We start from the raw sequence: 144,179 nt of genomic DNA, 5'->3' as shown, positions 1-144,179 counted from the left end.
ATTATTTTAATATTTTTTACAAGCAAGGACTTTGAGGATCAAAGTGATGGTGAGTATGTTGTATGTACTGTATGTATATATGTATGTGAAGCGATGGCCGAGGGACCACCACGGTGCCGGAAGACTACCGAACACAAGATGAGGTGCAAATATAACAAAGGGTAGATTTATTGGAAGGCAAGGAATGAAGTGGATGAGGAAGATGCAAACAAGGGTATGCAATGGCAAAACATAATTTACAAGAGTTACATTATTTAGCTTGTCCGTAAAATAGCACGGTGCTCCAACTGTTACAGAATCAACATACATTACACAAGTAAATGCAAACAATAAACAAATAATGATGCTACTCTACATACAGTATAACCTCCCTTGCCTTTACTAAGCAGGCCTCACGGCTGCCGTGTTCTGACTATTGAAGCCTACACTAGGCCCTGACATGTGCACAAAACAGGAATAAACTCACGGTGATGTTGGGGACTCAGATCCAGTCCCGGGGGGGCCCCAACAGTCCAGTACAGTGGTGCGCACGGCTTTCTGCCAGCTCGGTGAAACGTGGTCTTCTCCTTGCTTCTGGGTCCTGGAGGTGCTCCTGGAAACTGTAAATCCCTTTCTCGGTGCCTTCGTGGCTTCTCAAACTCACACAGGACAGCCACTTTCGCTGCACCCGGAAAAGTCTGTCAAATCTCACAAGTCCACTCTGTTACAGGCTGTGGGTCCTCTCTTGCAGAAAACAGCACAAAGTTCTCTCTGCAGCAGCTTCAGCTCACACACGCTGTTCAGGTTTCACCCCCACCCTCTGCACAGTCCAGCTCATTCTCACAGCCTCTTGCAGGGGAGAAGCGGAACATTCCATCACACCAGACAAGGGGGTGCAGTCTCTTAAAGTGACAGCGTGTTCCTTACTGTCCATAACAGCACACCCTCTTACATATGTACTGTTTGTTATATGTATGTTGTATGTTCTGTTTTGTTTATGTACTGTATCTTATATGTTGTATGTACTGTTGTATGTTATATGTACTGTATGTTGTATGTACTGTAAGTTATATGTACTGTATGTTATATGTTGTATGTTCTGTTGTATGCACTGTATGTTATATAATTACCAATTGGACAAACAAAACACAGGATAGAAAAACTTACACCTGTGTCCGTCAGGAGATGATTATACCATAACGGTCCCGTACAAACAAATATATACAACCTATAATAAATTGCACGAGTCAAACCTCAAAATACCAGTAATACAAAACTTTATTAGGGTTAAAAAAAACAGTAAAAAAACAACAATGATGGTGATTATGTGCCAATGCTAAGGCACCATAGACCAGAGGCAAGCTTGTTACAAATATCCTTACTGCCACATTATATAAATCTCCCATGGATTAATAGCCCATTACGCCAAGTGGCATGATAACACTAGTCCCATAGTTTTTTTTATCACAAAAGTGGCAAAGTAAAACATGAATGGCAATAAGTCACGCACTACATTACCTCAGGTCTGATGGTGCCAGAACCCCTACGCACGTTTCGGCAGCGTGAGCCTTCTTCCGGGGGATATAACTGTATGTTATATGTTGTATGTACTGTTGTCTTAGACATGCGGTGGATTCCGCGTCCGATGGCACCTACAGTCATGGCCAAAAGTATTGACACCCCTGCAATTCTGTCAGATAATACTCAGTTTCTTCCTGAAAATGATTGCAAACACAAATTCTTTGGTATTATTATCTTCATTAAATTTGTTTTAAATTAAAAAACACAAAAGAAAATGAAGCAAAAAGCAAAACATTGATCATTTCACACAAAACTCCAAAAATGGGCCAGACAAAAGTATTGGCACCCTCAGCCTAATACTTGGTTGCACAACCTTTAGCCAAAATAACTGCGACCAACCGCTTCCGGTAACCATCAATGAGTTTTTTACAATGCTCTGCTGGAATTTTAGACCATTCTTATTTGGCAAACTGCTCCAGGTCCCTGATATTTGAAGGGTGCCTTCTCCAAACTGCCATTTTTATATCTCTCCACAGGTGTTCTATGGGATTCAGGTCTGGACTCATTGCTGGCCACCTTAGAAGTCTCCAGTGCTGTCTCTCAAACCATTTTCTAGTGCTTTTTGAAGTGTGTTTTGGGTCATTGTCCTGCTGGAAGACCCATGACCTCTGAGGGAGACCAAGCTTTCTCACACTGGGCCCTACATTATGCTGCAAAATTTGTTGGTAGTCTTCAGACTTCATAATGCCATGCACACGGTCAAGCAGTCCAGTGCCAGAGGCAGCAAAGCAACCCCAAAACATCAGGGAACCTCCACCATGTTTGACTGTAGGGACCGTGTTCTTTTCTTTGAATGCCTCTTTTTCTCTCCTGTAAACTCTATGTTGATGCCTTTGCCCAAAAAGCTCTACTTTTGTCTCATCTGACCAGAGAACATTCTTACAAAACGTTTTAGGCTTTTTCAGGTAAGTTTTGGCAAACTCCAGCCTGGCTTTTTTATGTCTCGGTGTAAGAAGTGGGGTCTTCCTGGGTCTCCTACCATGCAGTCCCTTTTCATTCAGACGCCGACGGATAGTAAGGGTTGACACTGTTGTACCCTCGGACTGCAGGGCAGCTTGAACTTGTTTGGATGTTAGTCGAGGTTCTTTATCCAACATCCGCACAATCTTGCGTTGAAATCTCTTGTCAATTTTTCTTTTCCGTCCACATCTAGGGAGGTTAGCCACAGTGCCATGGGCTTTAAACTTCTTGATGACACTGCGCACGGTAGACACAGGAACATTCAGGTCTTTGGAGATGGACTTGTAGCCTTGAGATTGTTCATGCTTCCTCACAATTTGGTTTCTCAAGTCCTCAGACAGTTCTTTGGTCTTCTTTCTTTTCTCCATGCCCAATGTGGTACACACAAGGACACAGGACAGAAGTTGAGTCAACTTTAATTCATGTCAACTGGCTGCAAGTGTGATTTAGTTATTGCCAACACCTGTTAGGTGCCACAGGTAAGTTACAGGTGCTGTTAATTACACAAATTAGAGAAGCATCACATGATTTTTCTAACAGTGCAAATAATTTTGTCCACCCCCTTTTTTATGTTTGGTGTGGAATTATATCCAATTTGGCTTTAGGACAATTCTTTTTGTGTTTTTTTCATTTAAGACAAATTAAATGAAGATAATAATACCAAAGAATTTGTGTTTGCAATCATTTCCAGGAAGAAACTGAGTATTATCTGACAGAATTGCAGGGGTGTCAATACTTTTGGCCATGACTGTATATCTGACCTATCTACATCTACCAGTCTCCATGCATCACTAAAAGCAGGCTCCCACTTTACTAAGGAAAGGTTCAGTTTGGACCAAAACGTTTTTCGTGTACTACAAAAAATGTGTCTTCACGCATTTAAGCTGAGTGCTAGGTTTACTTTTATTATATTGACAGTTTGGGAACCTAAAACCTTAGCACCACCCCATAGCTGTGCTCACGGTCTTTTCGTCATAATCACTGTCACTGTAGCAGGTATAGCCCGATGGGACTTGTAGTCCCATCGGACGTTGCCTGCACGCACACACACACCCAAGTTCCCCCCCGATGGCCCGCACAGACCCCCGACAGCCCCACACAGACCTCTGGCAGACCCACGGACAGCCCGCCCGCACAGTCTCCGCCCACACACTTCCCCCCTCCCCGCACAGACCCCTGGCAGCCCTGCAGACCCACAGACAGCCCGCTCACACTCACGGACACGCACAGTCTCCGCCCACACACTTCCCCCCTCCTGATCTGCAGCGTTTCATCTGCAGCTAAACCGCAGATCTTTTTTACATCTGCGGTTATGCTGCGGATGTGCCCGACTCAATGCAAGTCAATGGGTGCAGAAACGCTGCAGATCCGCACAAAGAATGGACATGCTGCGGGAAAAAAACGCTGCGTTTCCACGCTTTTTTCCGCAGCATGTGCACAGTGGATTGGGTTTTCCATAGGTTTACATGGTACTGTAAACCGCATGGGAAATTGCTGCAGATCCGCAGCATCAAAAACACTGCGGATCCACGGTAAAATCCGCAACGTGTGAACATGGCCTTACAGTTCTCTCATATCATGGCTGGCTATGTATTGGGTGAAGGGCGATACATCCCAATGCATCAGAGCAGATTTGCAGAGCCTCTCTCAGCTGGCTCCCTGGGCAAAAGCTCAGCTGGATCCTTCCCTTTTTTGAAAGCTATGAAATCCGGCTATTAACCATAACTCCTAGGGAGAAGCCCGTGGAAGGAAGACAAAATTATCATTTTTTCTCAGCATGAAAAGGACATTCATTTAAGTCTAAACACGATTTGGCTATATGCCTCGGTTAAGCAGTAATCCGCTACTTGGATTCTGCTGGTACGGGAAATTAGGAAACGCACTGGTGTGTAGCTGTCACGCCGTAAACGGCGATAAAGGGGCAGGACGGCGTACTGGGAACCACACCTGACCCTGCCACTATAATGGGGCCCTGGCTTTCCCTTATCTCAGAGTTACCTATGATGGTTAGGAGGCCTGAGCCGCCAGCGTATCCCTGTCTCCTGAGTAGGCCCTATCAGTGGCCCCCTCTCCCCCCAAAGGAGGTGGACTGCACCAGTGTAATAATACAACAAACAACAGGGTATACAGACAAGGTAACTAAAAGTCTCAAACTCACCAAATGCTCACACAACCACAGAGGAAACACAGAGAAGGAAAGAGAAGGAATAAACTAGGAAGGAAAACAGGTTTTACATGCAACCAAAACAGCAGACACCAATCTCTGTAAATAAACCTCCAACTCCAACACTACGCTCCGCTCCTTCAACCTCCAAGCCAGGCAGTAGAACTGATCACTGACAATAGCTGAAGTCAGGACTGGGTCTATATAGAGGATCAGATTACAAAATCCACTTCAGCTGAGAGACCCAGCTCTCAGCAACTCAGCAATAAGGTTAACTCCTGCACTGCTGGCACAAAGCAGCCAGGTCAGAATACAGGTGAAGAGCTTCTGTTCACTGTGTGTGAACGAGGCCCAGAGCGCTGCGGTTCTCTGGAACCTCTCTGTCGTGGTAGCCCCGTGACAGTACCCCCCCTTCTACGAGGGACCTCCGGAACCTCAGGACCAGGTTTCTCAGGATGACCTGCATGAAATGCCCGAACCAACCTAACCGCATGGACATCGGCAGCAGGTACCCACGTCCTTTCCTCAGGACCATACCCTCTCCAGTGTACCAGATATTGTAGGGATCGACGAACTAAACAAGAATCCATAACCCTGGAAATCTGGAACTCGAGATTTCCATCAACAAGGACCGGAGATGGAGGTGATGGGGACTGATTGGATGGTGCCACAACCTTTTTGAGTAAGGAGCGTTGAAAAATATTATGGATCTTGAATGACTGAGGCAAAGCCAGCCGAAAAGCAACGGAATTCACGACGGCCACAATCTTATAAGGGCCAATGAACCTAGGGCCCAATTTCCATGAGGGAACTCTCAGCTTAATATTTTTCGAGGACAACCAAACCCAATCACCCACACACAGGTCCGGACCTTCCACAAGTCTCTGATCAGCCGCATTCTTCTACCTGGAATCCATCCTCTTCAATTTATCAAGGACCCCTTGCCATACGGACGTGATGGATGAAGAAAACTTCTCTTCTTCAGGAACACCTGAGGAATCCCTCCTATTAAATGAACTAGATTGAGGATGGAAACCATATGCCCCGAAAAACGGGGACTTACCAGTAGACTCATGAGTACGATTGTTTATAACAAATTCTGCTAACAGTAAGTACTTAACCCAGTCCTCCTGGTTCTCTGTGATGAAACACCTGAGATAAGTCTCAAGATTTTGATTAACACGTTCAGTCTGACCATTGGATTGAGGATGAAAAGATGAAGAAAACAACAAATGAGTCCCCAGCCGGCTGCAGAAAGCCCTCCAAAACTTAGAAATAAACTGCACCCCACGGTCTGAGACAATATCGGAAGGAATACCATGCAGTCTCACAACCTCCTTGATAAAGACCTGTGCCAGAGTCTTAGCATTTGGTAATGCGGGGAGCGCAATGAAATGAGACATCTTGCTAAATCTATCAACTACGACTAAGATAACTGTATTACCCTCCGAAACCGTTAAGTCAGTGATTAAATCTATTGACAAATGAGTCCAAGGTCTTCTGGGAATCTCCAAAGGTTGGAGAGACCCAGACGGGCGAGTAGGAGAGGACTTGGAACGCGCACACACAGTGCAGGCAGCGACATATTCCTGTACATCATGTCTTACCCCAGACCACCAAAAACGCCGAGTGAGTAGGTCCGCGGTAACCTTACTTCCAGGGTGTCCGGCCAAAACCGAGTCATGATGTTCATTTATGACCCTGAGACGGAGATTAGCTGGAACAAAAAGTTTACCTGACGGACAAGCTGCTGGGGCGTCCCCCTGTGCCTCTACCACCTCTTTCTCAAGATCAGAATTAATTGCGGCGACTACACCCTTCTGTAGTATAGGACCTGGTTCACAATTATCCCGACCCCACGGGAAACAACGAGATAACGCATCAGCCTTGACATTCTTATTTCCTGGCCGGTACGTAATGTAACAATTGAACCTGGCGAAGAACAGCGACCACCTTGCCTGCCTAGGTGTAAGACGCTTTGCAGATTCTAAATACAACAGATTCTTGTGATCTGTGATCACCATGACAGGGTGAAGTGCTCCCTCCAAAAAATGATGCCATTCCTCAAATGCCCATTTAATTGCCAACAGCTCCGTTACCAATGTCATAATTCTTCTCCGTAGAAGATAATTTTCTCGAGAAAAATGCACACGGACGCCACTTACTCTGAGAAATCCCCTGAGACAATACAGCTCCCACCCCTACCTCAGAGGCATCCACCTCTACCACAAATGGCTGAGTGATGTCAGGCTGTATTAATATGGGTGCAGTGGAAAAACACCTTTTCAAAGTTTCAAAAGCTTTACTGGCCGCACTGGACCATACGGAGAAATCCGTGCCTCTCTTGGTCATGTCTGTCAATGGTTTGGCTATCACTGAAAAGTCTTTAATGAATTTGCGCTAGAAATTTGCCAAACCTAAAAACCTCTGTAAAGTCTTAAGGTCCTCAGGACGATCCTACTCCAAGACTGCCCTGACCTTAGCCGGGTCCATACGAAAACCTGTGGAGGATAAGAAATAACCCAGAAACGGAATCTCTTTGACCGCGAGCATGCATTTCTCAAGTTTGGCAAACAGTTTATTGTCTCTGAGCACCTGAAGGACCTGCCGTACATGATCTTGATGAGACTCGAGGTCAGGGGAATAAATTAAGATGTCATCGAGATATACCACCACAAACCTACCTACTAAGTGACTAAATATATCATTGACAAAATGTTGAAACACAGCAGGAGCATGACTTAACCCAAAAGGCATAACCAAGTTCTTGTAATGTCCCTCTGGAGTATTAAATGCCGTCTTCCATTCATCCCCCTCCTTCATCCGAATGAGATTATATGCCCCCCTGAGATCTAATTTGGAGAACCATTTAGCCCCCACAATTTGGTTAAAGAGGTCCGGATTAAGAGGAAGCGGGAAAGAATCCTGGACCGTAATCTGATTTAATTCACGGAAGTCTAAGCATGGGCGTAAACCCCCATCTTTCTTCTTAACAAAGAAGAACCCTGCAGCAATGGGTGATGACGAGGGTCTGATATGACCCTTGGCAAGACTTTCCATGATATAATCCTTCATGGCCTGTCTCTCTGGGGCAGAGATATTGTATAGCCTACTTTTAGGCAGTTTAGCACCAGGAATGAGACGTATGGCGCAATCATAAGGACGGTGTGGAGGTAGCTCTCGACTCCCCTCCTCAGAGAATACATCCTCAAAATCTGAGATGAACTCAAGCAAAACCTGAGAACTCAATCCGGCCAGCCGAGTACCCAGGCAATGTTCCTGACAAAACTCACTCCATCTAGTAATCTCCCGAGTCTGCCAGTCTAACATCGGGTTGTGTAACGTGAGCCATGGTAAACCGAGAACTACAGGCGACGGCAAACCCCCCAACACATAACAATCTAATGACTCAGAGTGTAACGCCCCTATTTGTAGGCTCACCCCACGGACGATCTGAGTGAAAGTCCCCTGACTCAAAGGTGCAGAATCAATGGCAATTATAGGTATGGGTCTAGACAACTCTTGAGTCTTAAGCCCATGTGCCTGAACAAACCCAGCATCAATTAGATTAAACCCTGCCCCAGAATCCAGAAAGGCAGAGATATTGAACCTACTTTCACCAAGACGAATCTCGGCTGGTAGAAATAATTGAGGTTTACCTAAGGAGGAAATTAGTACACCCGAGTTGCCAACCTCTCCGCAACCCGGGCTCAATAGTTTTCCGGCGGTTGTTTTCTAGATGGACACACATTCACATAATGACCCTTTCTGCCACAAAAAAACCCTGCACCCTCCTTACGCCGTACTACTGCAGCCACCTTGGAACGAGAAGCGTCACCCAACTGCATAGGTTCTCCTAAAGACTCAGATTCTGGTGAGTCCAAATCTGAATTACCCTTGAATAGCGGCGATTCCTTAAGTCTCTGGCGCAGGCGGCGGTCCACACGGATCGCAAGAGACATAGCTGCCTCCAGCGTGGTTGGTGTCTCCTCTAGGGTGAAAGCATCTTTTACTTTATCAGATAGGCCCTGATAGAATTGACTGCGGAGTGCAGGGTCATTCCACGTTGTGTCAGTAGCCCATCTCCGAAACTCAGAGCAGTACTCCTCTACTAGCCGGTCTCCCTGTGTAAGATGGCGTATAGTGGACTCAGCAAGGGAGACGCGGTCAGGATCATCATACACTTGACCTAAGGCTCGAAAAAACTCCTCCACAGTCCGTAACGGCAAAGCGTCAGCGGGAAGTGAAAATGCCCAGGCCTGAGGGTCACCTTGTAGGAGCGATACAATAATTCCAACCCTCTGCTCCTCTGAACCTGAAGTGTGAGGACACAACCTAAAATACAATTTACAGGCCTCCCTGAACGTAACAAATTTGTCACGCCCCCCAGAGAACCTGTCAGGTAACGCAATTTTCTCTTCTCTTTTTTTAACGTTGTATTTTTCTTATTTGTTTTGTATTTAGTGATTTTATTATATTACATCTAAATATCCTGGTTGAAGAAGGACGCATCCTAATCTATCATGCTAATGATGACATCACACTTCGCTGCAACTGCGGAATTGGAATATTGCTTAAATTGCATTTTGTATGTTATAATGGGCATTGTACAGACTGTATAGTTGCGGTGTTGAATAATAGAATATAAAATTATAAGTTTGTGGTAGGGTGCAAATTATAGGCTGCAGTGCGCGTGTGCTCACTTGCCTCCCCCCCTTCACCTCCAAAGTCCGGCCGCGTTGCGTCTGTGAGTGGCTGTTTGGTTGCTGGGGTTACATGGCTGCCATTCACTGTTTTTCAGACGTGGGCCGGCCCGCGGGGCTGCGGGGCGGAGAGCGGTGGACACATGCGCCGATACAAGCAGTGGTGTAAATACCCGGTCACATGACTGTCATGTGACGCAGGTCCTACAGGATATAAGGTTAGGTGTTTTGAGGAAATGACACTTCCCCTTGAGAAAGCCGCTAGGATAGCAGCAAAACGTGCGTCGGGGGTGACGCTCAGTCCAGGGATCCTCATGTGGGTAAGATTGTGCTTGTGCTCTGGGAGGTGGATTTTCTAACGCCGCATGGCTTGTTACTCTTGCTGCTCCTCCGGGCACTCTCCATGTTAGTCTCCATTGTGGATCAGGTTCTTGTATTGGCACCTTTTCTAACTTCATAGTTGCACAGGCTTATATGTATTACTGCGGATATAGGGTGGTCATTGGGAACTGGGTCCACTCGGTAGGATTACATGGAGTTACCGCACATCTTCTCTTTGTACATTCCAATGGTTGGTTGTTAAAATGGGATATGATATGGATTCCTGGTACATTCATTTGGTGTCTTTTAAATGTGTGTGTTTTTAATTGTGTTTTTCAATAAAATTGTTACTTTTCTATATATACTCCCGTTGTCCTCCTCTTATATAGTTCCTATTGGGAGTTATACGCACAGGGGTGGGGACATTGTTCCTGACCACCTGTTTTACTATGAGTCTGGGTGTGGGTGGAATGTTAATTATTTCTGTGTTTTTCACAGTAGGTCCCAGCATTATAGAAATGGACTTTAGGGTATGTGTCCATGTTCATGAAACGCTGCGTTTTTGACGCTGCGTTTTTCCGCAGCATCAAAAACGCAGCGTCCAGATGTTACAGCATAGTGGAGGGGATTTCATGAAATCCTGACTCCACTATGCGTTAAAAAATGCATGCGTTTTTGCCGCGAAAACGCATGCGCGGTGCGTTTTTTCAAAACGCAGCATGTTGCTACAATGAGCAAAACACGCAGGAACACCGCAGGTGACCTGCCAGTGACCTCAGGTGCAGTTTTGGTCAGGATTTTACTTGCATAAAATCCTGACCAAAGCCTGAACGTGGACACATACCCTTAGAGCCCGTGACGGTACATGGCTCACGCAAATTGATAATGTTTTTAATGACACCAATGAATTAAGCTTGGAGGGAAATTCTAAAGGACTACAGGAAACAGTGGCCACATTTAAAGATCTGTTAAGAAAACGCACCAAGGTCTGGTGGAACCATGCGTTTTTGGAGAGATATCTCCAAAAGGGACTCATTCCGAGGGGTTTGAGAGTACAAGTATTCCCATCTTTCCCTGTGGAGGATGGTGACATTAGGGAAAGGTGGGAGGAATGTGCCAGTAAATGTTCCATGGGATTTATGGGGATACTTAAAGATATGAATGCTAAGTCTCTGAAGGAAATGGAAGTGGAGATAGAGGTACTACAATCCACAATTAAGAAAGAGATGCCCAGTGAAACCCTGAAGAAATTTACCAATGATGTGGATAAGGAGGTCCAAAAGTGGGTGGAGGACATCCAACAGATAAAGTCCAAAAAATTCCAGCGGGACATCAATGACAAACAAACTAATAGAATGTATAAGTGGAGAAATGGAAATGAACGCTCACGTCCCTATTTCCGTAATGAGTCACGTTCCAGATCACGATCTGCATCATATAAGTCAGCAGAAAATGGCCATGGAGGAAGAATGGGCCTTCGAGACGGTAATAAGGATGGAGCTCAGGGGACTGACAGGATGACCACTAGACAAAATACCAAGAAGGGGTCAGTGGCGAAAGTCGGGTGGTCGGCCCCAGGGGGGGCTACAGGTAATCAATTTGTCCCACCATGTCCTCTCCAATAGTCAACTTAGGGTACTGGGTAGAGGTCTTTCGTTTTCACCTACTAATGGCTTTAATTTTTTTACAGCCTTAAAAGACCTCCACCTTTTTTCTCGGAAATTAGTGTTGAAGAAATTGCACTCTGGGGCAGGACATGGATCGGAATCCCCGGGTTGCACTGAGGAGGAGACTCTCCGGATTTTGGAGGAGTTATTGGAGGAGCAAACAACTACACTGAGAGGTGAGTTTCCATCGGCAATATTGCCCAGATCCACGAGTTTTCCCCCCTTGTCTCTCTGCCCCGCTGTGGAGGTATTTACCAAGTTGGTAACAGAAGATTTTAAAAAACTTTCGATGCGGAGGCAATTCGATAACCTGACAAATGATGAGAGAGAAGCGGTTAGGCAGTTACAATCTATGAAAGATGTGGTCTTTAAGGCGGCAGACAAGGAGGGAAACATTGTGGTCTGGCCGGTGGAAAAATATGAAAAGGAAGCATTTAGACAGCTCCGTAATAATAATATTTATGTAAAGCTCTCCTTTAATCCGGTGGTCTCCTTCTCGGGGCAGCTGCAGAGGATACTGTACCAGGCATTTGAGGATGGGATCATAAATAAAAAAGTTTTGGATGGTCTGATGGTTGAATTTCCCAAGGTCCCAACTTTTTACCTCCTTCCGAAGGTCCACAAAGACCCAGTCAACCCCCCTGGACGTCCGATTGTGTCAGGAATGCAGGGTCTGTGCGACCCCGCATGTAAGTTTGTAGATTACTACCTAAAAGGTTTGGTGGAAACTTTACCATCCTTTGTCAAAGACACAACGGATGTCCTTACCAGGGTTGACGGGGTCTTTGTGGAGCAGGGGACCCTTCTAGTAACAGCTGACGTGGAGGCCCTGTATACCTGTATCGATCACTTGGATGGTCTACGGGCGGTTCGCTTCTTTCTGGGGACCTCTGACCTGGGCGGCCCTCTGTGTGAACTTATCCTTGAGCTGTTGGAATTTGTCCTTACGCATAATTTTTTTACTTTTAAGGATACATTTTACCAACAAAAGCGCGGCGCAGCCATGGGTGCGGCCTGTGCGCCCGCGTATGCCAACCTCTTCCGGGGGTATTGGGAGAGGTTGGTTTTTGGGGACGTGGGGGCACGGGCCGCCGACCATGTGCTGTGTTGGCTGCACTATATTGATGATGTTTTGTTTCTTTGGCGGGGGACGGAACAACAGCTCAGGGATTTTATGGCTGTGCTCAATCAAAATTCTTTTAATATCAGACTTACCTACAGATATGACTATAATACAATCGATTTTTTGGATATCTGTTTGAGGGTGGATTCTGATTTACTTATTCAAATTGATGTATTTCGTAAGGAAACGGCGGTTAATTCGCTTGTACATGCATCTTCGGGGCACAGCCAAGCCACGATTAGGGCCGTCCCGGTCGGACAGTTCCTCCGGATGAGGAGAATTTGCTCGACTGATCAGACATTTGAACAACAGGTTGATGACTTGAGCAGACGCTTTCAACAAAGGGGTTATAGTAGACGTTGTGTTCGATACGGGTATAACAGGGCTAAAAGAACCCCACGTGATCAATTATTGTATAATAAAAAAAGGAAGGAGGGTGGTGACAAATCAATCAGATTCATATCTGAATATAATCATGAGTGGGATAACATCAGAGCCATCCTAAAAAAACATTGGCACATTTTGAGCACCGAGCCCTCCTTGGGTCCGTTTCTATCCGACTGTCCACTAATGACCCCACGGCGGGCCAGAAATTTAAAAGACTTGCTGGTCAAAAGTCACTATATGGCACCAACTACTAGCCTATTTGGGGCATCAAGACCAATTAGGGGGTGCCATACATGTGGCCACTGTCTGGCCTGCGCCAATGTCCTGCGCAGTACCTCCTTTCACTCTTCAGATGGAAAAAGAGAATTTCAAATTAGGGAGTACATCTCTTGCAGTAGCGAGAATGTGGTGTACTATGCCACGTGTGGCTGCCCACTAATATATGTGGGTTTGACGTCCAGGGAACTGAGAGTGAGAGTGAGGGAACATGTGCGGGGCATTGGCGCAGCAAAGACGGTGGAGGATTTGTCTGAGTTAACCACCATTCCCAGGCACTTTAGAGAAGTCCATAATTGTGACCTACGGAGTTTTAAGGTGCGTGGGATTGATGTGATACATATGGGGATAAGGGGTGGCAATGTCAAAAAAATGCTGGCTCAACGGGAGTTGAAATGAATTGTCACCCTGAATACAGTTAAACCATGTGGTTTAAATGAAGCTCTAAATTTTGCCCCATTCCTGTAAGGTCTGAGTGATTTATAAGCCTATGGAAATTTATTGTTGTGGTTTTTCCCTCCTTTCTGTTGTTTTCTCTTCTCTTTTTTTAACGTTGTATTTTTCTTATTTGTTTTGTATTTAGTGATTTTATTATATTACATCTAAATATCCTGGTTGAAGAAGGACGCATCCTAATCTATCATGCTAATGATGACATCACACTTCGCTGCAACTGCGGAATTGGAATATTGCTTAAATTGCATTTTGTATGTTATAATGGGCATTGTACAGACTGTATAGTTGCGGTGTTGAATAATAGAATATAAAATTATAAGTTTGTGGTAGGGTGCAAATTATAGGCTGCAGTGCGCGTGTGCTCACTTGCCTCCCCCCCTTCACCTCCAAAGTCCGGCCGCGGTGCGTCTGTGAGTGGCTGTTTGGTTGCTGGGGTTACCTGGCTGCCATTCACTGTTTTTCAGACGTGGGCCGGCCCGCGGGGCTGCGGGGCGGAGAGCGGTGGACACATGCGCCGATACAAGCAGTGGTGTAAATACCCGGTCACATGACTGTCATGTGACGCAGGTCCTACAGGATATAAGGTTAGGTGTTTTGAGGAAATGACACTTCCCCTTGAGAAAGCCGCTAGGATAGCAGCGAAACGTGCGTCGGGGGTGACGCTCAGTCCAGGGATCCTCATGTGGGTAAGATTGTGCTTGTGCTCTGGGAGGTGGATTTTCTAACGCCGCATGGCTTGTTACTCTTGCTGCTCCTTCGGGCAATCTCCATGTTAGTCTCCATTGTGGATCAGGTTCTTGTATTGGCACCTTTTCTAACTTCATAGTTGCACAGGCTTATATGTATTACTGCGGATATAGGGTGGTCATTGGGAACTGGGTCCACTCGGTAGGATTACATGGAGTTACCGCACATCTTCTCTTTGTACATTCCAATGGTTGGTTGTTAAAATGGGATATGATATGGATTCCTGGTACATTCATTTGGTGTCTTTTAAATGTGTGTGTTTTTAATTGTGTTTTTCAATAAAATTGTTACTTTTCTATATATACTCCCGTTGTCCTCCTCTTATATAGTTCCTATTGGGAGTTATACGCACAGGGGTGGGGACATTGTTCCTGACCACCTGTTTTACTATGAGTCTGGGTGTGGGTGGAACACAATTTTAGGCTCCAGCGAAGCTTGTGGAGGTGTAGCAACCTCTGCAGTGGCCACTGGAGTGCGCTTTACAACCGCCGAGCGGAGGTCAGCCACCTCTAGGCTGAGTTGCTGCATTTGTCCAGCTAAAGCAGCAATGGGGTCCATATTGGACCAAGAAAATTTTTAAGGTCAGTGATACTGTCACGCCGTAAACGGTGATACAGGGGCAGGACGGCGTACTGGGACCCGCACCTGACCCTGCCACTATAATGGGGCCCTGGCTTTCCCTTATCTCAGGGGTACCTATGATGGTTAGGAGGCCTGAGCCGCCAGCGTATCCCTGTCTCCTGAGTAGGCCCTATCAGTGGCCCCCTCTCCCCCCAAAGGAGGTGGACTGCACCAGTGTAATAATACAACAAACAACAGGGTATACAGACAAGGTAACTAAAAGTCTCAAACTCACCAAATGCTCACACAACCACAGAGGAAACACAGAGAAGGAAAGAGAAGGAATAAACTAGGAAGGAAAACAGGTTTTACATGCAACCAAAACAGCAGACACCAATCTCTGTAAATAAACCTCCAACTCCAACACTACGCTCCTTCAACCTCCAAGCCAGGCAGTAGAACTAATCACTAGCAATAGCTGAAGTCAGGACTGGGTCTATATAGAGGATCAGATTACAAGATCCACTTCAGCTGAGAGACCCAGCTCTCAGCAACTCAGCAATAAGGTTAACTCCTGTACTGCTGGCACAAAGCAGCCAGGTCAGAATACAGGTGAAGAGCTTCTGTTCACTGTGTGTGAATGAGGCCCAGAGCGCTGCAGTTCTCTGGAACCTCTCTGTCACGGTAGCCCGGTGACAGTAGCTCTATCGTTGCACATCCCAAATATGTAACTTTCACACCTATACCACTACTTGGGGTCGAGTTATTCCATCTTGAATAACTCTCATACACAATTGGAAGCACATGGCTGTAAACAAATAACTGGTTTCTGCTATATAACACATTCTTGAGGGAGGGGGATGAGTGGTTTAGAATTACACTAAGAAGGAGAGCTAGCTAGGCAGGGAGAAGGAGGGGCTCTGGGGGGGAACCACAGCAGCAGAGTGTCTTACACAGACCTAATGGATGTAGCAGAGTTCAGTGTGCATGATAATATAGAATCAAATACGTCATAGTTCCTGACACCTCCCCTTTTTGGACTGCGCTACGGAGGCAGGACCTCTAGGTACTTCTCCATGCGCACCTGTGTAGCCATGCTCACTGCCCTTTTTGTGTTTCACAGTAAGGTTGTACTGTTGGAGGGCAAGGCTCCAGCATAGCAACCTTCCATTGGTACCACAGTATGCAACCAGCTCAGGGGGTTGTGGTCGGTCATCACGGTGAAGGTGTGTCCGTACAGGTTGGGCTGCAAATGGCTTTTAGCACCAGAGAACTGTTTAGGGCTGTTTTCAAAGCCCGGAATGCCACCTCACAGCCTTCTGTCCTGTTGACTGGGGTAGCTTCTTCGTGGTGAGGTCTGTCAAGGGTTTTGCAAGGCTGCTATAGTTCTGTACGAAGCGCCTATAGTACCCTGCAGTGCCCATGAAGGACCTCACCTGTTTCTTGGTCCTGGGGGTGGGCCAGGATGCGATAGCGTCCACTTTCCTGGCCTCATGGAGCCTCCGCCTACCCGATGCCCCAGTTAGTGGACCTTGCTCATGCCCATCTGGCACTTTCCCGGCTTGATGGTCGGCCTGCTTGGTAAATTCGCCTGAGCACCTCCTGGAGATGCTGCAGGTGTTCCTCCCAGGAGAGACTGAAGACGGCAATGTCATCCAGGTACGCCCCCGCGTACTTTTCCAGTCCCTGAAGCAGATGGTTGACCATCCGCTGGAAAGTGTCAGGGGCATTCTTCATGTGAAGAAGGGTGATAAAGGCGGACTTCTCCTGCGCCTCGGGTCTCAGGGGGATCTGCCAGTATTGACTCAAATCCATTATGGACAAATATTTTGCGCCAGCTAACTGCTCAAGCAGCTCCTCGATGCACGGCATTGGGTGCGCGTCCGAGGCTGTGATGGCGTTGAGCCCCCTGTAGTCCACGCAGAACTGGGTGGTCCGATCCTTCTTTGGCATAAGGACTATAGGTCAGGCCTACACGCTTTTGGACCGTTAAATCACCCCCAGCTGTAACATCTCATTGATCTCCTGGTGCATAACCTGCTGCACATCGTCGGAGATCCGATAGGGTGTTTGCCGTAGTGGGGCATGGGTCACCTCATGGACCGCTAAATTAGTCCTTCCAGGTCTGTTTGTGAACACGGCCTGGAATGGTTCCAGCGTGGTCCGCAACTACGACCGCTTGGGTTCGAATAGCAAGGCGCTTACCTCCACGTCCTCGATGGACCCACCAGCCATGGCTTGGGTCAGCATGTCTAGGAGTGGGTCTTCCTCCCCGTCTTCGGCAGGTTGCAGACCTGTAGGACATAGCCTTCACGTTTGTGATGAGCCTTCATCATATTGACGTGGAAGACCTTTCAGCTACCCCGAACGTGATCCAGTGTGATCACGTAGGTGACTGAGTTGAGCTGTTGGTGGATGACGTACGTCTTCCCAGGCTGCCTGAAGCTTATCCTTTGGTACGGGGACCAGCACTTACACCGTTTGACCCACCTGGTAGGTCCGCTCCCGGGCGTTGTGGTCGTACCAGTGCTTCTGGTCAGCCTGAACCTGTGCCATGTTGTCATGCATCAACTAAGTCAAGGTCTGCATTTTGTCACGGAAGCGCATGACATACTCCACTATGGACACTTCAGAAGGGTTCGGCTCTTCTTCCCAGGATTCCCTTACCAACCCAAGGGGTCCCCCGCCTCGCCTGCCAATGAGGGCATGCGGTGCAGTGGGTAGGATAATGCAATAGGTGAGGATGATAATGCAGTGAGGGGAGTGCAGTGCAGTGGCTAGGATAATGCAGTGAGGGCATGTGGTGCAGTGGGTAGGATAATGCAGTGGGTGAGGAGTATAATGCAGTGAGGGCATACGGTGCAGTGGGGAGGATAATGCATTGAGAGCATGATGTGCAGTGGCGCGAACAATGCAGTAAGGGGTATAATGCAGTGAGGGCATGTGGTACAGTGGGGAGTATAATGCAGTGAGGGCATGTGCTACAGTGGGGAGAATAATGCAGTGAGGGCATTAGGTACAGTGGGGAGTATAATGCAGTGAGGGCATGTGCTACAGTGGGGAGAATAATGCAGTGAGGGCATTAGGTACAGTGGGGAGAATAATGCAGTGAGGGCATGTGGTACAGTGGGGAGAATAATGCAGTGAGGGTATGCGGTGCAGTGATATAATAATGCAGGTGAGGAGTATAATGCATTGAGAGCATGCGGTGCAGTGTGGAGGGTAATGCAATGGTTGAGGAGTGTACTGCAGTGAGGGCATGCGGTGCAGTGGGTGAGGAGGATAATGCAGTGAGGGCATGTGGTATAGTGGGGAGAATAATGCAGTGGGTGAGGAGGATAACGCAGTGAGGGCATTCGATGCACTGGGGGAGGATAATGCAGTGAGGGTATGTGGTACAGTAAGGGAGAATAATGCAGTGGGTGAGGAGGATAATGCAGTGAGGGCATGCGGTACAGTGGGGAGAATAATGCAGTGGGTGAGGAGGATAATGCAGTGAGGGCATTCGATGCACTGGGGGAGGATAATGCAGTGAGGGTATGTGGTACAGTAAGGGAGAATAATGCAGTGGGTGAGGAGGATAATGCAGTGAGGGCATGCGGTACAGTGGGGAGAATAATGCAGTGGGTGAGGAGGATAACGCAGTGAGGGCATTCGATGCACTGGGGGAGGATAATGCAGTGAGGGTATGTGGTACAGTAAGGGAGAATAATGCAGTGGGTGAGGAGGATAATGCAGTGAGGGCATGCGGTACAGTGGGGAGAATAATGCAGTGGGTGAGGAGGATAATGCAGTGAGGGCATGTGGTACAGTGGGGAGAATAATGCAGTGGGTGGAGGATAACGCAGTTAGGGCATTCAATGCACTGGGGGAGGATAATGCAGTGAAGGTATGTGGTACAGTAAGGGAGGATAATGCAGTGAGGGCATGCAGTACAGTGGGGAGAATAATGCAGTGGGTGAGGAGGATAATGCAGTAAGGGCATGTGGTACAGTGGGGAGAATAATGCAGTGAGTGAGGATAACGCAGTGAGGGCATTCGATGCATTGGGGGAGAATAATGCAGTGAGGGCATGCGGTACAGTGGGGAGAATAATGCAGTGGGTGAGGAGGATAATGCAGTGAGGGCACGTGGTACAATGGGGAGAATAATACAGTGGGTGAGGAGAATAACGCAGTGAGGCCATTCGATGCACTGGGGGAGGATAATGCAGTGAGGGTATGTGGTACAGTAAGGGAGAATAATGCAGTGGGTGAGGAGGATAATGCAGTGAGGGCATGTGGTACAGTGGGGAGAATAATGCAGTGAGTGAGGATAACGCAATGAGGGCATTTGATGCATTGGGGGAGAATAATGCAGTGAGGGCATGTGGTACAGTGGGGAGAATAATGCAGTGGGTGAGGATAATGCAGTGAGGGCACGTGGTACAATGGGGAGAATAATGCAGTGGGTGAGGAGAATAACGCAGTGAGGCCATTCGATGCACTGGGGGAGGATAATGCAGTGAGGGTATGTGGTACAGTAAGGGAGAATAATGCAGTGGGTGAGGAGGATAATGCAGTGAGGGCATGTGGTACAGTGGGGAGAATAATGCAGTGGGTGGAGGATAACGCAGTTAGGGCATTCCATGCACTGGGGGAGGATAATGCAGTGAGGGCATGCGGTACAGTGGGGAGAATAATGCAGTGGGTGAGGAGGATAATGCAGTGAGGGCACGTGGTACAATGGGGAGAATAATACAGTGGGTGAGGAGAATAACGCAGTGAGGCCATTCGATGCACTGGGGGAGGATAATGCAGTGAGGGTATGTGGTACAGTAAGGGAGAATAATGCAGTGGGTGAGGAGGATAATGCAGTGAGGGCATGCGGTACAGTGGGGAGAATAATGCAGTGGGTGAGGAGGATAACGCAGTGAGGGCATTCGATGCACTGGGGGAGGATAATGCAGTGAGGGTATGTGGTACAGTAAGGGAGAATAATGCAGTGGGTGAGGAGGATAATGCAGTGAGGGCATGCGGTACAGTGGGGAGAATAATGCAGTGGGTGAGGAGGATAATGCAGTGAGGGCATGTGGTACAGTGGGGAGAATAATGCAGTGGGTGGAGGATAACGCAGTTAGGGCATTCAATGCACTGGGGGAGGATAATGCAGTGAAGGTATGTGGTACAGTAAGGGAGGATAATGCAGTGAGGGCATGCAGTACAGTGGGGAGAATAATGCAGTGGGTGAGGAGGATAATGCAGTGAGGGCATGTGGTACAGTGGGGAGAATAATGCAGTGAGTGAGGATAACGCAGTGAGGGCATTCGATGCATTGGGGGAGAATAATGCAGTGAAGGTATGTGGTACAGTAAGGGAGGATAATGCAGTGAGGGCATGCAGTACAGTGGGGAGAATAATGCAGTGGGTGAGGAGGATAATGCAGTGAGGGCATGCGGTACAGTGGGGAGAATAATACAGTGGGTGAGGAGGATAACGCAGTGAGGGCATTCGATGCACTGGGGGAGGATAATGCAGTGAAGGTATGTGGTACAGTAAGGGAGGATAATGCAGTGAGGGCATGCAGTACAGTGGGGAGAATAATGCAGTGGGTGAGGAGGATAATGCAGTGAGGGCATGTGGTACAGTGGGGAGAATAATGCAGTGGGTGGAGGATAACACAGTTAGGGTATTCAATGCACTGGGGGAGGATAATGCAGTGAAGGTATGTGGTACAGTAAGGGAGGATAATGCAGTGAGGGCATGCAGTACAGTGGGGAGAATAATGCAGTGGGTGAGGAGGATAATGCAGTGAGGGCATGCGGTACAGTGGGGAGAATAATGCAGTGGGTGAGGAGGATAATGCAGTGAGGGCATGTGGTACAGTGGGGAGAATAATGCAGTGGGTGGAGGATAACACAGTTAGGGTATTCAATGCACTGGGGGAGGATAATGCAGTGAAGGTATGTGGTACAGTAAGGGAGGATAATGCAGTGAGGGCATGCAGTACAGTGGGGAGAATAATGCAGTGGGTGAGGAGGATAATGCAGTGAGGGCATGTGGTACAGTGGGGAGAATAATGCAGTGAGTGAGGATAACGCAGTGAGGCCATTCGATGCACTGGGGGAGGATAATGCAGTGAGGGTATGTGGTACAGTAAGGGAGAATAATGCAGTGGGTGAGGAGGATAATGCAGTGAGGGCATGTGGTACAGTGGGGAGAATAATGCAGTGGGTGGAGGATAACGCAGTTAGGGCATTCCATGCACTGGGGGAGGATAATGCAGTGAGGGCATGCGGTACAGTGGGGAGAATAATGCAGTGGTTGAGGAGGATAATGCAGTGAGGGCACGTGGTACAATGGGGAGAATAATACAGTGGGTGAGGAGAATAACGCAGTGAGGCCATTCGATGCACTGGGGGAGGATAATGCAGTGAGGGTATGTGGTACAGTAAGGGAGAATAATGCAGTGGGTGAGGAGGATAATGCAGTGAGGGCATGCGGTACAGTGGGGAGAATAATGCAGTGGATGAGGAGGATAACGCAGTGAGGGCATTCGATGCACTGGGGGAGGATAATGCAGTGAGGGTATGTGGTACAGTAAGGGAGAATAATGCAGTGGGTGAGGAGGATAATGCAGTGAGGGCATGCGGTACAGTGGGGAGAATAATGCAGTGGGTGAGGAGGATAATGCAGTGAGGGCATGTGGTACAGTGGGGAGAATAATGCAGTGGGTGGAGGATAACGCAGTTAGGGCATTCAATGCACTGGGGGAGGATAATGCAGTGAAGGTATGTGGTACAGTAAGGGAGGATAATGCAGTGAGGGCATGCAGTACAGTGGGGAGAATAATGCAGTGGGTGAGGAGGATAATGCAGTGAGGGCATGTGGTACAGTGGGGAGAATAATGCAGTGAGTGAGGATAACGCAGTGAGGGCATTCGATGCATTGGGGGAGAATAATGCAGTGAGGGCATGTGGTACAGTGGGGAGAATAATGCAGTGGGTGAGGAGGATAATGCAGTGAGGGCACGTGGTACAATGGGGAGAATAATACAGTGGGTGAGGAGAATAACGCAGTGAGGCCATTCGATGCACTGGGGGAGGATAATGCAGTGAAGGTATGTGGTACAGTAAGGGAGAATAATGCAGTGGGTGAGGAGTATAATGCAGTGAGGGCATGTAGTACAGTGGGGAGAATAATGCAGTGGGTGAGGATAACGCAGTGAGGGCATTTGATGCATTGGGGGAGAATAATGCAGTGAGGGCATGCGGTACAGTGGGGAGAATAATGCAGTGGGTGAGGAGGATAATGCAGTGAGGGCACGTGGTACAATGGGGAGAATAATGCAGTGGGTGAGGAGAATAATGCAGTGAGGCCATTCGATGCACTGGGGGAGGATAATGCAGTGAGGGTATGTGGTACAGTAAGGGAGAATAATGCAGTGGGTGAGGAGGATAATGCAGTGAGGGCATGTGGTACAGTGGGGAGAATAATGCAGTGAGTGAGGATAACGCAGTGAGGGCATTTGATGCATTGGGGGAGAATAATGCAGTGAGGGCATGCGGTACAGTGGGGAGAATAATGCAGTGGGTGAGGAGGATAATGCAGTGAGGGCACGTGGTACAATGGGGAGAATAATGCAGTGGGTGAGGAGAATAACGCAGTGAGGCCATTCGATGCACTGGGGGAGGATAATGCATTGAGGGTATGTGGTACAGTAAGGGCGAATAATGCAGTGAGGGCATGTGGTACAGTGGGTAGAATAATGCAGTGAGTGAGGAGGATAACGCAGTGAGGGTATTCGATGCACTGGGGGAGGATAACGCAGTGAGGGTATGTGGTACAGTAAGGGAGGATAATGCAGTGAGGGCATGTGGTACAGTGGGGATAATAATGCAGTGGGTGAGGAGGATAATGCAGTGAGGGCATGCGGTACAGTGGAGAGAATAATGCAGTGGGTGAGGACGATAATGCAGTGGGTGAGGAGGATAATGCAGTGAGGGCATGTGGTACAGTGGGGAGAATAATGCAGTGGGTGAGGAGGATAATGCAGTGAGGGCATGTGGTACAGTGGGGAGAATAATGCAGTGGGTGAGGATAATGCAGTGAGGGCATTCAATGCACTGTGGGAGGATAATGCAGTGAGGGCATGCGGTACAGTGGAGAGAATAATGCAGTGGGTGAGGATAATGCAGTGAGGGCATTCAATGCACTGTGGGAGGATAATGCAGTGAGGGTATGTGGTACAGTAAGGGAGAATAATGCAGTGGGTGAGGATAATGCAGTGAGGGCATTCAATGCACTGTGGGAGGATAATGCAGTGAGGGCGTGCAGTGTGGGGGTATAATGAAGTGAGGGCATGCAGTGGGGGGAGAATAATGCGGTGAGGGCATGCGTGACTCCGGGGAGGATAATGCAGTGCAGTATGATGATGAAACAAGCTCCCCAGCTGTTCAGTGGCAGCTGCAGTATTGAGGCCGTTTGTGCGCTGTGTGGCTGTAGTACAGAAATGATGTAATGATGAGCTGTACAGTGATGGATGCAGTGTGTGTGTGTGGGAGGGACAGTGAGTTGCAGCCGTCACTACGACTAGTCACTCACGCTAGGACTCCTGTGATTGGCCAGTCGTACTGTCATTCATAATTAATGCCACGCCTTATGCAGTCAATCCACTTAGTGTCACCTATTGCCGAAGTTTCTGCCCACACAAATTCTGATTGTAGGAAGGAGCTGTCCGTCAAAGCAGGCAAGCCATTCCTAGAAAAGGTACTATAACTCTTTCTCCTCGCTGATTGGGCAATTATTACGTCAGTTCAACTTGCGTTGTCATAGTATGACACGGTCATTGGTTGTTTCACTTGTCCCACCCACTTCCGCCGGTTCCCCGCCGGTGGTAACCAATCATGAGCAGCAGCTGAGCCGGTGGGCGGTTCTCAGTGCCTTGGCTTTCGCCCAATCAGAGTCATTGTTTGTGTGTCGCCGGTGTCTGCCGCAGTGAGACCACCAGAGCTGGACATATCGCCCAGGTAGGGCCGGGGATCCTGTGGTCGGGGGCGGAGAAGCAGGAAGGATGGTGCCACAAATGTGGCCGATATATGCGGGTGTGAGACGGCGAATGATCTACAGGATGGTACAGAGGGGGAAGGGGATCCTGCGCGGGACGGTACAGAGGGGGAAGGGAATCTTGTGCGGGGACGGTGCAGAGGGGGATCCGGTGCGGGGGGATCCGGTGCGGGGGGGGGGATCCGGTGCGGGGACGGTGTGTGGGGGGGGGGGGATCCTGTGTGGGGACGGATCCTGTGCGGGGACGGTGCGGGGGGATCCTGTGCGGGGGGGATCCTGTGCGGGGGACTGTGTGAGTTGCCTGTCAGGGCCGTGGGGTACTGGGTCCAGGGTTCACAGGGGGATGTCACGGTGGCGACCCGGTCCGTGGCCCTAGGCGTGCCCATGTAAAAGGGAAATTGAATAAAGCTTATGTTCGTGACACCACCTGTGGTATTCGACGCTGCTTTAAGGGGTCCTCTGGGTGATGTTATGGCAGCTAGGTGGTATACCTTCCCACAGGTGAAGTATATCCCCAGGGCTCCCAGTGTGTAGTTGGAAGATGGTGAAAGGCGCAGTAAAGAACGAGGACACAGGGTTGCAGTCTCTTTACCTTGTTTACTGAAGACTTCAGGCAGCCACAGTCCAGGGCACCAGATCACAGGACAGGCAGGGTCCGGCCGGCTTGGAGGCAAGTTGGGAGTCCCCTTATCCAGGTGGTGTTAAAGGGAACCTGTCACCCCCAAAATCGACGATCAGCTAAGCCCCCGCTGTATCCTGAAAGATGAGAATAAGAGGTTAGATTATACTCACCTAGGGGCGGTCCGGGGCCTCCCATCTTCTTACGATCACGTCCTCTTCTTGTCTTCACGCTGCGGCTCTGGCGTACTTTGTCTGCCCTGTTGAGGGCAGCCCAAAGTACTGCATTGCGCCGGCGCCGGGCCTCTCTGCCCTTTCCCTGCGCACTGCAGTACTCTGCCCTCAACAGGACAGACAAAGTACGCCTGCGCCGGAGCCACAGCGTGACTACAAGAAGAGGACGTGATCATAAGGAGATAGGAGGCCCCGGACCGCCCCTAGGTGAGTATAATCTAACCTCTTATTCTCATCTTTCAGGATACATCGGGGGCTTATCTACAGCATTGCAGAAAGCTGTAGATAAGCCCCTGAGGCTGATGGGCTTAGGTCATCGTCCATTTTGGGGGTGACAGGTTGCCTTTAAAAGCCTTCCTCTAGTGCAGTGGTGTTAGTCCCTTACTGCCTATGGCTTCAGATAAGGTCCTCACAGTTCTTCTCTCTGTCCCTCATATAGGTTAGGACACAAACCAATATGACAGGTGTCTCGAGCCTTTTTACAGAGTCTCTATCACGACCCTATGCGTCACTGTGTCTCCTGGGTGTTAGGGCAAACAGGTGATATAAAATCCAGCTGTTCTGCCGATTTCTGCTATGTGTCTTAGAGTCCCACAAAAGCCTCAGTCTTCCAGGTACCGGTGTCTGCGCTTTGCCAGGGAGACAGTCTGTTCGCTGCTGTCCCCCCCCCCCACCCCCCACCCCCCTCGGTGTCCTCGCCTGTGCCTCTCTTTCCTACATGCTCGCCACAATATGTTCTGCTTTCGGTATTATCTCTGTCCAGGAGCTGCAGCACTTTCTCGTGGCTGCACGGCTCCTCATACGTTCTTCCTGCCTCAGACCGCTGCAGTCTGCTTTCCGGCACTATCTGACTAACTTTCCCTCCAAACCACTATATATATATCCCCTAAATAAACTAAAGTCATTTCAAATGGCAACTTTCTTGCTTTAAGAAACACTAAAGGAAATCAAGAACAAAAAATGTGGTAGTCAGTAATGATTACTTTTTTTAAACAAGCATAGGGAAAAATTTATGGAATCACCCTGTAAATTTTCATACCCAAAAATAACACCTGCGTCAAATTAGATCTGCTCGTTAGTCTGCATCTAAGGCCTGTCTCACACGTCCAGATAACTCCGGTACCGGAAAAAATCGGTACCGGAGTTATCCGTGTCCGTGAGCTCACGTAGGCCATCCGTGTGGCACACGTGCGGCAGCCGTGTGCCGCCTGGGTACCACACGGACCATGCAGGAGAGACAGCGCTACAGTAAGCGCTGTCCCCCCCATGATGCTGAAGCCGCCATTCATCCGTTCTCTCCAGCGCTCGCTGGGGAGAAGGGATAAAAAATCTTTTTTGTTTTTATGTGTTTAAAATAAGCTTTCGGGCATCCTCCCCCCTCCCACCCCCTGTGCGCCCGGCCGCCGGCATTAAAATACTCACCCGCCTTCCTCGACGCTTGCTCTCCGCCCCGCTGCTTCTCCTGCACTGAGCGGTCACGTGGTGTCGCCCATTACAGTTGATGAATATGCGGCTCCACCTCCCATAGGGGTGGAGCCGTGTATTCATCACTTTAATGGGCGGCACCACGTGACCGCTCATACAGGAGAAGCAGCGGGGCGGAGAGCAAGCGTCGAGGGAGGCGGGTGAGTATTTTAATGCCGGCGGCCGGGCGCACAGGGGGAGGGAGGGGGGAGGATGCCCAAAAGCTTATTTTAAACACATAAAAACAAAAACAAAAAAGATTTTTCATCCCTTCTCCCCAGCGAGCGCTGGAGAGAATGGATGAATGGCGGCATCAGCACCATGCTGGGGGGACAGCGCTTACTGTAAGCGCTGTCTCCAGCAGGGCACACGGACAACGTCCGTGTGCGTTACGTGTTTTACACGGACCCATTGACTTTAATGGGTCCGTGTAATACGTGCGCTCCCACGAACACTGACATGTCTCCGTGTTTGGCACACGGAGACACGGTCCGCAAAAAATCAATGACATCTGCACAGATACATTGATTTCAATGTGTCTACGTGTGTCAGTGGCTCCGGTACGTGAGGAAACTGTCACCTCACGTACCGGAGCCACTGACGTGTGAAACCGGCCTAAAAAGGAGTGATCACCCCTTGGAGAGATGTTGCACCAAGTGGACTGACATGAATCATGGCTCCAACAGGAGAGATGTCAATTGAAACAAAGGAGAGGATTATCAAACTCTTAACAGAGGGTAAATCATCACGCAATGTTGCAAAAGATGTTTGTTGATCACAGTCAGCATTGTCTAAAATCTGGACCAAATACAAACAACATGGGAAGGTTGTTAACCCTAGAACGCATACCCATAGAAATCTACACATTCACGCACCTGGGGCCTTTTAGGCCTGTTTGCAATTATCATGGAATAACTCAAATAAAAATACTTTTCAAAGTTTATTGCAAAGTAAGGATGCATTCCAACTAGCGCAGGGGTCTGCCAGGATGGGATTCCGTAATGGATCTGACCTCCTGGTGACCCCAGCTAAGGCTGGCGGAATCCTGCTATTCCGGCAGCCTTAGCTGGAGTTACCAGGAGGTCAGATCCATTATGGATCCCCTTCTGGCGAACCCCAGCGCTACTGGGAACACAGCCTAAGATGTGTATATTTCAAAACATAATTATGTGCATAAAACAACAAAAAAGTATGTAAACGGGCGCGCCAAATATAGGCATTCTATATGCAATTTTTTTATGAAAACATTTTTTGGTTGTAGCAAACTTGGTGCAGGAATATTTATTTGTAACTTTACATATTCCCCCGACAATTCTCGCATATTATTTTTTCGGCTGAATGTTCCTTGCATACATTTTGTCCGCAAGTAGAACAGAAACGCTCCGATTTTCTTTCCTTCTTTGCTGGACAAATATAGCAGCACTTTCTTTTTTTCTCTTTGCTCTGGATGTTCCAGAAAGCGTATTCCACATCGGATCATTGCCTCTGTAATTTGCCTTGATAAGCATATCATGCTGCTTCTCTCCATCATAGTAGGCATCAAAAGTTCATAACAAAGTTCTGTCAAAAATAGACGTCTCTTGTCTTTCCTGTTGGCATGGAATTCTGGATTAGTTTGACAATAAACAATGTAGCTATTGAGGGCTGACACATCAAGGATATTGGAAAAAAGGGCAACAGGCCAACGTTTAGTCTGCCTTTTGCACGAATACTCTCCAATCATTTCATCCATCTTGTCGACACCTCCTTTTGTCTTATTATAATGCAGTATGATTTCAGGGGTTTTTTTTCCTGTCATTGGTGTCAATACTTTCATCGTGATGCATTGTACTCAGTAATATCACAGATTTTTCTTTCTTGGCTTTATAAGACACCATTGTTGCTTGATTGCAGAAACCGAATACACTCTCATAGATTGTTCGCTGTGCATTGTGCTTCATGATTGGAGGAATTTCGCGGCGGTTTGGCCTCATAGTACCAACAAGTGTAAGTTGCTTTTGAAGCAAAAAGTTGGCCATTTCAAAATGGGTAAAGTAAATATCCATTGTAATATTTTTTTCCTGAATTGAAAATTGGTAGAGCAAGTGTTTTTACTATGTCGGAACATAGATCTTTCTGGACTGGAGCGTCAGCTTCTTTGCCACAGTAAATCAGACCATTCATCCCATAATAGCTTGCTGAATCGCACATCCAGAAAATTTTTATGCCATACTTAGCTGGCTTACTGGGCATATACTGAATGAATTTGCAACGTCCCCTAAAGGCAAGAAGTTGCTCGTCCACTGTCATATTATCACTGGAATGGTAAAGCTTTGTACAGTTCTTGATAAAAAGATTCCAGATATAGCTAATAGGGGCTAATTTATCGGTTGCCAACCTCACAGGGCGAGTTCTCTTTTCATCAAAACGAAGGCATCTCCGAATACCCGCAAATCTATTGATGGACATAGTAGCTTTGTAGTGTGGATCTGCAAATGGGTTCTGAAATAACTCTTCCCAGCAATAGCAGAGTCATAAAAGTTCTTCCCCAGCAACAATACAGACAAAAATACTGAGTATCACATGTAAACCTAGTACAGGCCTAAAAGGCCCCAGGTGCGTGAATATGGGGTAGTCCCAAAAAAAGGTTGTTATACCGAAATGTCTGTAACATAAAAATATATGAATAACTGGAAATTACTAACAACTATATACCTGAGGATTACCTAGATTTTCAAAATTCTAACTAAAGTACTTTTACAGAAAATAGAAAACAAGTAACCTGGCAGGCCTGCGAGGCCCCAGGTATGCGTTCTAGGCAAACATACTGGTAGACCAAGGAAGACATCAAAGCGTCAAGACCGGAAACTTAAAGCAATATGTCTCCAAAACAGGAAATGCACAACAAAACAAATGAGTAAAGAATGGGTGGAAACTGGAGTCAACGTCTGTGACCGAACTGTAAGAATTTAAGAATGGTTTTTACATACAGAAAAGCTAAATGAAAGCCATCATTAACACCTAAACAGAAAAAAACAAGGTTACAATTTGGCTAAGGAAAAGCAATCGTGGACTGTGGATGACTGGATGAAAGTCATATTCAGTGATGAATCCCGAATCTGCATTGGGCAAGGTGATGATGCTGGAACTTTTGTTTGCTGCCGCTCCAATGAGATTTATAAAGATGACTGCCTGAAGAGAACATGCAAATTTCCACAGTCACTGTTGATATGTTGCTGCATGTCAGGAAAAGGCACTGGGGAGATGGCTGTCATTACATCTTCAATAAATGCACAAGTTTATGTTGATAATTTGGACACTTTTCTTATCCCATCAATTGAAAGGATGTTTGGGGATGATGAATTTTTCAAGATGATAATGCATCCTGCCATAGAGCAAAAACTGTTTAAGGGTATGTTCACACGTTCCTGATTTCAATCCTTTTTTTTGAGGACTAAAACCGCAGCTCTTGGCAGAAAACGCAGGTGCGTTTTTGGTGCGTTTTTTGATGCGGTTTTTAATGCAGTTTTCTCTGCAGATTGTCTGTGTTTGACACAAATAAAGCTTTAACTGCAGTGGGGGGGGGGGGGGGGGGGAAAGAAATGATGTTATTTCCTTGTCCAACCCTTTTCTTCTTCCATCCTCCATTTTGGGACTAAACACCAAAATGAGTTGGACGTGTTTTGAATGACAGCGCTCCGCAGAGTGCTGAGCGTAGGCCAGATCACAGCCAGCTCTATCCAGCTATTTAAGTCTACGTTGACATTTGCGGTCTGCGCCGCAGCGTCGGGCGCTGCAGCGTCGCCGCATGCGTCATGCGCCCCTATATTTAACATGGGGGCGCATGGACATGCGTCGCACTTGCGTTTTGCGCCGCATGCGTCACTGCAGCGCATGCATCCGGGCGCAGAGGACGCAGCAAGTTGCATTTTTGCTGCGTCCAAAATCAATAAAAAGGACGCATGCGGCGCAAAACGCAGCATTGTGCATGCGTTTTGCTGCGTTTTTGTTTGCGTTGTGTGTTGCGGCGCCGACGCTGCGGCGCACAACGCAAATGTGAACATAGCCTAAGTGCCACGTATTTAAGTGCCACGTATTTAAGTGCCACGTATTTAAGTGCCACGTATTTAAGTGCCACGTATTTAAGTGCCACGTATTTAAGTGCCACGTATTTAAGTGCCACGTATTTAAGTGCCACGTATTTAAGTGCCACATATCACGTATTTAAGTGCCACGTATTTCAGTGCCACGTATCACGTATTTCAGTGCCACGTATTTCAGTGCCACGTATTTCAGTGCCACGTATTTCAGTGCCACGTATTTCAGTGCCACGTATTTCAGTGCCACGTATTTCAGTGCCACGTATTTCAGTGCCACGTATCACGTATTTCAGTGCCACGTATTTCAGTGCCACGTATTTCAGTGCCACGTATTTCAGTGCCACGTATTTCAGTGCCACGTATCACGTATTTCAGTGCCACGTATTTCAGTGCCACGTATCACGTATTTCAGTGCCACGTATTTCAGTGCCACGTATCACGTATTTCAGTGCCACGTATTTCAGTGCCACGTATCACACATATATATAACGTATAACACTGACAGGAGCCATAGTTCCTGTCGGTGTGTCACTGCGCATGCGCGAGCGAGTTTACCGGCGGTCATTGACCCTGGCACTCTCGCTTAACGGCAGTGCTGCGTGGGAAAGTTCAACGCAGCTGTACTGCTGTTAACCGAGACGCCGGAGCCATTGAACTCCGGAACAGTACGCGATACACTGCTAGGAGCTTCGCTCCTGGCAGTGTATCGCCGGAGAGCAGCCGATCGGCGTGGGACACTCGTTTTATGGATTCTGCGGACAGGGAGTATGAATTTGATTTTTTATTTTGGGATTTTATCTAGGGGATCGAGGGCTTCGCCTACAAGTGTGCTTTTGGTGAGTATATACTCTGTGTTATGTGTTGTATGTACTGTGTGTCATGTATGTGTATTGTGTGTAGGTGTTTTGTGTAACTTTACAATTGTGCTAAGTCGCCGGACACAGGGACAACTCTCCCATCCTAATACCGGATGGGAGTAGTAGTCCCATACGGCGACTTGGCACAATGGTGGCACTAGCGTCGCATGGGGACACACACACACACACACACACACACACACACACACACACACACACACACACACACACACACACACACACACACACATATACCAAATCAATCAAACGGCCGACACGATCCCCATGCGATGGTACGCCTCCATGTCTCTCCGCCCAAGCACTTCCGCCCACGCACTTCCGGCCGCTTCCCCGCACTTCCTGCTGCAGCGGTTCTGCACCACAAACCGCAATAAAACCCGCAGATATATTTTTGATCTGCGGGTTTTACTGCGGGTTTGACCTCACAATGGAGGTCTATGGGTGCAGAACCGCTGCAGTTCTGCACAAAGAAGTGACATGCTCCTTCTTTTTTCCCGCAGCTATTCAGCGCGGCTTTTTTTTTGAAATTCAGGATCGTGTGCACAGTGGTTCCCGTTTTCCATAGGGTACATTGTACTGTACCCTGCATGGAAAAAAGCTGCGGAACCGCAGCGGCAAAACCGCTGCGGTTCCGCGGTAAAAAACGCACTGTGTGAACATGGCCTAAATGTTCCTTGAAAAAAGACACAAAGTCAATGTCCTGGCCTGCAAATAGTCCGGATCTCAATCCAACTGAAAATCTTTGGTGGAAGTTGAAGAAAATGGTCCATGACAAGGCTCCAACCTGCAAAGCTGATCTGGCACCAGCAATCAGAGAAAGTTGGAGCCAGATTGATGAAGAGTACGGTTTGACACTCACTCATTAAAGGGAAGGTGCCTTAAAAAAAAAAGTTTTTTACAGCAATTATAAAAATGTAAAGAATTAATGTTTACATTTTCTTAAATATTATCATCTGTTTATAATTTAGTAAAATATGAAAAATTTTGAAAAGTTTTGGAATTTCCACTTTTAAACACTAGGGGGAGCGGCTGCTGAAATTTCACAAAAACCTAGTGTACAACTAGCTCACATTACAGCACTGCAGTAATTATGGGCAGAGTCTGACGTGTGTGACGTCTCCTCTCCTCCCCTTCTGGGTGTTTGCTAAGGGATAAGGGAGGATGATATTCAGGAACCCAGTGAGCAGCCATTTTGTTGGTGACTGCAGAGTTATACTGACAAGTAGTCACCGAGGATGGCAGGCAGCAAGGATTCTGGGAGACATATGGTGGAGGGAGCAGGGTGACAGTAGCACAGAGTATTTCAGGAGAGCAGTGTGCTGGTGTATGGAAGCACCATGTTTGGAGCGTGGAGCAGCCAGGGATTGTACATAGAGCGCTGTCTTTTATACACATGGATGGACCGTCTGCTTGTCTGCTCCACAGAAACCCAGGAAACATTTCTGTGGATTGATGGCCTGTTCTGATCCAGGCTTTGCATGCAAAGACCCCATTCCCCTCCTCAGATCCTGTCATCAGGCGCAGTCCGGGGTGATGCTGGGGGGAAATGTAGCTATATAGTAACGATAAACATGAGACCCCTCTCTTCAGCTGCCTCACCAGCCCTCCCCTGAAGGCACCTAACTGGAGGTCATGCTGCCCTCTCTATTACCCCAGACCCGCGTGCAGCTGCTCAGCCAGGACCACCATAGAATGGGTCCCCTTTCTGAAGATAATACTGCCATAGTGTTCTCACAGAATATCGCCATGTAGATCACACATAATACCGCCATGTAGATCACACACAATACTATCAAATAGATCACACAATACTGTCATACAGTTCTCACATAATGCCACATTAGAGATCACACAATACCGCCAGTGTTCTCACATTATACTGCCATATAGATCACACAATACCGCCACATACTTCTCACAATTCCGCCACATAGCTCTCACATAATACCGCCATATAGATCACACACAATACCACCATATAATTCTCACAATACTGATCAAGCATAATACCACCATACAGATCACATAATACCGTCATATAGATCTCACATAATGCCATAATACAGCATGACCCCTGCAGCTCCTGTTATCGCACGCATTGAGTTGTGTGTGCAATGGGGAAAGACATGCAGGGGGGAGAGGAGTGCATAGGATAGGATTAGATACATGGCTCAGCAGACAGTATCACACAGGAGAGGATTATTAGATACACGTCTCGGCAGACAGTATCACAGGATAGGATTAGATACACAGGTCGCACAGTATCTCACAGTATAGGATTAGATACACAGCTCAGCAGACAGTATCACACAGGATAGGATTAGATACACGGCTCAGCACAGTATCACACAGGAGAGGATTAGATACATGGGTCAGCAGACAGTATCACACAGGAGAGGATTAGATACATGGGTCAGCAGACAGTATCACACAGGAGAGGATTAGATACACGGGTCAGCAGACAGTATCACACAGGAGAGGATTAGATACACGGGTCAGCAGACAGTATCACACAGGAGAGGATTAGATACACGGGTCAGCAGACAGTATCACACAGGAGAGGATTAGATACACAGCTCAGCAGACAGTATCACACAGGATAGGATTAGATACACGGCTCAGCACAGTATCACACAGGAGAGGATTAGATACATGGGTCAGCAGACAGTATCACACAGGAGAGGATTAGATACACAGCTCAGCAGACAGTATCACACAGGAGAGGATTAGATACACGGCTCAGCAGACAGTATCACACAGTATAGGATTAGATACACAGCTCAGCATAGTATCACACAGGAGAGGATTAGGTACATGGCGCAGCAGACAGTATCATACTGGATAGGATTAGATACACTGCTCAGCAGACAATATCACACAGGAGAGGATTAGATACACGGCTCAGCACAGTATCACACAGGAGAGGATTAGATACATGGCTCAGCACAGTATAGTGATAGATACACGATCTGATGTCCTGATGAGGAGCTACAGTGAGAGGCAGGGTCGGAGCAGCACAGAGAGCCTCCCCCATCCCCCTCTGTTACCTCTCTGCAGCTCCTGATAAGAGGACATCAGACCGCAGCACTTCATCCTCTCTGCAGCACTTTATCCTCTCTAGCGATTCTAGAGATTAGAGCCAGGGCACCAGGCAGCATAGTAGAGGACAGGGAACGGCCGGCTGCTGACAGTGTGAAATGGGAGACAGATGGAGCTGTCCCTCCTATAACAGCCCAGCTCTCGCAGCTCTCAAGTCACAGTGGAGCTCACAGACACACTGTGGGCTGAAGAAAGATGGCGCCGATTTCCTGCCTCTGCTATGATGTGGAGACAGCCCAGAGGGCGTGGCCAGATCACAGCAGGGAGCAGCTCAATGATAGGTATGGGGTCGGACGCCGACCGCAGCCTCCTATGCCCAGGGCTGACGTATTTGCAGAGTGTAAGTGTCGTGCTGGGACTCTTAAGGCTGAGTCACACATAATGATATTGTTAACGATATCGTTGCAACGTCACGCTTTTGGTGACGTAGCAACGATCCCGCTAACAATCTCGTTATGTGTGACACCGACCAACGATCAGGCCCCTGCTGGGAGATCGTTGGTCGATGGGAATGATCAGGACCTTTTTTTTGGTCGCTGATCACCCGCTGTCATCGCTGGATCGGCGTGTGTGACGCGGATCCAGCGATGTGTTCACTTGTAACCAGGGTTAATATCGGGTTACTAAGCGCAGGGCCGCGCTTAGTAACCCGATATTTACCCTGGTTACCATTGTAAAAGTTTAAAAAAAAACGGTACATACTCACATTCTGATGTCTGTCACATCCCCCGGTGTCCACAGGGTTAAAACTGCTTTCGGCAGGAGCGCTGCTAATATGCACGCGCTGCTGCCGAGAGCTTCCCTGCACTGAATGTGTCAGCGCCGGCCGTAAAGCAGAGCACAGCGGTGACGTCACCGCTGTTACTGCCGGCTCTGACACATTCAGTGCAGGGAAGCTCTCGGCAGGAGCGCGTGCATTAGCAGCGCTCCTGCCGAAAGCAGTTTTAACCCTGTGGACGCCGGGGGACGTGACAGACATCAGAATGTGAGTATGTACTGTTTTTTTTTTTTTTTTTTTTTTTTTACTTTTACAATGGTAACCAGGGTAAATATCGGGTTACTAAGCGCGGCCCTGCACTTAGTAACCCGATGTTTACCCGGGTGCTGCAGGGGGACTTCGGCATCGATGAAGACAGTTTCAACGATGCCGAAGTCGTTCCCCTGATCGTTGGTCGCTGGAGAGAGCTGTCTGTGTGACAGCTCCCCAGCGACCACACAACGACCACGGCCAGGTCGTATCGCTGGTCGTGATCGTTGGTAAGTCGTTTAGTGTAACGGTACCTTTACACTCCTGCAAAGGAAAATGGCGGCGCCCAGTGGCTGCAAAAACAATTAATAATAAAAAAGATATTAAAGTTAAAAAAAATAATTTTGTATTAAAAATAATTGTTTATATAAACAATCATTTTTAATACAAAAACAAAATTTCGGCACCTTCCCTTTAACCCCTTCCCGACCTTTGACGCATACGCTGCGTCATGAAAGTCGGTGCCAATCCGACCTGTGACGCAGCGTATGCGTCATGGAGGGATCGCGCTCCTGCAGATCGGGTGAAAGGGTTAACTCCAATTTCACCCGATCTCCAGGAACAGGGGGAGTGGGGCTTCACCCCCTCGTGGCTACGATCGCTCTGATTGGCTGTTGAAAGTGAAACTGCCAATCAGCGATTTGTAATATTTCACCCCAAAAAACGGTGAAATATTACAATCCAGCCATGGCCGATGCTGCAATATCATCGGCCATGGCTGGAAAACCTAATCTGTCCCCCCCCACCACCCCACCGATCGCCCCCCCAGCGCTCCGTTACGCGGTCCGCCCCCCTAAGTCGTCCTGTCCGCTCCTCCGTCCTCCTGTCCGCTCCCCCCGTGCTCCGGTCCCCCCTCCCTGTGCTCCGGTCCCCCCCCCCCCCCGTGATCCGATCACCCCCCCCCCCCCCCCTTAATACTTACCGGGCCTCCCGGTGTCCATCCGGCTTCTGCAAGGGCGCCGCCATCTTCCAAAATGGCGGGCGCATGCGCACTGCGCCCGCCAAATCTGCCGGCTGGCAGACTCGTTTCAGATGTATTTTGATCACTGTGATATAGCTTATCACAGTGATCAAAATAAAAAAAATAGTAAATGACCCCCCTTTATCACCCCCATAGGGACAATAATAAAAATAAATAAAATATTAGAATTAGGGTTAGAATTAGGGGTAGGGTTAGGGCATGTGCACACAGTGCGGATTTGGCTGCGGATCCGCAGCGGATTGGCCGCGGATCCGCAGCGGATTGGCCGCGGATCCGCAGCGGATTGGCCGCGGATCCGCAGCGGATTGGCCGCGGATCCGCAGCGGATTGGCCGCGGATCCGCAGCGGATTGGCCGCGGATCCGCAGCGGATTGGCCGCGGATCCGCAGCGGATTGGCCGCGGATCCGCAGCGGATTGGCCGCGGATCGGCCGTGGATCCGCAGCGGATTGGCCGCTGCAAATTCGTAGCAGTTTTCCATCAGGTTTACAGTACCATGTACACCTATGGAAAACCAAATCCGCTGTGCCCATGGTGCGGAAAATACCGTGCGGAAACGCTGTGTTGTATTTTCCGCAGCATGTCAATTTTGTGCGGATTCTGCAGCGTTTTACACCTGTTCCTCAATAGGAATCCGCAGGTGAAATCCGCACAAAAAAACACTGGAAATCCGCTGTAAATCCATAGGTAAAACGCAGTGCCTTTTACCTGCGGATTTTTCAAAAATGGTGCGGAAAAATCTCACACGAATCCGCAAAGTGGGCACATAGCCTTAGGGTTAGGGTTGGAATTAGAGTTAGGGTACCGTCTCACAGTGGCACTTTGATCGCTACAACGGTACGATCCGTGACGTTCCAGCGATATCCATACGATATCGCTGTGTCTGACACGCAGCAGCGATCAGGGACCCTGCTGAGAATCGTACGTCGTAGCAGATCGTTTGGAACTTTCTTTCGTCGCTGGAACTCCCGCTGTCATCGCTGGATCGTTGTGACAGTGATCCAGTGATGCGTTCGCTTGTAACCAGGGTAAACATCGGGTTACTAAGCGCAGGGCCGCGCTTAGTAACCCGATGTTTACCGTGGTTACCAGCGTAAAAGTAAAAAAAAAAAAAAAAAAACGTACATACTCACATTTCGGTGTCCTTCAGGTCCCTTGCCGTCTGCTTCCCACTCTGACTGTCTGCCGGCCGGAAAGTGAGAGCACAGCACAGCAGTGACGTCACCGCTGCGCTCTGCTCTCACTGTACGGCGGCACTCAGTCAGAGCGGGAAGCAGACGGCAAGGGACCTGAAGGACACCGAAATGTGAGTATGTACGGTTTTTTTTTTTTTTACTTTTACGCTGGTAACCACGGTAAACATCGGGTTACTAAGTGCGGCCCTGCGCTTAGTAACCCGATGTTTACCCTGGTTACCCGGGACCTTGGAATCGTTGGTCGCTGGAGAGGGGTCTGTGTGACAGCTCCCCAGCGACCACACAACGACTTTCCAACGATCACGGCCAGGTCGTATCGCTGGTCGTGATCGTTGGTAAATCGTTATGTGAGACGGTACCCTTAGGGTTGGAATTAGGGCTAGTGTTGGAAATAGGGTTAAGATTAGGCCTGTGGTTAGGGTTAAGGATAGGGTTAGGGTTGTGTTGGGGTTACAGTTGTGGGTAGGGTTGGGATTAGGGTTAGGATTAGGGTTAGGGTTGGATTTAGGGTTACGGGTGTGTTGGGGTTAGGGTTGTGATTAGGGTTATGGCTACAGTTGGGATTAGGGTTAGGGGTGTGTTGGGGTTAGTGTTGAAGTTAGAATTGAGGGGTTTCCACTGTTTAGGCACATCAGGGGTCTCCAAACGCAACATGGCGCCACCATTGATTCCAGCCAATCTTGCGTTCAAAAAGTCAAATGGTGCGCCCTCCCTTCCAAGCCCCGACGTGCGCCCAAACAGTGGTTTACCCCCACATATGGGATACCAGCGTACTCAGGACAAACTGGGCAACAACTATTGGGGTCCAATTTCTCCTGTTACCCTTGCAAAAATAAAAATTTACTTGCTAAAACATAATTTTTGAGGAAAGAACAATTATTTTTTATTTTCACGGCTCTACGTTATAAACTTATGTGAAGCACTTGGGGGTTGAAAGTGCTCACCACACATCTAGATAAGATCCTTTTGGGGTCTAGTTTCCAAAATGGGGTCACTTGTGTGGTGTTTCTACTGTTTAGGCACATCAGGGGCTCTGCAAATGCAACGTGACGCCCGCAGACCATTCCATCAAAGTCTGCATTTCAAATGTCACTACTTCCCTTCCGAGCCCTGACGTGCGCCCAAACAGTGGTTTACCCACACATATGAGGTATCAGCGTACTCACAACAAACTGGGCAACAAATATTGGGGTCCAATTTCTCCTGTTACCCTTGTGAAAATAAACAATTGCTTGCTAAAACATCTTTTTTGAGGAAAGAAAAATGATTTTTTTATTTTCACGGCTCTGCGTTGTAAACTTCTGTGAAGCACTTGGGGGTTGAACGTGCTCACCACACATCTAGATAAGTTCCTTGGGGGGTCTAGTTTCCAAAATGGGGTCACTTGTGGGGGGTTTCTACTGTTTAGGCACATCAGGGGCTCTGCAAACGTAACATGATTCCCGCAGACCATTCCATCAAAGTCTGCATTCCAAATCGTCACTACTTCCCTTCCGAGCCCCGGCATGTGCCCAAACAGTGGTTTACCCCCACATATGGGGTATCAGCGTACTCAGGAGAAACTGGACAACAACTTTTGGGGTCAAATTTTTCCTGTTACCCTTGGGAAAATTAAAAAATTCTGGGCTAAAAAAATATTTTTGAGGAAAGAAAACACATTTATTATTTTCACGGCTCTGCGTTATAAACTTCTGTGAAGCACTTGGGGGTTCAAAGTGCTCACCACACATCTAGATTAGTTCCTTGGGAGGTCTAGTTTCCAAAATGGGGTCACTTGTGCGGGAGCTCCAATGTTTAGGCACACAGGGGCTCTCCAAACGCGACATGGTGTCCGCTAATGATTGAAGCTAATTTTCCATTCAAAAAGCCAAATGGCGTGCCTTCCCTTCCGAGCCCTGCCGTGTGCCCAAACAGTGGTTTACCCCCACATATGATGTATCATCGTACTCAGGACAAACTGGACAACAACATTTGGGGTCCAATTTCTCCTATTATCCTTGGGAAAATAAAAAACTCCGGGCTAAAAATCATTTTTGAGGAAAGAAAAATAATTTTTTATTTTCATGGCTCTGCGTTATAAACTTCTGTGAAGCACCTGGGGGTTTTAAGTGCTCACTATGCATCTAGATTAGTTCCTTGGGGGGTCTAGTTTCCAAAATGGGGTCACTTGTGGGGGAACTCCAATGTTTAGGCACACAGGGGCTCTCCAAACCTGACATGGTGTCCGCTAACGATGGAGATAATTTTTCATTCAAAAAGTCAAATGGCGCTCCTTCCCTTCCGAGCCTTACCATGTGCCCAAACAGTAGTTTACCCCCACATATGAGGTATTGACGTACTCAGGAGAAATTGCCCAACAAATTTTAGGATCCATTTTATCCTGTTGCCCATGTGAAAATGAAAAAATTGAGGCTAAAAGAAATTTTGTGTGAAAAAAAAAAGTACTTTTTCATTTTTACGGATTAATTTGTGAAGCACCAGGGGGTTTAAAGTGCTCACTATGCTTCTAGATAAGTTCCTTGGGGGGTCTAGTTTCCAAAATGGGGTCACTTGTGGGGGAGCTCCAATGTTTAGGCACACGGGGGCTCTCCAAAAGCGACATGGTGTCCGCTAAAGATTGGAGCCAATTTTTCATTCAAAAAGTCAAATGGCGCTCCTTCCCTTCCGAGCCCTGCCGTGCGCCCAAACAGGGGATTACCCCCACATATGAGGTATCAGCATACTCAGGACAAATTGGACAACAAAATTCGTGGTCCAGTTTCTCCTTTTACCCTTGGGAAAATAAAAAAATTGTTGCGAAAAGATCATTTTTGTGACTAAAAAGTTAAATGTTAATTTTTCCCCTCCATGTTGCTTCTGCTGCTGTGAAACACCTGAAGGGTTAATAAACTTCTTGAATGTGGTTTTGAGCACCTTGAGGGGTGCAGTTTTTAGAATGGTGTCACTTTTGGGTATTTTCAGCCATATAGAACCCTCAAACTGACTTCAAATGTGAGGTGGTCCCTAAAAAAAATGGTTTTGTAAATTTTGTTGTAAAAATGAGAAATCACTGGTCAAATTTTAACCCTTATAACTTCCTAGCAAAAAAAAAAATTGTTTCCAAAATTGTGCTGATGTAAAGTAGACATGTGGGAAATGTTATTTATTAACTATTTTGTGTCACATAACTCTCTGGTTTAACAGAATAAAAATTCAAAATGTGAAAATTGCAAAATTTTCAAATTTTTCGCCAAATTTCCGTTTTTTTCACAAATAAACTCAGAAATTATCGACCTAAATTTACCACTAACATGAAGCCCAATATGTCACGAAAAAACAATCTCAGAATCGCTAGGATCCGTTGAAGCGTTCCTGAGTTATTACCTCATAAAGGGACACTGGTCAGAATTGCAAAAAACGGCCAGGTCATTAAGGCCAAAATAGGCTGGGTCATGAAGGGGTTAAGGCTAGGGTCACATTGCGTTAGGGCAATCCGTTAAGCGCATAGCGCTAGAGGATTGCGCTAACGCCATGCTTCTCAAGGGTCCGCGTTCGGCGTCCCCGCTAGCGCAGATCCCTGATCTGCACTAGCGAGGAACGGACCTCGCGCGCGCCGCGGACGCTGCAAGCAGCGTCCGAGGTCCGTCACTCAAATGACGCGACATCGCAAGCGCACGCCCAATGTGGGCGGGCGCTAGCGACGCGTTCACCATTAGGGGCAATGGCGGCGTTAACGGACTACGTTAACCCGCGTTATGCCGCGGTGTAACGTAGTCCGTTTAACGCGGTCACATTAACGCAATGTGACCCTAGCCTAAGTCCATGCCTCAGAGACTGCAAGCTGTTATAAAAGCCAGAGGTGGTGCAACAAAAATTCTAGTGATGTTTTGGAGTGTTTTTTTTTTTTTTTTTTTTTTTTTTTCATGATTCCATAATTATTTTTTTTCTCATAATTGAGTGACTCCATATTTTTTTTCCCCTGTGCTTGGTTAAAAAAAAGTAACCGTTACTGACTACCACATTTTTTGTTCTTGATTTCTTTTAGTGTTTCTTAAAGCCAGAAAGTTGCCATTTGAAATGACTTTAGTTTAGTGCCATGTCTGTGATCTGCCTTTTTTTTTTTTTCTACAAAATTAAACAACTGAATGAACATCCTCCAAGGCCGTTGATTCCATAATTTTTGCCAGGGGTTGTGTGTGTGTATATATATATATATATATATATATATATATATATATATATATATATATATATATATATATATATATATTTTTATATATTTGCCTTGCGCTGGCGTGTACTCCGGAGGACAGAGAATGAACTTCAATCCAATATTGCAGCCAGCGGGTAAGGAAAGGGTAAATCAAACACCCGAAAGCCCCGCCCATATGACCCAAAACTGGTCCCGCCAAATTCAGGTGACAGGTTCCCTTTAATTATTTTTTTTAACAGGGATATGGTGCCCACACTGCTAAATACTACGTGGGCTGTGTTGCATACTGCGTAGCTGCTATATACTACATGGGCAGTGTTATATACTGCGTGGCCTGTGCTATATACTATGTCGCCTGTTTGCCTATGTTATATACTGCGTGGGCTGTGCTATATACTGCGTGGGCTGTGCTATATACTGCGTGGGCTGTGCCATATACTGCGTGGGCTGTGCTATATACTGCGTGGGCTGTGCTGTATACTGCGTGGGCTGTGCTGTATACTGCGTGGGCTGTGCTGTATACTGCGTGGGCTGTGCTGTATACTGCGTGGGCTGTGCTGTATACTGCGTGGGCTGTGCTGTATACTGCGTGGCCTGTATTAACGCATCGGGTATTCTAATAAATAATATATATATATATATATATATATATATATATATATATATATATATATATATATATATATATATATATATATATATATATATATATATATGCCACATAGTATGATAGTATCTAGCACAGGCCACGTACTATTTGTCTGCTATATACTACATGGCTTCTATATACTATGTGGCCTGTGCTATATACTATGTGGCTGCTATATACATACATACATACATACACTGTGTTCCAAATTATTATGCAAATAATATTTCCTCATATTTTCTCTAAATTACCTATCTGAATTGCAGTCATTGTTATTTTCCAGTCATCTACTATTCTAGTATAATTGCAATGTTTTGCAAAAAATGCATGTTCCAAATTATTATGCACAGCAGAGTTTTCAACCTTTTTTTTTTTTTATTTTGAACAAAAAAATGGTCAATTGTGAAGTTATAAGCATTATCAGCTTATTACAAAATGAAATCAAACAGTTTTCAAGTGAAAACTTTATTCTAGGTGATGTTACATTTGCACATAGGACCCCTTGTTCGAAAGAAGCTTCTGAACATAAGACGGGGCATTATCATGCATGAAAATGATCTTGCTGCTTAAAGCACGGTTCTTCCTCTTGAACCATGGCAGGAAGTGTTGTTTTAGAAACTCCACATAGATTTATGGAGTTCATCTTTACCCCTTCAGGGATCATAAAGGGGCCAACAATCTCTCTCCCCATGATTCCAGCCCAAAACATTACTCCACCTCCTCCTTGTTGGCGCCTTAGCCGTGTTTTCATGGGGTGTCCATCCTCCACTCCATCCATCTGGACCATCGTGCGTTGCACGGCACTCATCGGTGAACAAAACAGTTTGGAAGTCAGTCTTTATGTATCGTTTGGCCCACTGGAGCCGTTTCTGCTTGTTGCAGTGGATAGAGGTGGTCGACAGGATGGCTTACGCACAGCTGCAAACCTCTGATGGACCCTGCATCTTGTTGTTCTGGGGACGTTGGAGGCACCAGCAGCTTCAAAAACTTGTCTGCTGCTATGACAAGGCATTTTTGCAGCTGCTCTTTTAACCTTACGCAATTGCCTGTTGGAAAGAGTCCTCAATTTTTCTTTATCAGCACGCACACGTGTGTGCTGGGAATCAGCTGCATACTTCTTGATTGTGCGATGATCACGATGAAGTGTCTTGGCAATGTTGATTGTAGTCATGCCTTGACCTAAATACTCCACAATTTGTTGCTTCTCAGCAGCCGACACATCCTTTTTCTTTCCCATTTTGGCCAAAAATGTAGGCTGCTTAATAATGTGGAACAGCCTTCTTAAGTAGTCTTGCCTTTATTTGGACACACCTGCCAAACTAATTTGCACAGGTATCTGCAATTGCTTTCAGTGATATAAAGAGCCCTGACACACATCACCATCAATGAGTTTAAATGACAAACAAAAAAATTCTAACCTTATCACTCCTAAACTCTTTGTGCATAATAATTTGGAACACAGTGTACATACATACATACATACATACATACATACATACATACATATTCTAGAATACCCGATGCGTTAGAATCGGGCCACCATCTAGTATAATATATATATATATTCGCCTAGGAATAGAATCGAAAGCTCCCCCTTGTGGCCTGGAGTGTGACATGTTGCATGTTTGTGTTTACCTGGTGAAAAGTTATCTTTCTTTGCCTCCAAGCGTGACATCACTCTCCCCATGAGGAAAGCAACGCCACTGTGACGACCATGACCCTGGGGCGTCACAGGTGCAGAGGGGGATCCTGTGTGGGACGGTGCAGAGGGGGATCCTGTGTGGGACGGTGCAGAGGGGGATCCTGTGTGGGACGGTGCAGAGGGGGATCCTGTGCGGGACACTGCAGAGGGGGATCCTGTATAATAATGTTTATTACAGTAAAGTATGTAGGAGATTGTAGTGTGATTTATTTATACTGAAAAAAAAATGACTCCGGAGTTTGAGTATTGGGGGCTCCCCTGTTGTCTGGCGTGTGGCTAGTACGGGGGCTCCCCTTGTGTCTGGCGTGTGAATAATACGGGAGGGGGCTCCTTTTCCAGTTGTGGCCCAGTCCGTAGTCTTGGTATATTTCTTAGTAGCAGTGTCTACATTTCGGGGTCGTACATGGTCATTGGTCTTGGGCGGGAGGCGTACTTTAATGTAGAGAAATAAGTTTGACGATGTGGGATATAAGATGGGTTTGATCGGGGGATGTGGGGGTTAAACTACAGGAAGACTAAAGAGGAGGAGTTTAAATTACAGGGGGTAAAGTTGGAAGGGGTTAAAGTAATGGTAGGTGAGATTACGACTATAAGGGTGTTCGATCAGGGAGGATGTGTAGACCATGGGGGGCTCAGGGTGGTATAAGGAGAATCCAATTGGGGCAGTGTTGACTAGAGGGTTGTCCTTTTGGAAAGGAAGATTGACGTAGACTAAATTAGGTCTGCTCAGAGGGGGCTTAGACTACAAGGGGTCTGGCTGGGGGGGTGTAGACTACAGGGGGTTCCAATTGGGGGATATTTAGACTACAGGGGGATACAAGTGGAGTGAGGAATTAATTACAGGTGGTCCGGTCTGGGGGTTACATTATAGGTGGTTTCTTTTTTTGGGGTAGTATTAACTACAACCTCTGGCAAAAATTATGGAATCACCGGCCTTGGAGGATGTTCATTCAGTTGTTTAATTTTGTAGAAAAAAAGCAGATCGCAGACGTGGCACAAAACTAAAGTCATTTCAAATGGCAACTTTCTGGCATTAAGAAACGCTAAAAGAAATCAAGAGCAAAAAATGTGGTCAGTAATGGTTACTTTTTTTAACCAAGCATAGAGAAAAAATTGTGGAATCACTCAATTCTGAGGAAAAAATTGTGGAATCATGAAAAACAAACAAAAAAACACTCCAAAACATCACTAGTATTTTGTTCCACCACATCTGGCTTTTATAGCAGCTTGCAGTCTCTGAGGCATGAACTTAATGATTGTCAACTAGTACTCATCAATCTGGCTCCATGTTTCTCTGATCGCTGTTGCCAGATCAGCTTTGCAGGTTGGAGCCTTGTCATGGACCATTTTCTTCAATTCCACCAAAGATTTTCAATTGGATTGAGATCCAGACTATTTGCAGGCCATGACATTGACCTTACGTGTCTTTTTTCAAGGAATGTTTTCACAGTTTTTGCTCTATGGCAGGATGCATTATCATCTTGAAAAATGATTTCATCATCCCCAAACATCCTTTCAATTGATGGGATAAGAAAAGTGTCCAAAATATCAACATAAACTTGTGCATTTATTGAAGATGTAATGACAGCCATCTCCCCAGTGCATTTACCTGACATGCAGCCCCATATCATCAATGACTGTGGAAATTTGCATGTTCTCTTCAGGCAGTCATCTTTATAAATCTCATTGGAGCGGCAGCAAACAAAAGTTCCAGCATCATCACCTTGCCCAATGCAGATTCGTGATTCATCATTGAATATGACTTTCATCCAGTCATCTACAGTCCATGATTGCTTTTCCTTAGCCCATTGTAACCTTGTTTTCTCTAGTAGCCTTCCACGACAGCCCAGGAGGTTGTCTCCATACCCTAATGGGGGACAGGAAGCACAAGAGGTTAAAAACCCCTCCCACCTCCCATTAACCAGTGTCTTTCCTGTCCCCCATGGGGCATGGAGAGGTTCCTGGTGCGCTGCGCGGCCGGCTCTGGCAGTGTACCTTATATATTTCTTAGCCGGGCATTGGTGGTCGGGCCCCCAGGGCTTCCTCCTCCGTTATGCTCCCGTCTCTTTAGGATTCGGGACCGCATTCCCGGTCCTCCTGCGTCCTCTTGCGGGGATAAAGCGGGCCGGTGATCCCATCCCGGAGGCCTCCCGGAGCTCTCCGGCGTCTCCCCCTCCTGTGCGCGCTGTTCGGCGACCCGGAAGTCACGTGGTACCTCACTTCCGGGTCGGCGCTCCTGCATAGGAGTGATATCCTGTCCAGCGTTATGGACTACCGAACGGCGTGTGAGGCACGCTGCATCCTCGCACGCCTGCCTGGGACTGCGGAGGGGGAGGGGTGGCTAATTGCCATGCGCTGGTGCAGTCTTATTTTCTATAGAAGCTGCGAAGACATCTCAGGTAAGCCTGCTTAAAGGGACACTGTCACCTGAATTTGGAGGGAACAATCTTTAGACCTAGGGGGTGGGGTTTTCGGGTGTTTGATGCACCCTTTCCTTACCCGCCGGCTGCATGCTGGCTGCAATATTGGATTGAAGTTCATTCTCTGTCCTCCGTAGTACATGCCTGCACAAGGAATGAACTTCAATCCAATATTGCAGCCAGCATGCAGCTGGGGGGTAAGGAAAGGGTGCATCAAACACCCGAAAACCCCGCCCCTAGGTATAAAGATTGTTCCCTCCAAATTCAGGTGACAGTGTCCCTTTAAGCATGGATTCGTCTTGCCCTGCAGCTGCAGAGCCCAGCGCTCCTCAAGCCCCAGTAAGTGTGGCAGAGATGGGTCCCGTTTAAAGGTAGATTTAAGTATATCTTATACCGCTTCCTCTCTCATTTCAGGGAGACAAGCCTGGCCATAGAACTGTCACTAAACGCAAATGTGCTACCTGTAATGTGAAAATGCCCTTAAATTGGGAGAAAAAGTTGTGCCAACCCTGTACGGACAAAGTAATCCGGGCGGAACACCCTTCACTTATTGAAGAAATACGTTCCCTGGTTAGGCAAGAGGTCCAGACCTCTTTGGCCACGTTCGCCCCCCCTCCACCGCCACCACCATCCTCACCTGGTCCATCACTTCCCCAAAAGAGAAAAATCCCGGAATATTCTGGATCAGAATCTGAAGGTTCTCATACATCATCTTCAGTTAAATGGGAAGATGTGTTACCCCATAAATCTGCAGAAATCAGGAAATATCTTTTTCCATTACGTCCCTCAGGACAGCACCATGGAGGACGTCCTTCCTTGACCTATAGCGGGACAGGATCATAGAGAGGTTAAAAGGACCCTCCCACCTCCACCCTCCAGTGTTTTTTCCTGTCCCTACAGGGACGGTTGTATGAGAGGTTGCTCCTAGAGCGAAGATATCCTGTGGATTCTCTTCCCTCTGTCAAGTGGTCCGTGGCCGACACCTCACTGGGTAGAGGTCCCTCAGCTATCAGTGCTGTACCAGATGGACTCCGAGTTCGGGGATCTCAGCCTTCCCTTTTCCCGGTCAGACGGACCATGGCCGACTCCTCTTTGAGAGGTTTCTCAGCCATCAGCCTGTGTAATGGGCTTAGGGGGATCGTGCGGCAGGTCCAATCCTTCCCCCTGTCAAGTAGCCCAGGGTGGAAACTCCCCGGTGGGGAGTCCCTCAGCCCCAGAGACCAGTCGAGCGGACGGGCTCCTGGGTAGAGCCGCTTCCTCCCAGTGGGGGGCTCTCGGCTCGGATGCTGACCGGCAAAACACCGCTTCTTCCGAAAGTCGTGTGGTGGAGAAGGTCGTTGCGCTCCCAGTGACGTCAGAGAGGAGCGCCGGCACATTTGATCGGCGTGTGTTCCACAATGGAACACGGAAGGGGGCACAGGCAGTAATGCAGCATTTCTGAATGGACGCCGCTTCCTTCCACAGTAGGCTCTCGGCGTTACCAGCTCCCCCTGTCTTCTAGCAGGTATGAAGCCAGCACAGGTGAGTGCTTGGTTTAATGTTGCATCGATGGCCGGGGCCTCTGGGCTGACTCTAGTCTCAGGCCTTTGTGCCAAAGCTGTACCTTGAACCCATTTGCAGCTAGGCCTTGGACCTCTAGGTTATGGTGGGGCCATATGTCCAGGCTACATCTCATGACTGGACTTTAGTTAGTTGCAGGTCTTGTCTGCACAGAGCCTTAGGATCGGGCTTCAGATTGACTTTGGAAGCATGCTTTCCATTTCCTGGTTCAATAAGCAAGTGTTTCACTTTTCTTTAACTTAACTACTCCATCCATAGGAGGACACAAGGTGTTAATTCAGCACATTGTCTCCATGAAGACTGCCCTCCAGCTGCGGCTCATCAATTAGCTCCTTCGGGTGGAGTCAGTCTGACAAATGAGATGTATTGTTCAGAGTGGAGATTTATCTGGAACTCTGATAGATTGCTCTTTTGCTTAAAAGTGGAAGTCTGGTCTCTTGTTTGGCACCTTCAGGCATGGCCTAGTCATACTGCCTCTATGTATCATATTGAGTGCCTCCGTGCATAATACTGCCTCTATGCATCATATTGAGTGCCTCCGGGCATAATACTGCATAATAGTGCCTCTATGCATCACATTGAGTGCCTCCGTGCATAATACTGAATAATACTGCCTCTATGCATCATATTGAGTGCCTCCGTGCATAATACTGCATAATAGTGCCTCTATGCATCATATTGAGTGCCTCCATGCATAATACTGCATAATAGTGCCTCTATGCATCATATTGAGTGCCTCCGTGCATAATACTGCCTCTATGCATCATATTGAGTGCCTCCGTGCATAATACTACATAATAGTGCCTCTATGCATCACATTGAGTGCCTCTGTGCATGATACTGCATCATAGCACATCTATGCATCATATTGAGTGCCTCTGTGGCATCATACTGTTTCATAGTTACTTCATGTATCATATTGCATCATATTGCTTCATGGTTCCTATATGCATCAAGGTGCTTCATTGTTCCGATATGCATCATAGCGCTTCATAGTTACTTCGTGTATCCTATTGCATCATATTGCTTCATGGTTCCTATATGCATAATGGTGCTTCATTGTTCCTATATGCATCATAGTGCTTCATATTGCCCTTCTGCATCATATTGCATCACTGTTCCTATATGCATCATAGTGCTCGTATTGCCTTTGTGCATCATATTGCTTCAGGTTTCCTATGTGCATCATAGCGCTTCATATTGCCTTTGTGCGTTATATTACAGCATATTGCTTCATGGTCCCTATACACATCAGCGCTTCATATTGCCTTTGAGCATTATATTACAGCATATTGCTTCATGGTTCCTATACGCATCAGCGCTTCATATTGCCTTTGTGCATTATATTACAGCATATTGCTTCATGGTTCCTATATGCATCATAACGCTTCATAGTGACTTTGCGCATTATATTACAGCATATTGCTTCATAGTCCCTATATTCATCATATTGCTTCATTGTTCCTATATGCACCATAGCGCTTCATAGTTACTTCATGCATCATATTGCATCATACTGCTCCTTTACATCATATTGTTTCATTGTTCCTATATGCATCATAGTGCTTCAAATTGCCTTTGTGCACCATATTTCTTTATAGTTGCTATATGCATCATAGCGCTTCATAGTAACTTTGTACATCTTATTGCATTATATTGCTTCATAGTTCCTATATGTTTCATAGGTCCTATATGCATCATTTTGCATTATAAGGTTTCGGTGCCCTTTTTTTAAGGCAGGGGGTATCAGTGTCGGGCTTGGTGCCTTTTTCGCCTCTGGCTGTGAGCCACTGGATCAGACCTTCTGTCTGGTGCCTTGTTGTGTGGCCGCACATTGTATCATCGGCCTACCACTTCACATTTTTGTCTTGGGCCTCAACTCTGGATATGGAGTCCTTGTGTTTTGGACCCAGATCCAGCTTCTGTTACTTCATTCTTTACAACAGGGCTTAGTCAAGCAAACAGATATACTTGAATTGGCTTAGTAAAATCTGCATTTCTTCTGTTTGGAACAGGTCTCTCAGGTAGGTTCTACCTTGAGTGCTAAAGGCAAGTCTATTTCATAATTATCTTTAAAAGATGACATATGTCATTTTGATACATTCTATAATCCTATAGAAGGACATACTACTGTCCCGGGAGCGGAAAATCACACGAGTTGAAAGGAAGGATTCCTTCTGCCTCGGAATACTTTGCCCTAAGATATTAGGACATCTACAATTTGCATAGTTTTGGGCGCTCCCTTAAGACACAGTTGTTCAGAGCGGCCTATCACGTTCCCTAATCAGTCATTTTATGTTTGTGCATGTAGCCCATTCACTGTCTCCATCTATCCCCCACCCCCTGAGATGGTTGTGCCATCATTGTAAATAAAATATTGTTGATACACACCTGTACTTTGTATCTTCCCCGCCTCATTGTAGATTGTAAGCTTTCAAGAGCAGGGTCGTCTTATTTTGCTTTATTATATGGTTGTTACTTATGACCGTTGTTTGAAACTGTCAAACTGTTAAGCGCTGCAGAATATATTGACGCTATATAAATAAAGTTTATTATTGTTATTATTATTAATCCATCCCAAACTCTACATTCGGCAATCAGACAGATTCTTGTCCCATAAGTCTGTTGCGTTATGTTTACCAGGGACATCAGCACTGCCTTCTGTACCTTGTGGTGAAGCCGCAGCACTGTGTCGTGTGGCAGAGGATCCCATACTTGCGGCTCTTACAGCAGTCGCGGCTCCTAAGATAAATGAAACTGGATCCAGGGCTCTTACTGTTAAGACCCCATAGTCTCACTGCCTCACAGTAGATAATCTCCCTCTGTTACGAGGAAGAAACCTACTTTTCTCTAGCCATGGAATATGGTTACTCCCACAATGGCAGTCTGAGTGTATAAAGATCCCTGAGAAGATTGCCTCTTGGGATATGTATGAGCGTAATATGCATATATGGACAAATAAGTTGACATACTTATAATGTCTGGACTAATGACTCGTATGAATGCAGTTCCGAATAATTTCAAGTGTCGGAAGATTTTTACTAGCACTACCACCACCACCTTCATCGATTCAGAGTCCAGACTCCCTGTGTCTAACATCAGTAAAACAGGAGTGATGACCCACGTTTCTCTTTCAGAGCTTCTAATGAGAAGCCAGACGTTGGTAGTGGCAGGAGATATTACCTGCCGGATGGTGTATTCCTTAGTTTCAATAATATATAACCCTTCTTGGGGTTAGACATCCAAGGATTTGGAATAGACGTGATCTCCTGGATGAGTACTGTGCGTACACCCAATGCTCTGCCATTATACACGTACTAACTGTTATTGGTTTGATAGTCCCGCAGTCCAGGGCCTCTGTCCTGCAGGTCTCCTTGTAGTACGGTAAGCTGGTCTGTAACCAGGGCTTAACCTGCGCCCAGAAGGTCCAATGAAGGAACAGTCCTGTTATAAGCACATGTAGCTTATTATTGGTCGGTACAGTCCTCATTGTGTTGTGGCTGTGACTTTCACCATATTTTGCTGGGCAATAAGGTTCTCTAACCCTATTCTGGGGCTGCGATGTCTATAAGTATCTATCACAATAAATAACTTGCTGTGGTTCATTATTGGTATTGGAGTACAATGGGTGGATTTCACTCTCTGCTCCTGATGCTTATTTCATTTACCACATTCATACTGAAATTGGCCGTTATAGATGTATATCAGACACTCACTACGGTGATTTTCTTTGCGGATCTCTTTAGATATCTATGGTTTTTCTGATCTTTCAGATCCTCTATATATTTAGTCTGTTTTTTTGCCTGGGACTTTGATTCCTGGGCTTCTGTACCCACCCTGGGAGAGTTACTTTGGTATTCTCCATGGTGCTGTCCTGAGGGACGTAATGGAAAAAGGGAAATTAGACTTACTGGTAATTCCATTTCCAGGAGTCCTTCAGGACAGCACCCGTAGTTCCCTCCCTTATGTTTCTGTTTTTTAGGATTGTTCGGGATTAATCTACCGGCAGATCGTTTATCCTTCGGGTCACCATGGCTCGAAATTAAGATGAAGCAGTTTAATGGTTATTACAGACATGTTTGTAAGGGCACATTTAGACCATTTATTTCCATCCTCGGTGGTACTTTGAAACAACACTGGAGGGTGGAGGTGGGAGGGTCCTTTTAACCTCTCTATGATCCTGTCCCGCTATAGGTCAAGGAAGGACGTCCTCCATGGTGCTGTCCTGAGGGACTACCTGGAAATGGAATTACCAGTAAGTCTAATTTCCTTTTTTTCCTCTGAATACATTGAGGAATTGGTGTCTGCAGTGAGGAATACTATGGGGCTAAAGGAGGAACCGGTTCCTCAGTCTATACAGGACGAATTATTCGGCATACATACTGAAAAACAACCTGGTTTTCCCGTACATAAAAGTATTATAGACATGATCAATAATGAGTGGGAATTGCCTGAAAAACGGCTAACTACCCCCTTGGACCCCCTTTAAACATCGGTTTCCTCTGGATGAGGATTCAATTAAATGGAACATCCCAAAAAATAGATGTTCAGGTGGCCAGAGTGGCAAAAAAGACGGCTCTACAGTTCGAAGACTCCTCCCAGGTAAAGGACCCCTTAGATAGGAAGATTGAGAGCCTTCTCAAAAAGTCCTGGGAAACGTCTACCTCGGCCCTCAGATTCAATATTGCGTCCACCTGCGTGGCCTGCTCTCTCTTCTGCTGGATAGAAGAGCTAGAAAACCACATCTCTCAGGGTACTCCGAGAGAGGAAGTGTTGGACTCCTTGCCTATCTTACATAGAGCAACTGGGTTTCTAGCGGACGCCTCACTGGAATCCATCCGTGTGGCCGCCAGATCTTTGGTCCAGACAAATTCAGGCAGAAGACCTCTCTGGCTAAAAATGTGGAGTGGAGATGTCACTTCAAAAATGTGTTTGGGCCCTCATTAGACGACATCCTAGAAAAGGCCACGGACAGAAAGAAAACTCTTCCTGAACAAAGACCTCCCAGGAAGCGTTTTTTTCGAGCCCCCCAGTCCCAGCCTTCCCAGGTTAAGGGAAAAGGGAAAACTGGAAGGTGGAGTTATGCCAAGGGGGAACCTAAAAACATCCTTATTCCCCAACAAACACAACAAGAAAAACAATGACTCCGATCCGGTTGGGGGGGAGGCTTTCGAACTTCATTCACTGTTGGCAGAATATCTCCAACAGCCCTTGGGTAGTGAGTGTTATCCAACAGGGTCTTCTGATAGAGTTCGATGCGTCTCCTCCCAGGATCTTAAGAGTCACCTCCCCGTCATCTCGGGAGACTCAAAAACTGATGATGTCAGGGTTACAAGATTTATTAAACTCCAGAGATATTTCAATGGTCCCGGTAAACGAGCAAGGAAAGGGGCATTATTCTCGAATTTTTATGGTAAAAAAGCCTTCCGGGCAAGCTCGGATCATAATAAATCTAAAAACCCTCAACCAATACATTACTTACCGCTCGTCACAGGAGATATCTAAGATTTGCGGTCCAGTTCAATCACAAAATCTTACATTTCCAATACAATGTTCTTCCCTTCGGGATCTCCTCGGCCCCAAGGGTTTTCTCCAGAGTCGTGGCGGAAGCCGTATCTCATATCCGGAACCAAGACGTCGCCATAGTGCCGTACTTGGACGACCTCTTAATAATTGGTCCTTCCGCCGAAATTCTCAATCAGAGAATCTCCAAAACTCTGAGCATCCTACAGCTTTTGGGTTGGATACCCAATCTGAAAAAGTCTCATCTATTACCATCAAAGGTGATAAAATTCCTCGGAGTCCTTTTGGACTCAGGAAATCAAAAGTCTTTCCTGCCAGAGGAACACCAGAGGAACCTGATATCCAAGGTCCTAGACTTCAAAAAGCAACGGTCCCCTACTCTGCGAACTGCAATGTCTCCTCTGGGATCGATGACAGCTTACATACAATCAGTCCAGTGGGCCCAAGGCCACTCCAGAGTTCTGCAAGCACAAATCCTAGAAAACTGGAATGGAAATCCAAATTTCCTGCACAGAAGAGTGTGCACTCCAGGGAAGGTAAAAGCCTCGTTAACCTGGTGGGCGATCCAAACAAACTTGCAGAAAGGAGTGGACTGGATACAAGATCCACTGGTGACGGTGACAACAGATGCCAGTAAAATAGACTTGGAACAGACTAAATCTTTCAGAATCGACAAAAATCTCTTCGTTCATCTGTCTGGCCGAAACAAGGGCAAAAAGGTAGCGAAGAGTACCATTGCCAACTGGATAAAAAAGGCCATTTCTGAAGCATATCTAGCTCAGAATATTGCGGTTCCTGCGGGCCTAAAGGCTCATTCCACCAGATCTACTTCCGTTTCTTGGGCTGAAAGGGCTGGTGCTTCAACAGAGCAGATTTGCAGGGCTGCAACATGGTCTTACATACCTTTACCAAGCATTATAGATTGGACTTCTGGTCCAACCGGGATCTAGTCTTTGGCCGGAAGGTTCTTCAGGCTGTGGTCCCTCCCTAAATACAGAATTGGTTGGCATTCCTCCTGGGCTGTCGTGGAAGGCTACTAGAGAAAATAGAATTATTCTTACCGTTAATTCGGTTTCTAGGAGCCTTCCACGACAGCATTAATTCCCTCCCGATGTTCTTGGACATTTTTTTCTGAGAACCTAAAGGTAACCGGTGCTATGGGTTCAGTTGTAAGTCACTGGTTAATGGGAGGTGGGAGGGGTTTTTAACCTCTTGTGCTTCCTGTCCCCCATTAGGGTATGGAGACAACCTCCTGGGCTGTCGTGGAAGGCTCCTAGAAATCGAATTAACGGTAAGAATAATTCTATTTTTTTCTGTTTAGGTGATAATGATGGCTTTCACTTAGCTTTTCTGTATGTAAATCCCATTTCCTTTAGGTGGTTTCTTACAGTTCGGTCACAGACGTTGACTCCAGTTTCCACCCAATCGTTCCTCACTTGTTTTGTTGTGCTTTTCCAGTTTTGGAGACATATTGCTTTAAGTTTCCGGTCTTGACTCATTGATGTCTTCCTTGGTCTACCAGTATGTTTGCCTGTAACAACCTTCCCATGTTGTTTGTATTTGGTCCAGATTTTAGACACAGCTGACTGTGATCAACCAACATCTTTTGCAACATTGCGTGATGATTTACCCTCTTTTAAGAGTTTGATAATCCTCTCCTTTGTTTCAATTGACATCTCTTGTGTTGGAACTTTGATTTATGTCAATCCACTTGGTGCAACAGCTCTCCAAGGTGTGATCACTCATTTTTAGATGCAGACTAACGAGCAGATCTAATTTGATGCAGGTGTTATTTTTGGGTATGAAAATTTACAGGGTGATTCCATAATTTTTTCCCTATGCTTGTATAAAAAAAGTAATCATTACTGACTACCACATTTTTTGTTCTTTATTTCTTTTAGTGTTTCTTAAAGCCAGAAAGTTGCCATTTGAAATGACTTTAGTTTTGTAACATGTCTGTCATCTGCTTTTTTTCTACAAAATTAAACAACTGAATGAACATCCTCCAAGGCCGGTGATTCCATAATTTTTGCCAGGGGGTGTATAGGATTAGGGAGAGGCTTAGACTACAGGAAGGTCCTGTTGAGTGGGGGTTGCTGAATTCCATGGGGTCCTTTCGGGAATGTGGGTGTTGTAGATTACAGATCGGTTCTGTTGGAAGTTTTAGGCTACAGGGTGTCTGGTCGGGAGGAAGCTTTACCTGTCAAGGGTGGGAAGGCGGTAGACTAGGGGTGTCTTGTCGGGGGCAATGGGGACGGTAGACTACTGGGGTCCTGTTAGGCGGCAAGGGGGAGTAGAAGAATATGGGGGTTCTGTTGTGGACAAGGGGGAGTGGTAGAATATGGGGCTCCCGTCTGGAGCTGGGCAGTAGAAAACAGGAATTTCTGTTTGGGCCAGGGGAGTTGGGAGACTAGGGGGTCCTGTCGGGGCCAAGGGAGGCGGTAGACTAAGGTGGTTCTGTCGGGGATAGGGAGGGTGGTAGACTAGGCGGGTCCTGTCGGGCATAGAGTGGGTGGTGGACTTTGATGGGGTCCTATCGGGGGCAGGGCAGGCGGAAGACTAGGGGGCTCCTATCTGGGGGTGGATGTGGTGGTAGACTAACATGGTGTCCTATCAAGGGCTGGGTAGATGGCAGAGGGGTTGGTAGACTTTCATGTTTTCCTGTCGCTGGGGAAGGAGGAGGTAGACTAGGGTGTACTGTCGGGGGCAAAAGTGAGTGGTAAAATATGGGAATTCCCATCTGGAGCAGGGGGGAGGTAGACTATGGGGGTTCCCGTCGGATGCAAGGATGAGTGGTAGAATACAGAGGTTCCCATGGGGGGGAAACTGGGGCGGTAGAATACAGGGGTCCCATCAGGGACAAGGGAGGCGGTAGTCTGTGAGTGGTTGTGTCGGGGGCCAAGGGTGGAGGTAGTCTATGGGGGGTCACGTCAGGGGGCAAAGGTGAGTGGTAGAATACAGGGGTTCCAATCGGGGGAAGCTGGGGTGGTAGAATACGGGGGTCCCATCGGGTAAGGGAGGCGGTAGACTGTGAGGGGGCAAGGGGGAGGTAGGCTAGGGGATCCCATCAGGGGCAAGGGTGAGTGGTAGAATACAGGGGTTCCCCTCCATGGAAGCTGGGGCAGTAGATTGGGGGGGTTCCGTCAGAGGCAAGAGTGAGTGGTAGAATACAGGGGTTCCCATCGGAGGAATCTGGGGTGGTAGTATACGGGGGTTCCTTCAGGGGCAAGGGTGAGTGGTAGAATACGGGGGTTCGATTCAGGAGCAAGGGTGAGTGGTAAAATACGGGTGTTCCATCAGGGGCAAGGGTGAGTGGTAGAATACGGGGGTTCCGTCAGGGGCAAGGGTGAGTGGTAGAATACGGTGGTTCCGTCAAGGGTGAGTGGTAGATAATGGGGATTCCGTCAGGGGCAGGGGTGAGTGGTAGAATACGGGGGTTCTGTCAGAGGCAGGGGTGAGTGGTAGAATACGGGGGTTCTGTCAGAGGCAGGGGTGAGTGGTAGAATACGGGGGTTCTGTCAGGGGCAAGGGTGAGTGGTAGAATACGGGGGTTCCGTCAGAGGCAGGGGTGAGTGGTAGAATATGGGGGTTCCGTCAGGGGTGAGTGGTAGAATACGGGAGGTTCCGTCAGGGTCAGGGGTGAGTGGTAGAATACGGGAGGTTCCGTCAGGGGCAATGGTGAGTGGTAGAATACGGGGTTCCGTTGGGGGCAAGGGTGAGTGATAGAATATGGGGGTTCCGTCAGGGGCAAGGGTGAATTGTAGAATACGGGGGTTCCGTCAGGGGCAAGGGTGAGTGGCAGAATACGGGGATTCCGTCAGAGGTAAGGGTAAGTGGTAGAATACGGGAGTTCCCATGGGGGGAAACTGGGGTGGTAGAATACGGGGGTCGCATCAGGGGCAAGGGATGCGGTAGACTGTGAGGGGCCTGTCGGTGGGCAAGAGGGGAGGTAGACAAAGGGGTCCCATCAGAGGCAAGAGCGATTGGTCAAATACAGGGGTTCCCATCGGTGGAAGCTGGGGCGGTAGAATAGGGGGGTCCCGTCAGGGGAAATGGTGTGTGGTAGAATACGGGGGTTCTGTCAGAGGCAGGGGTGAGTGGTAGAATGTGGGGGTTCCGTCAGTGGCAAGGGTGAGTGGTAGAATACGGGGGTTCTGTCAGAGGCAGGGGTGAGTGGTAGAATACGGGGGTTCTGTCAGGGGCAAGGGTGAGTGGTAGAATACGGGGGTTCCGGCAGGGGTGAGTGGAAGAATACGGGGGTTCCGTCAGGGGCAGGGGTAAGTGGTAGAATATGGGGGTTCTATCAATGGCAGGTGTGAGTGGTAGAATACGGGGATTCCGTCAGGGGTGAGTGGTAGAATACGGGGGTTCCGTCAGGGGCAAGGGTGAGTGGTAGAATACGGGGGTTCTGTCAGAGGCAGGGGTGAGTGGTACAATACTGGGGTTCTGTCAGGGGCAAGGGTGAGTGGTAGAATACGGGGGTTCCATCGGGTGCAGGGGTGAGTGGTAGAATACGGGGGTTCCGTCAGGGGCAAGAGTGAGTGGTAGAATACGGGGGTAGGGTCAGGGGTGAGTGGTAGAATGACGGGGTTCTGTCAGAGGCAGGGGTGAGTGGTAGAATACAGGGGTTCCGTCAGAGGCAGGGGTGAGTGGTAGAATACGGGGGTTCCGTCAGTGGCAGGGGTGAGTGGTAGAATACGGGGGTTCCGTCAGAGGCAGGGGTGAGTGGTAGAATACGGGGGTTCCGTCAGAGGCAGGGGTGAGTGGTGGAATACGGGGGTTCCGTCAGGGTCAGGGGTCAGTGGTAGAATACGGGGGTTCTGTCAGAGGCAGGGTGAGTGGTAGAATACGGGGGTTCTGTCATGAGCAGGGGTGAGTGGTAGAATACGGGGGTATCGTCAGGGGTGAGTGGTAGAATACGGGGGTTCCGTCAGGGGTGAGTGGTAGAATACGGGGGTTCCGTCAGGGGTGAGTGGTAGAATACGGGGGTTCCGTCAGGGGTGAGTGGTAGAATACGGGGGTTCCGTCAGGGGTGAGTGGTAGAATACGGGGGTTCCGTCAGGGGTGAGTGGTAGAATACGGGGGTTCCGTCAGGGGTGAGTGGTAGAATACGGGGGTTCTGTCAGGGGCAAGGGTGAGTGGCAGAATACGGGGATTCCGTCAGAGGTAAGGGTGAGTGGTTGAATATGGGGGTTCCATCAGAGGCAGGGGTGAGTGTTAGGCCGGCGTCACACTAGCGAGTTTTACGGACGTAAGAGCGCAGAAAATACGTCCGTAAAACTCGCCAAACAAACGGCACAATTATTCTCAATGGGGCTGCTCCTATCAGCCGTATATTATGGTTCAGTATTATACGGCTTTCTACGGCCGTACAAAATCGCAGCATGCTGCGTTTGTCAGCGTATTGCGCAAAAAAACGCCAATGAAAGTCTATGGGGGTGAGAAAAATACGGATTCCACACGGACCAGCAGTGTGACTTGCGAGAAATACGCAGCGGTGTTAGTGAATAGCCAGTAATTCACTTGCCGGCTTTTCATTTCTCCTTCACAAACCCGACAGGATATGAGTCATGGTTTACATACAGTAAACCATCTCATATCCCCTTTTTTTTGCATATTCCACACTACTAATGTTAGTAGTGTGTATGTGCAAAATTTGGGCGCTGTAGCTGCTAAAATAAAGGGTTAAATCGCGGAAAAAATTGGCGTGGGCTCCCGCGCAATTTTCTCCGCCAGAGTGGTAAAGCCAGTGACTGAGGGCAGATATTAATAGCCAGGAGAGGGTCCATGGTTATTGGCCCCCCTGGCTACAAACATCTGCCCCCGGCCACCCCAGAAAAGGCACATCTGGAAGATGCGCCTATTCTGGCACTTGGCCACTCTCTTCCCACTCCTGTGAGGCGCCCTCTGCTGGATGTCCTCATGAACTGCAGCCTGGGAAAAAGGGGGATATGAGATGGTTTACTGTATGTAAACCATGTCTCATATCATGTCGGGTTTGTGAAGGAGAAATGAAAAGCCGGCAATTGAATTACCGGCTTTTCACAGATATCGCGCTGAATTAAATATAAATACAGAGGCAGGGGTGAGTGGTAGAATACGGATGTTCCGTCAGGGGCAGGGGTGAGTGGTAGAATTCGGGGGTTCGGTCAGGGGCAAGGGTGAGTGGTAGAATACGGAGGTTTTGTCAGAGGCAGGGGTGAGTGGTAGAATACGGGGGTTCTGTCAGGGGCAAGGGTGAGTGGTAGAATACAGGGGTTCTGTCAGGGGTGAGTGGTAGAATACGGGGGTTCTGTCAGAGGCAGGGGTGAGTGGTAGAATACGGGGGTTCCGTCAGGGGTGACTGGTAGGATACGGGGGTTCCGTCAGGGGCAGGCATGAGTGGTAGAATACGGGGGTTCCGCCAGGGGAAAGGGTGAGTGGTAGAATACGGGGGTTCCGTCAGGGGTGACTGGTAGGATACGGGGGTTCCGTCAGGGGCAGGCATGAGTGGTAGAATACGGGGGTGCCATCGGGCAGGGGTGAGTGGTAGAATACGGGGGTTCTGTCAGGGGCAGGGGTAAGTGGTAGAATACGGGGGTTTCGTCAGGGGTGAGTGGTAGAATACGGGGGTTCCGTCAGGGGCAAAGGTGAGTGGTAGAATACGGGGGTTCTGGCAGAGGCAAGGGTGAGTGGTAGAATACGGGGGTTCTGTCAGGGGCAGGGGTGAGTGGTAGAATACGGGGGTTCTTTCAGAGGCCGGGGTGAGTGGTACAATACGGGGGTTCTGTCAGGGGTGAAAGGTAGAATACGGGGATACCGTCAGGGGTGAGTGGTAGAATACGAGGGTTCCGTCAGGGGTGAGTGGTAGAATACGGGGGTTCCGTCAGAAGCAGGGGTGAGTGGTAGAATACGGAGGTTCCGTCAGAAGCAGGGGTGAGTGGTAGAATACGGAGGTTCCGTCAGGGGTGAGTTGTAGAATACGGGGGTTATGTCAGAGGCAGGGGTGAGTGGTAGAATACGGGGGTTCCGTCAGGGGCACGGGTGAGTGGTAGAATACGGGGGTTCTGTCAGGGGTGAATGGTAGAATACGGGGGGTTCTGTCAGAGGCAGGGGTGAGTGGTAGAATACGGGGGTTCCGTCAGTGGTGAGTGGTAGAATACGGAGTTTCCGTCAGGGGCAGCGGTGAGTGGTAGAATACGGTAGAATACGGGTGTTCCGTCAGGGGTGAGTGGTAGAATACGGGGGTTCCGCCAGGGGCAGGGGTGAGTGGTAGAATACGAGGGTTCTGTCAGGGGCAGGGGTGAGTGGTAGAATACGGGGGTTCTGTCAGAGGCAGGGGTGAGTGGTAGAATACGGGGGTTCCGTCAGGGGTGAGTGGTAGAATACGAGGGTTCTGTCAGGGGCAGGGGTGAGTGGTAGAATACGGGGGTTCTGTCAGGAGCAGGGGTGAATGGTAGAATCCGGGGGTTCTGTCAGGGGCAGGGGTGAGTGGTAGAATACGGAGGTTCTGGCAGGGGTGAGTGGTAGAATACAGGGGTTCCGGCAGGGGTGAGTGGTAGAAAACGGGGGTTCCGGCAGGGGTAAGTGGTAGAATATGGGGGTTCTGTCAAGGGCAGGGGTAAGTGGTAGAATACAAGGTGTTACGGAACCCCTCAGCACCCAGATTATATTGTGCAGTATATGTATGTATAATAGTTTCCATGTGAGAGGCATGTCCCTAATGCATCAGCCCACAGGCTGTGCCCCTGGGCAGAGGGGACAAGATTTTACCCTTCTGACCTCCCCCACCTTTGTAATTCCCACAGTAAATATCAGCAGGCTCCGGTCCCTTGCAGCTATTGTAATGTATGTCTGGCCTACCGCTTTTCAATAGGCCTGCCCTCTGTACCTGTGTGATATATATTCTGTGTCCTGTCCTGTGAGTAAAGTGTTGTATACTGGAAATACGTGGAGAAGCAGTGATATTTTATATGCGCCCATGTAATCAAGCAATTCCAGCCAGCGTCCTTCATTCAGACTCCAGCCAAAGCAGAGTGGACCTCCTGAAACACGGCGTGGTACTGAAAGAGGTACACCAGCATGGTAGACCCCGTTACACTGGTGGCAGACAGCAGGATGTGATACCTATTCTACAGGAGGAAAGGAATGAATGGAAAACAACTACCAGAAGTTAAAGAGGACTACATTAAAATATCTGGTGGAAGCCCGAGTGTTAATCGCCAGCAACAAAAGAAAAGCGGATTTGAGAGCAGCCATCATGGAACACGACAGTTCAGAGCCCTCCAATGTGAACGTGGAGGAGACAGAATTCCAGAGGGGGGTAAAGAACAGACTGGTGTTCTATGGCCCAAACCCTGCAGTAGAGATCATACGAGAGGTGATGGCTGATGTGCATACTGATCTGAAGGAAAAGATGGCCGAGCGGACCAAGATAGAGCTAGCCAAGATGGAGATGGCAGAGTGGACCAAAGTGGAGCTGGCCAAGATGGAGAGGGCAGAGCGGAGAGAGGAGTGTCAGCGAGCAGGGGGAGCTCTGGCCTCCCACCAGGTACCTTCAACAGTAAACCACAAAAAGATCCAGTATAATGCCTTCCGACAGTTGGGGGAGGCAGAGGAAGACATTGATGGCTTTCTGTAGGACTTTGAGCGGCAGTGTGCCCTTCATCAAGTGAAGCCGGAGGAACGAGTTCAGATTCTGGCCAGCAAGCTGACCGGCCGGGCAGCGGACGCCTATCGCACGGTAATTGATGAGGACTGTATGGACTATGAGCGGATCAAAGAAGTGATCTTGGCCCGGTATGCGCTGACACCAAAGGCATACCGCCAAAAGTGCCGCGGACTTATAAAACGCGTAACCGATACCCACGCTGAATGGGCCTGTAAATTACGGCGGTCACTGCTACAGTGGGTACAAGGGCGCCAAGCAACCACTAAGGAGGACGTCCTCCAGCTCTTCTTGTTAGAACGATTCTTTAATGGACTAACCCCCGAGACACAGGGATGGCTTCGGGACAGGCGGCCAACGACTCTTGAGGAGGCTGCTGGTCTGGCCGATGAACATCATGATTCCAGGAGGCCTCAGTTGTCCGTTGGTCGCTAGGGGTCCGCCCATGGACCTGGAGGCCCCCAAACCACCGAAGATTGTAGTGGGACCAGCTAAAAACCCGGCCTACTACAGTCCCCCTGGGGCGCAATGCCACACCTGCCATCAGCTGGGCCACCTGCAAAGACAATGTCCTGACCGGACTCAGCATACCCAGTGGCCAAAGGCGGGAACAGCTACCTTCAGCCGGGCCGCTGTACACTGCTACCAAGGCAAAGCTGACCTGGCATTGGGGGCTACTACTAACCAGAGGGTGGAAGCGATGGAGGAAGTGCTGCATGAAGTAGACCCCGTTCAGGCAGCCCGGGCAGATAATCGACAACAGCATCGACAGGTCGTGTGGGTTAATGGGAAACGTATGCAGGGACTAAGAGATTCCGGGGCAACTTTGACCCTTGTGAAGCCTCATCTCGTCTGGGACCAAGAGAAGACGGACCGGACAGTGGCAGTCCGTGTAGCAGCTGGAGCCATACATCAACTGCCCACTGCCAGGATTCACCTGAACTGGGGAGTCGGGGATGGCCTTGTTGAGGTCGGCTTGATGGAGGATTTGCCTGCAGACGTCTTGCTGGGAAATGACTTGGGGCCCATGTTGTCTGCCTTCTCGGTTGCTCCTCTGGCTCAGACATATCCCGTGACCACCCGGAGACAAGCTCAAGCTGCGGAGGTGGGATCACACTCAGAGGAGGCCCAGGTAAGACATCCCAGCCCTACACGTATTCCCATAGCCAGATACATTTCTTGGGCCACCCCAGCTGAATTTAAGAGGGAGTTACTTGAGGATCCTTCATTGGAGGGATATCGTGGGAAGGCACAGGAGGGGTGAGGGGTACTGGAAGGGGAACAGTTTGTATGGAAGCAGGGACTCCTCTACCGGATCACAGAGCAGCACCACACAGGGACAAGCCCCACTATAAAACGACAGCTGGTAGTTCCCAAGAAGTATAGGCAGGAGTTACTGCGAATCTCTCATGACATACCCTTGGCCAGGCACTTAGGCGTCAGTCGCACCAAGCATCGTCTGACACAAAACTTCTTTTGGCCGGGGGTAACCTATGATGTTCGACAGTACTGCCAGACCTGTGACAGTTGCCAGCACATTGGCAAGAGGGGAGATCAATGCAAGGCCAAATTACGCCCCCTCCCCATTGTGGAGAAACCATTTAGCCGAGTAGTGGTCGATCTGATAGGGCCATTAGCCAAACCCAGTCCGTCAGGGAAAAGGTATATATTGACAGTGGTAGATTATGCCACACGGTATCCGGAGGCGGTTGCGTTACCTAACATACTGGCCGAGACGGTGGCGGCTGCCCTGCTCCAGGTTTTCTCACGGGAGATTATCTCGGACCAGGGTACCCAGTTTACAGCAGAGGTGACCAACCAACTGTGGAAGCTGTGCGGCGTACCACCCGCAAACCAATGGGTTGTGTGAACTCTTTAATGGGACGTTAAAACAACTCATTGGGACTTTTACCAGGACCTACAGGGACTGGGGGAAATTCTTGCCACACCTCCTGTTTGCCTATCGAGAGGTGCCCCAAGAATCCACGGGGTTCTCCCCATTCGAACTGGTATACGGGAGGTGGGTAAGGGGACCTCTAGACTTAGTGCTAGAACACTGGGAAGGGGAGGGCATCATAGAAGGGGTACCTATTGTACCCTATGTGCTGGAATTCCGGGACCGCCTACAGGAGCTGACCCAGGCTGTCCGTGGGAACATGCAGGTGGCCCAGCAGTGCCAGCGTGTATGGGACGATCGGAGGGCCAGAGAACGCACCTTGGAAATAGGACAGAAGGTCCTGGTGTTAGAGCCCACTAGGCAGAACAAGTTCCAAGCTGCATGGCAGGGGCCCTACCAGGTAGTGGGGAAAATAGCCGACACCACCTATAATGTCGCCGATTGTGACGACCCCCAGGGTTATCCGCATGTTCCACGTGAATATGCTGAAGCCCTACCAGGAGCGCCCTGAAGAGGTAGTGGCCATCTGTGCACCTGAAGCAGAGGATTTAGCCGGACTTCCCTTGCCGGATGTCTTAGGGGAAAGGACTGAGTCTAAAGCATGGGACCAGGTACAGTGGGATGAAGACCTAGGTCCCCGGGAGAGACAGCAGGCGGAGGCGTTGTTGAGGCAGCAACAGAGGATGTTTTCGGGGAGACCAGGGTACACTTACCTGGCACAACACAAGGTTGAGACCCAGGATCAACCCCCCCTGCGACAACCCCCCTTCTGCGTCCCTGAGTCTGTACGAGAAGGGATGCGACGAGATGTTGCGTTTAGGGGTCATTGAAGAGTCAGATAGTCCCTGGGCATCCCCTGCAGTGTTAGTGCCCAAGAAGGCTGGGACTACACGCTATTCCCAAGTCTGCATTTGTCACCCCGTTCGGCTTATTCCAGTTTCGAGTTATGCCATTCGGGATGAAGACTGCCCTGTCGACCTTCCAGAGGCTGGCTGACCGGCTTCTGGATGGTCTCCAGGACTATGCTTGTGCCTACCTGGATGACATCGCCATCTACAGCGCGACATGGGAAGAGCATCTAAATCACCTAGAGACAGTATTGGACAGGATCCACAAGGCCGGAATCACCCTGAACCCAAACAAGTGTCACGTGGGCAAAGCAGAGGTTCAGTATTTAGGGCATTGGGTGGGAAACAGCAACCAGAACCAGCCAAGATTGAGGCCATAGCCAAATGGCCCACCCCACGCACTAAAACCCAGGTCATGGCGTTTCTAGGGACAGCGAGGTATTACAGGAAATTTGTTCCCAATTACAGCAGCGTAGCCAAGCCCCTCACTGATCTGACCCGTAAGAACCAACCCCGCCAGGTAACCTGGACCCCAGTGTGTGAGGAAGCCTTCCGCCAGCTAAAGGACGCCCTCACCAATACCCCTGTATTGGCCGCACCCGATCCAAATAAATGTTTCCTTGTTCACACAGACACTTCTATGTTTGGATTGGGGGCAGTACTGAGCCAAGTCGGGCCGGACGGCCAAGAACACCCGGTAGCTTACCTGAGTCGGAAACTTCTGCCCCGTGAAGTAAGCTATGCGGCCATCGAGAAGGAGTGCCTGGCGGTAGTATGGGCACTCAAAAAGTTGCAACCATATTTGTATGGACGACAGTTTTCCCTCGTAACGGACCATAATCCCCTAGTCTGTCTTAATCGGGTCTCCGGAGACAACGCCAGATTACTGCGGTGGAGTTTAGCCCTACAACCTCTGGACTTAACCATCCACTACAGGCCCGGCAAACAAAACGGTAACGCCGATGGACTAAGTCGACAAACGGAACTTGTACCAACCCCATAAACTTCGGTCATCTCCAAACCGATCCGTTAAGGATCAGACTGTGTATGCCGATCGCGTCGCTGAAAAGGGGGAGCTGTGTTACGGAACCCCTCAGCACCCAGATTATATTGTGCAGTATATGTATGTATAATAGTTTCCATGTGAGAGGCATGTCTCTAATGCATCAGCCCACAGGCTGCGCCCCTGGGCAGAGGGGACAAGATTTCCCCCTTCTGACCTCCCCCACCTTTGTAATTCCCACAATAAATATCGGCAGGCTCCGACCCCTTGCGGCTATTGTAATGTATGTCTGGCCTGCCGCTTTTCAATAGGCCTGCCCTCTGTACCTGTGTGATATATATTCTGTCCTCTGAGTAAAATGTTGTCATACTGGAAATACGTGGAGAAGCAGTGATATTTTATATGGGCCCATGTAATAAAAGAATTCCAGCCAGCGTCCTTTATTCAGACTCCAGCTAAAGCAGAGTGGACCTCCTGAAACACGGGTGGTACTGAAAGAGGTAAACCAGCACGGTAGACCCTAGTTACACGGGGGTTCCGTCAGGGGCAGGGGTAAGTGGTAGAATACGGGGTGTAGCGTGGCTAAAGGTCGTATAGTCGACGGGAGGTATGTATCACAGAGAAGGTTTGTCGCTGTGATGTAACCCGGAGTGTTTTCTTTAATGCACATAAAGCAATGAGGAATTGTTTGGTATATTTGGGTCCGGGTTATGGGTAGCTATGAGAGATGGGAGGGTCTGACTACCCATATACCTCACCCCTGGGTAAGGGGCATAATCATGCCTATCTATGTTTGTTTCAGGACCTGTGGTGATGTCAAAACCACATGTCTAATCATGTGACAGGTACCTGGGTGTGGTTTCAGGCTACATAATAGAGGTGTGTTTGGCATATGGGAGTGAGTGTTTTGGGAGTCTGTGAGTATGGACAGAGATCCCTGTGTCCAGGTGGGACACTACAGACAGGAGTCTGTGTGTGTGGAGGAGAAAGCCTTCACAGTGTGTTAAGGCTCCAGGACTGGGCCTGCGTGCTGGACATAGCACAGTCTGTGTGCCTACAGACCTGAGAAGAGCAGAGCTCTTCTATGGACTTTTATGCTATGTCGGCCTGATATACGGACTGTTTTCCTTTTTGTTGCTGCCTTGCTGGTTTATGGAGCAAATAAACCCACATGGACATTAAAAGAGAATGTGCCTCCTGTTTCCTCCAACGCATCTGAGCGAGTGAACCCCTACAGGGGGTTCTGTCAGAGGCAGGGGTGAGTGGTAGAATACGGAGGTTCCGGCAGGGGTGAGTGGTAGAATACGGGGGTTCCGTCAGGGGCAGGGGTGTGTGGTAGAATACGGGGGTTCCGTCAGGGGCAGGGGTGAGTGGTAGAATACGGGGGTTCCGTCAGGGGCAGGGGTGAGTGGTAGAATACGGAGGTTCTGTCAGGGGCAGGGGTGAGTGGTAGAATACGGGGGTTCCGTCAGGGGTGAGTGGTAGAATACGGGGGTTCCGTCAGGCGCAGGCGTGAGTGGTAGAATACGGGGATTCCGTCAGAGGCAGGCGTGAGTGGTAGAATACGGGGGTTCTGTCGGGCAGGGGTGAGTGGTAGAATACGGGGATTCTGTCGGGCAGGGGTGAGTGGTAGAATACGGGGGTTCCATCGGGTGAGTGGTAGAATACGGGTGTTCCGTCAGGGACAAGGGTGAGTGGTAGAATACGGGGGTTCCGTCAGAGGCCGGGGTGAGTTGTAGAATACGGGGATTCCGTCTGGGGCAGGGGTGAGTGGTAGAATGCGTGGGTTCCGTCGGGGGCAATGGTGAGTGGTAGAATACAGGGGTCAGTGGTAGAATACGGGGGTTCCGTCGGGGCAGGGGTGAGTGGTAGAATACGGGCGTTCCGTCGGGGGCAGGGATGAGTGGTAGAATACGGGGGTTCTGTCGGGGGCAGGGGTGAGTGGTAGAATACGGGGGTTCCGTCAGGGGTGAGTGGTAGAATATGGGGGTTCCGTCGGGGGCAGGGCTGAGTGGTAGAATACGGACGTTCCGTCGGGGGCAGGGGTGAGTGGTAGAATACGGGGGTTCCATCGGGGGCAGGGGTGAGTGGTAGAATACGGACGTTCCGTCGGGGGCAGGGGTGAGTGGTAGAATACGGGGGTTCCGTCGGGGGCAGGGGTGAGTGGTAGAATACGGGGGTTCCGTCAGGGGCAGGGGTGAGTGGTAGAATACGGGGGTTCCGTCAGGGGCAGGCGTGAGTGGTAGAATACGGGGTTCCGGCAGGGGTGAGTGGAAGAATCCGGGGGGTTCCATCAGTGGTAGAATACGGGGGTTCTGGCAGTGGTTAGTGGTAGAATACCGGTGTTCTGTCAGAGGCAGGGGTGAGTGGTAGAACATGGGGGTTCTGTCAGGGGCAGGGGTGAGTGGTAGAATACAGGGGTTCCGTCGGGTGAGTGGTAGAATACGGAGGTTCCGTCTGGGGCAGGGGTGAGTGGTAGAATACGGAGGTTCCTTCGGGGGTAGGGGTGAGTGGTAGAATACGGGGGTTCCGTCGGGGGCAGGGGTGAGTGGTAGAATACGGGGGTTCCGTAAGGGGTGAGTGGTAGAATACGGTGGTTTTGTCAGAGGCGGGTGAGTGGTAGAATACGGGGGTTCCGTCGGGGGCAGGGGTGAGTGGTAGAATACGGGGGTTCCTGCAGGGGTGAGTGGTAGAATACGGGGGTTCCGTCGGGGGCAGGGGTGAGTGGTAGAATACGGGGGTTCCGGCAGGGGTGAGTGGTAGAATACGGGGGTTCCGTCAGGCGCAGGCGTGAGTGGTAGAATACGGGGATTCCGTCAGAGGCAGGCGTGAGTGGTAGAATACGGGGGTTCTGTCAGGGGCAGGGGTGAGTGGTAGAATACGGGGATTCTGTCGGGCAGGGGTGAGTGGTAGAATACGGGGGTTCCATCGGGTGAGTGGTAGAATACGGGGTTCCGGCAGGGGTGAGTGGTAGAATACGGGGGTTCCGTCGGGGGCAGGGGTGAGTGGTAGAATACGGGGGTTCCGTCAGGGGTGAGTGGTAAAATACGGGGGTTCCGTCAGGGGTGAGTGGTAGAATACGGGTGTTCCGTCAGGGACAAGGGTGAGTGGTAGAATACGGGGTTCTGTCAGAGGCAGGGGTGAGTGGTAGAATACGGGGGTTCCGTCAGAGGCCGGGGTGAGTTGTAGAATATGGGGATTCCGTCTGGGGCAGGGGTGAGTGGTAGAATGCTTGGGTTCCGTCGGGGGCAATGGTGAGTGGTAGAATACAGGGGTGAGTGGTAGAATACGGGCGTTCCGTCGGGGGCAGGGATGAGTGGTAGAATACGGGGGTTCTGTCGGGCGCAGGGGTGAGTGGTAGAATATGGAGGTTCCGTCGGGGGCAGGGGTGAGTGGTAGAATACAGGGGTGAGTGGTAGAATATGGGGGTTCCGTCGGGGGCAGGGGTGAGTGGTAGAATACAGGGGTGAGTGGTAGAATACGGGGGTTCCGTCGGGGCAGGGGTGAGTGGTAGAATACGGGGGTTCCGTCGGGGGCAGGGGTGAGTGGTAGAATACAGGGGTGAGTGGTAGAATACGGGGGTTCCGTCGGGGGCAGGGGTGAGTGGTAGAATACAGGGGTGAGTGGTAGAATACGGGGGTTCCGTCGGGGGCAGGGGTGAGTGGTAGAATACAGGGGTGAGTGGTAGAATATGGGGGTTCTGTCGGGCGCCGGGGTGAGTGGTAGAATACGGGGGTGAGTGGTAGAATACGGGGGTTCCGTCGGGGGCAGGGGTGAGTGGTAGAATACAGGGGTGAGTGGTAGAATACGGAGGTTCCGTCGGGGGCAGGGGTGAGTGGTAGAATACGGGGGTTCCGTCTGGGGCAGGGGTGAGTGGTAGAATACGGGGGTTCCGTCGGGGGCAGGGGTGAGTGGTAGAATACGGACGTTCCATCGGGGGCAGGGGTGAGTGGTAGAATACGGGGGTTCCGTCGGGGGCAGGGGTGAGTGGTAGAATACGGACATTCCGTCGGGGGCAGGGGTGAGTGGTAGAATACGGGGGTTCCGTCAGGGGCAGGGGTGAGTGGTAGAATACGGGGGTTCCGTCAGGGGCAGGCGTGAGTGGTAGAATACGGGGTTCCGGCAGGGGTGAGTGGAAGAATCCGGGGGGTTCCGTCAGTGGTAGAATACGGGGGTTCTGGCAGTGGTTAGTGGTAGAATACCGGTGTTCTGTCAGAGGCAGGGGTGAGTGGTAGAATACGGGGGTTCCGGCAGGGGTGAGTGGTAGAATATGGGGGTTCTGTCAGGGGCAGGGGTGAGTGGTAGAATACGGACGTTCCGTCGGGGGCAGGGGTGAGTGGTAGAATACGGGGGTTCCGTCAGGGGCAGGGGTGAGTGGTAGAATACGGGGGTTCCGTCAGGGGCAGGGGTGAGTGGTAGAATACGGACATTCCGTCGGGGGCAGGGGTGAGTGGTAGAATACGGGGGTTCCGTCAGGGGCAGGGGTGAGTGGTAGAATATGGGGGTTCTGTCAGGGGCAGGGGTGAGTGGTAGAATACGGACGTTCCGTCGGGGGCAGGGGTGAGTGGTAGAATACGGGGGTTCCGTCAGGGGCAGGGGTGAGTGGTAGAATACGGGGGTTCCGTCAGGGGCAGGCGTGAGTGGTAGAATACGGGGTTCCGGCAGGGGTGAGTGGAAGAATCCGGGGGGGTTCCGTCAGTGGTAGAATATGGGGGTTCTGGCAGTGGTTAGTGGTAGAATACCGGTGTTCTGTCAGAGGCAGGGGTGAGTGGTAGAATACGGGGGTTCCGGCAGGGGTGAGTGGTAGAATATGGGGGTTCTGTCAGGGGTGAGTGGTAGAATACAGGGGTTCCGTCAGGGGCAGGGGTGAGTGGTAGAATACGGAGGTTCCTTCGGGGGTAGGGGTGAGTGGTAGAATACGGGGGTTCCGTCGGGGGCAGGGGTGAGTGGTAGAATACGGGGGTTCCGGCAGGGGTGAGTGGTAGAATACGGGGGTTCCGTCGGGGGCGGGGAGAGCCGTAGACTGCGGTGGTCCCGTCGGGGCAAGAGGGGGGGGTTTTGAGCTACAAATGACTTAAATGAAAAATTAACAGCTAATTCCAAGTCCAGAGGTTGAAAACCAGCTGCAACTAGATGTGATGTGACACCCCCCCCCCCCCGCTGTGCATGCTGGGGGAACGTCTGCATCGTCCCCTCCTCCTTCCCGTCTTATTTCTTCCCTTTTGTTTAATCTGACGGTGAGCTTGTGATTGGCTGAGTGGCAGCTCAGTGCCCACACTCAGGGCAGAAATCCCGCAGGGCTCCGGGGGGCGGACTAGTGTCATGCTGCCTGAGCCGCCCACCCAACACAATCCTTACATCCCAGGGAAAAAAAAACAAATCTCTCCCTCCCGCCTTCCTTCTCTCCTGCGATCCCCCTTCCTTCCCTTCGTCTGCGTCGCCTTCCCTTCTTCCTCTGTAGTATTTCCTGGTGCCCCCCTGTCCTCCCCGAATCCCCCCAGACAGCTGCGGAGATCTGTGAGTATGCTGAGGAATGTGTGCCTTGGGGGGCGGCGTAATGCCAGGCAGCGATGGCTGCCGTGGAGGGGGCTCCATGCTGGCCGCCGGTTTGGGGTTTTCTTTTGTTGGCTTGTGAATGAGGACAGTCAGCTGACGGGCGGCTGGGGCTGGCGCGGTGACGGGCGGCTGGGGCTGGCGCGGTGACGGGCTCCGGAGCAGTAGTGCGTGCAGCAGCCGGCCGGCCTGCGGTGCTGACTGTGCGCTGGGCCTGTGTCACTGCACACCGGGGAGGGGGAGGGGAGCTGCTCCACGTCGTCCTCATTGTGAGCAGTAGACCTGGGGACTGTCTGGCCGGATTGCGAGGTATGATCCTGCAGGGCCCGCCGCTGTGCCTCCTCCATTGTGTGCCAGACCGGCCGCTCACCCCAGGTCACCGCAGCCGTAGTGCCCGGGCAGCGCTGCCCCCAGATGTGATGTGGGGGGCTCAGCGTCTCCACTGCTTACACCTGCGTGGAGCATGTGCCAAGTGGTGGACACAAGTCAGGCACCCACCGACCCCTGTGACAAGTGACAGCCAGAAAGGGGGCAGCGGGCTCCTCCATATAAGAGCCGAGAAACCCGTCACTGTTCCGACACATAATCTGTAATAAGGCGCCACATGTGGAGTAGAGGTGTATATAATATATACTGTGTGTACAGGGTGAGCTACAGCAACTGTGGGAGTAACCCCGAGCCGGCCGGTCCACCCTGGTAATATCCGGTCACTGATCCCTGTACATTATATATAATAACCAGCGCTGACTGATCCGTCCTGATAATATCCGGTCACTGCTCTGTACATTATATATAATAACCAACGCTGACTGATCCGTCCTGATAATATCCGGTCACTGATCCCTGTACATTGTATATAATAACCAGCGCTGACTGATCCGTCCTGATAATATCCGGTCACTGATCCCTGTATATTATATATAATAACCAGCGCTGACTGATCCGTCCTGATAATATCCGGTCACTGCTCTGTACATTATATATAATAACCAACGCTGACTGATCCGTCCTGATAATATCCGGTCACTGATCCCTGTACATTGTATATAATAACCAGCGCTGACTGATCCGTCCTGATAATATCCGGTCACTGATCCCTGTACATTGTATATAATAACCAGCGCTGACTGATCTGTACATTATATATAATAACCAACGCTGACTGATCCGTCCTGATAATATCCGGTCACTGATCCCTGTACATTTATATATAATAACCAGCGCTGACTGATCCGTCCTGATAATATCCGGTCACTGATCTGTACATTATATATAATAACCAACGCTGACTGATCCGTCCTGATAATATCCGGTCACTGATCCCTGTATATTATATATAATAACCAGCGCTGACTGATCCGTCCTGATAATATCCAGTCACTGATCCCTGTACATTGTATATAATAACCAGCGCTGACTGATCCGTCCTGATAATATCCGGTCACTGATCTGTACATTATATATAATAACCAACGCTGACTGATCCGTCCTGATAATATCCGGTCACTGATCCCTGTATATTATATATAATAACCAGCGCTGACTGATCCGTCCTGATAATATCCGGTCACTGATCCCTGTATATTATATATAATAACCAGCGCTGACTGATCCGTCCTGATAATATCCGGTCACTGATCCCTGTACATTATATATAATAACCAGCGCTGACTGATCTGTACATTATATATAATAACCAACGCTGACTGATCCGTCCTGATAATATCCGGTCACTGATCCCTGTACATTATATATAATAACCAGCGCTGGCTGATCCGTCCTGATAATATCCGGTCACTGATCTGTACATTACACATACAACTCGTGTCAAAAATTATGGAATCACCGGCCTTGGAGGATGTTCATTAAGTTGTTTAATTTTGTAGAAAAAAAAAAGCAGATCAGAGACATGACACAAAACTAAAGTAATTTCAAATGGCAACTTTCTGGCTGTAAGGCACACGTTGCGTTTTTTTCGCTATAAAAAAACGCATACATATGCATCCTATCATTTAGGGTATGTGCACACGTATTCTTGGCCACTGCGGATTTTTCCGCAGCAGTTTTGATAAATCTGCATGACAAAAATGCTGTGTTTTTGCTACGGATTTACCGCAGTTTTCCTGCGGTTTTACAACTGCGGTTTTCCATAGGGGCAGCTGTAAAGCCGCTGCGGAATCCGCAGAAAGAAGTGACATGCTGTGGAATGTAAACCGCTGCGTTTCCGCTCATTTTTTTTCCGCAGCATGGGCACATCGTTTTTGGTTTCCCATAGGTTTACATTGAACTGTAAACGCATGGGAAACTGCTGCAGATCCGCAGCAAAATCCGCATCGTGTGCGCATACCCTTAGAATGCATTCTGCAATTTTTGTGCACATGATGCGTTTTTTTCCCGCGAAAAAAAGCATTGCGGTAAAAAAACGCAGCATGTTCATTAATGTTGTGTGTTTTTTCGCATTTTTCCTGCTATATAATGCATTGGAAAGTTCCGGGGAAAAAACGCAAAAAAAAACCCGCATGCGGATTTCTTGCAGAAAATGTTCGGTTTTCTTCAGGAATTTTCTGCAAGAAATTCTTACGTTTGCACATACCCTAAGAAACACTAAAAGAAATCAAGAACAAAAATGTGGTAGTCAGTAATGGTTACTTTTTTATCCAAGCTTGGCGGAAAAATTATGGAATCACTCAATTCTGAGGAAAAAATTATGGAATCACCGTGTAAATTGTCATACCCCAAAATAACACCTGCATGAAATTAGATCTGATCATTAGTCTGCATCTAAAAAGGAGTGATCACCCCTTGGAGAGATGTTGCACCAAGTGGACTGACATGAATCTTTGCTCCAACACGAGAGATGTCAGTTGAAACAAAGGAGAGGATTATCAAACTCTTAACAGAGGGTAAATCATCACGCAATGTTGCAAAAGATGTTGGTTGTTCAGTCAGCCTTGTCTAAAATCTGGACCAAATACAAACAACATGGGAAGGTTGTTAAAGGCAAACATACTGGTAGACCAAGGAAGACATCAAAGTGTCAAGACCAGAAACTTAAAGCAATATGTCTCCAAACCAGGAAATGCACAACAAAACAAATGAGGAACGAATGGGAGCAAACTGACGTCAACGTCTGTGACCGAACTGTAAGAAACCGCCTAAAGGAAATAGGATTTACATACAGAAAAGCTAAATGAAAGCCATCATTAACACCTAAACAGAAAAAACAAGGTTACGATTTGGCTAAGGAAAAGCAATCGTGGACTGTGGATGACTGGATGAAAGTCATATTCAGTGATGAATCACAAATCTGCATTGGGCAAGGTGATGATGCTTGAACTTTTGTTTGGTGCCGTTCCAATGAGATTTATAAAGATGACTGCCTGAAGAGAACATGAAATTTCCAGTCATTGATCATATGGGGCTGCATGTCAGGTAAAGGCACTGGGGAGATGGCTGTCATTACATCTTCAATAAATGCACAAGTTTATGTTGATATTTTGGACACTGTTCTTATCCCATCAATTGAAAGGATGTTTGGGGATGATGAAATCATTTGTCAAGATGATAATGCATCCTGCCATAGAGCAGCAACTGTGAAAACATTCCTTGAAAAAAGACACATAAGGTCAATGTCATGGCCTGCAAATAGTCCGGATCTCAATCCAATTGAGAATCTTTGGTGGAAGTTGAAGAAAATGGTCCATGACAAGGCTCCAACCTGCAAAGCTGATCTGGCAACAGCAATCAGAGAAAGTTGGAGCCAGATTGATGAAGAGTACTGTTTGACACTCATTAAGTCCACGCCTCAGAGACTGCAAGCTGTTAAAAAAGCCAGAGGTGGTGCAACAAAATACTGGTGATGTGTTGGAGTGGTTTTTGTTTTTGTTTTTTCGTGACTCCATAATTTTTCCCCCATGCTTCGTTAAAAAAAGTAACCATTACTGACTACCAAATTTTTTGTTCTTGATTTCTTTTAGTGTTTCTTAGGCTTCTTTCACACTTCCGTCTTTTTGAAGACATTGCAATGCGTCGTTCTGTGCAAAAAACGCATCCTGCAAAGTTGCTCGCATGATGTGTTTTTTGCACATAGACTTGTATTACCGACTCATCGCGACGTATGGACACACAATCCATACGTCGTGCACTGGATGTGTCGGTAATTGGCGGACCAAAAACACTTTACTGAGCTGGCACCATCTAATAATAATAATAATATAATGAATAATATAATAATATAATGAATAAGGGGATCACCATCTGCATACTATATACGAATACAACCACACAGAGCAAAGTGTATGCATAAAAATTAGGATCACCACATCAATTGTAAATTACAAAAATATATAGTCTTTATTTGAGAACAACCCACAAAAGACATTTAAAAACACTTAAAAACCCACAACACAGATAGAGGTAATGGGTCCACATTAATTACAGGTAAATACCAACAAAAAAACACACACCACACAGCCGATATATAGTAGGATATATATCACCATAAATATATTACAATTACCAACCATTGTCTAATATACACATGCTGTATTGCATAATATATACGTATATATCAATAACCACAACAGTCTCATTAATGAAAATCTCCTGTATAGATGCCAAAGACAGGTATAACAAAATAAAGGAGGTAAACCCAACCTGCTTAGGTATAATGAAGATGTGACAGGCACTGCCTATTTCACAAGGTCTAGGCCCCTCAGCCCTATACTCTTACCCAACCCAGATAGTTGTTCCCTCAGGTTTTGGTATCGTTGGCTTGGTGAATCAGATCGACCGTGTGGGTGTTCAGACCCACGCGTATCGACGCTTAAAGCTTCTTCCTCAAGGTCAGTAGTGCTAAAATGGTGTGTTCCCAAGTTTAAATAGACAAATAATTCGTCAATACACCTACCAGGTGTAACTTTTTTTTGTGCGACGGGTCCGCCATTTTCGACCGTGCATGTGCGGCTGAAATTCCGCCCCCTCCTCCCCGAACTGCAGAATGGGCAGCGGATGCGTCCATCCACTGCCCACGTCGTGCAGAGAATTCACAACGTCCGTCAGTACGTCAGCCCGACGCATTGGACGGGGCCCGTACCGACGGAAATGTGAAAGAGGCCTTAAAGCCAGAAAGTTGTCATTTGAATTGACTTTAGTTTTGTGCCATGTCTGTGATCTACTTTTTTTTTAAATTTTCCTCAAAATTGTAACCACCTGAATGAACATCCTCCAAGGCCAGTGATTCCATAATTTTTGCCAGTGGTTGTAATATCCGTCCTGATAATATCCGGTCACTGATCCCTGTACATTATATATAATAACCAGCGCTGACTGATCCGTCCTGATAATATCCGGTCACTGATCTGTACATTATATATAATAACCAACGCTGACTGATCCGTCCTGATAATATCCGGTCACTGATCCCTGTACATTATATATAATAACCAGAGCTGGCTGATCCGTCCTGATAATATCCGGTCACTGATCTGTACATTAAATATAATAACCAGTTCTGACTGATCCGTCCTGATAATATCCGGTCACTGATCCCTGTACATCTACTATATAATTGTCTAAGGGTCACTAACGTCTGTCCTTCTGTCTGTCTGTCACGGATATTCATTGGTCGCGGCCTCTGTCTGTCATGGAAATCCAAGTCGCTGATTGGTCACGGCAAAACAGCCACGACCAATCCGCAATGGGCACAGTCCGGCGGCAAAATGGCCGCTCCTTCCTCCCCGCAGTCAGTGCCCGCTCCATAATCCCCTCCAGTCAGCCCTCACACAGGGTTAACGGCAGCGTTAACGGACCGCTTTATGCCGCAGTGTAACACACTCCGTTAAAGCAGCTATTAACCCTGTGTGACCAACTTTTTACTATTGATGCTGCCTATGCAGCATCAATAGTAAAAAGATCTAATGTTACAAATAATAATAAAAAAAAAATGGTTATTCTCACCTTCCGACGGATGCTGTCCTCGGCAGTGCAAGCGGCAGGTTCCGGTGCCAAGGATGCTATGCGAGAAGGACCTGCCATGACGTCACGGTCAAGTGACCATGACGTCACGGTCATGTGACCGCGACGTCATCACAGGTCCTGCTCTCATACCAACCCTGGGACCGGAAGCTGCCGCTTGCATCGTACACAGGCGCCAGGACTTCAAGGGGCCTTTGGAAGGTGAGTATATGTTTATTTTTATTTTAAGTCTTTTTTTAACCACGCATATAGTGGCCGCTTTGCTATATACTACATGGACTGTGTTACATACTGCGTGGGCTCCTATATACTACATCTCTGTGCTATAGACTATGTAGCTGTGCAATATACAACGTGGCTGTGCAATATACAACGTGGCTGTGCAATATACAACGTGGCTGTGCAATATACAACGTGGCTGTGCAATATACAACGTGGCTGTGCAATATACAACGTGGCTGTGCAATATACAACGTGGCTGTGCAATATACAACGTGGCTGTGCAATATACAACGTGGCTGTGCAATATACAACGTGGCTGTGCAATATACAACGTGGCTGTGCAATATACTATGTGGCTGTGTCGGTTCTGTTATATACTACGTCGACTGTGCAATATACAGCGTAGCTATGCAATATACTACGTGGCTCTGCTATATACTACGTGGCTCTGCTATATACTACGTGGCTCTGCTATAGACTACTATTAGTATTGTGTGGTAATTTGTGGGGACGGAGCCTCGTGTGGCAATGTGTGGGGACAGAGCCTCGTGTGGTAATGTGGGGGGGCGGGATTATGTGTGGTGATGTGGTGGGGGGCAGGATTATGTGTGGTGATGTGGTGGGGGGCGGGATTATGTGTGGTGATGTGGTGCGGGGGTGGTATTGTGTGGTAATGTGGTGGGGGGGCGGGATTATGTGTGGTAATATGGTGGGGGGCAGTATCTGTGGTAATGGGGGGGGGGCGGGATTATCTGTGGTAATGGGGTGGGGGCGGGATTAAGTGTGGTGATGTGGTAGGGCGGGATTATGTGTGGTAATGTGGTGGGGGGGCGGGATTATGTGTGGTGATGTGGAGGGGTGGGATTGTGTGTTGTGATGTGGAGGGGCGGGATTATGTGTGGTGATGTGGTGGGGGCGGGATTATGTGTGGTGATGGGGGCAGGATTGTGTGTGGTGATGTGGGGGGCAGGATTGTGTGGTGATGTGGTGGGGGCTGGATTATGTGTGGTGATGTGGTGCGGGGGCGGTATGTGTGGTAATGTGGTGGGGGGGCGGGATTATGTGTGGTAATATGGTGGGGGGCGGTATCTGTGGTGAGGGGGTGGGATTATCTGTGGTAATGGGGTGGGGGCGGGATTATCTGTGGTAATGGGGTGGGGGCGGGATTAAGTGTGGTGATGTGGTAGGGCGGGATTATGTGTGGTGATGTGGAGGGGTGGGATTGTGTGGTGTGATGTGGAGGGGTGGGATTATGTGTGGTGATGTGGTGGGGGCGGGATTATGTGTGGTGATGTGGGGGCGGGATTGTGTGTGGTAATGTGGTGGGGGCGGGATAGTGTGTGGTGATGTGGGGGGCAGAGCTACTGTGCAGGGGGCGGGATTAGCGAGTAATCACGATGAGATATATATATATATATATATATATATATATATATATATATTATTCCCTACAATGCAACCCGGAGTATTAGGTCTTTGGTGCCCATGAGCACTAAGATGTTGTTTAGTGAATCTGGGTCCGGGTTGCGGGTAGCTATGAGAGATGGGAGGGTCTGGCTACCCACATACCTCACCACTGGGTGAGGGTGCTCGCTGTACCCATTTTTCTTATTCGGCAGTGCGGGTGTTTGAGGACCTGCAATGATGTCAGGATCACGTGACCAGCCCATGTGATCCATACCTCACCTGTGGGAGTGGTTACAGGTACATAATGTGACCAGGGTGTGGGTCACATGTTCCTGTATGCTCTCTGAGTGAGGGTACCTGAATGGTCCACGAGCAAGGTCCTGGCAGATACCTCGGTGTTGGGTGTGCTAAGCCCTGAAGAGCACGGGGTGGGACTTTGCTACTGGTGACCTGGGTATTGGACGGTCCCTGCCGGGGATGGACGTCCTGAATAGTACCCGGACAGGCCACCTGTGTGACGCTGAGTAACCTGGGTGTTGGGAGGTCCTGGGAGTAGGAAAGGATCCCTGAACAGCACAAGGTGAGGACAGGGATCTGCAGAGCCAGTAACAGGTCCCGTGTGGTACTGCCAGTGGAAAGCCTGCATCGCTGATAAGCAGGTAATACCAGACTGTGTGTTTGGCTCCAGAGCGAGCCTGAATATTGGACTCGACCAAGAGTGTATGGTCACAGTCCTGATGTAACAGAGTCACGCTGTGAACATTGTTACTTTGTTTTGTGCTATGAAGATTGTTGTTTTGTGTTTTCTCCCACTGGGGTTTATGGAGTAGTAAACCCAGTTGAACTTGTGGAAGAAAATACGGTCTTGTGTGTTAATACGCTGCCAAGCGAGTATTCCCCAAACCCGTAAGTAAGTGCAATCTTACACTCTATCTATCTATCTATCTATCTATCTATCTATCTATCTATCTATCTATCTATCTATCTATCTATTATATATATACACAGGGGTTGGACAAAATAATCGAAACACCTGGAGACATCAACAAAAGTTAGTTTAATCTGGTGTAGGTCCACTGTTTGTGGTGATTACAGCCTCAATTCTCTGAGATATGGATTCATACAAGGTGTGAATTGTTTCCAAAGGAATTTTATCCCATTCTGCAGTTAAAACACCCTCCAGTTCTTTGAGCGACGATGGCGGCGGAAATTGACTTCTAACTTGAATCTCTAAAATCGACCATAAATGCTCAATAATGTTGAGGTCTGGGGATTGTGGGGGCCAGACGAGATGCTCAACTGCATTAGAATGTTCCTCGTGCCATGCTTTAACGATTCTAGCTGTATGAATTGGTGCATTATCATCCTGAAACATGGCGTTCCCCTTCAGGAACAGTGCTTGAACCATTGGGTGCACTTGGTCTCCCAAAATGCCTTAATAATCTCAGCTGTTAATTCTTCCATGAAGGGATATCATTGGCCCAGCGGATCTCCATGAAATAGCACCCCAGATCATCACAGAACCTCCACCATGTTTTACGGTTGGGAGAAGGCAGTCTGGATGGAATGCTTCTTTCAGCTGTCTCCAAACGTACACTCGGCCAGAGGTCGGAAATAGGGTAAACGATGATTCCTCTGAGAATATCACGTTTCCACTGCTCGAGGGACCAATTCTGAAGGTTTCTACACCACTCTAAACGCTTGGAAACATTTATCATTGAGAGCAGCGGTTTTCTAATTGCTGCTCTTCCGTGGAATCCAGATTTGTGCAGCTCCCGACGAACAGTTTTCGTGGAAACTGGGTTCTGTAGGTGTTCATTGAGCTCAGCAGTGGTTTTTGGAGCCGTGGTCTTGTGATCCTCTCTCACAATTCGCTTTAGAGTCTGACGGTCTCTCTCAGTCAACTTTGACTTTCGGCCGGACCTGTGCTTTGCTGCGGACATTTTTCCTTTTCTTTCAAACGCAGTCATTACTTTGGAGACAGTACCTCTTGACACGCCAAGTATTCGGGCACTTTCTGTTACACTAGCGCCTGCCATACGAGCACCAACAATTTGGCCTCTTTGAAAGTCCAAGAGGTCTGCCATTGGTATCAGGTTCTCATCAATGTTCTTACAATTATGCAAAACAAACAGTTAATTTACATACACATATCACATGACACAAATAATCAACTACAAAACATTACCATATGTCACTGTTTGCATGTTTATCACATGTTCGAAGATTATGATGCCAAAACGTTAGGTGTTTCCATTATTTTGTCCAACCCCTGGCGACCTCGACCAATCAGAGACGCGGGATTTCTACGTCTATACTGTGCCCATCGCTGATTGGTCGAGGCCCAGACGGCCTCGACCAATCGGAGACGCGGGATTTCCAGGACAGACAGAAAAACCCTTAGACAATATATATACATATATATATATATATATATAATCTTTATTTTTATATAGCGCTAACATATTCCGCAGCGCTTTACAGGTTGCACACATTATCATCACTGTCCCCGTTGGGGCTCACAGTCTAAATTCCCTATCAGTATGTCTGTGGAATGTGGGAGGAAACCGGAGTACCCGGAGGAAACCCACGCAAACACATATATATATATATATATATATATATATATATATATATATATATATATATATATATATATATATATATATATATATATATATATATATATATACATATATATATACATATATATATACATATATACATATATACATATATACATATATATATAGTGTGTGTATGTATCAAGCAATGTCCACTCCACATAGCAGGCACAGGCCACATCTAGCTCCGTCGTGTCTAGAATGGGGTTGCTTCTGTGAGGCATGACGTCAATGGAAAGGGAGGAGCCTCATTGATAGAGATGTGAGGGGGAAAATGAGAGAAGTGAGGAGCTTCTGCAGTATGAGGCTGTGTATAGAGAAGAGAGAAGCGCTGCAGGTGGAGGCTATGTATAAGGCCACATTCAGTATTTGGTCAGTATTTTATCTCAGCATTTATGAGCCAAAACCCACGAATAGGAGAAAAATACAGAAGTAATGATGTGTTTCTAATAAACGTTTCCTCTGATTGTTTTACTCTGTTTTAACTTACAAATACCGAGGTAAAAATACTGACCAAATAACGTGTCAACGAGGTCTAATACAGGAAGAGATGACACACAGGTATATGCTATATTCAGGGGAGATGACATACAGGTATATACTGTATACAGGGGGGATAACAGGCATATACTATATACAGGGGGAGATGACCTACAGGTATTTACTATATACAGGAGATGACATACAGATACGTACTATATACAGGGGAGAAGACACACAGGTATATACTATACAGGAGGAGATGAGGCAAAGGTATATACTATATACAGAAGGAGATGACATACCGGTACATACTATAAACAGGCAAGGTGACATACAGGTATCTATAATATAACGCTGGGAGCGTCATTCTGTCCCACCACTTTATTGACAGCGCAAACGCCTGCGCAGTCTGGACCCCACAGAGTGACGCAGCCCAGAGGAGATCACTATGCGTAAGCACTGAACGCATACCGCGATCTCCGATGGAGAAGCAGGGACGTGCCAGGAGGGTGAGTATGCTATAATTCACCTGTCCCCCGCTGCGCGCCGCCATCTTCTGCATTCTCTGCCTGTGACGTTCAGGTCAGAGGGCGCTATGACGCCATTAGTGTCACAGCCAGAAGGAGCGGCACGCTGCGGAGGAACGGGGGACCGGTGAATATAGCAAGTGCCGGGGGCCTGAGCCAGCGGAGATACCGGCACCTGACCCCCATAGCACGCCGGTGTCCCCGCCTGCTCAGGCACTTGGCGCCCAGCGACGATAGGTGAGTGTTTTTTTTTTTTGTTGTTTTTTTTATATCGCAGCAGCATACAGGGCATATAATACTATGGAGCATCTTATGGGGGCCATCAACTTTTATGGAGCAGGATACGGGGCATATACTGTGGAGCATCTTATGGGTGCCATCAACCTTTATGGAGCAGCGTACAGGGCATATGGATGGGAGCAGCACATTACAGAATGGGGGCGCAGGATGAGAGCACATGACAGAACGGGGGCGCAGGATGGGAGGTGCACATGACAGCATGGGGGGCAGGATGAGAGCAGCACATTACAGGATGGGGGGCAGGATGAGAGCAGCACATGACAGGATGGGGGGCAGGATGAGAGCAGCACATGACAGGATGGGGGGCAGGATGAGAGCAGCACATGACAGGATGGGGGGGGGCAGGATGAGAGCAGCACATGACAGGATGGGGGGCAGGATGAGAGCAGCACGTGACCGGATGGGGGGCAGGATGAGAGCAGCACGTGACAGGATGGGGGCAGGATGAGAGCAGCACGTGACAGGATGGGGGGGCAGGATGAGAGCAGCACATGACAAGATAGGGGGGCAGGATGAGAGCTGCACATACCAGGATGGGAGCAGCACATACTAGGATGGGGGTGCAGGATGGGAGCAGCACATGAAAACGGGGGCTCAGGATGGGAGCAGCACATGGCAGGATGGGAGCACCACATGACAGGATGGGGGTGCAGGATGGGAGCACCACATGACAGGATGGGGGTACAGGATGGGAGCAGCACATGAAAACGGGGGCTCAGGATGGGAGCACCACATGACAGGAGGGGGGTGCAGGATGTGAGCACCACATGACAGGATGGGGGCGCAGGATGGGAACATGACAGGATGAGGACTCAGGAAAAGAGTAGCACATGACAGGATGGGGGCGCAGGATGAGAGCAGCACATGACAGCATGGGGGCACAGGATGAGGAGCACCACATGACAGGATGGGGGCGCAGGATGGGAGCACATGACAGGATTAGGGCTCAGGAAGAAAGTAGCACATGACAAGATGGGGGCTGCACATGACAGGATGGGGGCGCAAGATGGTAGCAGCACATGACAAGATTAGGGCACAGGATGGAAGCCCCACATATCAGGATGTAAACCATATACCAATATACAGTTATATGAAAAAGTTTGGGCACCCCTATTAATCTTAAGCTTAATGTTTTATGAAAATTGTTTTTTTTGCAACAGCTATTTCAGTTTCATATATCTAATAACTGTTGGACACAGAAACATCTGCCTTGAAATAAGGTTTATTGTACTAACAGAAAATGTGCAATCTGCGTTCAAACAAAATTTGACAGGTGCATAAGTATGGGCACCCTTATTATTTTCTTGTTTTAAATACTCCTACCTACTTGTTACTGACTTACTAAAGCACTTTTTTTAGTTTTGTAACCTCATTGAGCTTTGAACTTCATAGCCAGGTGTATGCAATCATGAGAAAAGCTACTTAAAGTAGCCACTTGCAAGTTGTTCTCCTGTTTGAATCTCCTCTGAAGAGTGGCATCATGGGCTCCTCAAAACAACTGTCAAATGATCTGAAAACAAAGATTATTCAACATAGTTGTTCAGGGGAAGGATACAAAAAGCTGTCTCAGAGATTTAACCTGTCAATTTCCACTGTGAGGAACATAGTAAGGAAATGGAAGAACACAGGTACAGTTCTTGTTAAGGCCAGAAGTGGCAGGCCAAGAAAAACATCAGAAAGGCAGAGAAGAAGAATGGTGAGATCAGTCAAGGACAATCCTCAGACCACCTCCAGAGAGCTGCAGCATCAACTTGCTGCAGATGGTGTCACTGTGCATCGGTCAACTATACAACGCACTTTGCACAAGGAGAAGCTGTATGGGAGAGTGATGCAAAAGAAGCCGTTTCTGCAAGCACGCCACAAACAGTCGGCTGAGGTATGCAAAAGCACATTTGGAGAAGCCAGTTTCTTTTTGGAAGAAGGTCCTGTGGACTGATGAAACCAAGATTGAGTTGTTTGGTCATACAAAAAGGGATTGATTCCTCTCAGTATCAGCAGATTCTTGACAATAATGTTCATGATTCAGTGACAAAGTTACGCAGGGGATGGATCTTTCAGCAAGACAATAATCCAAAACACCGCTCCAAATCTACTCAGGCATTTATGCAGAGGAACAATTACACTGTTCTGGAATGGCCATCCCAGTCCCCAGACCTTAATATCATTGAACATCTGTGGGATCATTTGGAGAGGTCTGTCCATGCTCGGCGACCATCAAACTTAACTGAACTGGAATTGTTTTGTAAAGAGGAATGGTCAAAAATACTTTCATCCAGGATCCAGTAACTCATTAAAAGCTACAGGAAGCGACTAGAGGCTGTTTTTTTGCAAAAGGAGGATCTACTAAATATTAATGTCACTTTATTCGGACTCCCATGACAGCACTACGAGAGAGGGGATCCGCCCTTCAGGAACAGGAAACCTACAGATACAAAAGGGCGGCACCTCTCCCATGCATCAGTTGGTTTCCTGTTCCTGGAGGGACAGATTCCTACGGCCGGTGCGGAGTCCCTGGAGACGCCACGGTGGTCCTGGCTGGACTGCACGTCGGTGGCGTGTTGCAGCAGGGAGCAGAGTCCGGAGGATTTTCTGGTTCCATCAGCACCAGCGCCGGTAAGTATCCCCGTCCTTTCAGGTCTGTGCGGCGGTGCAGCGGGGTACCGGAGGTGGAGGCCGTCCGGAGCGCTGCTGTCCGTTCCCGGCGTCCTGCACCGCTCTCAGCGTGTGCTGGAGCGTTTCCGGGTGCGGTGACGTGGGGGGGAGGAGTCTGTGAGCGCTTCCGGTCGCTGGGTGGCTGCGCATGCGCAGTCGATCCAAGATGGCGGCGCCCATCGGATCCTGAACGCCGGATTCCCTTTAGACCCTACTGACCTCCCAGCTGCATCCTGAATAGCATGGACCAAAGGGGGCAGCGCAAGGCAGTCTGCTGACCGGAATTAAGGGGGATTTAAGCAGGTGGCAATTTCAGAACCCTGCTTTGGCCACATTTCATCATGTAGAGTGATGGTGATCAGCAGCCTCAGCTGCTGGATGAAGTGCGACAGAAGCCCAAGGAGAAGGAGCATGTCAGGAGTGACCAGTCCAGTCGTAAGAGCTCATCCAGGCAGGGATTAAGAGCATCGACTGGGAAAGAACCCCCTCGTATTCCGGTACCTTTTCCTTTGGCGTGCACTGGTAAGTGATCTACGTGAATGTTCACTCAGTGATGCGGGCCCCTTATACTTTGTCATTTTAGGGGAAGAAAAGTACAGGCAAGACAAAACATAAGGAGTGTGCCCTCTGTGGAGTCCCCTTACCAGACTCTTGTCCCAAAAAATTATGCGCCGTCTGTATACAGCAGACGGTGAGGTCTACAGGAGGGGTAGGGGTTGAGTGACATTAGGTCAGATAGAGGTTATCACCTTTATTGTCCTCCCCTAGGTAGCGGAAGAATCTGTGAGTGCGGCTAAAAGCTCAGTCACACATAACGATATCGTTAACGATATTGTTGCAAAGTCACGCTTTTGGTGACGTAGCAACGATCCTGCTAACGATCTTATGTGTGACAGCGACCAACGATCAGGCCCCAGCTGGGAGATCGTTGGTCGTTCGGGAATGATCAGGACCATTTTTGGGTCGCTGATCACCCGCTGTCATCGATGGATCGGCGTGTGTGACGCGGATCCAGCGATGTGTTCACTTGTAACCAGGGTAAATATCGGGTTACTAAGTGCAGGGCCGCGCTTAGTAACCCGATATTTACCCTGGTTACCATTGTAAAAGTAAAAAAAAAATCAGTACATACTCACATTCTGATGTCTGTCACGTCCCCCGGCGTCCACAGGGTTAAAACTGCTTTCGGCAGGAGCGCTGCTAATGCACGCGCTCCGGCCGAGCGCTTCCCTGCACTGACTGTGTCAGCGCCGGCCGTAAAGCAGAGCACAGCGGTGACGTCACCGCTGTTACTGCCGGCTCTGACACATTCAGTGCAGGGAAGCTCTCGGCAGCAGCGCTTGCATTAGCAGCCCTCTTGCCGAAAGCAGTTTTAACCCTGTGGACGCCGGCGGGGGACGTGACAGACATCAGAATGTGAGTATGTAGTGTTTTTTTTTTTTTTTTTTTTTTTACTTTTACAATGGTAACCAGGGTGAATATCAGGTTACTAAGCGTGGCCCTGCACTTAGTAACCCGATGTTTACCCTGGTTACCCGGGTGCTGCAGGGGGACTTCGGCATCGTTAAAGACAGTTTCAACAATGCCGAAGTCGTTCCCCTGATCGTTGGTCGCTGGAGAGAGCTGTCTGTGTGACAGCTCCCCAGCGACCACACAACGACTTGCCAACGATCACGGCCAGGTCGTATCGCTGGTCGTGATCGTTGGTAAGTCGTTTAGTGTGACTTAGGCTTAACTTAAATGAGATGATCCGTACGGAAGTAAGGGAATCCCTGCGGTCCCTTTCCCAGGTGGGAAGTTCAAAGCATAAAGCCCCCTTGAACTCTGATTCTTCGGAAGAAGAAAGAGAAGAGGGTTCCTATGGCTCTATTCCCTCTTCCGCTTCATCAGAAGAAGACTTGGGCCGATTTTGTCTACCTCTGGACCAGGTTGACAAATTAGTAAAATCGGTCAGAGCTACAATGGGCATAGAAGAGCCTAAATCGCAACCTTCCAGGCAGGAGATGATGTTCAGCGGGTTAGATCATAGAAAACGTAGATCTTTTCCAGTAAACGAAAAAATTCAGGATTTAATTCTCCGAGAGTGGAAGAAACCTGAAAAGAAAGGCTCCTTACCACCAGCATTAAAGCGCAGGTACCCCTTTGATGATCCAGCTGTTGATACCTGGGACAAAGCCCCTAAATTAGATGCTGCAGTGGCGAAAGTATCAAAGAAAGCCTCACTACTGCTTGAGGACATGGGGACCCTTAAGGATCCTCTTGATAGGAAGGCAGACACCTTTCTTAAAGGTACCTGGGAGATGGCGACCGGATCTTTGAGACCGGCGGTAGCCGCAACATGTACAGCCAGATCCTTAACCCCTTCACCCCCAAGGGTGGTTTGCACGTTAATGACCGGGCCAATTTTTACAATTCTGACCACTGTCCCTTTATGAGGTTATAACTCTGGAACGCTTCAACGGATCTTGGCGATTCTGACATTGTTTTCTCGTGACATATTGTACTTCATGATAGTGGTAAAATTTCTTCGATATAATTTGCGTTTATTTGTGAAAAAAACGAATATTTGGCGAAAATTTTGAAACTTTCGCAATTTTCCAACTTTGAATTTTTATGCCCTTAAATCACAGACATATGTCACGCAAAATACTTAATAAGTAACATTTCCCACATGTCTACTTTACATCAGCACAATTTTGGAACCAAAATTTTTTTGGGTGACGGACTTATAAGGGTTAAAAGTTGACCAGCAATTTCTCATTTTTACAACACCATTTTTTTTTAGGGACCACATCTCATTTGAAGTCATTTTGAGGGGTCTATATGATAGAAAATACCCAAGTGTGACACCATTCTAAAAACTGCACCCCTCAAGGTACTCAAAACCACTTTCAAGAAGTTTATTAACCCTTCAGGTGTTTCACAGGAATTTTTGGAATGTTTAAATAAAAATGAACATTTAACTTTTTTTCACAAAAAATTTACTTCAGCTCCAATTTGTTTTATTTTACCAAGGGTAACAGGAGAAAATAGACCCCAAAATTTGTTGTACAATTTGTCCTGAGTACGCTGATACCCCATATGTGGGGGTAAACCACTGTTTGGGCGCATGGCAGAGCTCGGAAGGAAAGGAGCGCTATTTGACTTTTCAATGCAAAATTTACTGGAATTGAGATGGGACGCCATGTTGCGTTTGGAGAGCCCCTGATGTGCCTAAACATTGAAACCCCTCACAAGTGACACCATTTTGGAAAGTAGACCCCCTAAGGATCTTATCTAGATGTGTGGTGAGCACTTTGACCCAACAAGTGCTTCACAGAAGTTTATAATGCAGAGCCGTAAAAATAAAAAATCATATTTTTTCACAAAAATGATCTTTTTGCCCCCAATTTTTTATTTTCCCAAGGGTAAGAGAAGAAATTGGACCCCAAAAATTGTTGTGCAATTTGTCCTGAGTACGCTGATACCCCATATGTGGGTGTAAACCATTGTTTGGGCGCAGGGCAGAGCTCAGAAGGGAAGGAGCGCTATTTTACTTTTCAATGCAAAATTGACTGGAATTAAGATGGGATGCCATGTTGCATTTGGAGAGCCCCTGATGTGCCTAAACATTAAAAACCCTCACAAGTGACACCATTTTGGAAAGTAGACCCCCTAAGGAACTTATCTAGATATGTTTTGAGAGCTTTGAACCCCCAAGTGTTTCACTACAGTTTATAACGCAGAGCCGTGAAAATAAAAATTCTTTTTTTTTTTCACAAAAATGATTTTTTTAGCCCCCAGTTTTGTATTTTCAAAAGGGTATCAGGATAAATTGGACCTCAAAAGATATTGTCCAATTTGTCCTGAGTACGCTGATACCCCATATGTGGGGGGGAACCACTGTTTGGGCGCATGACAGAGCTCGGAAGGGAAGGAGCGCCATTTGGAATGCAGACTTAAATGGATTGGTCTGCAGGCGTCACGTTGCATTTGCAGAGCCCCTGATGTACCCAAACAGTACAAACCCCCCACAAGTGACCCCATATCGGAAACTAGACCCCCCAAGGAACTTATCTAGATGTGTTGTGAGAACTTTGAACCCCCAAGTGTTTCACTACAGTTTACAACGCAGAGCCGTGAAAATAAAAAATCTTTTTTTTCCCACAAAACTTATTTTTTGGCCCCCAGTTTTGTATTTTCTCAAGGGTAGCAGGAGAAATTGGACCCCAAAAGATGATGTCCAATTTGTCCTGAGTACGCTGATACCCCATATGTTGGGGTAAACCCCTGTTTGGGCACACGGGAGAGCTCTGAAGGGAAGGAGCACTGTTTTCCTTTTTCAACGCAGAATTGGCTGGAATTCAGATCGGATGCCATGTCCCGTTTGGAGAGCCCCTGATGTGCCTAAACAGTGGAAACTCCCCAATTATAACTGAAACCCTAATCCAAACACACCCCTTACCCTAATCCCAACAGTAACCCTAACCACTCCTCTAACCCAGACACACCCAACCCTATTCCCAACCGTAAATGTAATCCAAACCCTAACCCTATCTTTAGCCCCAACCCTAACTGTAGCCCCAACCCTAGCCCCAACCCTAGCAATATCACTAGCCGTAACACTAGCCGTAACACTAGCCGTAACACTAGCCGCAACACTAGCCGCAACACTAGCCGCAACACTAGCCGCAACACTAGCCGCAACACTAGCCGCAACACTAGCCGCAACACTAGCCGCAACACTAGCCGCAACACTAGCCGCAACACTAGCCGCAACACTAGCCGCAACACTAGCCGCAACACTAGCCGCAACACTAGCCGCAACACTAGCCGCAACACTAGCCGCAACACTAGCCGCAACACTAGCCGCAACACTAGCCGCAACACTAGCCGCAACACTAGCCGCAACACTAGCCGCAACACTAGCCGCAACACTAGCCGCAACACTAGCCGCAACACTAGCCGTAACACTAGCCGTAACACTAGCCCCAACCCTAGCCCCAACCCTAACCCTAGCCCCAACCCTAACCCTAGCCCCAACCCTAGCCCCAACCCCAACCCTAGCCCCAACCCTAGCCCCAACCCTAGCCCCAACCCTAACCCTAGCCCCAACCCTAGCCCCAACCCTAACCCTAGCCCTAACTCTAGTCCTAACTCTAGCCCTAACCCTAATGGGAAAATGGAAATAAATACATTTTTTAATTTTTTTATTTTTCCCTAACTAAGGGGGTGATGAAGGGGGGTTTGATTTACTTTTATAGCGGCTTTTTTAGCGGATTTTTATGATTGGCAGCCGTCACACACTGAAAGACGCTTTTCATTGCAAAAAATATTTTTTGCGTTACCACATTTTGAGAGCTGTAATTTTTCCATATTTGAGTCCACATAGTCATGTGAGATCTTGTTTTTTGCGGGACGAGTTGACGTTTTTATTGGTAACATTTTCGGACACGTGACATTTTTTGATCGCTTTTTATTCCGATTTTTGTGAGGCAGAGTGATCAAAAACCAGCTATTCATGAATTTCTTTTGGGGGAGGCGTTTATACCGTTCCGCGTTTGGTAAAATTGATAAAGCAGTTTTATTCGTCGGGTCAGTACGATTACAGCGATACCTCATTTATATCATTTTTTTATGTTTTGGCGCTTTTATACGATAACTATTTTATAGAAAAAATAATTATTTTGGTATCGCTTTATTCTCAGGACTATAACTTTTTTATTTTTTTGCTGATGATGCTGTATGGCGGCTCGTTTTTTGCAGGACAAGATGACGTTTTCAGTGGTACCATGGTTATTTATATCAGTCTTTTTGATCGCGTGTTATTCCACTTTTTGTTCGGCGGTATGATAGTAAAGCGTTTTTTGCCTCTTTTTTTTTTCTTAGGGTGTTTACTGAAGGGGTTAACTAGTGGGGCAGTTTTATAGGTTGGGTCGTTACGGAGGCGGCGATACTAAATATGTGTACTTTTATTGTTTTTTTATTTTATTTAGCTAAAGAAATGTATTTATGGGAATAATATATATATATTTTTTTCTTTATTTAGGATATTTTTTTTATTTATTTTTTTTACACACATGTGGGGAATTTTTTTTTTACTTTTTTACTTTGTCCCAGGGGGGGACATTACAGATCATTGATCTGACAGTGTGCACAGCACTCTGTCAGATCGACGATCTGCTGTGCAGGGCTGCAGGCTTACCAGCGCCTGCTCTGAGCAGGCACTCGGTAAGCCACCTCCCTCCCTGCAGGACCCGGATGCCGCGGCCATCTTGGATCCGGCACCTGCGGCGAGGAGGGAGGTAGGAGACCCTCGGAGCAACGCGATCACATCGCGTTGCTCCGGGGGTCTCAGGGAAGCCCGCAGGGAGCCCCCTCCCTGCGCGATGCTTCCCTATACCGCCGGTACACCGCGATCATGTTTGACGTACTATCCCGTCGGTGGTCATACGGGCCCACCCCACCTCGACGGGATAGTACGTCTGATGTCAGAAAGGGGTTAATGGTCTGGCTAGATCAGTTGGAGTCCCAGCTTAAAGAGGGCGCTTCCAGAGATACAATTCTAAATGCGCTACCAGTAATTCAAAATGCTGCTGCCTTCCTGTCAGACGCTTCTGTTGATTCAGTAAGAATGGCGGCCAGAGCGGCAGGACTCTCCAACGCGGCTCGTAGAGCCTTATGGTTGAAGTGTTGGTCAGGAGACATTCAATCAAGATCAAAACTCTGCGCTATCCCATGCAAAGGGGAATATCTCTTCGGGCCAACCTTGGATGAGTTGCTAGAGAAAGCAGGGGATGACAAGAAAAAGTTCCCTAATTTGTCATCAGCATCCTACAGTCGTCCTTTCAACAAAAGGAGATTTGGTCGCGGAAGAAAACGCATGTCCTCACCCTCTAGAGATAATTTTAGATGGGAGCATAGATGCAGGAGAGGTACGGGCTACATGTTTCGCCGTTCCTCAAAAGAACGTAAAAAACCGGACCAATGACTAGCAATCCCTGTGGTGGGGAGATTGGCAGCCTTCTCTTGAGCATGGTCTGACATCACGAATAGTGACTGGCTCCGAGGCATAATATCGGATGGTCTGAGACTTGAGCTTGATCACTGGCCTCGAGATAAGTTTAAGTTAATCCCTTTGCGTTCTTTCCCCCTTGAACAGACAGCTTTGGAAGAGGAGGTCATAAATTTATGCCTTAAAAAAGTTCTGATTGAAATTCCGGAATCAGAGAGAGGAAGAGGGTTCTACTCTCCTCTATTTCTGATTCAAAAACCAGATAAATCGTTTAGAACTATTATAAATCTTAAGTCCCTTAATGAGTTTCTGGTTAATAAAACCTTTAAAATGGAATCAATCAGCTCAACAATAAAGATGTTGTTCAAACACTGCTACATGGTAGTTGTAGATTTAAAGGATGCATACTATCATGTACCTATCCATGAAGACTTCCAGAGGTTCCTAAAAGTAGCAGTGTCTATGGGAGGGATAGTTCGCCACTTTCAGTTTAGAGCTCTTCCCTTCGGCCTGTCAGCAGCACCTAGGGTGTTTACAAAAATAGTTGCTGAGGTCATGGCGCACTTACTAGAGTCCAATATCCTCATTATTCCTTATCTAGATGATTTCCTTATAGTGGGGAATTCAGCTGACCATTGCCTTTCGCAGGTAACGACGGCTACGACCAGATTAGAACGCCTGGGCTGGATTATAAACTATGAAAAATCCCGATTACAGCCCCTAAAAATTCAGAGATTCCTAGGGCTGTTAAATTCAGAGACCCAACAATGCTGTCTTCCACCTGATAAATTATTGCATATTCAACAACAGGTGTCAAAGGCGATTGATAGACCATCCATGACCCTTAGACAAGCTATGTCACTGTTAGGGTCTCTAACTTCATGTATTCCCGCTGTCCGTTGGGCCCGAATCCACACCAGACCTTTACAGTCTGAGGTACTGGTTAATGATAGAGCCTTACAAGGGTCCTTGCAGGGTCAGGTGATTTTGAGTCCAGTAACTCTTACATCCCTTAGATGGTGGCTAGATAAAGACTAATTATCAGCAGGAGTTCCCTGGGTGACACATGTGACTCGTGTAGTAACAACGGACGCTAGCCCCTCGGGGTGGGGGGGGGCACATGAGTGACATTGCAGTTCAGGGTCTATGGGACCCCCAAACATCAGCCTCTCCCAATGAGAGAGAGTTAATGGTGATTGAACTTTCAATTAAGAAACTCCTCGTATATCTACAGGGTCACCATGTCAAGATCCTCTCGGACAACCAGGTGGCGGTCGCATACGTAAATCACCAAGGTGGAACACATTCCGAGTCACTGATGAAAGTGGCGGATCTCCTACTCCAGACAGCAGAAAACCATTTACTATCTTTAACTGCGCTGCATATAAGGGCAAAAGAAAATGTAAAGGCAGACTTTCTAAGCCGCAACGCCTTAAGACAAGGGGAATGGTCTCTAAACAGACACGTCTTCAACCACATTATCCGCAGATGGGGTCATTCAGAGGTGGACTTATTTGCCACCAAGGACAACAGAAAAACGAGAAGATTCTGTTCCCTAAATCCCAGGGAGAATCCTCTGGCAGTGGACGCCTTCCTGATCAAATGGGATTTTCAATTGGCTTATGCGTTCCCCCCGCTGGGCCTGTTGCCCCTAGTGGTCAGAAAGATAAGGGAGGATCGGGCAAGAGTCATCCTGATTGCCCCATTCTGGCCCAGAAGGGCCTGGCTCAGGACTATGTCGGTGGAAGACCCTTGGGTACTTCCGGACATTCCGGATTTGCTCTACCAGAGTCCGATCAGCCATCCTCAGGTGAAGGGACTCCATTTAACGGCATGGAGTTTGAGAGGTCATTGTTAAAGAACAGGGGTTTCTCCCCAAATTTAATTCATACCCTTATGAAGAGTAGAAAACAAATAACAAGAATCTACTCTAGAACCTGGAGGAAGTTCCTGGCCTCTTCAGATTTTAATATTGAAGAGGGTATACCCATAAACCAGACCTTAGAATTTCTGCAGAGGGGTTTGGAGCTAAATCTATCCACAAGTACGCTAAAAGTACAAGTCTCAGCCCTAGGGGCCCTGTTTTCTTGTAACATTGCTAATAACTATTGGGTATCAAGGTTTATTAAAGCATCTAGTAGAGCTAGACCCATACACAAGAATAGGTCGGTGCCTTGGGATCTCAACCTAGTCCTTTCAGCCTTGACTAAGGAACCGTTTGAGCCCTTACATTCGGCCTCGGTTAAGAATTTATCCCTCAAAACAGCATTTTTGGTAGCAATAACATCTGCTCGTAGGGTTTGGGACATACAGGCACTTTCCAGGCTTTCCCCTTATACAGAGTTTCTACAGGATAGGGTAATCCTCAAACCGGACCCAGCCTATTTGCCTAAAGTGGCATCACATTTTCACAGATCACAGGAGATAGTTTTACCATCATTTCTTCCTAATCCCTCTAATTCTAAGGAACAGCTACTCCATACATTAGAGAGATAATGCGTTATTTTTGTCCTTCCAAGGTCCTAGGAAAGGGCTTAAGGTACCTTCACACGGAACAACTTTCCAACGAGAACGACAACGATCCGTGACGTTGCAGCGTCCTGGATAGCGATATCGTTGTGTTTGACACGCAGCAGCGATCTGGATCCCGCTGTGATATCGTTGGTCGGAGCTAGAAGGCCAGCACCTTATTTCGTCGTTAGGTCGGTGTGTATCGTCGTGTTTGACAGCAAAAGCAACGATGCCAGCAATGTTTTACAATGGTAACCAGGGTAAATATCGGGTTACTAAGCGCAGGACCGCGCTTAGTAACCCGATATTTACCCTGGTTACCATTGTAAAAGTTAAAAAAACAAACCAGTACATACTCACCTTCTGATGTCTGTCACGTCCCCCGGAGTCCGCGCTGCTGCTCAGAGCTTCCTGCACTGAATGTGTCAGTGCCGGCCGTAAAGCCGAGCACAGCTGTGACGTCACCGATGTGCTCTGCCGGCCCTGACACATTCAGTGAAGGAAGCTCTGAGCAGCAGCGTGGACTCCGGGGGACGTGACAGACATCAGAATGTGAGTATAGTGTTTTTTTTTTTACTTTTACATTGGTAACCAGGGTAAATATCGGGTTACTAAGCGCGGCCCTGCACTTAGTAACCCGATGTTTACCCTGGTTACCCGGGTGCTGCAGGGGGACTTCGGCATCGTTGAAGACAGTTTCAACGATGCCGAAGTCATTCCCCTGATCGTTGGTCGCTGGAGAGAGCTGTCTTTGTGACAGCTCCCCAGCGACCTAAACAGCGACGCTGCAGCGATCGGCTCGTTGTCTATATCGCTGCAGCGTCGCTGAGTGTGACGGTACCTTTAGAGTATCGAAGTACACACTAGCAAAGTGGATTAGGGAGGCTATCTCTCTGGCTTATACTGCAGGTGGGGGTCTGACTCCGCAGAATCTGAGGGCGCATTCCACCCGGGCCATGGCTACATCCTGGGCGGAAAGATCTGGAGTGTCAATCGACCAGATATGTAAGGCGGCCACATGGTCATCCCCTTCCACCTTTTTCAAACACTATCGGTTGGACTTGGGGTCCTCCTCTGATCTCACCTTCGGGTTAAGGGTGCTACAAGCTATAGTCCCTCCCTAAGGTAGCTTACATCTCTGTAAATCTCTCGTAGTGCTGTCATGGGAGTCTGAATAAAGCATTAAGCTACTTACTGGTTACTGGTAGCGGCATTTTTCGGAGGCCCATGACAGCACCCTTAGTTCCCTCCCTATTCACGTGGGGGTTGCACTTCCTATAATATATAATGGAATATATGGATCTCACGTGTGGTATCTAGTGCAATAGGATATTTTTGTATATAAACTGTATATAATGTATTTTTTGTGTGCCACTAACCGCGGTAGTCCTCTCGGGCTCTGAAATACAACTGATGCATGGGAGAGGTGCCGCCCTTTTGTATCTGTAGGTTTCCTGTTCCTGAAGGGCAGATCCCCTCTCTCGTAGTGCTGTCATGGGCCTCCGAAAAATGCCGCTACCAGTAAGTAGATTAAAGCTTTTCTGGTGAGGTGCCCATACTTATGCACCTGTCAAATTTTGTTTGAATGCAGATTGCACATTTTCTGTTAGTATAATAAACCTCATTTCAAGGCAGAAACATTACTGTGTCCAACAGTTATTAGATATATGAAACTGAAATAGCTGTTACAAAAAAAAACAACAATTTTTATAAAACATTAAGCTTAAGATTAATAGGGGTGCCCAAACTTTTTCATATAACTGTAAATGCTCGCCACCCAGGCATAGAACGAGTTCAATAGCTAGTACACTATATGCTGGGGAGATGACACGCGTACAGTTGTGGCCAAAAATATTGACACCCCTGCAATTCTGTCAGATAATACTCACTTTCTTCCTGAAAATGATTGCAAACACAAATTCTTTGGCATTATTATCTTCATTTAATTTGTCTTAAATGAAAAAACATTAAAAAAAAATTGTCATAAAGCCAAATTGGATAGAATTCCACACCAAACATAAAAAAGGGGGTGGACAAAAGTATTAGCACTGTTCGAAAAATCATGTGATGCTTCTCTAATTTGTGTAATTAACAGCACCTGTAACTTACCGGTGGCACAGGTGTTGGCAATAACTAAATGACACTTGCAGCCAGTTGACATGGATTAAGGGTATGTGTCCACGTTCAAGATTGCATCAGGATTTGGTCAGGATTTTCCATCAATATTTGTAAGCCAAAACCAGGAGTGGAACAATCAGAGGAAAAGTATAATAGAAACATATGCACCCACTCCTGGTTTTGGCTTACAAATACTGATGGAAAATCCTGACCAAATCCTGATGCAATCCTGAACGTGGACACATACCCTAAACTTGACTCAACCTGTGTCCTTGTGTGTACCACATTGAGCATGGAGAAAAGAAAGAAGACCAAAGAACTGTCTGAGGACTTGAGAAACCAAATTGTGAGGAAGCATGAGCAATCTCAAGGCTACAAGTCCATCTCCAAAGACCTGAATGTTCCTGTGTCTACCGTGCGCAGTGTCATCAAGAAGTTTAAAGCCCATGGCACTGTGGCTAACCTCCCTAGATGTGGGCGGAAAAGAAAAATTGACAAGAGATTTCAACACAAGATTGTGCGGATGTTGGATAAAGAACCTCGACTAACATCCAAACAAGTTCAAGCTGCCCTGCAGTCTGAGGGTACAACAGTGTCAACCCTTACTATCCGTCGGCATCTGAATGAAAAGGGACTGTATGGTAGGAGACCCAAGAAGACCCCACTTCTTACCCCGAGACATAAAAAAGCCAGGCTGGAGATTGCCAAAACTTACCTGAAAAAGCCTAAAACGTTTTGGAAGAATGTTCTCTGGTCAGATCAGACAAAAGTAGAGCTTTTTGGGCAAAGGCATCAACATAGAGTTTACAGGAGAAAAAAAGAGGCATTCAAAGAAAAGAACACGGTCCCTACAGTCAAACATGGTGGAGGTTCCCTGATGTTTTGGGGTTGCTTTGCTGCCTCTGGCACTGGACTGCTTGACCGTGTGCATGGCATTATGAAGTCTGAAGACTACCAACAAATTTTGCAGCATAATGTAGGGCCCAGTGTGAAAAAGCTAGGTCTCCCTCAGAGGTCATGAGTCTTCCAGCAGGACAATGACCCAAAACACACTTCAAAAAGCACTAGAATATGGTTTGAGAGAAAGCACTGGAGACTTCTAAGGTGGTAAACCAAAGAAAAAGAACAAGGATCCCTAAAATTTCACTTTTATTAAGACAGTTAAAAAAGACTATATTTGTCAAGATAGTTTAAAAGAGGTAAGAAGGCATTCAATGTACCTATACCACCCTATATCATACTATAATGAGTCCTGCCTGACAGTGGAGGTTGGCACCCTAATTTACTGCGGTAGGTGCCCCCACTCCTCGACGGCTCACGCTTTTTTTTCCCTAGTAAATACCTACACTCAAGGAAAACTGGTGAGTCCTAAGGTACAATGCCTATGATACCAACTGCCTGACAGTGGAGGTAGACACCCTAATTTGCTGCGGTAGGTGCCCGCACTCAATGGTGGCTGACCATAGGGTCCCTCACAATCCCTACAAATATAGGATAGACAAAAGATAATGTCCCCAATACATCACTGATACCCGTAGAAAAAAGAAAAAAATGGAAAAATAACCAGAAAAAAATCAGTAAAACAAAAACAAATAGTGTAAATTCAATTCAGAACAATAACACCCAAAGGGAGTAATGCAAGGCACAATAACTAAATGTAAGGCTGAGGGTGCCAATACTTTTGTCTGGCCCATTTTTTTGAGTTTTGTGTGAAATGATCAATGTTTTGCTTCATTCTCTTTTGTGTTTTTTCATTTAACACACATTTAAATGAAGATAATAATACCAAAGAGTTTGTGTTTGCAATCATTTTCAGGAAGAAACTGTGTATTATCTGACAGAATTGCAGGGGTGTCAATAGTTTTGAGAATGCTGTAGATAAGCCCCTGATGCTGGTGGGCTTAGCTCACCTTCGATTTTGGGGGTGACAGGTTCCCTTTAACCCCTTCAAGACACAGCCTTTTTGCGTTTTCGTTTTTCGCTCCCCTCCTTCCCAGAGCCATAACTTTATTTTTCCATCAATATAGCCATGTGAGGGCTTATTTTTTGTGGTACGAGTTGTACTTTTGAACAACACCATTAGTTTTACCATGTCTTGTACTAGAAAACGGGAAAAAAATTCCAAGTGTGGTGAAATTGCAAAAAAAGTGCAATCCCATACTTGTTTTTTGTTTGGCTTTTTTGCTAGGTTCACTAAATGCTAAAACTGACCTGTAGTTCTCCTGGTCATTACGGGTTCATAGACACCAAACATGTCTAGGTTATTTTTTATCTAAGTGGTGAAAAAAAATTCAAAACTTTGCTAAAAAAAAAAAGCGCCATTTTCCGATACACGTAGCATCTCCATTTTTCGGGATCTATGGTCAGTTGAGGGCTTATTTTTTACATGCCGAGCTGACATTTTTAATGATACCATTTTTGTGCAGATACGTTCTTTTGTTCGTCCGTTATTGCATTTTAATGCAATGTCGCGGCGACCAAAAAAAGTGGCGATACCAAATTTGTGTATGTTTGATTTTTTATTTTTTTTTTATTTTTTTTATTTTCGATGGGGTGAAAGAGGGGTGATTTAAACTTTTTTTTTTTTTTTTTTTAAACTTTTGCCATGCTTCAATAGCCTCCATGGGAGGCTAGAAGCTGGCATAGCCTGATCGCCTCTGCCACATAGCAGCGATGGTCAGATCGCTCCTATGTAGCTGAATTGCAGGCTTGCTATGAACGCCGACCAGATGGTGGCACTCACAGCAAGCTGGTATCAGTAACCATAGAGGTCTCAAGGAGACTTCTGGTTACTATGCAGATGCATCGCTGACCCCCGATCATGTGACGGAGGTCGGCGATGCTCGCATTTCCGGCTGCGCGGCCGGAATCGGTAGTTAAATGCCGCTGTCAGCGTTTGACAGCGGCATTTAACTGGTTAATAGAGGCAGGTGGATCGCGATTCCACCTGCTGCTATTGCGCGCCCATGTCAGCTGTACAAAACAGCTGACATGTCGTGACTTTGATGTGGGCTCAGCGCCGGAGCCCAAATCAAAGGGGGAGACACGACATGCGCCGTACTAGTACGGGGCATGTTGTGAATGGGTTAATGTCGTTGATACGTGTACACATGTTGCTTCACATAACTGTAAAAGTCTAAGGGCGTTAGATTCTGGGATCGTGGTGGCCATGGCCATGGCTCTGCCTATCCACCACTGGGGGAATGTTAAATCCAGAAACTCACAAACCATGGTGGCATAGTGTGGAGGAGCGCCGTCCTGTTGAAAGATGACACCTTCTGGAAATTGTGGCACTGCATACAATTCCAACATGTCAAGATACGTGTTTGCTGTCACAGACCGCTCCGCGAAAAAAATGGGCCTATCACCTTATCATGCATCAGGCCACACCACACTTTCACTTTAGGGGTGTTAAGTTCATACTCAACATAGGCATGAGGATGTTCAGCAGCCCATATTCTGACGTTATGGCGATGAACATGTCCACAGACTTGGAAGGTCGCCTCATCGCTAAACACAATCTTCTGCAAAAATCTTGAATCATTGTTGATCTCACAGAACACACTGAACTTTCCTCTGTACCGTCCACATCTCGACTGGCATGGAAAACCACACTGCTCGCATAAGCTTGTGGTTGCACGATGTTACAGACCTGGCAGTGTATTAAACTGAACTCTGATTATTAGGGGTTAATCTGACTGGGGGATCAGCAACAGCTTAAATGAGTTTGTGTTGTTTGATTGGTTATTGTTATCTCTCCTCATGAACAGGTCTGATATGATTGGGCCAGAGAAAGGGCACCAAAAGTGCATCATGACTTTACGGACACACTGTATATACAGGAGGAGATGACATACAGGTACATACTATATACCGGGGAGATTACATAATTTATCTCACTATTTATAAGCCAAAACAACGAGTGTGAGAAAAACACGGAAGTGGTGAGATGTTTCTAATATACTTTTTCTCTGATTGTATTTGTAAGCTAAAACTTGGAGTAAAACAGAGGTAAAAATACTGACCAAATAATGTGTGAATGAGGTCTAAGGCTAGGTTCACATTGTGATAACAGCAGCCCGTTCAACACATGCGTTAACAGGCTGCCGATATGTCGTCACGCTAGCGCAGATAGAGCTAGCAGATGCTCTATCTGCGCTAGCAGTGACAGACCCGGAAACGCAGCCCGCGTCCCAGGGTCCGTCACTCAATGACGGCACATCACTAGCGCACGCCCATTGCGGGCGTGCGCTAGCGATGCGTCCGACATAGGACTTAATGGCGGCGTTAACGGACTGCATTATGTCGCGGTGTAACGCAGTGTGAACCCAGCCTAATACAGGAGATGACACACAGGTATGTACTATATACAGCGGAGATGACATACAGGTATATACAGGGGAGATGACATACAGGTATATACTATATACAGGGGAGATGACATACAGGTATATACTATTTACAGGAGGAGATGACCTACAGGTACATAACGCCATTTATTCCATGGCGCTCTACATGTGAGGAGGGGTATGCATAATAAAAACAAGTACAATAATCTTAAACAATACAAGTCACGACTGGTACAGTAGGAGAGGACCGTGCCCGCAGGGGCTCACAATCTACAAGAGATGGGTGAGGATACAATAGGTGAGGGCAGAGCTGGTCGTGCAGCGGTTTGGTCGATCGGTGGATACTGCAGGTTGTAGGCTTGTCGGAAGAGGTGGGTCTTCAGGTTCTTTTTGGAGGTTTTGATGCTAGGCGAGAGTCTGATATGTTGTGGTAGAGAGTTCCAGAGTAGGGGTGATGGGCGAGAGAAATCTTGTATGTGATTGTGGGAAGAGGAGATAAAAGGGGAGTAGAGAAGGAGATCTTGTGAGGATCGGAGGTTGCGTACAGGTAAGTACTGGGAGACGATGTCACAGATGTATGGAGGAGACAGGTTGTGGATGGCTTTGTATGTCATGGTTAGGGTTTTGTACTGGAGTCTCTAGGCAATGGGGAGCCAGTGAAGGGATTGACAGAGGGGAGAGGCCGGGGAATAGCGGGGGACAGGTGGATTAGTCGGGCAGCAGAGTTTAGAATAGATTGGAGGGGTGGAAGAGTGATAGCGGGGAGGCCACAGAGCAGGAGGTTGCGGTAGTCAAGGCGGGAGATGATGAGGGCATGGACTAGGGTTTTTGCAGATTCATGGTTTAGGAATGTACGGACCCGTGAACTATTATTGAGGTGAAGGCGGCAGGAAGTGGAAAGGGCTTGGATATGTGGTTTGAAGGAGAGATCAGTGTCAAGGATTACCCCAAGGCAGCGAGCTTGTGGGACTGGGAAAGTAGGCAGCCGTTATACTGTAATGAATAGGATCGTGGGGGGGGGGGGGGGGGGGGTCACGAGAGATGGGGGAAAGATGATGAATTCTGTTTTGTCCATGTCAAGGTTTAGAAATCTAGCGGAGAAGAAGGACGAAATAGCGGACATACATTGAGGGATTCTGGTTAGTAGGGTGGTGATATCTGGTCCAGAGATGTAGATCTGTGTGTCATCAGCATAGAGGTGATACTGAAAGCCGTGAGATTCTATGAGCTGTCCCAGGCCAAAGGTGTAAATGGAGAAGAGCAGGGGCCCTAGAACTGAACCTTGCAGGACTCCGACAGATGGGGGTGAGGTGAGGAGGTGGTGTGTGAGTGGGAGACGCTGAATGTCCTGTCTGTTAGGTATGAAGAGATCCAGGATAGGGCCAAGTCTGTGATGCCAAGGGATGAGAGTGTCTGTAGTAGTAGGGAATGGTCAACTGTGTCAGGCAGAGGACAGGTCCAGGAGGAGGGGGACAGAGTAGTGTCGCTTGCTCTTGGCGGTTAATAGGTCATTGGTGACCTTAGTTAGGGCAGTTTCAGTGGAGTGGTGTGACCAGACACCAGATTGTAAGCGGTCAAAGAGGGGGCAAAAAGAGAGGTGGGAGGACAGTTCAAGATGGACGTGTTGTTCCAGTAGTTTTGAGGCATAGGGGAGAAGTGATATAGGGCGATAGCTCGATACAGAGGATGGGTCAAGAGAGGGTTTTTTGAGGACAGGTGTATTGAGGCATGTTTAAAGCTTGAAGGGAAAACTCCAGTTGTTAGTGATACGTTGAAGAGATGGGTTAGGTTTTGGATGAAGACTGTGGCTAGGTTTGGGATGAAGTGGGATGGGATCGGGTCAAGTGCACAGGTGATGAGATGTGATCTTCAGAGTAGACTTGGGAGTCGATCATCTGTAATGGTAGAGAAGTTGGTTTTGGAGGTGGGGGGCTGGGCAGTTGGGAGGAAGGGCTCTGGGGGTTGTCGACCAAAACGGTCTCTGATGCTATCAATCTTCTACTTGAACTATATGCTATATACAGGGGAGATGACCTACTGGTATATACTATACAGGAGAGATGACATACAGGTATATACTATATACAGGAGAGATGACCTACAGGTATATACTATATACAGGAGGAGATGATATACAGGTATATACTATATACAGGGGAGATGACATACAGTAGGTATATACTATATACAAGGGAGATTACATATTATGCCCTAGTATTTATAAGCCAAAACCACGAGTGGGAGAAAAATACAGAAGTGGTGACATGTTTTTAATAAACGTTTCCTCTTATTGTTTTACTCCAAGTTGTTTTACTCCAAGTTATAGCTTAAAAATACTGACCAAATAACGTATATACTATATTCAGGAGCAGATGACATACAGGTTCAGTACAGACCAAAAGTTTGGACACACCTTCTGATTTAAAGATTTTTCTGTATTTTCATGAAGACTATAAAAATTGTATATTCACAATGAAGGCATCAAAACTATGTTAAGTATATAATTCCACATGTGTTAATTCAAAGTGTGAAACAACTGAAAATATATCTTATATTCTAGGTTCTTCAAAGTAGCCACCTTTTGCTTTGATGACTGCTTTGCACACTCTTGGCATTCTCTTGATGAGCTTCAAGAGGTAGTCACCGGAAATGGTCTTCCAACAACCTTGAAGGAGTTCCCAGAGATGCTTAGCACTTGTTGGCCCTTTTGCCTTCACTCTACGGTCCAGCTCACCCCAAACCATCTCGATTTGGGTTCAGGTCTGGTGACTGTGGAGGCCAGGTCATCTGGCGTAGCACCCCATCACTCTACTTCTTGGTCAAATAGCCCTTACACAGCCTGGAGGTGTGTTTGGGGTCATTGTCCTGTTGAAAAATAAATGATGGTCCAACTAAACACAAAGCGGATAGAATAGCATGCCGCTGCAAAATGCTGTGGTAGCCATGCTGGTTCAGTATGCCTTCAATTTTGAGTAAATCCCCAACAGTGTCACCAGCAAAGCACCCCCACACAATCACACTTCCTCCCTGCTTCACAGTACGGACCAGACATGTATAGTCCATCCGTTCACCTTTTCTGCGTCGCACAAAGACACGGTGGTTGGAACCAAAGATCTCAAATTTGGACTCATCAGACCAAAGCACAGATTTCCACTGGTCTAATGTCCATTCCTTGTGTTCTTTAGCCCAAACAAGTCTCTTCTGCTTGTTGCCTGTCCTTAGCAGTGGTTTCCTAGCAGCTATTTTACCATGAAGGCCTGCTGCACAGTCTCCTCTTAACAGTTGTTGTAGAGGTGTGTCTGCTGCTAGAACTCTGTGTGGCATTGACCTGGTCTCTAATCTGAGCTGCTGTTAACCTGCGATTTCTGAGGCTGGTGACTCGGATAAACTTATCCTCAGAAGCAGAGGTGACTCTTGGCCTTCCTTTCCTGGGGCGGTCCTCATGTGGGCCAGTTTCTTTGTAGTGCTTGATGGTTTTTGCCACTGCACTTGGGGACACTTTCAAAGTTTGCCCAATTTTTTGGACTGACTGACCTTCATTTCTTAAAGTAATGATGGCCACTCGTTTTTCTTTACTTAGCTGCTTTTTTCTTGCCATAATACAAATTATAACAGTCTATTCAGTAGGACGATCAGCTGTGTATCCACCAGACTTCTGCTCAACACAAGTGATGGTCCCAACCCCATTTATAAGGCAAGAAATCCCACTTATTAAACCTGACAGGGCACACCTGTGAAGTGAAAACCATTCTCGGTGACTACCTCTTGAAGCTCATCAAGAGAATGCCAAGAGTGTGCAAAGCAGTCATCAAAGCAAAAGGTGGCTACTTTGAAGAACCTAGAATATAAGACATAATTTCAGTTGTTTCACACTTTTTTGTTAAGTATATAATTCCACATGTGTTAATTCATAGTTTTGATGCCTTCAGTGTGAATGTACAATTTTTATAGTCATGAAAATACATAAAAATCTTTAAATGAGAAGGTGTGTCCAAACTTTTGGTCTGTACTGTAGATGCTATATACAGGAGTAGATGACACAGGTATATGCTATATACTGGAGGAGATGACACAGGTATATACTATATACATGAGATGACATACAGGTATATACAGGAGGAGATGACACACAAGTAAATACTATATACAGGAGGAGATGACACACAGGTAAATACTATATACAGGAGGAGATGACACACAGGTATATACTATATACAGGAGGAGATGAAACACAGGTATATACTATATACAGGAGGAGGTGACACAGGTATATACTATAGTAGATGGTGGCCCGATTCTAACGCATCGGGTATTCTAGAATATGTATGACCATGTAGTATATTGCCCAGCCACGTAGTATATTGCCCAGCCACGTAGTATATTGCCCAGCCACGTAGTATATTGCCCAGCCACGTAGTATATTGCCCAGACACGTAGTATATTGCCCAGCGACGTAGTATACAGCACAGAGCCACGTAGTATATTGCCCAGTGACGTAGGATACTGCACAGAGCCACGTAGTATATTGCACAGCGACGTATATTGGGCAGTCACGTAGTATATTGCCCAGCTACGTAGTATATTGCCCAGCCACGTATGTCACAGGTTTAAAAAATAAACATATACTCACCTTCCGCAGGCGCGTTGTAGTTCTGTCGCCTGTGTGGGGTGCAGGCGGCAGCTTCCGGTCCCAGGGTGTGATGTCGTCGCTGTCACGTGACCGTGACGTCACGGCAGGTCCTTCTCGCGCAGGTGCGCAGGACTTGTGGTGATGTCGCGGTCACATGACCGTGACGTCATGGCAGGTCCTTCTCCCAGACCATCCTTGCCACCAGAACGTGTCGCTTGCATGGACCGGCCGGAGCATCGCGAGGAGCGGGAAAGGCGGCGGAAGGTGAGTATATAATGATTTTTTATTATTTTTAACATTAGATGTTTTTACTATTGACGCGGCATAGACTGCGTCAATAGTAAAAACTTGGTCACACAGGGTTAATAGCGGCGGTAACGGAGTGCATTACCCACGGCATAACGCGGTCCGTTACTGCCGGCATTAACCCTGTGAGAGCGGTGACCGGAGGGGTGTATGCGGGCGCCGGGCACTGAGTGCGGGGAGTAAGGAGCGGCCATTTTCTTCCGGACTGTGCGCGTCGCTGATTGGTCGTGGCAATGGTCGTGGGCGTTTTGCCACGGCCAATCAGCGACTTTGATTCCATGACAGAGGCAGCAACCAATGAATATCCGTGACAGACAGAAGGACAGACAGAAAGACGGAAGTGACCCTTAGACAATTATATAGTAGATACAGGAGGAGATGACACACAATTACTAAATACAGGAGATGACACACAGGTATATACTTTATACATGAGATAGCATACAGGTGTATACTATATACAAGGGGAGATGACCTACGGGTATATAATATATACAGGGGAGATGATATACAGGTATATACTTTACACAGGAAGAGATTACATACAGCTATATACAGGAGGAGAGGACATACAGGTTTATACTAGATACAGGAGGAGAGGACATACAGGTATGTACTATATACAGGGGAGATGGTGTGAGGGGGAATAGTCTTAGTTACTTACCGTTAACAGTATTTTTCGTAGCCCATGACAGCACCCACGAGAGAGGGGATCTGCCCTTCAGGAACAGGAAACCTACAGATACAAAAGGGCGGCACCTCTCCCACGCATCAGTTGGATTACAGAGCTCGAGAAGGACCACCATGATTAATGGCAAAAATATATACAATACTCAAATGACTAACTACTTCACACAAGTGAACCTTATAAGAGGAAGAAGTGCACACCCAACGTGAAAAGGGAGGGAATGTAAGGTTGCTGTCATGGGCTCCGAAAAATACCGTTAACGTTAAGTAACTAAGAATTTACTCGGTCCCCCATGAGCGCACCAATGAGAGAAGTAATAACTATTTTGGTAGGGATCACAGCCTTCAGCACCTTTATACCGAAGGAGAGGTCCGAGGAAGCACCCAAGTCTAACCTATAATGATTGTAAAAAGTGGACGGAGAAGACAAAGTAGCCGCCTTACATATTTGGCCAATGGAGACTTCCGATCTCTCTGCCCATGAGGCTGCAATGGATCGAGTGGAATGCACCCTCAGCTTCTCTGGTGTTGGCCTGCCACTCTATATATACGTTAGAGAAATAGCTTCCCTAATATCCATCTAGCCAACGTGCTCTTAGACACCATAAGACCCTTCCTAACATTTTGAAAGGAGACAATGCATTGTCTTTCTTCCAAGAATCAGTGACCGACAGGTACTGAAGAGATCTCCTGACATCCAAAGTATGAAGCTTCCTTTTTTTTCTGGTTAGTAGGGTTGGGGAGAAAAGAAAGAAGAACTATTTCCTGAGACCTGTGAAAACTGGAAGCTACCTTAGGCAAGTAGACTGGATCGGGCCTAAGTACTGCCCTATCATCTTGGAACTATGTATATGGCGGGAGTCTAGAAAGCTCCTGGATGTCACTCACCCTCCGTGCTGATGTCAATACCACCAGGAAGGTTACCTTAAGGGAGAGTATCCTCACAGAGGCCAAAGCGATGGGCTCAAAAGGGGCTTCTGTCAAGGCCATGAGTACTAAGTTTAAATCCCACGGCATAAACCTTGCTCCATGTATGGGTCTGGACCTGCCAACTGCTTTAATAAATCTACTGACCCAGTAGTTACAAGCAATGTCCCAACTGAATAGAGCCTCCGGGGCTGACACCTGTATCTTAAGGGTACTGGTGGAAAGACCCATGTCCAGACCTTTCTGAAGAATTTCCAGGATTTGAGCTATTGGAATCCCCTCCCCGGCTCTAAACTTTGTGGTATGTAAACATTTCTTCCAGGTCCTAGCATAGATCCTGGTTGTAATCTTTTTCCTACTTTTCAGAGGAGTAGTTATCAAGTTCGGGGAAAAACCTCTATCTCTCGCAAGAAACCTCTCAAACTCCACGCCGTCAGATGGAGGCCTGCCACCTGAAGATGGTAGACTGGGCCCTGGGAGAGGAGAGCCGGGATTTCCGCCAGCACCAATGGATCGGACATCGACATTGTTACATGTTACGGAACCACTCAGCACCCAGAATATGTTGTGCAGTTATATGTATGAATAATAGGTTCCATGTGAAATGCATCAGCCCACAGGCTGCGCCCCTGGGCAGAGGGGACAAGATATCCCCCTTCTGTCCTCCCCCCACCTTTGTAATTCCCACAGTAAATATCGGCAGGCTCCGGCCCCCTGCGGCTATTGTAATGTACTGTATGTCTGGCCTGCTGCTTTTCTATTGGCCTGCCCTCTGTATCTGTGTAATATATTTTGTGTCCTGTGAATAAAGTGTTGTGAGACTGGAAATACGTGGAGAATCAGTCAGCTTTTATATGCTCTCATGTAATCAAGGAATTCCAGCCAGCGTCCTTCATTCAGACTCCAGCCAAAGCAAAGTGGACCTCCTGAAACACAGGGTGGTACTGAAAGAGGTACCCCAGCTTGGTAGACCCCGTTACAGACATGGTCCTGAGACATGAGAGCCATGCCCTCTTGGGCCAAAAAGGAGCGATCACTGTATCCTTGCTTTGTCCTTCCTGATCTTTTTCACTACTTGGAGGTAACAGGGATAAGGGAGGAAAGGCGTATGCCAGACTGAAGTTCCATTTTCACAGGAAGGCATCTACTGCCAGCGGGCCTTCTCTGGGATCCAGAAAACAGAATTGTCTCACTTGCCTGTTCTTCCTAGTAGCGAAGAGGTCCATGTCCGGCTGACCACATCTCCGTACAATCTGGCCGAAGATGGCTTTCTTTAGTGACCATTCCCCCTGCTTTAGCAAGTTGCAACTTAAAAAGTCTGCCCTGGTATTGTTTTTTCCTTTTATATGTAGTGCTGTCAATGTCTCTCTGCTAACTGGAACAGGCGTTCTGTTGTTTCCATTAGAGGTGTGGAACGAGTCCTGCCCTGGTGGTTGATATAGGCCACTGCCACCTGATTGTTGAAAAGGACTCGCACGTGATGACCCTGCAGATATACAAGGAGTCTCTTAACTGCCAGTTGTACTGCTGTACTGTTGTGACTTCTAATTCCTTTTAAGTTACAAGAACTCTCTATCTCATGGTGCTCCCATAGACCCTGGACCATGACTTCCCCCAAATGAGCCCCCAACCCGAAGGGCTTGCGTCCATGGTGACTATACGGGTTATATTATTGCCCCAGGGAACCCCCAAGCCACCATCTAAGGGATTTTGCAGAAACCCGGGACAAAGTCAGCTGACCCTGCAAGAAAACCCCAAGGCTTCTATCATTCAATAAGACGTCTCTTTGTAGAGACCTTGTATGAAACACTGCCCACTTTGACCGCAGGGATGAAAGGTGATAGGGAACCCAACAGGGACATAGCTTTTCTGAAGGACATAGTAGGGTTGTTAGAAGCCCTCAGAACCTGTTTCTCTGAGTCCAAAATTAGGCCCAAAACTTGCTGTACAACCGCGATTTCTCAACATTCAGTAGCCACCCTAAGCGTTCAAGAGCGGACATTGTCTTCTGTAACTGATGTAGACAATGGTCGGCTGTTCTAGCTATAATAAGGAAGTCATCTAGGTAGGGAATGATAAGGATGTTGGACTCACGTAGGTGTGCCATAACTTCAGCTACAACCTTAGTAAACCCACGAGGAGCGACCGCCAGGCCAAAGGGAAGGGCCCTATACTGGAAGTGAGGGACCGAAACTGCCACTTTAACGAAACGCTGATAAGGTACATGATAGTAAGCATCCTTTAGATCTAGTACTACCATAAACCAGTTTTCAAACATCAATTTTATTGCTGAACCAATAGTTTTCATCTTAGGGACGCTTTACCAGAAAATTGAGGGATTTAAGATTAATGATGGTTCTGAAGGAACCATCCGGTTTCCAAACCAAAAATAGGGAAGAGTAAAATCCTGTGCCTTTCTCTGCTTCTGGAACCTCTAACAGGACCTCTTTACTATATAGTTCATGGACTTTCGATTCTAGGGCAGCCTGCTCTGAGGAAGAAGACTGGAAGGGAGTAACCCTGAACTTATCCCGTGGATTACAAGTAAATTTTAACTTGAGTCCTGATGAGATCAGACCCAAAATCCAATTACTACTGGAAATTTTAGACCAGGCAGGGTAGAAGGCCGCTAGCCTACCCCCCACGGGCACCGCTAGTCACTGGGATGGTTCATTATGTTCCCGTGAAGAGCCTCGAAACATAAACTCTGTACCTTTTCTCTTCCTTTCATCCCATTTAATTCGTTCTCTGGAAGGTCTCCTACGATTGAACCTTCTCATACTGAAAGGATGTCGGTAGGAAGGGGTCGGTAAGCTGCATAATTTCTTTTTATCATCCCCTGCTTTGTCTAAAAGCTCATCTAGGACTGGACCAAAGAGGTACTCTCCCTCACATGGAATGAAGCAAAGTCTGGACCTGGCCTGAATATCCTCCGGCCAGCATTTTAACCACAGTGCCCTCTGAGCCGCGTTGGATAGTCCTGCTGCCCTAGCCGCATCCTAACAGAGTCTTCTGAAGCGTCGGCTAGGAAAGCTGCAGCCCCCTGAATTATTGGTAAGGCGTTCAAGATAGACTCCTGCGGGGCTCCTTCTTTCCACTGAGAATGCAGTTGATCCAGCCAAACCATCATGGATCTGGCTGTACAAGTGGATGCCACCGCAGGCCTCAGGGAGCCAGCTGACATTTTCCACGCCCCCTTAAGGAAAGTGTCCGCTTTTTTGTCTAGAGTATCCTTCAAGGAACCCAGATCCTCAAAAGGCAGGGAAGATTTTTTTCGATGCTTTAGCTACCGCCGCTTCCAGTTTTGGGGCCTTTATCCCATCTATTCGCCATGGGATCCTCAAAGGGATACCTTTCGTTTAAATGCTGGAGGCAAGGGGCCCCTTTTTTCCGGCCTCTTCCATTCACGGCCGACCAGGCTCTGAATCTTACTACTCAGTGGAAAGGACCTATGCTTTCTTGGATCTAATCCACCAAACATTAAGTCCTGCACAGAACACTGCGGCTTGGAATCTGCCACCCCCATTGTAGACCTGATCGCTTTTACTAATTTGTCCATGCGGTCTAAGGGAAAACAGAGCCAGCAAGAGTCCTCCTCAGAAGAAGACCAAGGAGAAGCCCCCGAGGAATCTTCAACCCTTCCAAGGATAGGAGAGAAATCTGTAAGACTTGCTTTACTTCCACTCCCCTTCCCCTTCCTGAGATAGGGACTTTAAGAACTCCTTCACCTCCGTCCTAATAATCTCCCTCAGGATTGTGAAGTCGGTGTCTCCTCCCCTACCTGCAGGAGGGGGAAACATGAGGCACTGCAATCTAATCTAGAGGCCAACTGCCCCCCCCTTTAACCTGTCCCCGTCTGCTGTGCACAAGGCTGACATCACTTTTTCAGGAAAGAATCTGGCAGGGGGCATCTACAGAGGGCACACTCCACTGTGTCTCGATTTCCCAGAACATTTCTTCCCCTAGTAAGACAGAAAATAAGGGGGAGACTGCATCACCGATTTTACTTTCACGAAGATCTCTTACCCGTGTTGAAGTTAGTAAATACTGGATCACGTGGGGGACCTCTCTCAGCCGGTGCTGCTGATTTCTCCATCCTGGAGGAGCTCCTGCGGCTGGATTGACCACTTTTCCAGCTATTACCCACTTCCGGGGTTTTTTGTCAGACCGTACGGGGCTTCTGAGACATCTGTTGCTCCATAGCCCGCTGCAGCTGGTCCTCCTGCTGCTCAGAAGGAGCCTCTGTCACATCCATCATAAAAATCGCACAGAAGCTTAGATGCAGGTGTTTCTAGGCTTTTTCAAGGTATCTCCCCGCACGCGACTGCGGCATTATTGTGGAGCAAAAGGCCGGTATCCAGCTTCCGGGACTGACCCTAGGCCCCGCCGCCAATGCGTCACCACTGTGACCCCCAATGAGGCCGCAGCACCGCGCCGGAGGACCGCCCAAGGACGTCACCAGCCGGGCCTCCGACCCACCCCAGAGATGCCACACCACGAGACCCGGAAGACGCCGCAGCACGCTGGAGAGCGCAGGCCAGGAGGCACCACCGTGGCGCTTCCAGGGACCCCGCACTGGCTGAGGTAGGGGACCCCTGCTACCTAAAACCGACAGGTCGGGCCTGGGATCTTGATGAATCCTCCAGGTATCTGTAGGAACCCCGTCCTCCTAAGGAACAGGAAACCAACTGATGCGTGGGAGAGATGCGATCCTTTTGTATCTGTAGGTTTCCTGTTCCTGAAGGACTGATCCTCTCTCTAGTTAGTGCTGTCATGGGCGACCGAATAAATGATGCGAGTGAGGGGAAAATGAGAGGTGAGGTGCTATAACTAACCACAGTTAGTTACTATGCCCGGGCTCTTCAACTAGTCTATATAAAGCTCTGTGTGTGTATGTATCATGCGACGCCCACTCCGCATAGCCCCTCCCATTCAGTTGACAGTATCACACAGGATAGCATTAGATAAACAGCTAAGCAGACAGTATCACACAGGATAGGATTAGATACACAGCTCAGCAGACAGTAACACAGCACAGGATTAGATACGCAGCTCAGCCGACAGTAACAAGATAGGATTAGATGCACAGCTCAGCAGACAGTATCACACAGGATAGGATTAGATGCACAGCTCAGCAGACAGTATCACACAGGATAGGATTAGATGCACAGCTCAGCAGACAGTATCACACGGGATAGGATTAGATACACAGCTCAGCAGACAGTATCACACAGAATAGGATTAAATGCACAGCCTGCATAAACTCTTTAGCACCTATTCTGCTTTTGAAAAATTTAGATCCACTAAAGCTGTGTAATAGAGCAAGACTCTTGATTAAGAACCTGTTTACACATGTAATTGAAGCAACCATTTTGACAGGATGTTCCAAAGCAGAGGACATTTTCATTTCAAGAATTCCACTCATTCCATCTGATTTTCCTTTTGATTTTAAACGCCTCCAGTTTCCAGTTCGACTGTCATTTGCAATGTCCATTAACAAGGCTCAGGGACAGTACTTGAAAGTAGTAGGGATCGATTTGCAGTCTCCATGCTTTTCTCACGGTCAACTTTACCTGGTCTGTTCAAGAGTTGGAACTGCCAAAAATCTGTTCATCTTTGCACCGGAAGGAAAAACCCAAAATTTTGTTTATCAACAGGCTCTTGAATGAGTTGAAAATAAAATACTATCAATACTTGGGTAATCATTTAGTTAATTTGTGTTGCAAATCTGTAGTGTTGAACATATGATGTGAAATGTTTTTATGTGCAATATAATCATTCTAATTTGTTATAACTAACCACAGTTAGTTACTATGCCCAGGCAATGCTGGGCTCTTCAGCTAGTTATATATAATAACCAGCGCTGACTGATCCGTCCTGATAATATCCGGTCACTGATCCCTGTATATTATACAGGTCCTTCTCAAAAAATTAGCATATAGTGTTAAATTTCATTATTTACCATAATGTAATGATTACAATTAAACTTTCATATATTATAGATTCATTATCCACCAACTGAAATTTGTCAGGTCTTTTATTGTTTTAATACTGATGATTTTGGCATACAACTCCTGATAACCCAAAAAACCTGTCTCAATAAATTAGCATATTTCACCCGTCCAATCAAATAAAAGTGTTTTTTAATAACAAACACAAAAAAACCATCAAATAATAATGTTCAGTTATGCACTCAATACTTGGTCGGGAATCCTTTGGCAGAAATGACTGCTTCAATGCGGCGTGGCATGGAGGCAATCAGCCTGTGACACTGCTGAGATGTTATGGAGGCCCAGGATGCTTCAATAGCGGCCTTAAGCTCATCCAGAGTGTTGGGTCTGGCGTCTCTCAACTTTCTCCTCACAATATCCCACAGATTCTCTATGGGGTTCAGGTCAGGAGAGTTGGCAGGCCAATTGAGCACAGTAATACCATGGTCAGTAAACCATTTACCAGTGGTTTTGGCACTGTGAGCAGGTGCCAGGTCGTGCTGACAAATGAAATCTTCATCTCCATAAAGCATTTCAGCCGATGGAAGCATGAAGTGCTCCAAAATCTCCTGATAGCTAGCTGCATTGACCCTGCCCTTGATGAAACACAGTGGACCAACACCAGCAGCTGACATGGCACCCCACACCATCACTGACTGTGGGTACTTGACACTGGACTTCAGGCATTTTGGCATTTCCTTCTCCCCAGTCTTCCTCCAGACTCTGGCACCTTGATTTCCGAATGACATGCAAAATTTGCTTTCATCAGAAAAAAGTACTTGGGACCACTTAGCAACAGTCCAGTGCTGCTTCTCTGTAGCCCAGGTCAGGCGCTTCTGCCGCTGTTTATGGTTCAAAAGTGGCTTTACCTGGGGAATGAGGCACCTGTAGCCACACCAGACTCAGTCCACTGCTTCCTCAGGTTTTCCAAGGTCTGGAATCGGTCCTTCTCCACAATCTTCCTCAGGGTCCTGTCACCTCTTCTCGTTGTACAGCGTTTTCTGCCACATTGTTTCCTTCCAACAGACTTACCATTGAGGTGCCTTGATACAGCACTCTGGGAACAGCCTATTTGTTGAGAAATTTCTTTCTGGGTCTTACCCTCTTGCTTGAGGGTGTCAATGATGGCCTTCTTGACATCTGTCAGGTCGCTAGTCTTACCCATGATGGGGGTTTTGAGTAATGAACCAGGCAGGGAGTTTTTAAAAGCCTCAGGTATATTTTGCATGTGTTTAGAGTTAATTAGATTAGGGTAATAGGTCGTTTAGAGAACCTTTTCTTGATATGCTAATTTATTGAGACAGGTTTTTTGGGTTATCAGGAGTTGTATGCCAAAATCATCAGTATTAAAACAATAAAAGACCTGACAAATTTCAGTTGGTGGATAATGAATCTATAATATATGAAAGTTTAATTGTAATCATTACATTATGGTAAATAATGAAATTTAACACTATATGCTAATTTTTTGAGAAGGACCTGTATATAATAACCAGCGTTTACTTGTCCGTCCTGATAATATCCGGTCACTGTTAATTTCCTGTCCGTGTTATAATGTCTTCCCTTTTGGTGTTCGAATATTATACGCGTCTGTCTGTATATTGTGTTATAATTGATGTCTCGTCTTTGTGTAGGATGGACAGAGTTACAGAAGACGCCTTGCGTCTTAATCTGCTGAAACGAGGCTTGGAGCAACCGGATGACCGTGAAGATGTTTTGGCCAAGCAGCTTAAGATGGAGGGACACGAGGCCATGGAGCGGCTGAAGATGTTGGCGTTATTGAAGAGAAAAGACCTTCCAGGGCTTGAGCTGTCGCACGATCACGCGGCCAAACAGGAGGGACTGAAGCTGTACGATGAGAAGATGAACGGGAATCTGCGGCCTCACGTGGACTCCCGGCCGATGGTGAGACACGGCAAGGAGAATATCATCGAGGAACCAGTGGACATGAGCTCCAGGCGGAGGTGAGATGGCGAGGTTCATTGCCTTGTATCGGCACATTCTCCATATGTATGGCACTGACTCCAATCTGCAGGGTTGTGTCACCCTGGCAAGTGCCCTCTGTGAGCCGTCTCTTTTCCACCAGTGACCAGGACCGAGCAGGACTGACTCCTTCTCCGGACGTCATTGTACTGTCCGACAATGAAGCCTCCAGCCCCCGATCCTCCTCCCGATTAGAAGACCGCATTAAGGGAGCAAATCTGGACATTTTCAAGGTAGAATCATGCATGCCACCCCTTGTCCGTCCCGTCACTCTAGCTGGCTCTGAACTCCTGATGCCATATTATAACCTCTCCCCCCAGGGTAAGACTCTAGAGGAGCGGCAGCAGCTCATCAAACAGCTGAAGGATGAGCTGCGTCTGGAGGAGGCGCGACTAGTCCTGCTGAAGAAGCTGCGGCAGAGTCAGCTCCAGAAAGAGAACGTCCTGCAAAAGGTGAGTTTTCTGAAGACCCCTATGTGCCCGACCCACCACACCTGCCAGGCATCGCCTTACCCGTCACATCTATCTTTCCAGACTCCTATTGTACAGAATGCAGCAACCATTGTACAGCCGTCTTCAGCCCACATGGGGCAGCCCAGCATCACAAAAGTGCCGTCACGGGCGGGCGCTCCAGGCCTGGAGGTGCAGAATCTGAGGAGCGTCCAAGTAAGCGAAGACCATGTTGTTGAAGCCAAAAAGCACAATGAGGTCAGACTACAGCATGTTTCCTTTGAATGTTACCCCTCTAGACTCACAGTGTCATCAGATCGTCCTCCAATGCCCCTCTACCCCACATGATGATGTCCCAGAGAGTCATAGCTCCGAACCCAACCCAGCTCCAGGGGCAGTGTGTGCCGCCGAAGGCCACGCTGATCCGCAACAGCACACCAGGCATGACTCAAGCACTAAATTACCCCCAGGTAAGGTACCCGCGTGTTATTATTTATATAGCACCATTGACTCCATGGTGCTGTATTTGAGACGGGGTGCATACATAATACATTTATCGCTTAAAGTAAACTAACAATGGTAGACTGGTATAGAGGGGAGAGGACCCAGCCCCTGCTGCCATACAATCTACAGGATGTTTGGGAAGGAGACAGTAGGTTTGGGAGTTCAGTGGCTCTGGCGATGATGAGGAGGCAGTGGGGTCATTGCAGGTGGTATATTTCTTGAAGAGATGGGTTTTCAGGTTCCATCTCAAGGATCCACATATAGGGGATAATCAGACATGTTTGGGCACAGTATTCCAGAGGATGGGGGATATTCGAGAGAAAGTCTTGGAGGCAACTGTGTGAGGAGTAAATATGAGTTAAGGAGAGAAATAGGTCTTGGGAGGACTGGATATTACGTGGGATGATTTACGGAGGAGAAAGGTTATGGACAGCCTTGTAGGTCAGTGTTAGTAGCTTGAACTCGATGCGCTGGAATATTGTGAGCCAGTGAATGGACTTACAAATGGGGAAGCAGGTGACTAACGAGAGAGATTAATTAGGCAAGCAGAGTTAAGCACGGACTGGAGAGGTGCGAGAGTGTTACAAGGGAGGCCACAGAGGAGAATGTTGTAGTAGTCCATGCTGGAGACTGAGGTCATGCACAAACACTTTAGTAGATTGAGGGTTGAGGAAAGGATGGATTCTGGAAATAGTTTTGAGCTGGAGGTGACATGATGTGGTGAGAGCTTGGATGTGCTGCTTGAAGGACAGGACAGAGTCAAGAGTTAAGGTACCTTCACATTAAGCAACGCTGCAGCGATAGCGACAACGATGCCGATCGCTGCAGCGTCGCTGTTTGATCGCTGGAGAGCTGTCACACAGACCGCTCTCCAGCGACCAACGATGCCGAGGTCCCCGGGTAACCAGGGTAAACATCGGGTTACTAAGCGCAGGGCCGCGCTTAGTAACCCGATGTTTACCCTGGTTACCAGCGTAAAATGTAAAAAAAACAAACAGTACATACTTACATTCGCGTCCCCCGGCGTCCGCTTCCTGCACTGACTGAGCGCCGGCCCTAACAGCAGAGCGGTGACGTCACCGCTGTGCTGTACTTTCACTTTCACTTTACGGCGCTCAGTCAGTGTGGGAAGCGGACGCCGGGGGACGCGAAGGTGAGTATATACTGTTTGTTTTTTTACATTTTACACTGGTAACCAGGGTAAACATCGGGTTACTAAGCGCGGCCCTGCACTTAGTAACCCGATGTTTACCCTGGTTACCAGTGTAAAACATCGCTGGTATCGTTGCTTTTGGTGTCAAACACGACGATACACGCCGGTCTGACGACCAAATAAAGTTCTGAACTTTGTTCAACGACCAGCGATATCACAGCAGGATCCTGATCGCTGCTGCGTGTCAAACTAAACGATATCGCTAGCCAGGACGCTGCAACGTCACGGATCGCTAGCGATATCGTTAAGTGTGAAGGTACCTTTACTCCGAGGCAGCGGATTTCCGGTACAAGGGATTATCAGGTCAGGTAGGGAAGATATTCAAGATTGAGGAAAGATTATGAGGTCAGATTGAGCTTCAGAAAGTGAGAGGAGATGGAGGATAATGCTGATAGACACTTTGGGATTCTGGACAGCAGAGAGGTAGATCTGAGTGTCAGCGTACAAATGCTACTGGAAGCCATAGGACTTTGAGTTGTCCCAAGCCAAGGGTATAGATGGAGAAGAGTAGTAGTTCTAGGACAAAGTCTTCAGGAAGTCCAACAGAGAGGGAGGGATCAGGAGGTAGTGTGTGAGTGAGAGACACTAAATGTGCGGTTGGTAAGGTATGAGGAGATCCAGGATAGGGCAAGGTCTTTGATGCCAAAGGAAGAGAGGATGTGTAGTAGAAGGCAGTGGTCAACTGTGTTGAAGACAGAGGACAAGTCTAGAAGGAGGAGTATAGAGAATTGTATGCCCGCTTTTGCTGTAAGTTGTTAGTAATGGAGATGGGCAGACTTCAGGATGGGCAGGTTCAGCCGAACGGTTACAAAAAGTTTGGGTACCAGAACAATACCCGAACCCAGAGCCCATTCACTTGAATGGGGGCCCCGAATATCCAGTGTTTGCCACGCTATCATGTGCATGGCAACGTGTCAAACACCGCTTCTGATTGGCTGTGAAATCATTCCCGCCGGTCAGAGAGCTGCAGTTCCCACGCTGTCAAAAGACAAGCGTGAGTGCTCAACTGTGATCGGATGTATAAAATTTACCTCCGGTCACTGGTGTCAGCGGATGGGACAACTGCTCCCATCATCCGACGCCTGCTGCCACTAATAACAGCAAGAGCAGGAGCGGCTGAAGGGGGTATTCATTAGCTGACTCTTGCGCTGCAAATAATAAAAAAACAAAATGGCGTGGGTTTCCTTTGTATTTTTGATAACCAGGCAACGCTCACAGCTGGGGGCTGCAACCATCAGCTGTCAGCTTCAGCAAGGCTGGTTATCAAGCATAGAGGGGTCCACACACCGTATTTTCAACCTGGACGATTCCAAGATGCGACCGTCCAGGCTGAGAACCACTAGTGAATGAGCTGTTGTGAGCGAGTGTCAGTGACTAGCGGTGACGTCATCAAGGTTACCGCTGTTGACTGAGGTCACTTCCTGGTGAAGTTTGTGTTCGGTGTCCGTGCCCGAACAGTAGGTGTTCGGTACAGACCCTGAACTTTACGGTTCGGGTTCGCCCATCTCTAGTTAGTAATTTTGGTCAGGACAGTTTCAGTGGAATGATGGGGACGGAAGCCAGATTGTCAAAGAGCAAGTTAGATGAGAGGTGGGAGGAAAGTTCAGCAAGGACATGCTGCTCATGGAGTTTGGAAGCAAAAGGGAGCAGCGATATCGGGTGATAGCTGGACATAACGGTCAGGTCAAGGGATGGCTTTTCAGGATAGGCGTGATTGTACCATGTTTGAAAGCAGAAGGGAAGTTACCAGAAGCTAGTGATAGGTTGAAGAGATGGTTTAGGGATGGGATGAATGTGGTGGGGAGGTTGGGGAGGAGATGGGATGGGATGTGGTCAAGTGGTGAGGTGTGATCTGAAAAGGAGACGCGTAAGCTCTCCTTCAGTGATGTTGGAGTGGGAGGTTATGGAGGGGGGAAGGGCAACAAAGGGGTTGTGGTGGTCCTATAATAAACACTTGCCTTGTTTGGTCTATCTTATTTTTGAAGTGTGCGGCAAAGTCACCAGCAGAGATGAGGGAGGTTGGCAGGGGCAGTGGTGGCCGGAGGAGGGAGTTAAAGGTTTAATAACTGTTTGGGGATGTAGGATACGGAAGATACGAGGGTTGTGAAGTAGGCCTGTTTAACAGAGGTGAAGGCTGATTTCAATGCGAGTGTTGCCTGTTTGAATGTGGTGAAGTCATCTTGTGAATGTGTTTTCTTCCAATGCCGCTCCGCAACCCTGGACACTTGCCGAAGCTTTTTAGTGGTGTTATTGTGCGTGTGTGTCCATCGATTCGTCGCACTTTGTCATGCACAAGAAGGGTGACTGCGTCAATAGCTGATGTAAGATTGGCTTTGTAGAAAGCGGTGGCATTGTCTGTCATGAAGTGGTTAAAAAGGGTATGTGTCCATGGTCCGGAATCCCAGCTCTTTGGATGCAGCGGATACCCCGCTCTACCCAAATCGCTGCCCCCTTTTGTACGCGCAATGATTCCGCCTGTGTTCATTGAGCCATGCGGAATCACCGCATCCTATACATAGACTATGTTATTTATCTTGCGGAAACCGAGCGCAAGATAGACATGATGCGGTCTAGAAAGACGTGCCGCATGTCTGGTTATGCAGGTCTGCCACCTGCGTGTTTGTACGCATAAAACCCTCCACGATGCTGTGGATTGGCTGCTGCGGCTGTACGCAGCGTCCAATCCGCAGCAAATACTGTCAGTGTGAAAAGCAAAATAATCTTTTAGTTATGATACCTTTTAATGGCTAACAAAAATAAACTAAATTATGTTAAACAGCAGCTTTCAGGACTACTTGGGTCACTTCCTCGGGCATTGTGTAACAAAGTTTCTCAAGAAACACAATATATGCAAAAACAAACAACAGCAAAAAGAAAAAGGCATGGTATAATAAATGAACATTTAAATAAACAAACTGAGCTCAGAGAATGAATCCTTAATTGGATTAGATTAGTGGTGGGAAAGTTTTGTAGTCCGATTATCCAAGTAACATCAGATTTAGTCCGGTATTGATGGAGTCAAAGACTTTAATAGGTTTGTGTCCTAGACACAAGATAAACAATATAAAAGTTGTAATATTAACAGGCAATTTTAAATAATAAAAGCAGTGCAGGGTTTGGGAATACACACGTATTAAAGTCTTTGATTCCATCCACACAGGACTAAATCTGTCAGAAGGATTTATGACTCACTACAGAATCTGCGGAATCTGCTCCAGAGACAATGAGGGCACCAGGCCTCTGCTCCAGAGACAGTGAGGGCACCAGGCCCCTGCTCCAGAGACAGTGAGGGCACCAGGCCCCTGCTCCAGAGACAGTGAGGGCACCAGGCCCCTGCTCCAGAGACAGTGAGGGCACCAGGCCTCTGATCTTACTTGGATATTGGGACTATAAAACTTTCACAACACTAATCTTAAGGTACCTTCACACGAAACGACATCGCTAGCGATCCGTGACGTTGCAGCGTCCTCGCTAGCGATATCGTTTCGTTTGACACGCAGCAGCGATCAGGATCCTGCTGTGATGTCGCTGGTCGCTGAATAAAGTCCAGAACTTTATTTGGTCGTCCGATCGCCGTGTATCGTTGTGTTTTGAAAGCAAAAGCAACGATACCAGCGATGTTTTACACTGGTAACCAGGGTAAACATCGGGTTACCAAGCGCAGGGCCGCGCTTAGTAACCCGATGTTTACCCTGGTTACCAGCGTAAAAGTAAAAAAAACAAACAGTACATGCTCACCTGCGCGTCCCCCAGCCTCTGCTTCCTGACACTTACTGAGCGCCGGCCCTAAAGTGAAAGTGAAAGCACAGCGGTGACGTCACCGCTGTGCTGTTAGGGCCGGAGCTCAGTCAGTGTCAGGAAGCGGACGCTGGGGGACGCGCAGGTGAGCATGTACTGTTTGTTTTTTTTACTTTTACGCTGGTAACCAGGGTAAACATCGGGTTACTAAGCGCGGCCCTGCACTTAGCAACCCGATGTTTACCCTGGTTACCCGGGGGCCTCGGCATCGTTGGTCGCTGGAGAGCGGTCTGTGTGACAGCTCTCCAGCGATCAAACAGCGACGCTGCAGCGATCGGCATCGTTGTCGCTATCGCTGCAGCGTCGCTTCGTGTGAAGGTACCTTTATCCAATTAAGGATTCAGTTTCTGAGCTCAGTTTGTTTTAAGTGTCCATTTATTTTACCATGCCTCTTTTATTGTTGTTGTTTGTTTGCGTATATATTTGTGTTTCTTCAGAAACTTTGTTATATCATGCCTGAGGAAGGGACCAAAGAAGTCTTGAAAAAAAAAAAACACACACCTGTGCATCTGCCATTTTATTTGGGTCTGCTGCACCCTGTCAGTGCAATAGTATTGAGGCCCATTTAGACAGGTAAGCATCTCTGCCTGTTTTTGGTGGGGGTTTTTTCAAATTTTGGAGGATTTTTTTCCTCTTTTGGTGGTTTTTCACCTAAGAAGTCTTGAAAGCTTGCTTTGTAACGTCATTTATTTTATTTTTGTTGGCCATTAAAAGGTATCATAACTAGAAGATTATCTTGTTTTTCACATGAAGTGAAGAAATAGACACCAGTGGTAGATTAGAGTCAGAGTGTGTGTGAATGTCTAGATGTGCCATGTTTCTGCGTGGTTGTGCTAGTTACTGGATATTGTTGAGGAGGACCAGGATGAGAATGTGAGTATATGGTCCAGCAACAAAAGAAAAGTACTGCTGTAAGGTATGCACACTACACCAAAAACTGAATGAAAAAAGGTGATATATTTTAGTGGCACACAATACAAAGTGAATTAAAACATACCGTATATACTCGAGTATAAGCCGAGATTTTCAGCCCAAATTTTTGGGCTGAAAGTGCCCCTCTCGGCTTATACTCGAGTCATGATCGGTGGTGGGGTCGGCGGGTGAGCACTGTCATATACTTACCTGCTTCCGGGGCTCCTGTCGCTCCCCCTGCACGTCACACTGTCTCCGGGTGCTGCAGCCTCTTCCCCTGAGCGGTCACGTGGGACCGCTCATTAGAGAAATGAATAGGCTGCTCCACCTCCCATAGGGGCGGAGCCGCCTATTCATTTCTCTAATGAAGCGGTGCCGGTGACCGCTGATAGAGGAAGAGGCTGTGGCACCGAAGACAGGCAGGGGGAAGGAGCGGGACGCCGGGAGCAGGTAAGTATCGCATATTCACCTGTCCTCGTTCCACACGCCGGGCGCTGTCTCCATCTTCCCGGCGTCTCTCCGCTCTGACTCTGCAGGTCAGAGGGCGCGGTGACGCATATAGTGTGCGCGGCACCCTCTGCCTGATCAGTCAGTGCGGAGAGACGCCGGGAAGATGGCGCCGAGGAGCTGCAAGCAAGACAGGTGAGTATGTGTTTTTTTTTTTTATTGCAGCAGCAGCAGCACAGATTTATGTGGAGCATCTATGGGGCAATGGTGCAGAGCACTATATGGCAGAGCTATGGGGCAACGGTGCAGAGCACTATATGGCACAGCTATGGGGAAACGGTGCAGAGCACTATATGGCAGAGCTATGGGGCAACAGTGCAGAGCACTATATGGCAGAGCTATGGGGCAACGGTGCAGAGCACTATATGGCACAGCTATGGGGCAACAGTGCAGAGCACTATATGGCACAGCTATGGGGCAACGGTGCAGAGCACTATATGGCACAGCTATGGGGCAACGGTGCAGAGCACTATATGGCACAGCTATGGGGCAACGGTGCAGAGCACTATATGGCACAGCTATGGGGCAACGGTGCAGAGCACTATATGGCACAGCTATGGGGCAATGGTGCAGAGCACTATATGGCACAGCTATGGGGCAACGGTGCAGAGCACTATATGGCACAGCTATGGGGCAACGGTGCAGAGCACTATATGGCACAGCTATGGGGCAACGGTGCAGAGCACTATATGGCACAGCTATGGGGCAACGGTGCAGAGCACTATATATATGGCACAGCTATGGGGCAACGGTGCAGAGCATTATATATATGGGGCAACGGTGCAGAGCATTGTATATATGGCACAGCTTTCTATGGAGCATCTATGGGGCCATAATGAACGGTGCAGAGCATTATATATGGCACAGCTTTATGTGGAGCATCTATGGGGCCATAATGAATGGTATGGAGTATCTTTCTAATTTTGAAATTCAGCGGTACCTGCTGCATTTTCCACCCTAGGCTTATACTCGAGTCAATAAGTTTTCCCAGTTTTTTGTGGCAAAATTAGGGGGGTCGGCTTATACTCGGGTCGGCTTATACTCTAGTATATACGGTAAGTAAAAAAACAACATGGTGCAACCACTCAAGCCCCTACATGAGAAACCAGGTATGAGATCTGGACATGGTATATGTAAACATGTATTTCAAAGAGTTAGAGGTAATAGAGCAAAGGTCCTGAATAATGGGATGAAATGAGTAAATAATAACATGGAAAACCTCCCAAAATCTATCAAGTATTAACCAACAAAACCCTTATCATTGAAGATATAAATCAGTTATACATTTCATGATCCATGGGCATTCATGTCATATGTATAAGCACAAGGAAACTAGGACCCTGATGTTAACCCCTGTGGAAAAAAAAAGTCATAATAGGCAAAGGTCCAAATGCAATCAAATGGAATGCCGCAGTTCATAAAGGGCTAAAAGGCCCATGACTGAGATCAGTGGAACCAAAGCCCCATGACTGAGGTAAAAGCGGCCAAAGCAAGAACACTTACACAAGTTCAGTGGGAAGTGCCGCCACAGAGGGAGTCCTAGCAGAAAGGGGGGCTGGAGTGGAAGACCCGAAAGGTGGCCCACGCGTATCGCCGTATCGTGTACGGTTTCGTCAGGGGAAGGGCTCAGATTGCGGCCAAGTCAGTATATATACCTGAGAGTCTGTGCTGAATAGCACGCCGAAGTTGGCCAGTGAGAATATGGTCGTCAGATAGGGGGAGAGGGGAGGTTATGAGCAGTGTAGGGGAGCAAAGACTAGTATAAGATCTAATGTATGTCTCTCTGTGTGGGTGGCTGAGTGTTATAGCCAGTGCTGGCCACCTCTCGCTTTGTATCTGATATTTCGGTAATTATTTGTTGTTCTGTCACTCCAGACCAGCTCCTCAGTCCCCTGTCAGCGTAACTCGTCCTCGTCGGCCATGTACATGAACTTGGGCTCTCATATGCAGGCGGGTCCTGTGAACAGAGTGTCTTCCCCACTTCCCAGCCCCAGTGCCATGGCTGATCCTGTCAGCTCTCAGGCAGCTGCTAAACTGGCTCTACGGAAACAGCTGGAGAAGACTCTGCTGGAGATTCCCCCACCAAAGCCTCCGGCGCCACTGCTCCACTTCCTGCCAAGTGCTGCCAACAGTGAATTCATCTACATGGTGGGACTAGAGGAGGTGGTACAGAGTGTCATAGACAGCCAAGGTAGGTGTGATGCCCATTGGCATCCTGGAGATAATGCCCAGCGGCATACTGGAGATGTGATCAGACTGGTTCATTGTATGGTAACTCTGCCACCCTGCAGGTAAAGGCCACTCCTCGCTCTTACACATGGACCCCTTCACGTGTGCCCAGTGTCGTACTGACTTCACCCCTCACTGGAAACAGGAGAAGAGTGGGAAGATCCTGTGCGAGCAGTGCATGACGTCCAACCAGAAGAAGTCTCTGAAGGCCGAGCACACAAACCGGCTTAAAAATGCCTTTGTCAAAGCTTTGCAGCAAGAGCAGGTAAAAAAATGCTGAGTTTGGTCTACACTTCGGTCCTCCCAACTCCTGGTCCTCTCCTTGGTCTCTCCTCCTTCTCCAGGTTCTCTCTTTCATCTCGCCTCATCATCCTCAAGGTCTTCTCCTAGGTCTCACCTTTTCCTTGTCCCAATCCTTTCATTTGTCTCACCTACTCCCTGTCTTCCCCTCGGTCTCACTTCCTCCTCATCCCTGTCTTCTCCTCGGTCTTGCTTCCTCCTCATCCCTGTCTTCTCCTTGGTCTTCCTTTCCCCTCATGCCTGTATTCTCCTCTGTCTCGCTTCATCCTCATCCCTGTCATCTCCTCGTTCTCTCTACCTCTTCATTTTCCCAGTCCTCGCCTCGGTCTCACTACCTGTTCGTTGTCCCAGTCCTCTCCTCGGTCTCCCTACCACTTCGTTGTCCCTGTCCCCTCCTTGGTCTCGCTACCTCTTTGTTGTCCCAGTCCTCTCCTTGGTCTTGCTACTTCTTTGTTGTCCCAGTCCTGTCCTTGGTCTCACGCCTCCTCCTCCTGATCCATTCCTTGGTCTCGCGCCTCCTCCTCCTGATCCATTCCTTGGTCTCGCACCTCCTCCTCCTGATCCATTCCTTGGTCTCGTGTCTCCTCTTCCTGATCCATTCTTTCGTCTCGAACCTCCTCCTACTATTCCTCCTTGGTCTTGCTGCCTACTCCTCCCGGTCATCTGCTTGTTATTGCTGCCTCCTCTTCCCTTTTGTTCTGCCTCCTGCTCTCACATCTTGCCTGCTCCTGCTGCTCTTCTCAGTCTTGCCTTTTCCTCATTCCGGTTCTCTCTTTGGTTTTGCTGCCTCTTTCTAATGGTGTTCTCCTTGGTCTTGCCTCTTCCCACGGTTTGCCTCCTCTTCCCGGTCCTTTCCATGGTATCGCCTTTTTTTCATCTCGGTCTTGTTCTTGCTGCCTCCTGCTCCGCCCGGTTGTCTCCTCTGTGTTGCTTCTTCTTATGGCTCGCCACCTCCCACTCTTGCAGTTTGGATTTTCCTTGTGCTCTCCTCCTTAGTTTTGTCTCTGTTAGGCATGACATCTTGTACGTTTTGGTTTTGCAGGAGATTGAGCAGAGATTACAGCACCAGGTGTCGTTATCTCCGGGCACTCCACCTACAGTCACCAAGCAGGAGAGCATCATCAGACATCACTCCATGCGGCAGGTATGATGCCAGGGGTATGGATATCTGCAGTTTCGCCCTGAGAGATGATCCTACTAACCTCTTTTTATATCTCCTACAGGCCCCACAGCCGCAGAGCACGCTTCAGAGAGGGATTCCTACCGCCCGGTCTATGTTGTCTAACTTTGCACAGGCTCCTCAGTTGCCTGTGGCTGGCAGTTTGCTTGGCATGCCGGGTATGGATCTGTTCAGGGTGTACAATTTTGGTGATATTCTATGGCTGTTCTATATTAAATTATTCTTCTTGGCAGGTGTGAACATCGCATACCTTAATGCTGGAATGGGAGGACACAAGGCGGCAAGCCTGGCAGACCGGCAGCGGGAATACCTCCTGGACATGATCCCCCCACGCTCCATATCCCAGTCCATCAGTGGGCAGAAATAACCCTTGGCTTCCTTCCCGCAGCTAGTGGACATTACTGGCGATGGGGCCTGGTACCCGCCAGCCCTTCCCCCACCCTAGAGCAGCTTCTCCTGGTTCCGTGTTTGTGCTTTTGCCCCTTTTTTCAGACTGGCTTTGATTTTTGATTTTTTTTTTCATATATATATATTTTTTTGCTGGTGTCGCCTCCATCACACAGAACGTTTCTCATGATGGATGGGGACCTGTGGGATGAGTGTACCGGGCAGGGATGTGGCCCCGCAGCCGCCGGCAGGTGCTGATTATGCTGCCAGTGACTTTGTGTGGGGGGCAGTGCAGAGGAATGACCCATAGTGACGCTGTGTCTATCTCACGCTCTGCAGTGCAGAGTATTACTTTCCGTTAAACGGAAGAGGTCTGTCCTCCATCATCCGGCTGTAATGGACAGGCCTCTGCCACCCTGCCCGGCACCAGCAGCCTGCACTTCATGCTATAGGACGGTGGACGGACCCTTAACCACCACCACAAGCTGTCTTTGCACTAATTGCTTTTGCCTGTAGGGCTGAGATCAGGGCCCCGGTGATTGGCGGCCATTATTTGGAGCCACCGATGGAGGAGGATGACATGAGCTACAACCCCCATAAGTGTTGAGAAGAAGCAGTATTGCGGCCGTTGTGAGGGTTGGGCACCCAGTGTCGCCTTTCCCACCAGATGCCACCCTTCTGTACTGTGCTTTGGGGATGCGCACAGTATAAATATCTATCGCCCCAGTTGTATTACAATGTGGACGGAAATCGTCTGAAAGCACTTAACTCTATAAACGCTCACCGCTGGGCGTTCTCTGCACCGTGGAATTATCAGTATTACTACGACAACGCTGCTCACTGTACAACAAACTTGGATGTGTAGGTGGTGGCGCGCGCTGGGGCCTGTCGCCACTCCCCTGCTTGCTGGGACCTCTCGTGGTCTTTGCTGTACGATCGTCTTGTGGATGGCAGTGTATAATGGATGGGATTAATCTGTTTCCTGAGGACAGGCCCTTGTGTGTTTTTTCTTTTTACTGGCCCTCCGTGCTTTTTCAATATGGCAGATGCGCAGCAAAATGGGGATCAGTCCAATATGTCACTTCAGAACCTGCAACCCCCATCATCCTGGGCAGCTAACTCTGGTGGGTGCTGTAGTTTGCATTTCACGTTAGTTTTTTTATTTTGTGATCTGAAGGTGCTGCAGAGGCGTCCGGCGATGAACCGTCCCCTCCCCCTCACTTTTATGCAATGATGTTTTATTCCCTCCTCTTTCCCCCATTCTCCCCAGTTGGGAGTTTTGGTTCTTTATAAGAAAACGATGAAACATTATTATAATTATTTTGCTTGGGGTTTGATGAAACTTTTCTGTTCTCGATGTTTTAAAAAAAAAAAAAAAAAAAACTTAAAAAAAAAAAGGAAGAAAAAAGTTATTTCTGAAGAAAATGAAAAAACAAAAGCTGACAAATTGTACATTATGTAAAAAAGAAAAAAAAAAGTCCAAACGCAAAGCAGAGCTTCATGGTGTGCGTCACAGTGTATCGTAGTCTGTGTACCCCGTGCAGTGCGCCAAAGCCAGCGTTGCTGCATTCTTCACCCTGTGATAATGGATGGGAGTGGCGCTGACTATGGCGCAGTGTTATGATTTCCCCCATTTCTTTTGGGTTTCCACAGTGTTCGGAGGACGTTCTCCATGTGTCGCCCTCCTGCGCTCGTCAGTGATCGAATCTGCAGATAAAAAAAAAAAAATGGAAAACTAAGAACTAACACTCATTTTTGGAGTATTAAAAAAGAAAAAAAAAAAAGACAACCCTTTGTAATATTTATCACTTGCTAGCTGCGTTTAATAAAGAAGGAACAGTTTATAACTTGTTACGCTGTTGTCACTTATTTTGATGTATGGGAAGAAGCAACTCCATCTGCCACAGTTTCTCACGAACTTCTGCCCCGGCTGCCATCATCTTTCGGATTTAGTCTGCCGTCGTCTCGCGAACTTCTGCTGCGGTCCCAGCTGCCATCGTCTCTGACTTCTCTCAGCACAAGGGACTAGGATGGATATATGGGGGGAGCAGCACAAGGGACCAGGATGGATATGAGGGGGGAGCAGCACAAGGGGCCAGGATGCATATACAGTGCCTACAAGTAGTATTCAGCCCCCTGCAGATTTCGCAGGTTTAATAAGATGCAAATAAGTTAGAGCCTTCAAACTTCAAACAAGAGCAGGATTTATTAACAGATGCATAAATCTTACAAACCAAAAAGTTTTGTTGCTCAGTTAAATTTTTTTAAATTTTAAACATAAGTGTGGGTCAATTATTATTCAACCCCTAGGTTTAATATTTTGTGGAATAACCTTTGTTTGCAATTACAGCTAATAATCGTCTTTTATAAGACCTGATCAGGCTGGCACAGGTCTCTGGAGTTATCTTGGCCCACTCCTCCATGCAGATCTTCTCCAAGTTATCTAGGTTCTTTGGGTGTCTCATGTGGACTTTAATCTTGAGCTCCTTCCACAAGTTTTCAATTGGGTTAAGGTCAGGAGACTGACTAGGCCACTGCAACACCTTGATTTTTTGCCTCTTGAACCAGGCCTTGGTTTTGGCTGTGTGCTTTGGGTCGTTGTCTTGTTGGAAGATGAAATGACGACCCATCTTAAGATCCTTGATGGAGGAGCGGAGGTTCTTGGCCAAAATCTCCAGGTAGGCCGTGCTATCCATCTTCCCATGGATGCGGACCAGATGGCCAGGCCCCTTGGCTGAGAAACAGCCCCACAGCATGATGCTGCCACCACCATGCTTGACTGTAGGGATGGTATTCTTGGGGTCGTATGCAGTGCCATCCAGTCTCCAAACGTCACGTGTGTGGTTGGCACCAAAGATCTCGATCTTGGTCTCATCAGACCAGAGAACCTTGAACCAGTCAGTCTGAGTCCTCCAAGTGATCATGAGCAAACTGTAGACGAGCCTTGACATGACGCTTTGAAAGTAAAGGTACCTTACGGGCTCGTCTGAAACGGAGACCATTGTGGTGGAGTACGTTACTTATGGTATTGACTGAAACCAATGTCCCCACTGCCATGAGATCTTCCCGGAGCTCCTTCCTTGTTGTCCTTGGGTTAGCCTTGACTCTTCGGACAAGCCTGACCTCGGCACGGGAGGAAACTTTCAAAGGCTGTCCAGGCCGTGGAAGGCTAACAGTAGTTCCATAAGCTTTCCACTTCCGGATGATGCTCCCAACAGTGGAGACAGGTAGACCCAACTCCTTGGAAAGGGTTTTGTACCCCTTGCCAGCCTTGTGACCCTCCACGATCTTGTCTCTGATGGCCTTGGAATGCTCCTTTGTCTTTCCCATGTTGACCATGTATGAGTGCTGTTCACAAGTTTGGGGAGGGTCTTAAATAGTCAGAAAAGGCTGGAAAAAGAGATAATTAATCCAAACATGGGAAGCTCATTGTTCTTTGTGCCTGAACTACATCTTAATACTTTAGGGGAACCAAACAGAATTCTGGTGGGTTGAGGGGTTGAATAATAAATGACCCTCTGAAAAAACTTTTCCCAATTTTTTTAAAAAAAATAAACAAAGAAATAACATTCTTTTTTGCTGCAGTGCATTTCACACTTCCAGGCTCATCTACAGTCCAAATGTCACAATGCCAAGTTAATTCCAAATGTGTAAACCTGCTAAATCTGCAGGGGGTTGAATACTACTTGTAGGCACTGTATGAGGGAGCAGCACAAGGGACCAGGATGGATATATGGGGGGGGGGGGGAGCAGCACAAGGGACTAGGATGGGTATATGGGGGGAGCAGCACAAGGGGCCATGATGGATATATGGGGGGAGCAGCACAAGGGGTCAGGATGCATATATGAGGGAGCAGCACAAGGGACCAGGATGGATATATGGGGGGGGAGCAGCACAAGGGACTAGGATGGATATATGGGGGGGGGGGGAGCAGCACAAGGGACCAGGATGGATATATGGGGGAGCAGCACAAGGGGCCAGGATGGATATATGGGGGAGCAGCACAAGAGGCCAGGATGCATATATGAGGGAGCAGCACAAGGGGCCAGGATGGATATATGGGGGGGGGGGGGGGGGGAGCAGCACAAGGGACTAGGATGGATATATGGGGGGGAGGGAGCAGCACAAGGGACCAGGATGGATATATGGGGGGAGCAGCACAAGGGGCCAGGATGGATATACGGGGGAGCAGCACAAGGGGCCAGGATGGATATATGGGGGGAAGCAGCACAAGGGACCAGGATGGATATATGGGGGGGGGGGGAGCAGCACAAGGGACCAGGATGGATATATGGGGGGGGGGGGAGCAGCACAAGGGACCAGGATGGATATATAGGGGGGAGCAGCACAAGGGGCCAGGATGGATATATGGGGGGAGCAGAGCACAAGGGACCAGCATGGATATATGGAGGGAGCAGCACATGGAGCAACACAAGGGACCAGTATGGATATATGGGGGGGAGGAGAGCAACACAAAAAAAACAGGATGGATACAATGGGGGGGGGAAGAGAGCAACACAAGGTACCAGTATGGATATATGGGGGGAGCACCAGAAGGGCCCAGGTTGGATATATGGGGGGAGCAGCTCAAGGGACCAGGATGCATATATGAGGGAGCAGCACAAGGGACCAGGATGGATATATAGGGGGAGCAGCTCAAGGGACCAGGATGGATATATAGGGGGAGCAGCACAAGGGACCGGGATGAATATATGGGGGGAGCACCACAAGGGACCAGGTTGGATATATAGGGGGAGCAGCTCAAGGGACCAGGATGGATATATAGGGGGAGCAGCACAAGGGACCGGGATGAATATATGGGGGGAGCAGCTCAAGGGACCAGGATAGATATCTGGAGGGAGCAGCACATGGAGCAACACAAGGGACCAGTATGGATATATGGGGGGGGGAGCAACACACAGGACCAGTATGGATATATGAGGGGAGGAGAGAGCAACACAAGGGACCAGTGACCAGTATGGATATATGTGGGGGGGAGAGAGCAACACCAGGGACCTGTATGGATATATGGGGGGGAGGAGAGAGCAACACGGGACCAGTATGGCTATATGGGGGCGGGGGGGGGGGGAGGAGAGAGCAACACAAGGGACCAGGATGGATATATGGGGGGAGCAGAGCACAAGGAACCAGGATGGATATCTGGAGGGAGCAGCACATGGAGCAACACAAGGGACCAGGATGGATATATGGGTGGAGCAGCACAAGGGACCAGGATGGATAAATGGGGGGAGCAGCATGAGGGGCCAGGATGGATATATGGGGGGAGCAGCACAAGGGACCAGGATGGATAAATGGGGGGAGCAGCACAAGGGGCCAGGATGGATATATGGGGGGGAGCAGCACAAGGGACCAGGATGGATATATGGGGGGGAGCAGAGCACAAGGGACCAGGATGGATATATGGAGGGAGCAGCGCATGGAGCAACACAAGGGACCAGTATGGATATATGGGGGGGGGGGGGGAGGAGAGCAACACAAGGGACCAGGATGGATATATGGGGGGACCAGCGCATGGAGCAACACAAGGGACCAGTAAGGATATATGGGGGGGGGAGGAGAGCAACACAAGGGACCAGGATGGATATATGGGGGGAGCAGCACAAGGGGCCAGGATGCATATATGGGGGGAGCAGTACAAGGGACCAGGATGGATATATGGGGGGAGCAGCACAAGGGGCCAGGATGGATATATGGGGGGAGCAGCACAAGGGACCAGAATAGATATATGGGGGGAAGCAGCACAAGGGACCAGGATGGATATATGGGGGGGGGGGAGCAGCACAAGGGACCAGGATGGATATATGGGGGGTGGGAGCAGCACAAGGGACCAGGATGGATATATGGGGGAGCAGCACAAGAGACCAGGATGGATATATGGGGGGAGCAGCACAAGGGACCAGGATGGATATATGGGGGGAGCAGCACAAGGGGCCAGGATGGATATATGGGGGGAGCAGAGCACAAGGGACCAGCATGGATATATGGAGGGAGCAGCACATCGAGCAACACAAGGGACCAGTATGGATATATGGGGGGAGGAGAGCAACACAAAAAAAACAGTATGGACCAGGATGGATACAATGGGGGGGGGGGAAGAGAGCAACACAAGGGACCAGTATGGATATATGGGGGGAGCACCACAAGGGACCAGGTTGGATATATGGGGGGAGCAGCTCAAGGGACCAGGATGGATATATAGGGGGAGCAGCACAAGGGACCGGGATGAATATATGGGGGGAGCAGCTCAAGGAACCAGGATGCATATATGAGGGAGCAGCACAAGGGACCAGGATGGATATATGGGGGGAGCACCACAAGGGACCAGGTTGGATATATAGGGGGAGCAGCTCAAGGGACCAGGATGGATATATAGGGGGAGCAGCACAAGGGACCGGGATGAATATATGGGGGGAGCAGCTCAAGGGACCAGGATGCATATATGAGGGAGCAGCACTAGGGACCAGGATGGATATCTGGAGGGAGCAGCACATGGAGCAACACAAGGGACCAGTATGGATATTTGGGGGGGGGGAGCAACACAAAGGACCAGTATGGATATATGAGGGGAGGAGAGCAACACAAGGGACCAGTGACCAGTATGGATATGTGTGGGGGCGGGAGGAGAGAGCAACACAAGGGACCGGTATGGATATATGGGGGGGAGGAGAGAGCAACACAAGGGACCAGTATGGCTATATGGGAGCAGGGGGGAGGAGAGATCAAGACAAGGGACCAGTATGGATATATGGGGGTGGGGGGAAGGAGAGAGCAACACAAGGGACCAGGATGGATATATGGGGGGAGCAGAGCACAAGGAACCAGGATGGATATCTGGAGGGAGCAGCACATGGAGCAACACAAGGGACCAGGATGGATATATGGGTGGAGCAGCACAAGGGACCAGGATGGATATATGGGGGGGAGCAGCAGAAGGGACCAGGATGGATAAATGGGGGGAGCAGCACGAGGGGCCAGGATGGATATATGGGGGGGGAGGAGAGCAACACAAGGGACCAGGATGGATATATGGGGGGAGCAGCACAAGGGGCCAGGATGGATATATGGGGGGGAGCAGCACAAGGGACCAGGATGGATAAATGGGGGGAGCAGCACAAGGGGCCAGGATGGATATATGGGGGGAGCAGCACAAGGGACCAGGATGGATATATGGGGGGGAGCAGAGCACAAGGGACCAGGATGGATATATGTAGGGAGCAGCGCATGGAGCAACACAAGGGACCAGTATGGATACATGGGGGGGGGAGGAGAGCAACACAAGGGACCAGGATGGATATATGGGGGGAGCAGCACATGGAGCAACGCAAGGGACCAGTATGGATATATGGGGGGGGGGGAAGCGCAACACAAGGGACCAGGATAGATATTGTTATGATCTGGTGACCTTGGAGCCGCATTAAACTTTCTCTGGAGTCGGTGGAACCTGTACTGACCGCAAATCCTGAACTAACACCGCAACTAGAAGTAGCCGTGGGGTGTGCCTAACATACCCTAGACACCTCTTCACAGCCGGAGGACTAAATACCCCTATAGATGGAAATAGGAATGCTACCTTGCCTCAGAGCAGACCCCCAAAGGATAGGCAGCCCCCCACGAATAATGACTGTGAGCAGGAGAAGAATAGACACACGCAGGTAGAAAACAGGATTTAGCAAAGGAGGCCACTCTAGCTAAATAGGAAAGGATAGGACAGATTACTAGGCGGTCAGTATTAAAACCCTTCCAAAAATATCCACAGCAGATAATACAAAAAGTTCCACAATCTAACTAAAGACATGGAATGTATATCTGCCACTCCAGAGAATCCAGCAAGACTGAGAAAATACTGACACAATCTAAGCTGGACAAGAAAACACAAAGAATAGCACTGAATTGTGAAGCACACAACATGTGTGCCACAGGAAAAAAAAAACCCAGACACTTATCTTTGCTGATTTGGCAGAAAGGCAGGAGGAACCAGGCAGAGGTCCTACACCTCCCAACAACAATTGATAACTGGCAAGGACTAATGAATCCTGCACGCCTAAATACCCCAGTCAGAACTGCAATCAGCAGATACACCTGACCAGGACTGCAACTCAGGGGCAACTGCATTACCACCTACAACCACCGGAGGGAGCCCAAAAGCAGAATTCACAACAGTACCCCCCCCTTGAGGAGGGGTCACCGAACCCTCACCAGAGCCCCCAGGCCGATCAGGACGAGCCAGATGAAAAGCATGAACCAAATCAGCAGCATGGACATCAGAAGCAAAAACCCAAGAATTATCCTCCTGGCCATAACCCTTCCATTTGACAAGGTACTGAAGCCTCCGCCTCGAAAAACGAGAATCCAAAATCTTCTCAACCACATACTCCAACTCCCCATCAACCAAAACAGGGGCTGGAGGATCAACAGAGGGAACAACGGGCACCACATATTTCCGCAATAAAGATCTATGGAAGACATTATGGATTGCAAAAGAGGCCGGAAGCGCCAATCGAAAAGACACCGGATTAATAATCTCAGAAATCCTATAAGGACCAATAAACCGAGGCTTAAACTTAGGGGAAGAGACCTTCATAGGAACATGACGGGAAGACAACCAAACCAAATCCCCAACCCGAAGCCGGGAACCAACACACCGATGACGGTTAGCAAAACGTTGAGCCTCCTCCTGAGACAACACCAAATTGTCCACCACATGAGCCCAAATCTGCTGCAACCTGTCAACCGCAGAATCCACACCAGGACAGTCAGAAGGCTCAACCTGCCCAGAAGAAAAACGAGGATGAAAACCAAAATTACAAAAAAAGGCAAAACCAAAGTAGCCGAACTAGCCCGATTATTAAGGGCAAACTCGGCCAATGGCAAAAAGGCCACCCAATCATCCTGATCGGCAGACACAAAGCATCTCAAATAAGTCTCCAAAGTCTGATTAGTTCGCTCGGTCTGGCCATTTGTCTGAGGATGAAATGCAGAAGAAAAAGACAAATCAATGCCCAGCCTAGCACAAAAGGCCCGCCAAAACCTAGAAACAAACTGGGAACCTCTGTCGGACACAATATTCTCCGGAATACCATGCAAACGAACCACATGCTGAAAAAACAACGGAACCAACTCTGAAGAGGAAGGCAATTTAGGCAAAGGCACCAAATGAACCATCTTAGAAAACCGGTCACAAACAACCCAGATAACCGACATCCTCTGGGAAACCGGAAGATCAGAAATAAAATCCATAGAAATATGCGTCCAGGGCCTCTCAGGGACCGGCAATGGCAAAAGTAACCCACTAGTACGGGAACAACAAGGCTTGGCCCGCGCACAAGTCCCACAGGACTGCACAAAAGAACGCACATCATGTGACAACGAAGGCCACGAAAAGGACCTACCAACCAAATCTCTGGTACCAAAAATACCAGGATGGCCAGCCAACACAGAACAGTGAACCTCAGAAATCACTCTACTAGTCCATCTGTCAGGAACAAACAATTTCCCCACAGGACAGTGGTCAGGTCTATCAGCCTGAAATTCCTGAAGAACCCGCCGTAAATCAGGGGAAATGGCAGAAAGGACCACCCCTTCTTTCAGAATGCCGACCGGTTCAAGGGCCTCAGGAGAATCAGGCAAAAAACTCCTAGAAAGGGCATCAGCCTTAATATTCCTAGAACCCGGAAGATACGAAACCACGAAATCAAAACGGGAAAAAAAACAAGGACCATTGAGCCTGTCTAGGACTCAGCTGTTTGGCAGACTCGAGGTAAATCAAATTCTTATGATCGGTCAGGACCACAATACGGTGCTTAGCTCCCTCAAGCCAATGTCGCCACTCCTCAAACGCCCACTTCATAGCCAACAACTCCCGATTGCCGACATCATAATTGCGTTCAGGCGAAAACTTGCGGGAGAAGAAGGCACACGGTTTCATCAAAGAACCAACAGAATCCCTCTGAGACAAAACGGCCCCTGCCCCAATCTCAGAAGCATCAATCTCAACCTGAAACGGAAGAGAAACATCTGGTTGGCGCAACACCGGAGCAGAAGTAAATCGGCGTTTAAGCTCCTGAAAGGCAGAGACAGCCGCAGAGGACCAATTCGCCACATCAGCGCCTTTTTTCGTCAAATCAGTCAAGGGTTTAACCACGCTGGAGAAGTTAGCAATGAAACGGCGATAAAAATTTGCAAAACCCAAAAATTTCTGAAGGCTCTTCACAGATGTGGGTTGAATCCAATCATGAATGGCCTGAACCTTAACCGGATCCATCTCCATAGATGAGGGAGAAAAAATGAAGCCCAAAAAAGAAACCTTCTGCACCCCAAAGAGACAGTTAGACCCCTTCACAAACAAAGCATTGTCACGAAGGATCTGAAATACCATCCTGACCTGTTCCACATGAGACTTCCAATCATCGGAAAAAATCTAAATATCGTCCAAATATACAATCAAGAATTTATCAATATAAGTCCGGAAGATATCATGCATGAAGGATTGAAAAACAGATGGAGCGTTAGTGAGCCCGAATGGCATCACAAGGTATTCAAAATGGCCTTCGGGCGTATTAAACGCAGTTTTCCATTCATCACCCTGTTTAATACGAACAAGATTATATGCCCCCCGAAGATCAATCTTCGTAAACCAACTAGCCCCCTTAATCCTAGCAAACAAATCAGAAAGCAAAGGTAAAGGGTATTGAAACTTTATCGTGATCTTATTCAAGAGGCGATAATCAATACAAGGTCTCAAGGAGCCATCCTTCTTAGCAACAAAAAAAAAACCTGCTCCCAACGGTGAAGAAGATGGCCGAATATGCCCTTTCTCCAAAGACTCCTTAACATAACTCCGCATGGCGGTATGTTCAGGCACAGACAGTTTGAAAAGTCGACCCTTAGGAAACTTACTGCCTGGAATCAAGTCAATCGCACAATCACAGTCCCTGTGCGGTGGAAGGGAACTGGACTTGGGCTCATCGAATACATCCTGAAAATCAGACAAAAACTCTGGAATTTCAGAAGAGGAAGAAGAGGAGATTGACATCAAAGGAACATCATTATGAACCCCCTGACAACCCCAACTAGTCACAGACATAGATTTCCAATCCAACACAGGATTATGTACCTGCAACCACGGGAAACCCAGCACGATAACATCATGCAAATTATGCAACACCAGAAATCGACAATCTTCCTGATGGGCTGGCGCCATGTGCATGGTCACCTGTGTCCAAAACTGAGGCTTATTTTTAGCCAAAGGTGCAGCATCAATCCCCCTTAAAGGAATAGGGTTCTGCAAAGGCTGCAAGGGAAAACCACAACGCCTGGCAAACTCAAAATCCATTAAGTTCAAGGCGGCGCCTGAATCCACAAACGCCATGACAGAAAATGATGACAATGAGCAGATCAAGGACACCGATAACAGAAATTTAGGTTGTACAGTACTGATGGTAAATGAACTAGCAATCCTCTTTGTCCGCTTAGGGCAGACTGAAATGACATGAGAAGCGTCGTCACAATAATAACACAACCTATTCTGACGTCTGAATCCTTGTCGTTCCGTTCTAGACAAAATCCTATCACACTGCATTGGCTCAGGAATTGGCTCTGAGGACGACGCCACAGCGCGCACAGTTCTACGCTCCCGCAAGCGCCGATCAATCTGAATGGCCAGAGACATAGAATCACTCAGACCGGAAGGCGTGGGAAACCCCACCATAACATCTTTAACGGATTCAGAAAGACCCTTTCTGAAAATTGCTGCCAAAGCATCATCATTCCATTTAGTCTACACAGACCATTTTCTAAATTTCTGACAAAACAATTCTCCTGCCTCTTGACCCTGAGACAGGGCCAACAAGGTTTTCTCCGCTTGATCCACAGAATTAGGTTCATCATATAATAATCCTAAAGCCTGAAAAAAGGAATCTACATTAAGCAAGGCCGGATTTCCAGATTCCAGGGAAAATGCCCAATCCTGTGGATCGCCACGCAGCAGGGAGATGACAATTTTAACCTGCTGAATGGAATCACCGGAGGATCGCGGTCTCAGAGCAAAAAACAGTTTACAATTATTTTTAAACCCCAAAAATTTGGACCTATCACAAAAATACAAATTAGGAGTAGGAATCTTCGGCTCTAAAGCAGGAGTCTGAACAATATAATCAGAAATACCCTGTACCCTAGCAGCAAGCTGGTCTACACGAGAAGCTAATTCCTGAACATCCATGCTGGCACAAGACTCCTCAGCCACCCATAAATAAAGAGGGAAAAAAAAGACAAAACAGACTTCAGAAAAAAAATGGCTCAACACATTTCTTCCCTTCTTCTGAGATGCATTTAACTCATTATGGGCCAGTTGTACTGTTATGATCTGGTGACCTTGGAGCCGCATTAAACTTTCTCTGGAGTTGGTGGAACCTGTACTGACCGCAAATCCTGAACTAACACCGCAACTAGAAGTAGCCGTGGGGTGTGCCTAACATACCCTAGACACCTCGACACAGCCGGAAGACTAAATACCCCTATAGATGGAAATAGGAATGCTACCTTGCCTCAGAGCAGACCCCCAAAGGATAGGCAGCCCCCCACGAATAATGACTGTGAGTAGGAGAAGAATAGACACACGCAGGTAGAAAACAGGATTTAGCAAAAGAGGCCACTCTAGCTAAATAGGAAAGGATAGGACAGATTACTAGGCGGTCAGTATTAAAACCCTTCCAAAAATATCCACAGCAGATAATACAAAAAGTTCCACAATCTAACTAAAGACATGGAATGTATATCTGCCACTTCAGAGAATCCAGCAAGACTGAGAAAATACTGACACAATCTAAGCTGGACAAGAAAACACAAAGAATAGCACTGAATTGTGAAGCCACAGGAAAAAAAAACCAGACACTTATCTTTGCTGATTTGGCAGAAAGGCAGGAGGAACCAGGCAGAGGTCCTACACCTCCCAACAATTGACAACTGGCAAGGACTAATGAATCCTGCATGCCTAAATACCCCATCAGAACTGCAATCAGCAGATACACCTGACCAGGACTGCAACTCAGGGGTAACTGCATTACCAGCTACAACCACTGGAGGGAGCCCAAAAGCAGAATTCACAACAGGATATATGGGGGGAGCAGCTCAAGGGACCAGGATGGATTTATGGGGGGAGCAGCTCAAGGGACCAGGATGGATATATGGGGGGAGGAGAGAGCAACACAAGGGACCAGTATGGATATATGGCGGGAGCAGCACAAGGGACCAGGATGGATATATGGGGGGAGCAACTCAAGGGACCAGGATGGATATATAGGGGGAGCAGCACAAGGGACCGGGATGGATATATGGGGGGGGGAGCAGCAAAAGGGACCAGGATGGATATATGGGGGGAGCAGCACCAGGGGCCAGGATGGATATATTGGGGGGGAGCAGCACAAGGGGCCAGGATGGATATATTGGGGGGAGCAGCACAAGGGACCAGGATGGATATATGGGGGGAGGAGAGCAACACAAGGGACCAGGATGGATATATGGGGGGACCAGCTCAAGGGACCAGGATGGATATATGGGGGGAGGAGAAAGCAACACAAGTGACCAGTATGAATATATGGGGGGAGCAGCACAAGGGACCAGGATGGATATACGGGGGGAGCAGCTCAAGGGACCAGGATGGATATATAGGGGGAGCAGCACAAGGGACCGGGATGAATATATGGGGGGAGCAGCACAAGGGACCAGGATGGATATATGGGGGGAGGAGAAAGCAACACAAGGGACCAGTATGGATATATGGGGAGAGCAGCACAAGGGACCAGGATGGATATATGGGGGAGCAGCTCAAGGGACCAGGATGGATGTATGGAGGGAGCAGCACATGGAGCAACACAAGGGACCAGTATGGATATATTGGGGGGGGGGGAGAGCAACACAAAAGACCAGTATGGATATATGGGGTGAGGAGAGAGCAACACAAGGGACCAGGATGGATATATGGGGGGAGCAGCTCAAGGGACCAGGATGGATATATTGGGGGGAGCAGTACAAGGGGCCAGGATGCATATATGAGGGGGCAGCACAAGGGACCAGGATGGGTATATGGGGGCGGGGGTAGAGCAACACAAAGGACCAGGATGGATATATGGGGGGAGCAGCTCAAAGGACCAGGATGAATATATGGGGGGAGCAGCACAAGGGACCAGGATGGATATATGAGGGGAGGAGAAAGCAACACAAGGGACCAGTATGGATATATGGGGGGAGCAGCACAAGGGACCAGGATGGATATATGGGGGGAGCAGCACAAGGGACCAGGATGGATATATGGATGGAGCAGCACATGGAGCAACACAAGGGACCAGTATGGATATATGGGGGTGGGGGGGAAAGCAACACAAAGGACCAGTATGGATATATGGGGTGAGGAGAGAGCAACACAAGGGACCAGAATGGATATATGGGGGGAGCAGCTCAAGGGACCAGGATGGATATATTGGGGGGGAGCTGCACAAGGGGCCAGGATGCATATTTGAGGGAGCAGCACAAGGGACCAGGATGGATATATGGGGGGGGAGGAGAGCAACACAAAGGACCAGTATGGATATATGGGGGGAGGAGAGAGCAACACAAGGGACCAGGATGGATATATTAGGGGGGGGGGGGGGGAGCAGTAGAAGGGGCCAGGATGCATATATGAGGGAGCAGCACAAGGGACCAGGATGGATATATGGGGGGGAGCAGAGCACAAGGGACCAGGATGGATATATGGAGGGAGCAGCACATAGAGCAACACAAGGGACCAGTATGGATATATGGGGGGGGAGGAGAGCAACACAAGGGACCAGGATGGATATATGGGGGGAGGAGAGAGCAACACAAGGGACCAGTATGGATATATGGCGGGAGCAGCACAAGGGACCAGGATGGATATATGGGGGGAGCAACTCAAGGGACCAGGATGGATATATAGGGGGAGCAGCACAAGGGACCGGGATGGATATATGGGGGGGGAGAGCAGCACAAGGGACCAGGATGGATATATGGGGGGAGCAGCACCAGGGGCCAGGATGGATATATTGGGGGGGAGCAGCACAAGGGGCCAGGATGGATATATTGGGGGGAGCAGCACAAGGGACCAGGATGGATATATGGGGGGGAGCAGAGCACAAGGGACCAGGATGGATATATGGGGGGAGGAGAGCAACACAAGGGACCAGGATGGATATATGGGGGGAGCAGCTCAAGGGACCAGGATGGATATATGGGGGGGAGGAGAAAGCAACACAAGTGACCAGTATGAATATATGGGGGGAGCAGCACAAGGGACCAGGATGGATATACGGGGGGAGCAGCTCAAGGGACCAGGATGGATATATAGGGGGAGCAGCACAAGGGACCGGGATGAATATATGGGGGGAGCAGCACAAGGGACCAGGATGGATATATGGGGGGAGGAGAAAGCAACACAAGGGACCAGTATGGATATATGGGGAGAGCAGCACAAGGGACCAGGATGGATATATGGGGGGAGCAGCTCAAGGGACCAGGATGGATGTATGGAGGGAGCAGCACATGGAGCAACACAAGGGACCAGTATGGATATATTGGGGGGGGGGGAGAGCAACACAAAAGACCAGTATGGATATTTGGGGTGAGGAGAGAGCAACACAAGGGACCAGGATGGATATATGGGGGGAGCAGCTCAAGGGACCAGGATGGATATATTGGGGGGAGCAGTACAAGGGGCCAGGATGCATATATGAGGGGGCAGCACAAGGGACCAGGATGGGTATATGGGGGCGGGGGTAGAGCAACACAAAGGACCAGGATGGATATATGGGGGGAGCAGCTCAAAGGACCAGGATGAATATATGGGGGGAGCAGCACAAGGGACCAGGATGGATATATGAGGGGAGGAGAAAGCAACACAAGGGACCAGTATGGATATATGGGGGGAGCAGCACAAGGGACCAGGATGGATATATGGGGGGAGCAGCACAAGGGACCAGGATGGATATATGGATGGAGCAGCACATGGAGCAACACAAGGGACCAGTATGGATATATGGGGGTGGGGGGGGGAAAGCAACACAAAGGACCAGTATGGATATATGGGGTGAGGAGAGAGCAACACAAGGGACCAGAATGGATATATGGGGGGAGCAGCTCAAGGGACCAGGATGGATATATTGGGGGGGAGCAGCACAAGGGGCCAGGATGCGTATTTGAGGGAGCAGCACAAGGGACCAGGATGGATATATGGGGGGGGAGGAGAGCAACACAAAGGACCAGTATGGATATATGGGGGGAGGAGAGAGCAACACAAGGGACCAGGATGGATATATTAGGGGGGGGAGCAGTACAAGGGGCCAGGATGCATATATGAGGGAGCAGCACAAGGGACCAGGATGGATATATGGGGGGGGAGCAGAGCACAAGGGACCAGGATGGATATATGGAGGGAGCAGCACAT

The 144,179-nt window shown here is 48.1% G+C and overlaps 1 protein-coding gene across 8 annotated transcripts; it reads left to right on the top strand.

The window, feature by feature from the left end:
* The first annotated feature begins 23,796 nt into the window (after window positions 1-23,796).
* On the top strand, window positions 23,797-129,555 carry GATAD2B (GATA zinc finger domain containing 2B). 8 transcript variants are annotated; one of them, XM_077255091.1, is made up of 11 exons: window positions 23,797-23,932; window positions 115,877-116,206; window positions 116,329-116,458; window positions 116,546-116,677; window positions 116,759-116,890; window positions 116,974-117,144; window positions 125,484-125,799; window positions 125,900-126,102; window positions 127,180-127,281; window positions 127,361-127,475; window positions 127,551-129,555. In XM_077255091.1, exons 2-11 carry the CDS (start codon window positions 115,878-115,880, stop codon window positions 127,682-127,684), a joined length of 1,764 nt encoding a protein of 587 aa, XP_077111206.1. In that variant the 5' UTR covers window positions 23,797-23,932; window position 115,877; the 3' UTR covers window positions 127,685-129,555. The 8 variants fall into 8 exon arrangements, with proteins under 8 accessions (XP_077111206.1, XP_077111178.1, XP_077111218.1 ...); XM_077255103.1 differs by having other exon boundaries at window positions 23,931-24,036; window positions 127,551-127,850; XM_077255099.1 differs by lacking the exon at window positions 23,797-23,932 and adding an exon at window positions 71,226-71,503 and having other exon boundaries at window positions 127,551-127,850.
* Window positions 129,556-144,179: the final 14,624 nt, after the last annotated feature.

The sequence above is a fragment of the Ranitomeya variabilis genome, chromosome 1 (genome assembly GCF_051348905.1).
Source record: "Ranitomeya variabilis isolate aRanVar5 chromosome 1, aRanVar5.hap1, whole genome shotgun sequence".
Taxonomy (NCBI): Eukaryota; Metazoa; Chordata; class Amphibia; order Anura; family Dendrobatidae; genus Ranitomeya; species Ranitomeya variabilis.
Note: the sequence above shows the minus strand (reverse complement) of the source record. Positions and strands in the feature narration are given on the sequence as shown.

What these genes read in the sequence shown, in the direction of transcription:
- GATAD2B (XM_077255056.1), top strand. An exon ending in AAGAGAACGTCCTGCAAAAG is followed by an intron (nt 116,678 to 116,758) that starts GTGAGTTTTCTG and finishes CTATCTTTCCAG; the next exon opens with ACTCCTATTGTACAGAATGC. An exon ending in AGAATCTGAGGAGCGTCCAA is followed by an intron (nt 116,891 to 116,973) that starts GTAAGCGAAGAC and finishes TTACCCCTCTAG; the next exon opens with ACTCACAGTGTCATCAGATC.